Source organism: Grampus griseus (genome assembly GCF_964374135.1).
Source record: "Grampus griseus genome assembly, chromosome: 6".
In the NCBI taxonomy this organism is placed as follows: domain Eukaryota; kingdom Metazoa; phylum Chordata; class Mammalia; order Artiodactyla; family Delphinidae; genus Grampus; species Grampus griseus.
Genome location: NC_139000.1, coordinates 1,590,192 through 1,712,087, shown reverse-complemented (window position 1 = coordinate 1,712,087; position 121,896 = coordinate 1,590,192). Strand labels below are relative to the sequence as shown.

The 121,896-nt window shown below is 56.4% G+C and overlaps 2 protein-coding genes across 9 annotated transcripts; both read right to left on the bottom strand.

The window, feature by feature from the left end:
• Window positions 1–1,077: 1,077 nt before the first annotated feature.
• CAMSAP1 (calmodulin regulated spectrin associated protein 1) lies at window positions 1,078–56,249 on the bottom strand. 8 transcript variants are annotated; one of them, XM_082655740.1, is made up of 19 exons: window positions 56,184–56,249; window positions 55,862–56,021; window positions 38,445–38,707; window positions 37,468–37,629; window positions 28,051–28,131; window positions 27,121–27,153; window positions 24,743–24,884; window positions 16,292–16,431; window positions 16,108–16,204; window positions 14,440–14,596; window positions 13,891–13,982; window positions 13,263–13,347; window positions 10,258–12,637; window positions 9,220–9,374; window positions 8,894–9,102; window positions 8,503–8,605; window positions 6,951–7,069; window positions 6,378–6,496; window positions 1,078–2,996 (listed from the first exon to the last, which is right to left on the bottom strand). In XM_082655740.1, exons 2-19 carry the CDS (start codon window positions 56,019–56,021, stop codon window positions 2,694–2,696), a joined length of 4,800 nt encoding a protein of 1,599 aa, XP_082511866.1. In that variant the 5' UTR covers window positions 56,184–56,249; the 3' UTR covers window positions 1,078–2,693. The 8 variants fall into 8 exon arrangements, with proteins under 8 accessions (XP_082511866.1, XP_082511867.1, XP_082511868.1 ...); XM_082655741.1 differs by having other exon boundaries at window positions 6,951–7,066; XM_082655742.1 differs by having other exon boundaries at window positions 9,220–9,356.
• A 22,122-nt stretch (window positions 56,250–78,371) lies between these two features.
• UBAC1 (UBA domain containing 1) lies at window positions 78,372–97,780 on the bottom strand. Its single transcript, XM_082655921.1, has 10 exons — window positions 97,541–97,780; window positions 93,342–93,462; window positions 92,457–92,530; window positions 88,802–88,909; window positions 87,751–87,853; window positions 87,366–87,474; window positions 86,476–86,695; window positions 83,482–83,568; window positions 82,623–82,761; window positions 78,372–78,943 (listed from the first exon to the last, which is right to left on the bottom strand). Exons 1-10 carry the CDS (start codon window positions 97,676–97,678, stop codon window positions 78,828–78,830), a joined length of 1,215 nt encoding a protein of 404 aa, XP_082512047.1. The 5' UTR covers window positions 97,679–97,780; the 3' UTR covers window positions 78,372–78,827.
• Between the last annotated feature and the right edge of the window lie 24,116 nt (window positions 97,781–121,896).

Genomic DNA, 121,896 nt, shown 5'->3' with positions numbered 1-121,896 from the left:
ACTAAGACCCCACAAGCTGTGCAGTGCAGCCAAAAATAAATAATAAGCAAAAGGAGAGAACACACACACGCGAAGTATAACCGAGACATAACTTCGGAATTATTCCATTTTGCAGTTTGCCAGAGCGAAGAACACAGTTTGGGTCCAAACAGCCTGATCAGACACTGCCCTGCAGTGACGTGCAACGTCAGAGGACACATGGGAAAGACGGTCCGTCCGCCTCTGGCGTGTGCGAGCGTCCACACCCCCCCCGCCACGTACGCACACTCACGCACACGTGTGTGGGGATAAGTTAATACATCTGCACATAGATTTGTAACTATGGGGCTCCCTCACCGCAGTTTTATTTGGGCTCCTGGGATCCCAGCTCACCAGCAAGGACTCATACATGAACCTCGTCACGTGCTCAGCCATGCACGCAACACTTTCTTCACCAAGTTAAATTCTAAATGGGTAGACGGGCGGCTGGTCAGAATGCCGAGGAGCAAGGAAAGACGTACAGCCCTCCACCGTAAGAACAACAGGGAGCCCTACGAGGCAATGAACGACTTCACCACCACCAAAGCCAGAGAGGACTGAAACTCTCCACCAAGGAAGGGAATCCTGCGTCTGAAACTTCCTGCGCCGCACAGGGGGCCCGCGGGGAGCGTCCGTCCCCACGTCCCGAGCACTGGTCCCCTCACTGGCTTAACGAAGGGCACAGAGCACCACATGCAAACAACCTTCGCAACGCCCCACAGGTTGACTGACTGTATCAGAAAACCCAGAGTTCACCCAGAACTTTGGTAGGAACGAGCTTTCCAGCACTGGGCCGGGAGCGCCTCTACATCTTCACTGAAAACCATCAAATTCCGCTGACTTCAACAGGACTGTTATAAAATGACGGAGAAGTTGTCACACGTCTTGTCCGCATAAAGGAAGAAGTTGCAAAGCGTCCCTTCTCTAGAAGGATGTGATTCTCTAATAAAAGGGACGTTAGTCAACTAGAAACCACAGGAAATTTCTCTACAGCAAGGAGCCGGGGACACTGACCGAGAAACAAGTCACGACAACCTCACGCAAACGTGACCATAGAAAGCAAATTAGGTAATTACTTTATTACATCTTAGTGCTTTCTTAAAATAAATATAATAATATAATATACAACATACAGTGAGAAATAAAGCACACGTGTGAACGGCATAGTACCAGGAAAGTTCACTCAGGACTGTTTAATACTCAGCACTGGAGAAACCGCACAGCTTTGTTACCTATTTACAGACAGAGCTGCTGGCTACCTATATATACAAACCCGACCGGGAGCGGGCAAGGCCCTGCCGCTTCTGTACCACGTCCCCTCCATCCTCATGGACGCAGTCCGCTCACCTTTTCGTCTAAAATTACCAGTATACTTTGTCTTAACTGTTTCTCTCCACTGATCTTCAGTTTCTTTCTGCAGTTTGAGATAGATTCAAGTAACACTCCCAAGAAAATATGTGCAAAACTAACATGGGACTCCAGAATCTTCCGGCAGTCGGGTCAGCTGGTCAGTTGCACAGGTGTCGGCAGACTTCCGGTGCCGTGCGGAGGCCGGGCAGGAACGTCTGGTCCCGAGAAGCCCTAGTGACTGTCAGGGCCGCCGTGGAGAGAACCCGGAGCATTCCGCTGACTTGGAGCTCCGAGACGGCCGCAGATAACCCCTTTAATTGTCTTTAAGCAGGCGACACAACGAGATGCTCTATCTAACCCGAGAACCGCACGCTTCCTGCTCCTCCAGAAGCAAGAATCAGGACGGGTGAGTGACGACGTGATAAAAACACTAAAAGAACCGTCCGCGTAAGTGCATCGCCTTTTAAGAGAAACATGCTCAGAGTGAAAAAGATTCTACTTTACCAAAATCTGTCTTTATTAAAGTGAACAAATCGGGAGCACACCATCCCAAACGTAATGAACGCGGGCTGTAATCGGCTCAGCTTTTCCTATTTTCCACTAGGCAGGCACCAGCGAGAGTACCATTCACCATCCTCGTGATCGCGTGTCGGCGAGAACCCCTCCGTACTTGTAAACGTTATTTTAGCAGAAGACAGACTTTGCAGATTTCAGTGCTTTTAGTGAACTGGTATTTTCAGTAAACTTTTTCTGAGCAGCAAGGAACAAGAATTTTTTTCAGAAATCTTAGAATTGGATATAAACGTTGGCAGTAGACACATCAATAAATATACAGTTTCTCAAATGAAAACGACTTCCCCAACACGAGCTCCTTCCCTACAGACATTCAAAAACCCTGACCCAAGATCGAGGCTCAGTCCTATCATCTCGCGAGATTACAGCTGGCCAGCAAGACGGCTGTCAGGTCATGTGCAAAAGGGGGTGAGGTGAGAGGCAAGAAAGCAAAGGAAATCACTTTTAATTTACACCGAAGGAGAACTTCAAGTAAAAGGAATCCGCTGCCCGGAGCTCCTGGGCACGCGCCCCTCGTCTGGGAGCCTCCGCGTAGCAGTGACCACAGCAGCCGCGAGCTGCTGGAAACGGAGCTGAGTCCTCACTCCAGCTCCACCTGCCGTCCTGTGTGCTGGGACCTAAGGGAGGGTTTTCTCGTGTTGTCTAGAAGTCTCTGAAAAAGGTCTGTGATTCTGCACACTTCGTACCCAAAAGGATGAAAATAATAAATATCGACCTGGCCGGCGCGTCCTCAGACTCCTGCCGCACCAGGGTCATTTACGAGTCTGCGTCTTCTTTGGCACCGAGGGCCGCTTGGGCTGCCACAAGTGGTTATGAATGGTGAGCGCGTCCACGCTGACGGACATGGTTTTGGCCGGGATCAGGTTAAACTGTTTTCGGTCTGAGCTGTATTTATACAGTTTGTCGATCATCTTCTTGGTGATGCTCTTTGGCCCCGTGCCAGTTAGTTTGTAGATTTCTTCAGTGTCAGGATAGTAGCAATAAAGTGCCCTGAACTGGCAGCCAGCATCACGAAACAGTATGATGTAGTGATTCGCGTCACACTTCTCCAGCTCCTGTGTGGAGGGAGTGAAGGAGAAGAGACAGGGAACGTGAGTCCCTCCCGCAGTCACACCGCAGCATCCACCGTCCTGACCAGGAGGCCCGCGGCCAGCTAACCGCCCACCCCGGGGCAAGCTTTCTAGGACACAAAGCTACGGGCTATCCGTTCAGTGGAGCACCAACTACCACTGAGATATTTTACTTCAGTCCAGGTATCCAAGGAAAAAAATGCTTTTAACATTAAGTGAAAAATCACATGAAAAGACGCTGGACATCATTAGCCATCAGGGAAATGCCAATCGAAACCACAGTGGGGGGCTTCCCTGGCGGTGCAGTGGTTAAGAATCCACCTGCCAATGCAGGGGACACGGGTTTCAGCCCTGGTCCGGGAAGATCCCACATGCCTTGGAGCGACCAAGCCCGTGCGCCACAACTACTGAGCCTGCGCTCTAGAGCCCGCGAGCCACAACTGCTGAAGCCCACGCGCCTAGAGTCCGTGCTCCGCAACAAAGAGAAGCCACCGCAATGAGAAGCCTGCGCACCACAACGAAGAGTAGCCCCCGCTCGCCGCAACTAGAGAAAGCCCGCGTGCAGCAACGAAGACCCAATGCAGCCAAAAATAAGTAAATAAAATAAATTTAAAAAAAAGACAAAGTTCCATTTAAAAAAAAAACAAACCACAATGGGGGGTACTTCCCTGGTGGCGCAGTGGCTAAGACTCTGCACTCCCAATGCAAGGGGCCTGGGTTTGATCCCTGGTCAGGGAGAGAACTAGATCCCACATGCATGCAGCACCTAAGAGTCCACATGCCGCAACTAAGACCCAGCACAACTAAACACATAAATATTTAAAAAAAAAAAAAAGCCACAAGGGGGTAGCACCTCATGCCCACTAAGCTAGAGTCAGCGCAGGTGCTGGTGCGGAGAAGCAAGCGCTCATTTTCCGCGGGTGGAGGGGAGGCGACACAGCCTCTGTGTCGGCCAGTCAGTCGGCCAGTGGTTCAAAACGTCACACAGAGTTACCACGCGACCCAGCAACTCTTCTCTCAGTTAGACACCCGAGAGAAGTTGAAACACGCACGCACGTAAAACCTGCGCACAAACGCTTCCAGCCGCGTTACTCGTAACGGCCCAAAGTAGAAACAATCCAAACGTCCATCAGCAGGTGAAAGGATAAACAAAATGGTCCAGACGCACAACGGGAAGCTGTTCAGTCACAAAAAGGAACAAAGCGCCACCACACTTGCTACAACTCGGAGGAACCTCGGTAATATCGCGCCGAGCGGAAGAAGCCGCCCCGAGAGGCCACCTCAGGCGTGAGTCCCTTCACGGGACGTGTCCAGAAGAGGCGAACACACAGAGCGGACCGCAGACCTGTGGGGCCGGGCGCCGGGGGCGAGCGCGGGGAGCGGCCTCGGTACAGGACCCTTCTGCGGGGGGCAGCTTCTGCGATTAACTGGTGACGGCCGCCGCCTGGGGACAGACTAGCAGCCCTGAACTAGCACTGAAGGGGGGACCTCACGCTGCGTGAGCGATCTCTCGATAACGCTGCCGCAAAAGAACCTGAGGCAGGCACGACCGTCAGTGCTTGTTACAGCGTCTGCCGTACCGTGTGCTCAACTCTAAGAAATCACTAACACAAAAACATTTTAAAACAGATTCTCCTCGTGCTTGAAAATGTCTAGTTTCGTTTTCTACCCCTGCAGCTCTCTGAGCATGGGCCAGGGTTCCTGACACCCTCTCCGGGTCTCTGCTTACTACGTTATCTGCCTCTTCACCCGCCCCTCAGGGTACAATGCCATTGTCCAGCGGCCACGGGACACGTGGTCTGTAACAGATAGACTCGGAAGCGGGTCACACCCAGCTGTCTTCTACGTAGCCAGGAGCTAAAAAGATTCGTATGATGTAAAACAATGCCACTCTTCTCACTGTTTTTGTTTTAGAAAACTAATTTTTCACAAATAGATACTATTCTTTTCAGAATCTAACAGGCTTGTTGTTTTTTAAGATAAACAAATATATTTATAAAATTAAGAAGAAAAAGCAAAATTTAAAGCTGCAAGTATAATACTGATTTCAACGACATAAAAACCGTTCAAACGTGAACAGAACTAGAGATGCAAAGACACATCCAGGCCCCCGGGCCCCACCATCCGCAGGCTCACCACGGCCCCGCCTCCACCCTCTCGCACCCATCCCTGCCGGCAGCCGCTCAGGAGGCCGTGGCTCACGGCCGTCCTCTGCCCACAGCTGCATTCACCCCCTCACCCAAGGCAAAGCCAGGTCCCCTTCGGCCCACAGAGGCCCGACTGGAGCTGCCTCGTGACCTCTGACCCCCAGCTCCCCGCTCCAGCCCCAACCAGGGGATCAGTCCCACCTGGAGCCCGTGCGCCTCCCTAGATCTGCGGGGCACCCTCCCCGCTCCAGGCCTCTGCTCAAATGACACCTTCGAGTAAGACCCACTGACCGACCAGCCTACTGACCACTGCAGCCACCCTCGGGCCCGCGTCCTGCTCCCCTTTCACTCTTTCCAGACCGCGGCCAGAATCAGCACCACCCACTTTTGTAAACAGGTTTTTGGGGACCGAGCCGCCCTCTGGTCAGTCTGTGGCTGTCCTCACGCTGTGACAGCATAGACGGGCAGACCCGCCGGCCTCCAGAGTTTCTCGTGCGACTGCTCTGTCGCGGGGCCGCCTCGTGCCTGGGACCGTCAGCTCCACAGCCAGGCCTTCGCGTCTGTCTGCTCCTGGACCAGCCCAGAGGCTGGAGCAGCTCGGTGACACGTGAGTGGAGAGGAGCCCCGCGCCCCACACGCTGCCCCTAGCCGGGGCGTCAGTCAGGTCACGGCACGCAGTCCTGACCTGGACCCTCCTTCCACATCTTCTACCTGCTGAGGCCACCACCACTCACCGTTAGTGACCGAGGGCTGCCGCCCCCGGGGAGCAAACAAGTCAACCCAACAGGACAGAAACGACCAGCATTTTGCCCCGAACTCCCACTTCTCCAGCTCAGAGCTGGGGTCCCTCCTGTCTCCACCCGACACCACCTCCGACCCCCGCCCCCCCGCAGACACCCTGCCCTCAACACCTCAAACTAACTCAAGAAATCTCACCCACTGCCACTGCCCCGCCCCAGAGGGCCTGCCCTGGACCCCCAGCCCTGACCCCAGTGCAGCCCCCTCCGTCTCGCTGGTCTGAATCCCGCTCTTCCGCGGGGCCGTCCCAACCGCGAGGGCCTGGGACACGAGTGTCCTGCGTGTCCTCACACACGAGTCACACACGTGCAGGACAGCAGCCTCACGTGTCAACAATCGGGATGCTCTCCTCTAGAAAGAGCCCTCATTTATAAACACCCTTATCCTACATAAAAAACGGGGGGTGAAATTCGATACTTGCCTCTAATATCGAATTCTTGTGCGGTTCGTTCACCTTTCCGGCCAGACAGCAATGGGATATGGCGTTGTGAATAATCGGCTTGTTGGATTTGCTGCTAGGCTCCTTAAACAGCTTGGGACCTACGAAAAGCAGGCCAAGATTTGCAAAATTAATATTCACAGCACACACACACACACACACGCACGCACGCACGCACGCACGCAAGAAAGGCGGCAATTCTGTAGAACCAAGCAGCGGGCAGGCTGAATTAGGGATGTTCGTAATTTTTTGAAAATGGGAAGAGCCACTTCAAATCTGTGACAGAATTCTAAGTTACAGATTTTAAATAAACTAAGGAAAAGACTACAGTAAGTAATAATTTATTCCCTTTCCAATTTTGGTTTCTTTGATTAAAAACAAAAAGAAACCAAGAAAGAGTAATTTTTAAAAGCCTATGGTTCCAAAGTGCCCAGGACGCCACAGTGAGCCGTGGGCTGTGCAGACATAAGGGCGCGTCACCCACTGCGCCCGGGCCCCGCCCCCCCACCAGGCCCCGCCCGTGTGCCCGCGCCCCACAGAGAGCGAGGCCGTCACCTGTGTACTCGGCCACCGACGCAAGGGAGGACGCGGCGGACGCCGTCTCCCAGTCTCTGTCGGTGCTCCGGCTGGGGTTGCGGCTCAGGATGGGCAAGGCTTCCAGGGACTCGACTCTGCTGGGGAAGAGGACGGGGGCGGGGCTGGGAGGGCGGCGGGCACGCCTCCTCTCGCCCGCAACTGGCACCGGCTGGAGGGATCCTGCCCCGAAACGGGCCAGGCTGCACCATCGGCACACGAAGGGCCATCGGCCGCGGCAGGAGGCTGGCGGCAACAGTGGGGAGCGCAGCCGGTGCGCTCCCTGGAGAACACGATGACAGACTCGGGGCAAGACACCAAGACCCCGCCCACCTCGGGCACCAAAATGACCTCATCAGGGAAGGTTCGCCCTCACGCTCAGCCCTGCTGGCATGGGAACCAGAGGACCTGGTTTGGGCCATCTGCACCGCTGCCAGACAAGGGACGGGACCCCGGGAAGGAAGGACGGGCAGAGAGGGCCGAGTCCAAAACCCCGGCAGGTCTCAAACGACTCTCCAATCCCTGGCAGGCCTGAGCCGCGTCCCTGCAGGGCCGTCTCTGCTGAGCGGGACATAGACGCTCATGCACGAGAGGCAGGTGCGGGCGCCGTCCGAATCCAACCCCGTCTGAATCCAACCCGACCGCCTGGACAGAATTCCAACCAGAATCCAGAATCCCCGGGAGGTGTCCTCCACAAAGCCCCGGCGACAAGAAGCCACCAGACGTGCGGAGAGGATGAAGGACAGGAGGGGACCCTGCCTACCAGGAGGCCAAGCCCACCCGTGCAGGTGGCCGCTGAGACCCGTGGGCAGACGTTCAGTGCCAGCGACAGGGTCCCCAGGCCTCCGCCCAAATTACTCCTTAATCACAAAGGGAAATTCTCCAGCACCCGTGGGAAAACAGCACCTTAACCCAAGTCAAAGTGACACACACAACAGGCTGCGCTGAGAAAGACACGTCCTCCTCTCTGGGGTGTTCCTGCCAAACGTGCACAGCCTGGACCTAATCCTGGGAAACCCACTGGGGGACGGGCAACAAAATAACCGGCCCGTACTCAGCAGAAGCGTCAAGGCCCGGGAGGACAAAGGAGGGCGAAGGCCTGTTCTGGACAGAAGGGACACAGTGACTCAGGGCGACCGTGGTCCCGCACGGGCCTGGGCTCTCAAGGACACTCTGCCAATCGGCCACGGCGGGCGTGGACTGGGGACCTAATGGCAGTGCTGGTTTGATGACTGTGGTGACACAAGCCCACGTCCTTGTTCAGAGAACGTGCGCTCCAAAGCATTTAAGGATAGAGAGGATGCCACCAACTTACTCGTAAACGATAAAAACGAAAACGCGCGCAGGGCCGGGAGGACCAGGGGACAGAGGACAAAAACGTCGAAACGTTTCGCTAATCGGTGAACCTCGGTGAAGGGCAGCTAGGTCCTGTGACATTACTGCCACGGCTCTGGACGTCTGAAACTGCACCAACATCACAGCGACAGAACCACTGCCCACATGGCGTCCCGCCGCACGGCCCCCGGCCCCTTACCGCTGGGAAGGCGTGCCCCCCGAATGCACGCTCTCGGGCTCTGTGGTCGCTGCAGAGGCCAAGGACAGGCTGGAGCCCGACTGGGCCCGGCTCAGGTCATCCGCTGCCAGAGACAAGACAAGACAAGCTTTCATGACACGCGTGTTTGGCCCGCCAGCCACTAACCTGTGCAGCAGGAGAAAGAGCTGGGGGCCCGATGCCAGCGGGACGCGGGGCCCCAGGCTGGGACCCTCCCCGCGCGCACGGCTCCCACCACCTGAGGACCCAGCGCTCAGTCCCAACCTTCCCTTCTGTGAAACGGGAGAGCCCCCTGCAGCCCAGCCTCGCGGTTTCGGGAGAACTACAGTGGCTCAGGGCCGTGAAGGGGGAGGGCCCCGCGCCGCGCGCTCACGTGGGGGGGTGCTCTTGGGTCCCGAATCGCTGCCGGGCTCCTCCCGGTGCACGGACTTGGGCCGCGGCTTCCTGGGCCTGGACTTGGGTTTCCCCAGGCCCTGCTCCTCCAGAATCTGCTGCTGCTTCCGCCGCAGGTACTCCTGCTTGATGAGCTCCCGCCGCGCCTTCTCCTCCTCCTTGCGGATCCGATCTTCCTCCGCTTTACGCCTGCGGGAAGGAGCGGCCAGGACGCCCTGGTCACGCCAGCGCCGCGCCGCGGGAGGGGACAAAAGACACGGCCACGCCGACCGCGTGCGGCGCCCGCCGGGCACCCGGGCCACCTACCGTGCCTCGTCTCTCCTGAGCTCGACCTCCACCTCCAGCTGCTGCCTCCGCATGCGGGCCTCCTCGGCTTTGCGCTGCTGCTTCAGAAGGAAGGCCGCCCGCTTCCTGGCGAGCTCGTCATCCGCCTTCTGTTCGTCCTGCAGGGCAGACGCCACCTACAGCGGGGCCGGGCACGACCCCTGAGGGTCCCCAGCACTGCCGCCCCCGGCCCTCCACGCACCCCAGGAACATGAAACGCTTCCTACTCCTCGTAACTGATGGGTGAGCGAGCGTCTCTCTACAGACACGCTAAAATACAAACGGGAGTCAAACCGCGCCCTTGGAGAAGCATTTAGTCTGCTGGCACTGAACTCCATTCGCCTTAAAAACTGCACTTGTATCTCCACAACAGGAGCCAAAACCCAGACGGGTCATCTGTCTGTTCCCAATTTAAGAGCACAAACGTCAGGCAAAGGCCGTGCGTGTCTCCTGAGAAGACGGCCCTCACAGCTCCGTGGTGTGTCAGCCACTTCCTAAGCGCCAGGACAAAAGGAGACGCTATCAAGACAGAAGGGGACCTCACAACTCACTGCTGTCTCCTGAAGGAAACGCTACAAGAAAGGCACTGAGAGAAACAAAAACGTTTCCGAAAGTTTCTACGCCCGCCGGGACTCTAACGGGGTGAAGCAAACCTTGGCCCAAAGGCCAAGTGCAGCCCATGACCTGTTCTGCAGACTGCGAACTAAGAATGCTTTTTCACTCTTAAACGGTTGGAAAACCATCAAAAAAACATTTCGTGACACACGAGAACAAGTCAGAACTCCCATTTCAGGGCCCAAGGTCAAGGTCTGCTGGCGCACGGCCAGGCTCCCGCAAGCAGGCGCTCCCAGCGGCTTAGGGCGAGTTGGGTCCTTGCGGAGCCCACGCGGCCATGAAGCCGCATGCGTCTCTCCTCAGCCTCCACAGAAGAGGTTAGGTTCTCTGTGACGCCCTCACGACTAGGCCAGGGTGACGTGCCCGCCCGCCCGCCACGTGACACAGATGCCACCAGCGCTTTACCTTGAAGAAGAAGCCGACCCCCGGCTTCTGGTCGCCCTCGCTGGCGAGGTCCGCGGAGCTGTGGCGGCCTTCCGTCCCCCCGTCATCGTCGGGGGCCTTCAGGTCGGAGAGGTCCACCTCGATGAGGCTAGCCTTGCTCCTCGGGGGCCCGTCCAGGGCCGCGCCCCCCTTTCCTGGCCCGCTGAGGGCGGCGAGCCCCGCCCCCCTCACGCCGTCTTCCAGAGCCTCCCTGAAGCCCATCTGTTCTGAGGTGACGCTGGCATCCCTGGGGGAGGCCGAGACCAATGTCCGCTGGTTGTTCTCATCGTGGAGCCTGTAAGCGGCGAAGCAGCACTCCTCGTGGGGGTCACTCCCAGGGTCGGCGGCCCCGTCCCAGCCCGGGTCAGAGGGCGCCCGGGGGGAGAAGGGCCGTAGGCGAGGGGCGGCCGCGCCACCAGCTGTGAGGGCCTTGCTTCGGGAGGGGCCCTGCGCTCGCTCCGTCGGCACCTTCAGCTCGGCCGGTCTTCCCGAACGGGAATTCCGACCCGGACCGAGCCGAGGGGCCTTGCGGTGGCCGGCCAGTGCCGTCGGCGAGAGCGGCTCGCCAAAGTGTATGGCCCCCTTGACCTTGGGTTCCTGGGAGCTGTTCCTGGGGCCCGGCGCGGGCAGCGTGGGGGACGCGAGCAGCAGCTGCTCCTGCTGCTGGGAGACCCTGAGGATGGCCTGCTGCAGCGTGCTGATGGTCTCGTTCAGCTTCTCAATGGACAGGTCGCACTCGCCCAGGTCCACGCCCACGTCCACGCCCTCGACGGCCTCCAGGAGCACCGCTGACAGCGCCTTGCTCCGCTCCAGCTCGGGGAGGGCGGCGGGGTCCTTGCGCTGATGCTGCTGGACCAGAGCCAGGTCCTCTCCGTCCAGGTCGGGGGGCCCCAGGAGGTCTCCCCTGCCCTCCTCCTTGCCAAGCAGGTCTCCTACCCGGGGCACGCCATCGAGGTCGTCCCCGTTGTGCTGAGAGTGTCCTCCCGCCGAGGGCCCCGCTTTCAGTGGCCGAGGGGCGGCGTCGGCCCGGCCCCTCCTGACCACATGCAGAAAGGCTGCCTTGCCCAGCTTCAGGCGCTGCCGCGCCGACAGCGCCTCCACCTTCTTCTTCTGCGCCTCGATGGCCCGGCGCTTCTCCTCCAGCTGCATGTGCAGCTGCACCAGCTCGGAGGCCAGCAGGTTGGCCTGGTCCCCGCCCTGCCAGCTCGGGCTCTGCTCGCCCCTCTGCTTCCACGTGGTCAGCGGGGCCGGGCAGCTCTCCGAGGCATCGGGCGTGGTCTTCTGGGAGCTGCTCGTGCTCGACTTGGTCTCGCAGCTGTTGAGCCTGTGAAGCTTCTTCTCGGCAAAGCTGGTCATCTTCACGCTCCCGCCGGCCACGGAGCCGCTGCTGAGCTGGCTCAGACACGGGCTGGAGCGGCCGCTGGCGTCGTCCTTGCCCTCGTGCTCCTTCACTTTCAGGTCCTCCTGCAGCTTCGCCGATTCCTCCTCCCCAGCGTACCCGGCCCCCAGCACGGGGCAGTCCTCGCCGGCGAAGGCCTGCTCGGCCCCCTCCAGGTCTGTGATGTCTGAGTCGGAGTCCTGCCTCATGATGGCCCAGGCCTCCGGGCCAAGGGCGCAGGGGCTCTGCGCACAGCTCGCGGACAGCCTGCCCTCCACGTCCTCGTCGGCTCTGCCCAGGTGAAGGAAGAAGCCGTCGGCTGGCAGTCCCCAAGACGGCAGGCTGGAAACGCCGCCGGCCGGAGGCCCGCCACGGGCGTCCCCCGCTGCCTGCAGCCCCGCCTCAGTGGGCGCGGGGCCGAAGCCCATGGGAAGCTCTGAACAGGAGATGGGGGTGAAAGTCCTATTCAAGTCTCGACTGACGTGACTGCCAGGCGCCTTCTTCCGCCCAGAAGGCTGGTGGCCCTCGCCGGACCTCCTGGACGTGAAGCCCCTCGGCCGCCCCTCTCCGCACTCATCCTCCTTGGTGACCGCCTGCTTCTCCTTGGCTGGCCTGAGCACGGCCGGCATCAGCGGCTCCAGGAAGAAACTGTCGGGCTGACTTTCTAAGGCATCTGCCAGCCTCTGGGGAGACCTGGCACCTGCCATCAGGCCGGGCTCGGCACCCTGGTGAGCCGCATCCGTCCTAACGATGGCCAGGAGCTCCTCACCCTCGTCCTCAATACTGACATTGTTCAGGAGGCTTCTTCCATCGGTCCTGAGGGCTGCGGGCTGGGGCTGGTTCTGCGGGGTCAGATGAATGACACTGGATGCCAAGCTGTCCTTGCTGATGGAGCGGGCCAGGCTGACGCTGTCGCCAGAGCCTGGGTCCACGTCGCAGCTCGCAGCGTGATGGAGAGCAAAGGGCGCTGGCTGAGACGCAGGCCTGCAACGTGGGGAAAGAAGCCATTGCACACGCCACGTCCCCACGAGAGGCTACGCAAGCTCGTGAGTGACGAGAACGCGAGTTAAGAAGAGAGAATCCAAATCTTACACACGGGAGACTTAAACAAACCCTCTCCCGGGCAGAAGAAAACCAGCGAGCCTTTCAGTCCAGCAACTCTCAGACACTCTGGCCCAGCTCCCCTTAAAGATGCTGGGGACCCCAAAGAGGTTTTATTTATTCATCAATATTTGTCACTTCAGAAATTCAAGCTGAGATCCTTTTAAAATGATTAAAAATTCCCGTGAGAAATCTATCACATGAGCAGTGGCCATATTTTCTAAAACAGACCAGTGCGGAGTGTGAACAGTGGGATCGTTCACATTCCTGCAGATCTGACATCTGGCTGCATGCTCGTGTCTGATCTGATTCAACCTGCTGTGGTCCCACACCTGGCGAGGCCCTGAGAATGGGAAAAGTAGTGACATCCCAGCGTTGTTACGGATATAATTCTGACCTCCAAGGGACTCCGTGGGCCCCAGGGGCCCTTGCACCACGTCTGGGGCACTGCTCTGTCAGACTAACGAACATGCCAAGTAGAAAGGTATTTGAAACGCGGGTGGGTCACCTGTTTTTTTTTTCTGTCCACGCTACTGATGCCCCTCGGGGCTGACCGTCGACTCGGGTTAAGGAATTAGATCGGTGTCGCTGGTCTGCAGTTGGAGGAAACAGTTTATGTTCAGCATTAAGTAACTGATTTTATATCATTTGAAATTCTGTCACTATAATAACCATTTCTCAAGGAAATGCACCATAACTCAGTACACCAAAACTGCTAAGGAAAGCAAGCAACCACAATACAAACATTTTTCGTAGTTTCGATAACAGGCAGTGTGTAATTCAACCGTGATCACGGTCATGAAAATAATCAGAGTTAATTACACGTCGATATCAATTAAATGACGTCAACGCCCATTGAGATAATGAGCAGATGTCAACGTATAAGCTCTTGCCGCCAAAGACAACAGTAATTTTCTGTGTGCTCCGTGTGATTCCTTATGTCTCAGTAACATTTTCACTGTAACGACTATGAATTCTAAGGTACGTCAATAAAGATCAAAACAAGCTCTGCCACAGTTTTCTCAACTAACATTACTACGCCATGGTGAGTCTATTTATTTTGAGAGCCATGATATTAAGGAACTCCAGCGAGAGGGATGGGAAACAGCCGGCAAAGGGGAGACGGCGCTCCTTACCAGCGGGGTCCTCTCCCTGCACTGTCTTTTGCTGTTTCTGTCTCAGTGGCAACAATGGATGCGATGGGCTAAAGGCAGAGGCCCCTTTCCCCCTAAACAGAGAAAGGATGGGAGAGAAAAATCACTACCTCACCAATCTTCAAGTTCAAAAACAAAGGCGTAAGAAGCTATGGAGACCATCATGAATTCACACCAACCTGTAAGAAGTTCACAGATTCCTTGGGAAAATTAATTATTATAAAAATGAACCAAAAATGTGCCAAGAACTTCAAATTCGGGATAAACATCCAAACTGCAGCTAGGGGACGTACTGACCTCTGGTTACGGCCTGTAATACAACAGGTTTCAAGTTTTCACAGTAAGTTCAAGTTCGCATTAAGGCTACCCTGCTCGCCTCCGGGGGAGCAGGGGCCACAGGAGGCCCTCTCACTACCTACTCCGCACAGGCCTGCCATCACCCCTGAGAAAAGGTAATCCCCACGGGAACTGCAAACCAGCAGGAAGAGGGAGGCCGGGTGGCGGCTCTGTCCCGAGAGCAGACAGACTTACAAGAGCTCAGGCTCTTCGAGGTGCAGGTGGTGCAGCTGCGTGGGGGGCTGCGGGTCGGCTGGGCTCGCCGCCGCGGGGCTGCCCAGGAAGCTGCGCTTGGTGGCGTTGGAGATGGGAACAGGAGGCCGAGTGCTTCGCGGGTGCGATACTGATTTAGCTGCAGAAACAATTTTATAGAAATAGTTACTGACACTTACAACACTAGCAAGAAGACTCTAAAATAAATCCGTTTTTATAAGCACCAAAGACCCAACTTTTTTTTACCTGAAACCAAAACTTCTCCAAAAAACTAAAATGGTTTCAAGGTCAACAAGTAAGTATTCTGTAATGAATACGACAGATATTATACCAAAATGAGTACTAAGGTCAAAAGACCAACAGAGTAGAAGAGCGAGCACCGGGACTGGAGGCTGCGTCTGGACGACTAACAAGCGGCCTCGTCGCCGGGGCCCCGGGGGTGCAGCCACCAGGACGCCTTGCCGGCCAAACCCTCAAGGCGGCAGCTGCCTCAGCTGCAGAAAGACCTGGTCTTCTGAGCCCAGCCTGTGACTGAGCACCTCAGTGGTCACTTCAGCTCAGGCCCCCGTGGGGTCAGGTGAGGAGATCAGGTCCGGCCCGAAGCTCCCGTCTGAACAGGGACCCCGTCTCTGAGGCTGCTCCCCAGAAGGCTGGCCCAAGACAGTGCCAGGGACAGTCCCGGCAACAGGAACCAGACTCCAGAGCCAGACCGCTCACTGCCCAGGGGTCTTACGTGAGGGGAGCCGCCGAGGTTCTCAGGGGCAGGGGAGCACGCCTTGGCCACTGCCCCGAGCCCTGGCCGTCTGGGCGTCTGCTCTGCCGACGTGGCGGGGGTGTATCTGTGTGTCGCTTCTGTTTTAATCCCCGATAAGGCTGAGCATCCTTTCATGACGTTATTAGGCACCCGGAGTCCTGCTTTCACGAAGCACCTGTTCGAGTCTTTTGCTCTTTTTATTGGTTTGTCTTTTTCTTCTTTTGATATGTTCTGGACACTGTGTATCTGCTGTAGGTATACGACAAGGATCTTCTACCCCTGGTAGCTACTTGATTTCCTTTTTTTTTTTTTTTTTTTACTCTTTTCATCATCTTTTAATGAAAACAAGGTCTACATTTTAATGTGGCCAATTATCAATCTCTGCCTCTGTGGCTAAGATTTTTATATTCTTTGTAAGAAATGCCAAGGACGTGAAAACATTCTCCCATATCATCTTCTTAAAGTTTTGGAGATTCTCAAGGCTGGCAGATCGTTTTACTCTGTGGTAAAACAGATCTTTTTCTGCCTTGTTTTAGGGGCAAAAAAGCCAAAGCTGTGGAGGGTGAGGATTGGCATCACGGACTAGAGCACTTCCTGCCCGAGGTCCGTCAGAATCACCTGGAACCTTCTCTCCAACGTCTCCTGCTCGCCCTTGGACCCTGACGCCACAGGGCCAGGACGGACCCCCAGCTCACAGTCTGGAGGAGCTCTGTGCGTGACCACCACGGCGCACCAGACAGCGGCCCAGACGGTGACACGCTCTGTCCTCCCAAAAGAAACCACTTAAACACCACTGTCGTACAAAAACCAGGAACCAGTTAAGCGCACCTTCTGAGTGCTGCGCCTCGACTCCCTTAGAGGAAACAGCCGTCACTTACGGAAAGTTTGTCACTCACCATCTTTCAGTTCCTGAACATCCCTGGGCTGAACAAAGTCTGGTTTGACATTCTCAAACCACCAGAAGAGCTCGGCAATGAAAACCATAACGTTTGGCTAAAAGGAGAACGAGAAATCAAGGACACAGTGAGGAGCTTATTCACACAGGGCTTTAAAAATATGTTTTTAATAAGTCATTATTACCTTCAACACTAAGGGAGCATACAGCATATCTTCTAGAGTGAGATAAAAGCACTTGTTCAGATACTCATTTGAGAATTCTCTCAGAAGCCGAATATTATACAGGCTGTCCGCCATCGACGTCACCTCTTTCAAGCATATATCTAACAGATAAAAAGAAAACTGCAATTTATTAGAAAGACATTCTGCTTCATAAGTGTGTGTGCGCACATACGTGTGTGTGTGTACACATACATACAATTTTCAACTGAAAAACAATTTAAATAAAGGTAGAGGTGATATTTAAAAAGGTAATAACATTAACAGATTTAAACATCACAACAAGTATCATAAATAATGTTAAACATAGAAAGAAAACACTCAAGAAAAAGACAGGAGAAATCTCCAGGACCCGAATTTAATTGTTAGCATCTAAAAAGTATACAATAATTACCCAAACTTTTAAGACTGGGCTTCCAATAGCAATGGTAACAATCACCTTTCAGTTTATAAAGGACCTGGCGGCATAAGGCCACTTAACATTTAACCAAGCTCCTTTCGAGGGAGGTTATCTCCGTGGTTGGGGGAGGGGAGCATAAAACAGGAAGTGTCAGGCTTATCCACAGGGAAGCACGGGAACACTGCTAATCACAAAACTCAGGAGCTGTGCAGAGCACAAGTCCTCCTCTGCTGCTGTCTGCACCTGTAGCAGAACAACTGCCCACTTTACGCTGCTCTGCAGGATGCCAGCCCCTCACCCAGAGAATTCCAGCGCAGACACCCACACTGGGCACTGAGCGGGCTCCGTGGGGGGAGGTGGGCGCGCCCTCAGCCAGGAACCACTAGAACACCTAGATACCACTCCAGACTAAACTGGAGGCAGCTATCCTGATGACTTAGCTTTGCCTGTAAATAAATAAACAGGACTGAGAAACACCACTTATTTTCAAATAACTTTACTCCTAAGAAGAAACCATTTTCAGCGATTCAGAAATCGCGCGCACACGGGATTCACAGCACCCGGGATGCACGTATGAATCCTGTCCTGTGCGGCGACGCCCCAGCACTATGGATTCTCAAGAGAAAACCTCTCGAAGCTGAGTAACTGGGCACATTTATATAGCTAAGAAATGCTTCTTTTTTAAAATTCAGATTATGAAACATGACAAATGTAAAGAACAGGCTCCCGTGTCCTCTCACCCCAGATGGGACGAGCATTAACGTCACACCTTCTCCGATCCAGGCCTTACTTTCTTTCAGTAACAGAGCATCACAGGAGGTGAAGCCCGCCTCCCCCCAAGGCAACCCCTCTCCTCAAGCCCCGGGACCTGGCTCGTGTGGGTGTCTTTACCACGTATGGTCTCTGCCCATAAATCATATCAACAGTGCGCTGCCGACCTGGCTGTCTTCAATTTACATTCATGACAACAAACCGCCTACCACGTTGCAGCCTGTTATCTTCCCCAAACTCGGAACTACGTTTCCAAATAGTTCTCCGCTGCTGTGGGCAGATTTCAGTCACTCACTTTAACAGCGATTTAGGATTCCACAATTTTCACTAGTACGTAAAATGCCAGAAAAACCAAACTTGCATGCCGTCTGCGCTGGCGACCCTCCCAGAAGGGGCTGCAAGCGGTGCTGCCCACACCTGACCATCGCCTGGCCACGTCCCACCCCGCCGTACCCCCGGGCCTCTCAGCCGGGCCGCCCCGCTGGGCCCGCTCTGCCTTCCTGCAGTGGTGCACCCCCTGCTGCTGCGGGCTCGCCCTGACCTCCTCCTCTGGGAGAAACCTGTTCTTGTTTCGCCTCTGGGCTGTTCATCCTTTTCCCACTGATTTGTAGGAATTCTTCTTGTACTACGGTTACAGAACAATTGTGTGACGATCCTCTGCCCATTTACATCTGCTGCAAACACTTTTTCATGGGTACGGCTTTTACCACTGAGTTTTGTCTGTGATGTTCCTCTGTCACCACAGTGAATCTTAATATGGTTAAACACAGGAATCTTTTCTATTACTTGGCTATTTTGTAAGTTAAGTAATCCATCCCAACACCAATGTCATAAAAATATTTTCCTCTATTTTCTTTTCAAAGTTTTAAAATTCTGCTTTTCCGGTTTGTGTCTTTCATCCAAGGAAGAGTGTTTGGCTCATGTGGGGTGGAGTCTCACTGCATCTCCCCCCACAGATGGCGCTTTGCCCCACATTCTGTGCTGGCCAGTCCCCCTTGCCCAGCCGTGGGCCACACCAGGCACTGGGGTCCCACAGAGAGTCACTGTTCGAACCTCTCTGCATGGCTCCCCTGCACTTAGCGGATGTAAAGTTAAACAAAACTTGGTCTTTGCAGAGCAAGTACCCCATGTTCCTCTTCTTCAAAATCACAACTTGCCTGAAATCTGGGACAAAGCAAGAGAACAATGAATGTCATGGATCATAACCCGTTGAGTAAAGTAAGAATCCACGAGGCCATCTTGATACAAATCACCACGCGGATAAATAACGACAGAGGAGAGGAGAGCAGCCCTCTGCACAGGAGTGCTGACCCACCAGAGAACAAGCAGCAGAGCTAGAAACTCCCGACAGATGCCAATGCTGGGGTGAAAGCGCGACGAGAGACCAAAGCCACTCCCCGATCACTAGTCGGTCATAAAGCAAAGAGCGGTGATCTCAGAGGAGGAAGCCAGCGCACGCCACCTGAACCCAGGGACCATCCCTGCGGCATCATTCCTGCTGGAAACCCAGGCCCTGAAGGCCACCAGGAGGGAACGCCGGGCAAAGCCAAACAGGGGACAGGCAGCCAACTAAGCGACCTGCATGCCTGGAAAACGTCAAGGGCAAGAAGGGCTGAGAAAGGCTGGGACTCAGCTCCAGGTACAGGGAAGCAGAGATGGGACCCTCAACAGGGTGGTGATGCTGGGCCAGAGCCTGGATTGGACAGAAGAAAACAACACCAGGGGCGTCCCTGGCGGCACAGTGGTTAGGACTCCACGCTCCCAATGCAGGGGCCCAGGTTCAATCCCTGGTCAGGGAACTAGATCCCACACGCATGCCGCAACTAAGAATTCACAGGCCACAACTAAGGAGCCCGCCTGCCGCAACTAAGAGCCGGCACAACCAAATAAAAATAAATAAATAAATGATAATAAATAAATATAAAAAACAAAGAAAGAAAGAAGACCACAGCAAGCCCCACACCAAGTCTTCACACGGACCCAAACCTGCGACCTGAGACATGTGAAGGCCGCCACCCTGGGACAAGATCCACGGCGCGGACCCCATCAAGCCCACGGGTTCTGCTTCAGTGTTCAGAGACCTGGCCCAGACCTGGCCCAGACCCGCGCAGTCTGGGAAACACTTATAAAGAGCTGTCTGCAGACACGACGCTTTTGTTCATCCTGGTCACGGAGGTTTACCTAGATGGGCCAGCGAGGTGCTCTCCAGCTCACTGCTGCCCTCACCGCCCAGCACATCAGGCCAGTTCTCACACAGGCTGGGAGCACCTCACCGGCACCGTTGCATCCTGGCTCAATCCAACTGCGAGAGGCCTTGTCTCTGGCTCTGGGGCTCCTACGTTCAGGAGAAAGGCAGTGCCACAGACCACGCATCCCTCCCCGCTGTCGGTGCACAGAGGGCTCCTTGGGTGCAGACATTTCTCTAAAATCAACGCGCTGCTGCCCAAGGCCAGCGAAGGGCCCGTCAACTGGAAGGATCTGTGACCGTGACCCCGGGAGAGGTCCACTGAGCAGTTTTCTAGAAGTTGCTATCCAAGTATCCGTCAGTGACAAAATCAAATTGAAAACATAATTTCCCTGGGAATTCTTTTTTTTTAACTTATTCTATCTATTTATTTATTTATTTGGTTGTGCTGGGTCTTAGTTGCAGCAGGTGAGCTCCTTAGTTGTGGCACGTGTGTTCCTTAGTTGCGGCTCGCCAGCTCTTTAGTTGTGGCATACGAACCCTTAGTTGAGCTATGCGTGTGGGATCTAGTTCCCTGACCAGGGATCGAACCCGGGCCCCCTGCACTGGCAGCGTGGAGTCTTAACCACTGTGCCACCAGGGAAGTCCCCTCCCTGGTAATTCTTAAGCACCCTGCACAAGGGAACACAGTGTCCACGGAGCAGCCATGAGTCAGGCTGCCAGGAGCGGCCAGAAGTGGCAAAGCTCCCCTGAGACCTCGGCCTGGAGGACGCCGCCCATGGCTCCACGTTCCTGGCAGGGAGATGAGGTCAAACACGCTGGACTCTCCTCTTCTTCGTTACTACTTTTATGGGTAAAGCAGGGAGACCAGCACTCTTTGGGCAGGGCCAGCTGCTACTAGTTTTCACCTGGTAGGTTAAACTGCGGGTTTGAAGGTGTCGGGTGTCTTCATTTGGAAAAGGCCCCCTTCGCCCAGCCTGCATTCCCATCTCGGTCAGGTACACTGACCCGCGATCTTTCACGGAGCCCCCAGGAAGCCTGAGGACATTCTGCAAGTTCTCAGAAATTAGGGGTCAATTTCCTGACTGTAGTCGAGGTGAAAATCGCTAAGGAACAGTCCTTGGTGGGAACCTCCACCGACAGGCAGAGGCCGGGGAACGTGACTGGGTCCTGTTTGTGCAGTTATTGGGTATTTCTAGGGATAAGCTGTGCACGTTGAACAGGAAGGAGACAGGTGGATTGTTTTTAAGAGGAAATGCTTTTCTGTTAGGTGCATCCTGCGTTGAGGTTTCTGAGCCGGCACAGATGCCAACGCTGGAGTTTGGTTTTTTTGGATTGAAATCACTTGGGGAATTTTTTTTTTTACAATACTGGTGAATTTTGCTTTTTTTTTTGGCGGTACGCGGGCCTCTCACTGTTGTGGCCTCTCCCGTTGCGGAGCACAGGCTCCGGATGCGCAGGCTCAGCGGCCATGGCTCACGGGCCTAGCCACTCCGCGGCACGTGGGATCCTCCCGGACTGGGGCACGAACCCGTGTCCCCTGCATCGGCAGGCAGACTCTCAACCACTGCGCCACCAGGGAAGCCCGAATTTTGCTTTTTTAAAAAATACTTATTCAAGTGTGTGTTTTGTTTTGTTTTGTTTTTAACAGACAATCTTTATTAGGTGTGCACCTCCATCTTAGATCCTGTTGGAGATGCTGTTTTGCTGTTAGGTGGGTTAAAGGGTTAACCCTGGGTGAATTTGGTAATAAAAGGTTGTTGAAGTTTAAAAAAAAAAAAAAAAAAGAATGTGTTTGTTCTCCAGTTATTCCCAACTAGCTCAGGGAGAAAGAGCACAAATGTGACAAGATGTAACGGCTGGAAAGTCTGGGGACAAGTATGCACCAATTCCTGCACCTTCTCTGTAAAAGTAAACTCACATCGAAATAAAGTCTGCAGGACTTCCCTGGCGGCGCAGTGGTTAAGAATCCACCTGTCAATGCAAGGGACACGGGTTGGAGCACTGGTCTGGGAAGATCCCACAGGCTGCGGAGCCACTAAGCCTGCGAGCCACAACTACTGAAGCCCGCACGCCTAGAGCCCGTGCTCCGCAACAAGAGAAGCCACCGCAACGAGAAGCCCGTGCACCGCAACGAAGAGTAGCGCCCGCTCGCCGCGACTAGAGAAAGCCCACGCGCAGCAACGAAGATCCAACGCAGCCGAAAATAAAAATAAAGTCTCCAAAACAACCATTTTGTCCCTTTGGCCTCCAGTCTTCCACATGAATTTTACATTCCCTTGTCAGTTTCTGTAAAAAGGACTCGCAACAACTGCATGAACAATCAGGGGACATCACAATGTTTATACTGCTTCTTGGCATCTAAGAATATAGTTTAAATCCCACCCGACGGCAGAGTTCACGATTTTTCCCACGGTCCCACATCTTTTTGTTGCGTTTATTCCCCAGCACTACAGACAGGTCTTCTGTGGGTCCCAACACTCACCAGGAGCTGGCACCGTGCGCGGGGCAGGTGCACAGAGTCACCCTGCCAGGGCTGGGGCTACGGCACCCCCTCCCGTCCCCCTGACTGCAACAGTCCGGGGTCGAGAACCTCTGTGGGGCCAGAGCACGTCAGCGGCAGGCCAAGGGCATCCGTCACAAACGGGCAGTGGCTTCTAACAGACCTTGGTCTGTGCCTCCTGAGATGAACAGGAGAACACGCTCAGCCGTTCAATTCTTGTTTTCTAGGACTTTACACAGGATTTTCAACCCATGTTAAGAAGGAAAGAGAGCCTATGCCCTTCCTCCCATGCTCTGCTCCTCGTGCCGGAATAACCCCGGCAAAGACGGCCTGCACGTCTGCTCTGGAGCCCTCCCGGGATGCCTGGCTTGGCCTCCTCTGCACCCCTCTGCTCCGCTCCTTCACCAGGTGGCTTGTCCAGAGCCCAGGCGGGCCGTCCTCTTCAGGACGGAACCTGCAGTTCAGCCTGTCTCCTCCATGTGTTGGGATGATTTCTGACCAGAGGGGAAAGACTACTCTTAATTTTTCTTCCTTCAGCTGTTTTGGGTTTATTTCTATGTTCTTTTCGAATGCGCTGAGATCAACCTGGTTCATTAATTCTTAAATTCCTTACTGTCCAGACTGCACTGAGGCGACGGTTCCCTTCACCCGTCACTCTGAGCTGCGTCCTGTGGGTTCTGGCACGTACGTCGTTCATCCATTTAATTCAACAAACCTGATCACATTTGTCCCAGACGCTATTTTAGACGGTTGGGATGTATCAGTGAACAAACAGATAAAAAAGCCTGCCCTTACAGAGCTCCCACTAGAAAATTCCACTGTAATTTCTACTTTGATCCATGAACTATTCTGAAGTATCTTCTTTGGTTTCTAAGCACTAACAATTTTAAGGGTTTGGAGAAGTACGCTGCACGTTTTTGTTACTGACTTCTCGTTTTACTGTGTTGTGAGGAACTATCAATTCTCTGCAATCCGTCGAGGTTTCTTCCGTGGCCTGAATCAAGCCCACTTTTGTAAAGGCCTCCAGGCTTCCTCGTTTTAAAAGAGCACGACCCCTACGAGCTGGTGCACTGGGCCCAGCCTGCGTCCGTGTGTTCAAGGCCCCTCTGGCCTCACTCTGCCCTCCCCTGCTTCCTCAGCCTGGTCCCGCAAGGCAAGTCGTGAGCCTGGCTCCAGTCACTCCACCCTGTGGTTCTGTCGTTTTTAAAGCCCCGTTTTGACGTTCCGCTATTAGGTGCAATGAGCTTCGACACTCACATCCTGCCGTGGGTTTTCCCTTCCTCGGTAGCACAGGCTCTCTGTCCCTCGTAGCTGTTTTTGTCTCGAGGCCCCGGAGGACAGGTTAGAGACAGGCTGGACAAAGCCCGAGGCAGGACTGCCTACCCACACACGCAGCGGGCGGAGGGCCGAGGGGAGGGAGCCCCGCGCGCTCGAGCGCCCCACACGTCGGCATTTTAAACACTCTGCGCTCGCATTCAGGGCTCTTCCTCACCCAGGTCGGTCCGCGGCGCCTGCCGGCTTGGTGGTGGCAGGGCCCCTTCTCTGCGGGTCTGGCGGACCCTGGCGGTGGCTGTGCTCCCACACGGCAACACTCTGCTCTGACTCCCGCCAAACGAGTCCTGGACCCGAACGAACTCGCCTGGCAGCTCACTTCCTCAGGAACGACCTCCGCCTCCGCCGCGAGATGAGCCTCCTGGTCTTCCCTGGCCGCGGGGGAGCCTCCCCAGTCCTTTCCAGGGCCCCGGTTACAGGTCTCAGCGGCACACGGCCCAGGCCGCACGGGGACAGAGGCCTAACGGACCTGGGGCCAGCACGTGCCAATCTGGGGGTTTTCAATCACAGATGGAGACCCCCTCCTGGAACCTGAGCCCCCCTTTCTTTCAACGTCAGCTGTGTGCTTTAGAAACTACAAAACCCAGCACTTCTGCACTTGGATCAGAAGCAGGACCGACGTCAGCTCAGCACCGGCAGTGACTCTGACAGACACTCTACGTGCGGCCGGCGGTCAGGGCATCTGTGGGCCTCACACCTCCCTCCCCCAGAAAGAAGAGGACTCAGCAAAACCTACATCAGAGCTCCTGTCCGCACGGCCCTGGACAGGTGTCCGGCGCCATGCTGCTCACGGCATCACCCGCACCTCTCCCCGCGGCCAGGCGTGAGCACCTCAGAGACACACGACACGGGGATACCAACACCAAGCACACGAGTCACTCACGGCTTGGCAACAGACGGGTCTGCACTCATTTTCCTAAACCACATTCTAGATGTTTTAGATCAACTAGAGTAGGGCTGACGAGCTCTCAACTGTTCTGAGACTGAAGTACAGTCACCAATACTTAACACGTTACCCAGATATTTCAAAGTCCCATTTCACCCCGGAGAAAACTGGTGGAGGCTACCGACAAGCACGCCACCGTCAGAGCTGCCCGCCTCTGCACCTCCCCGGTTGGCACTAAGGACTCAGGGCGACTCCCCGGTGTTCTGACTGTTTGGATCAGAGCATCCTAACAGCCTCCTGAGCCTCAGGTCCATTCCAGAGGCACGTGCTCCACTCACCGTCCAGCTTCATCTGCTCCGGGCAGTAGTAGTGGACCACGGCCAAGAGAGCAGCCCCGTGGCTGCCGTCCCGCATCAGGTCCTTCAACAACGGGAAGTAGGGTGGCTGCCTCGTTGACAGGTGCTCTCGGCGGTAGCGCACCTGCGGTGGAGAAAAGGGAAAGGGTCACTACGCGCGAGGTGCCGTCACTGCCGCCTACGTCACAGGCAGGCCGTCAAATCTAGAGTTAACAGGAGTCCTGCGGGACGACATTTAGAACAACGGCAATCACGTGGGAAAGCCCCAAACGTCTGGATTGCATAGTCCGCCTGGAACGTATGTCACGATCCAGGGAACTGGGCTTCGTGGCCACACTGGGTGACAGCAGTTAGTCGCTAATGACACCCGGCCGTCTCACTCTAAAGGGCCGGGCACACCCAGGGCAAGGAAGCAGGACACACGTCTACACTGCCAGAGGCCGCACACCATCAGCGGATGAGAAACAAGTTAAACGGCGAACAGCCTACGCTGGGAAGACCCACGTTACTGTTACTTTTCTCAGATTAGCAGCGTTAACCTTGGCCACTGTGAAGAACACGAAGCAGCACTAACAGAGTTTGAGAAAATACCCGAAACCAGGTTAGACGGAATGTCGTCTCATCCGTCAACCAGCCCCTCCGTCAGTGCACGGAAGCGTCAGGAGCCTGAGTGCTGTAAAAAACAGGCATTCTTCAAGGTTTCTGTGCTTCTGCCTTTACAGGAAGCCACGTGCACGGTGCTCTCCCCGCGCCCCTGGGCACTGCCCCTGGAGCTGGGCCTCGCTCACGAGCACAGACACACAGGCCGCCAGGGGACCACGTCCTGTGGCACAGGTGAGCCTGGCATTTCCTGCAGCCGCGCCTTCTCCAGGGGAGGAGAACACAGTGCCAGCTCGAGGGAGAAAACCCGCCACCCGTGCTGCCCGCTATGGACCTCCGCGAGCCGTGCAGGAGAGTCAACCCAAAGGAAGGCGCCCCGGCAAGAACGCAGTGTGCGCACAGCGCAGGGCAGTCAGCGCCGGCATCTGCACAGAACACGCCTCACCCGTGCATGTGCAACGCACGCCACTAACACTGGCCTCGACATGGACTTTAACTTGTTTCTCGGGCCGCCGTGCCCAGGGGCCAGCCTTGGGGCTCCCGCATGCAGAGCCCGAGGCGCACGCCGGGCCAGGTCTCCACACACACAGACAGCGCGCGGGCCGAGCACGGCATGCAGGGAAGCGGGTGGTTTCGCGGCTGAGGGTGGATGGTGTGCGCCTGCATCAGGGAAAGTGCTGAAGCCCTGGGTCGGGGGGGCCGGTGCCACCCCTCGAGGGGACCCTGCTCCAAACCCCCAGCAGCCTAACAGTCACCCCGCTACCGATGAGCCAGACATGCGCTCAGGCAGCCACGGTGGCCAACTGCTAGGAGGAAACGTACAGGCGCTCTGCTCTCGGCCACATTCTCCAGTTTTTACACGAGTCTCATCTGAAACCCCACTTCCGGGAGGACACCTGCATCTCTGACTGTGTCCTCACTACAGCTCGTAACTGCTTTTAACGGTTCTCTCTTTGGCCTTCAGTTTTCGAGAAGTTAAGAGATACGTAAATATGCGTAAAAACGCTTACCCCCTCTTTGTTATTAATATATTTCAAAGAGAAGCAAGATTATCCATCAGCTACGAAGCAGACCATATCACTGCTCACGCAGATCCCACTGACAGTTTTACATCCACAGTATCTCCTTTATGATGGAATTCTGAGGATAATTTGATCCAAGTAATTAAACTAAAGGATCAGGCAATAAAGGAGTCTTCAGACAGATCTGTGCCCCAAGCTTCATGTTAAAGTGCACCGCTTGGGGCACCGGGTATTCTTCCGTGGGAAACAGGGTAACGAACTGGTCCTGCTTCCAGAACAGGTCCCCAGGTGGAGCACAGCCTGAGCTGCAGACCGAATCACCACGGACCGTAACGTCAGGAAGGACAAATCCAAAGGGGAACTTAGCAAATTGGATGATTTGCCATTCCTGCTGGCACCTATCAGAAAGGAGACTACAGCCTGTCACTGACCTTGAAGTTCGTCACATAAAGACGTTAACTATGTGTCCGAAGAAGAAACTGTCTGCAAGTCTACCTAAGAAACTGGGCGAAACCACACTCGGGGTGCTGGCTACACAATGCACCTTAGGGCTCCAGAGGGCCTCGTTACCGTCTACTCTGCCCAGAACCGGGCCATCACTGCCCCGCGGGAAATGCAACAACACCACCAAGGAGGACATTCAGACAAACAGTCACGAGCAGTCTGTAATGGAAGCAAGTGGTTGCGGCGGGACGGCCGTCTGGACGGCAGCTGGGCGCACGCGCGGAGCTCACTTACGGGCACTAGCTTCCAGTACCACTTGGAGGGAGACTGCTCGGGAGGCGAGGGAAGGAAGGCAGGAGAGGAGGTCAGCGCGGCAGGCGCACGCGTGGACAGACGAGACACACACCTGCACACCACGTTCACACGAGAGGCGGGGCATCCCTCTGCGCTAGCAGATGACCGCAGGGGAAGCTCCCAGGCACCTCTACGACACTGGCCTCTGCGGGAGCAAAGACTACTCTGGAAACTCCGCACGGGCCGGGCACCAAAAAGGACAGGAGCCAACCGCCATTCGGGGAGGGGCTCAGCGAGCCGTCCACGCCCATCTGAGGAAGGGGGGTGGCTCACGGAAGCGTGGCCGGGGTGAGGTGCCCACGGACAGCATCCCCAGGGTCCAGGTAAGAGAGGGGAGCAAGGGGACAGTCGCTCACCCCGCAGCCCAGGGGCCCGCAGCCCAGGCCAGGCCACGTCGTACACGCGTTTGAAGAACATGGATTCAGTCACACACGTGCTCGGCCAAAAAATATAATAATAATCAGGTCACACAGGACGTTAGTGGCTCATTTCACTGGACACGTGACATTTACCCGCCTGAATCCCACACCGGGCTCACAGTCCGTGAGGGCTCCAAGGGGACCTCTGGCTGCGGGCAACCCCCCCACCCGCCACGCTGACTTCACCCCGGGTGACCCTACGTCCCTTCCTCTGGAGCTTCCGACACCTCCCACCTCTCCCCCACCCTCCCAAGTTCAACACTAGGCTGCCCCTGCCTGGGAGAAAGGGCAGTGGGCCACCGCGCCCTCGCCACCGGGGCCGGGGCCCAGGGCACTCGCTCCCTGCTTGGTAAGAACAACGAACAAGCACAGAGCACACACAGACACAGTTCTTTAAACCGGGAGCAACGCTGACTTGGTGCGTTCCAGAGAAGTGAAATTTACCCTTTACCTTTTGATGAGCTGGACTTTCCAATAACTGCTGTTTTAACTTAACTTCTTTCTCTGTTATCTCTCTCATTTTAAGATTTACCTAAAGTAGAAGAAATTAAATGCATTAAAAAGGCAACTGAAATTGATTTCCAACAGTGGTGTGTACATCCTTCCAGCACCCACCTTACTTGTTTGAACTCAGGCTCTTAGATGCAGGTAATATTTAGACCCGTGACACGCATGCAGAAATACATGGGTTCCCTGTGACCCGTGATTCGACACAGAGAGCAAGGAAGGCCCTCACGCCCCACAGCACCCGCGTGATGCTTTCCACCTCATGACAGGATCGGCAGCCTCAGCGCTGAGTGTCCCCGGTGCACGGGCAGCCCAAGTTCGCCGCCACTATCAGCGAATGCTGCTGATAACATGGTCTGGCTGAAAACCCCCGAAGTAAACAGGTGCTCGCACACTCCCTGACCACCAAAAGAGCGCTAAGAACTGTCATGAGACACTCGCAAGCGATTAATACAACTGCTCGGAAATGATCAAAATTGCAATTATAAAGTGATAGCGTGGAGAAAAACACTCATCAGTGTTAACGGGGACATGGTCAAAGCTATAATCAGATGAAATGCCACAGAACTGAATGTCTTCTCATTAAACAAGGATAAAGGTAAGTGAAATCATGCACATCAGATCAAGAATGTAGAAAATTTGTTTTTCAAAAGAGAAAGACAAAAGAAAAATCAACGTTGATAAGTTTTAAAATAAATGAATCAGGGCTTCCCTGGTGGCACAGTGGTTAAGAATCCACCTGCCAATGCATGGGACACAGGTTCGATCCCTGGTCCGGGAAGATCCCACATGCCGCAGAGCAACTAAGCCCGTGCATCACAACTACTGAGCCTGCACTCTAGAGCCCGCGAGCCACAACTACTGAGCCTGCAAGCCACAACTAACTGAAGCCCGCGTGCCCAGAATCCGTACTCCATAACAAGAGAAGCCACCGCAATGAGAAGCCCGCGCACTGCAAAGAAGAGTAGCTCCCGCTCGCCACAGCTCGAGAAAGCCCGTGCGCAGCAACAAAGACCCAACGCAGCCAGGAAGCAAATAGATAAAATAAATGAATTAGAATAGACGGATGGATGGATAAGTGATAAAGCAAGTACTGTAAAAAATGTTCACTGTAAAATCTAGGTGGTGGATACAGGGTGTTCTCTGTATAATTCTGTCAACTTTTCTGCATGTTTAAAATTTTTCACAATAAAATACTAGAAGTTAAAAATTTTAGAAAATTTGTTTCTGCCATAAACTAGGTACCTTCCTAACATGGAAAGGATTTTCTGATTGGATTGGTGGTGCTATTAATGAATATAATTTTTGATACTATATCGTGAAATGTGACATTGGGAAGATCAATACAACTCAGCAAAACAATGTTCCCAACGACAAGGCCTCACAGAATCGTGAGTAACAGGACCAGGAAAAATGTAAGAAAGGTTTTACTACAACAGAGTACAAAAAGTGCACTGGGGGCTTCCCTGGTGGCTCAGTGGTTAAGAATCCGCCTGCCAATGCATGGGACACAGGTTCGATCCCTGGTCCGGGAAGATCCCCCGTGCCGCAGAGCAACTAAGCCCGTGTGCCACAACTACAGAGCCTGTGCTCTAGAGCCCGTGAGCCACAACTACTGAAGCCCGCGCGCCTAGAGCCTGTGCTCCGCAACAAGAGAAGCCACCGCAATGAGAAGCCCGCGCACTGCAAGGAAGAGTAGCCCCTGCTCACCGTAACTAGAGAAAGCTCCCGTGCAGCAACAAAGACCCAACGCAGCCAAAAAAAGAAAAGAAAAGAAAAGAAAAGTTCACTGGGCTAGTATCTAGATTATATAACAGAATCGTTGCAACAATAAAAAGAGGAATAATCCAATTTTAAAATGGGCAAAGCATGTGAACAGACATTTCTCCAAAAAAGATCTACAAATAGCCAATAAACACATGGAAAAAGGTTTCCCATCATTACTATCAGGGAAATGTGACTCTAAACCACAATGAGATACCATCTCACACCCTCCAGAACGGCTAGAATCGAAAACCAGAAGATGAGTGTGAGCAAGGACGCGGAAAACTGGAAACCTCTGGTGCTGCTGGGGGAATATAGACGGTGCAGCAGCCGCGGAGACAGTCTGCCAGCTCTTCACAGAGTTAAACACAGAGTTCCTGTACGACCCAGCAATTCCACCCCTAGATATAAACCCAAGAGAAGTGAAAACACAGCCACACAAACACTGGTACTTGAATGTTCACAGCAGGAGTCACGATAGCCAAAAAGTGGAAAACACACATGCCCACCAGCTGAGGAATGGCTAAACAAAACTCAGCATATCTATACGACTGAGCGTTACTCAACCATAAAAGGAATGTGGTGCTGATAAGCGCCACAACACGCGTGAGACGTGGAAACATGCTACCTGAATGAAGTCAGAGACAACAGGCCACGTGCTGTAGACTTCATTTAAATGAAATGTTCAGAACGGCCAGATCCAGAGAGACAGAAGGCAGAGGAGCGGCCACCAGGGGCTGACGGGGAAGGACTGCGGATGGCACCAGCGTCTCTTTCTGGGTATGATAAAGATGTGTGCGATTGGTGGTGACAGCTGCACAACCTGGTGAGTTATCTTAAAATCCACTGAACCACACACCTTAAAAGAGTGAGTTTTACAGCATGTGAATTATATCTCAACTTTTTAAAAAAGTTAATTGGTGGGCTTCCCTGGTGGCGCAGTGGTTGAGAGTCCGCCTGCCGATGCAGGGGACACGGGTTCGTGCCCCGGTCCGGGAGGATCCCACGTGCCGCGGAGCGGCTGGGCCCGTGAGCCATGGCCGCTGCGCCTGCGCGTCCGGAGCCTGTGTTTCGCAACGGGAGAGGCCACGACGGTGAGAGGCCCGCGTACCGCAAAAAAAAAAAAGTTAACTGGTAACAGTTTCAAATTCCATATTTCAAATAGCCTTCAAGAAACTACCACTTGTCAAGTTTTGGTATAGAATCAAAAAGAGATGTGCATAACTATCTGAGGAGATTATGAAAGCACTGTCCCCTCGTCAACTACGTATCCCCGTGAAACCAGACTTTCTTCCTTTACATCAATAAAAACAACATATTGTGGCAGATGAAATGCAAAGGCAGGTAAGAATCCAGCTGTCTTCTGGGAAGCCAGACGTTAAAGAAACTTACAAAACTGTAAAACACCACCACTCGTTCCATTTCTGAGAATACAGTTATTTTTCATTAAAAACACATCGCTTACATTAACATGGAATGAGCTGTTACTTTTAAGTGAATTAATAAATATTTTTAAATGTTCCTGTTTTTAATTTCTAATACAGTAAATATTGAGAGATTTTCTAAAAATTCTTTGAGGGCCACGGTATTTAAGAGTGTAAAGGGGTTCTGAGACCAAAAGGTTTGAGAACTCTTCATCTATACAAGGGAATGAAGAGCAATAAAAATGGGAAATAGGTGGATAAATATTGCTAACCATTTTTAATTACTTTAAAAGATAACTGGCTGCTGAGGGTGAAAGTAACTTATCTGGGGCTGTAATGAAATGAATGACAACAGTGGCACAAAGGCCAGAAGGGGAAAAGACATTTCTGATCTTATTTGTGAAATGCTATCACTTTATCTGAAGGCAGACTATGAAAACCTGAAGATGAAATTTGTGAACCCTAAAGCAGCCCCCCCAAAAAATACTGGAGATGAAATGGAGTAAAAACGCCGAATCCAAAACACGCCAGAAGAGAAGGAAGACAGAGAAAAGATACAGAAGGGAGACAAGATGCAAAACCCAGACGTCTCCATAATCACATGAAATGCAACTAAGCTGAGCACTCCATGGTAAGGCCCAGGTGGAAACTCGCGTTAACCAGAAAGACAAGTCGTGCACACACTGGCCATGCCAAGGCCGGAGGCAAGGACTGTCACCTGTGATAAAGAGACATTGCACGACCACAAAAGGACAGAAAAATCCTAAACACGTATACATGTAACAACAGACTAAAAATACACAAAGCAAAATCTGACACAACCAAAAGGTTCAACAGACAAAATCACTGCTGGAGATGAACCCTCCTCCCTGGGTGAGTGACTGAGACTCCAGCGACGCAAACACACCCAAACCAACCTGAACTGACACTCACAAAGTACTCCCCTGACAACAGCAGAACACACGGCTTCTTTTCAAGTGCACACGGAACACTCTGCAAGACCACGCAGTGGACCACAGGTCTCGATACATCCAGAGGACTGAAATGAAACCACACAGACTACGCTCTCTGACCTCGACAGAATTCGAAACCAAAACACTAAGGTACCTAGAGCCACCCCACCTCCACACATATGAAAACTGAACTACAAACTTCTAGATAATCCATTGCTGAAACGAGAATTCGCAACTAAAACAAAATATTTTAGAGAATGAAGAAAACCACAACACGTAAAAATGTGCACAGTGCAGCTAAAGCACTACTTATATCAACTTTAAATGTTTATGTTAAAATGCAGAAAGGTGTGAAAGAACTAACCTTCTACCCTAACAAACTAGAAAGGAGAGAAAAATAAATTCAAAATAAACAGAAAGAAAAATAATAAAAGCAAGAGGAGGAATTAAATAGAAAATTGGAGAAAGCAACAAAAACCAAAAGAAGGTTTTTTAGAAGATTAATGAAGTTGATAAACCAGACCAACAAAGGGAAGAAAAAAAGAAATTACAGAGCAGGAAACAAGAGGGGACATCACTACAGATCATAATACACTAAAAGGATGATAAAGAAATATGAATATGCCAATAGAGTCAAAAATTTAAATAAAATTGACAAATTCCTTAAAAGTCACAAAATTAAACAGAAATCCTAAACACCTCATAAGTACACTAAAGAAACTGAATTCATAATTAAAACCTTCCAAGAAAACTCCAGGCCCAGATGGCTTCACCAGTGACTCCAACAAAGATTTAAGGACAAAATAATACTAGTAATACTAATAATACAAAAAGTGTTTCACAAAATGAAGGAAGGAATACTTCCCAGCTCTTTTTTTGACACCCGCATTATCCTGACACCCAAACAATAAAAACACATTACAAGAATATATACCTTGGAAAGCACGGGATCCCTAAATCTTTATACACATAAAATATTCTTGAAACTCATTAAGACAAACCACCTCATTAAAAATTGGGCAAAATACGTGAACACGTAACAAGATACACAGAAACATCTTTAGTCATTAAAGAAATGCAAATTAAAACCATGACATACCTCTACACATCGACCCAAACGGCCGAAACCGGAAGACTGACGATACCAAGTGTCAGCGGAACGTGGAACACTGGAATTCTCCTGTCTCGCGAGTGGGAGCCTAAGATGGCACAGTCACTTCAGAGAACACTTGGACAGTTTCTTCTAAAGGTAAACTGATCGTCATGGGACCCAGCAACTCACTCCTAAGTATTTACTCAAAGAGATGAAAATGTATCCGCACATCAAGACTTGTGCACAAATGTTCCCAGAAGCTCTATGCATAACAGACAAAACCAGAAACAACCCGAGTGCCCGTCTACAGGTGAACGGATGAACAAGCTGTAGTGCCTTCGTGCAGTGGAACCCGACCGAGTTTCAAAAGCACCAAACTACTGATGGACACGATGACGTGGATCAACTTCAAAAACACGGTAGTCGGTGAAAGACGCAAAAAGAGTACCTACCACGTGACTCCATCTAACTGCAACGAGCGCAGAGGAACCGCTTTTGGATGACGGAAACGTTCCCTTGACTGCGAACGCTGAACGTATGTAGTCACTTGTCGACACGCAAGGGACTGGGTCCATTTATCGTATACAAAACATGTGTGGGCAAAGCTGGGGAGTTTTTTTTAAAAAGACTCAAGCTACTGGCTGGGCGTCCATAAAAAATAAAGAGCCAGAGCAAGACGGTTCGCGGGAAAACTCCCGGGACACAGAGGAGACCCAGCCACACTCACACGGGCGAGGACGCCGGCGGATGGCTCGGGCGGCCCCAACCCCAGGGAGCGACTTGGGCCCCCAGGGTGACTGATCACCCGAGGAGGGAGGGGCTGGTTCAGAGGGCGTGGTGTGGGAAGGGTAAGCTGCGGCCTTTCTGAGCAGGGCCGGGGGTGCACTGCAAGGACACGCTCCCCACACGACGCACAGGCCGGGCAGCAGCTGGGCTGGCCCAGTGCCAAGCGGAGGGGTCTCTAAGCGTCTCAGGTGGCAGGCGTGCCATCCAGTCTGCAGCAGGACGGGCCCCAGATCGATGCCACACAACAAGAGACACTCAGAGGCCACCTGACAGGCCTGCCCTGAGAATCCAGAGATGCTGACGGGGATGAGGGCGCCCGCACGCGGAGCCCAGCGTGAGAAGCGGCCCCCTGGACAGACCCCACAGGAGAAAGGCAGGCCGGGGCTGGTGTGAGGGGGCTCACACCTGCCTCAGGTGTGCGCACACAGCCGCGATCCTGGGAACACGGAACCTAGGGACAGAGTTTCCAAGAGACTTCAGCTCTTGTTAGACATCTAAGATTGACGCTGAAGAGAAAACTCACCAACGTCAAACCTCCCCAGAGCCCAAACCTCATTAAACGTGCAGCAATTTTCTGTGGAGAGAGGATGGAGGGAAGGTCTCCAGGCCCGGCTGGAAGCCTGTCAGGCGACAGCGTCCACAGTGGAGAGGCCGCGGGGAGCTAAGGTCCCATCACAGCTCAGGGAAGGCACGTGAGCAGAGACCCGCCGAAGGCACAGAGGCGGGAGCACGTCTCACCCTGCACCAGAGGATCCTCCCCTGAGAGGAGCCCCAGGAAGGAGCGACTGCGGGGATCCTGCCCTTGACGGGACCCTGGGGAGACCCTGCAGGACAGCAGCGGGTGCAGAGGCCAGAGCACCCACCTGAAGGAAAAGCCTCCTAACTGAGAAACTGAAACTCACACGGATGCTAAGGAAACAGCGAAACACGGAGCACGTGGAATAAAAAGATAAATGCTGGGCAAGCGCAAAAGGATCATGAAAAGCTGAAGCCAGCATTAACTCCTGGGAGAATGGAGCGCGGCACGAGAAGGGGCGCGAGCTGTGACAAACCCACACACTGTCAGCACAGCGTCAGGTGCGACTGCGGACCTGGCCAAGGCGGCCACGTGACCACGCCGAGCGGTGGGGACACCTGTCACAGCAGCAAGTCAGGAGGCGGTGTCCACACGGCGGGGACACCACATGGGGGCAGAAGACACAGCGGTGCTGCCGGGCCGGCCACCAAGTCCCAGGCAAACGGGCCACGAGCACCCGGGAAGCGCCGATGAACACACGGCAAACACCCTGGAAACGGGAGGGTCCTGGGCAGGAAGGGGAAGGCACGCTCCCCCACCCCCACCCAAAGAACCCTGGCCAGAACGAATTACCCAGAAGGGAGAAAGAGAGCCAGACATACACTCTCTCCCTTGAACTTCAACTTTATCAGCGAGTGAAGCAGTAACAGTAAAAGGGGCTAATTTTCACCTCTCAACTCGGCAGGTTTGTGTTTTGTTTGTTTTTTTTTGCGGTATGTGGGCCTCTCACTGTTGTGGCCTCTCCCGTTGCGGAGCGCAGGCTCCGGACGCGCAGGCTCAGCGGCCATGGCTCACGGGCCCAGCCGCTCCGCGGCACGTGGGATCTTCCCAGACCGGGGCATGAACCGGTGTCCCCTGCATCGGCAGGCGGACTCTCAACCACTGCGCCACCAGGGAAGCCCGGCAGGTATTTTTTAATACTATCCAGTATATGAGAAGACACAGGCAGAAAAAACACTTACACAGACTAAACAGTACGAGAAAAACGGTACAATCTTTATGGTCAGAATTTGGCAAAAACTAATCAAAAGCCTTTAAAAATGAACCTCAGCTTAATCTCAACCACTACCCACCAGGAACATGTGGGCGGAAGTCACCAAGATGCTCAGGGAGACGGCTGCTTATTGCGGGAGGGGACAGCTCGGCCCCGACACGTCGAGACCACGGCAGGCGGGCGGGCGGGCGGGCGGCCTCAGAATGGCCCGAGCCATACTCACCACATCTCACCAAGCGCAAAGCTCAGCCTACGGTCAAGTGCCTGGAAGACCCCAACTGCGCCTTTAAGTATGGAGGTTACACCCAGATAAATACAAACTATGGGAAGTTAGTACACTTCACTGCAGAACACTACGTGTGCAGGTGGCAGGGCCATGGCGAATTTTCGCTTTCTTCTGTTGCTCATCCGTGTTTTCTAAATGTCTATAATAACCATGCCATTCCTTTGATAAGGGGGAAAGAATCAATACAAGTTGTTAAAGGAAAAGGAAAAGAAAATCTGAACCTGTGGCCACAGGAAGGGAGCTCGGGCTCGGATCACACCTGGGCTCCCGTGGAAATATCACTTCAGAACATCATTTTTTTAACCAAATCCCCGTGGGACGCTTCCCGCATGTACTACTATGTGAAGCCAGGGCACAAGGACGAGGAGGTGCCGCCACCGGGACGCGACCTCGTGGCCACCGGCCAGCTCCCGAGTCCCACCGGGACCAGAGGCTCCACAGGAGTCCTGGAAAAGCCCTCCACCTCACTGCGGGGTCAGAGGGTGAAGGCGGTCTGCTCATCCACTCGATGCCCCGGACCCACACGAGGGAGGAAACCAAGTAGAGAGCAGGGCGGCATCACCGCGGCGAGGCGGCCGTCCAAGGGAGCAGCACGCGGACTCTGCCAGGCTCTGCTGCGTTCTTCAACTAATCCCACGGCCACAGACTTTGACCTCACCTCTGATAAAGCCCTCACGTGGCAGGGAATACATGTGCAAACTGTGTAACGAAATAACTCCGAATTTCCTGCATGTGATACAACTCTGCAAGGAGCTGCTCCACGTTCCATTTCCTCTGCTTAATAAAGTGTCCCTAATGGAACACCTTTGGCAAATGAGGAGGCTTAATAACCAAAGGGCTTTGGCAAGGTAATCCTCTAATCACACACCACGAAAAATGAACATTCTTTATGAAGACTGTATAGAGAGGCACATTGTAAGCTTCGAAACATAAAAGGAAAATCACAGCATTTAGGAAGGTACCATTTTTCCCTTAATCAAAATGCCTTCTAAACTGAGATCTCCATGAACGCACGTACGTGCTTGAGATAAAAATAAAAGGAATTTATTAACGTGCACCGCCAGCACACCTGTGCTTTCCACAGGCCCGTGCTGCTCCCCTCTGTCTGAACCACAGTGGACACACGTCCGAGGCCGCTGCTCGCCAGGGTCACAGCAGGACACACAGGAGGGCGCTGCTCTCAGGGGGAAGAGGACCCACAGTCAAGGAGCACCCCGGCCGCTCATGCCGCTCGCCCCCGTTCCGGGCAGGGCCCCAGCGCTCACCTTGTTCACCCAGAAGACCATGGCGTCCTCGAGGTCGTAGGGAAGCTCTTCCGAGGCCCTGAACGTGGAGAAGCGCCTGACGCTGGCCACCACCTTCTCGATGCTGATCATCTCCACGGCGTAGGCCATCATGAGCGCGTCCACCATCGCCGTGTGGGCGCTCTGGGGGCAGGGGCAGCAGCCAGTCACCCAACCTTGCCTTTCCGCCCCGGGTCAACGCAGAGGCCCTCCCTAGACCCACAGCTGAACGCCTCCGTTGTCTGTCTTCCTCTGCATCTAAGGAGGCACTCAGACCTCCACTTGTACGTGACCCCCACTTCCTCATCTCTGACGACCCCGTGAGAGCCCGGGGCTTCCCTACTGCTCAGCTGTGGGCCAAGGTACAAGGGGCCAAGAGACGTGCCTGAGGCCCCATGACCCCCACAGGCCCCTGGGGCCTCAGGGGCCCGGCACACTGAGCTCACGCCAGGCCTTCGAGCCCTTTCTTCCCAGAACCAGTAACATCCCCTCGATCCACAACACACATCCACCAAGGCCAAGAGCGAAAAGCCACAGAACGCAGAGCGCCTGAGAACGGCCGAAGCTTAAAGCCACGTGGGAGGTGCCACAGCGGCGTGGACCTGGAGCAGCCTGGGAGAGTCACACTGGTGGGATGGCTTTCCGGGAAAGATGCGGGGAGACGCTCGGGGAGGACAGGTGCATTTCCTTCTTTATTTTGGCACAAAAATACTTAGAAGATACACGTGAAACAACCTAAGAGGGTGGGCTCGACAATTCTACGGCACAACACGTGCAAAAAGTTTGCTCCCCGTGAGAAAAAGCCGACAGGAATCTGCTCCCTCCCCCTTTCCAAATCAGCCCCTGGCCCGCGGAGAGAAGGTGCTCTCGAACCCTGAACTTTTGGGGTGACTCTGCTGCGCCGCAGGGGGACAGCGGCAGCCCACCAGCCGCCCCCGCCTGCCGCCCAGGCCACTCACCATCTTTATGGGCGCGTGGCTGAGATCAGGCTCCGTCACGGGGGTGTCGTCACTCTCCATCACGTAAATCCCTTTCCGGGACAGGGCCTGGATGACAGCCTGGTGTCCCTGCAGAGCGGCCACCTGGTCCCCTCTGAGGATGAGGCCGCAGACGCGGCAGTACAGCTCGCTGGACAGCAGCAGCCTGATGACCGGGGGCTTGACGTGCTCCTGCTCGTACTGGTCGATGTAGAAGGGGTCCCTGAGGTCCTCCGGGATGTCATCTGCACGGGGGAGAGACCGCCGCGTGAGCACGACGGCACCCCCACTCTCTCCACACACGGCTCAGGGCCGACGGCACACAGACGACGGACAGAGGGGCGGTGAACGACGACAGGCAACTAACCACGTGCGAGACCCCAGCTACTCGGCAAGCGCTGCCCTCCTCCACCAGCAGAGGCGAGCAAGCCACGCACAGCACTGGGCAACGCCACCGCCCAACCCCCACGAGCATCTCTCCCGACGCAGGAGAGCAAGGAGCAGGTGTGGGAGCCGGAGGGGGCTCGTGGGCCGAAGGGAGGCCAGGACCGCGCACAGCCAGGCCACACCGAGCACCCGGCACCAGCCCTGGGGAGGGAGCCAGGTGCATCCCCGTCTGCTGTCAAATCCCGTGATTTCAAGGCCAGACGCCAGGTCTTTAGAGGAAAGAGCCAGGCCTGCCGCTGCTGCGACAACCAGGCCGGAACCGCAGCCGTGAGCCTCTGCGCATCTTTGGACCGGGCGGCACAAAACGATATGAGCCATGTTACCAAGCATCCCCTCGATCCCATCAAATCAACACTTCTGTCCCTACGTCACAAATGAGGAAACTGAGGCACAGAGAAAGTCAGCAACGTGCCCAAGGCCACGAGAGTCAGAAACCAACGATGAACCCAGCGTGGTCCACGGCACCTACACCGCTTCCCACACACACCCCCACCGTGTGTGCAGAGCTTTCCCGGCGGCTGCGACAGTCTCCCCCCCCCGCTGTCCTTCACGCTTGCTCTGCAAGCTGTCAACCACTGTCCCCCAAAGGGGGGACTCTGCAGTCCAGTCCAGCTGCACCTCACTTTGCTGCGCTCTGCGGACACTGCGTTTTCTCCAGGTTAAAGGTCTGGGGGAAGCCTGCGCCTAGCCAGTCTCTGAGCTCCATTTTTCCAACAGCATTTGCTCACTTTGTGCCTGTGTGCCATTTTAGTAACTCTTGCAGTTTTCAAACTTTGTCATTACTATTATATTTGTTAAGGTGTTCTGCAGTCTATTGTAACTGGAATTTCGTAGCAAGAGTGTTTTGGGTTTTTTTTTCTTTTTTTGGCTGCATTGGTCTTCGTTGCTGCACATGGGCTTTCTCTCGCTGCGGCGAGCGGGGGCTACTCTTCGTTGCAGTGCGCGGGCTTCTCATTGCAGTGGCTTCTCTTGTGGAGCACAGGCTCTAGGCGCACAGGCTTCAGTAGCTGTGGCACGCGGGCTCCATAGTTGTGGCTTGCAGGCTCTAGAGCGCAGGTTCAGTAGTTGTGGCGCACAGGCTAAGTTGCTCCCCGGCATGTGGGATCTTCCTGGACCAGGGCTCGAACCCGTGTCCCCTGCACTGGCAGGCGGATTCTTAACCACGGCGCCATGAGGGAAGTCCCCAACAGAGTGTTTTTAACGAAGCCGTGTATGTCTTTTAGACATAACGCTGCTGCACACCTGATAGACTACAGTCCAGTGTAAACGTCAGGTTCAGATGCACCGGGAAACCAGACCTCCGTGCGACTCGCTCGGCCGTGCGGCCTGGGGCTGAGCCCGGGTCTCTGCTCTCTCACTCCGCCCCACCCCCACCCCGGCCACCCCCGCGGCGCCCACGCTCAGGCCACACCTCGAGGTGACCCCACCCAGGAGCGCGGACGGCGCTCGCTCAGCACAGGGGGCCACCTTCTCCGTCGGCGGGGAGCGGGGGGACCCACGCCGGGAGTCAGGGCAGGACCCGGATGCAGCTGGCTGGGAAGTGAGCCTGGGAGGGAGGCAGGGTCACCTCCGGGGACAGCGCCGGGACCCGCCCCTCCCCGCTCGCCCTCCGGCTCGCTCGCCCTCCCGTCTCCCGACACGGGCGGGGGCACGGCCATCCCACTGCCCAGGGGCCCTCGGTCAGCAGCCGCAACGGCGCAAGGACCCGTGTGGGCGTCACCGCCAAGCGCTGAGCCGGACCGAGCTGGTGGGACAGTGGCCTGAGGACGCTGCCTTGGGGACACAGGTGTGAGGCGCGGCTGTCTGAGGGCCACTGTCATTCAGCAGAAACATCAGGAGACAAAGCAAGTGCGGTCCTGCAGCTGTGGCCGCAGCCCTCGAGGCTCAGGACTCTGAAGCGGGCCTGCTGGGAAGGCCGCGAGAAGGGCTAGAGGATGCGGACAAGACTACAGGTAAAACAGGGTCGGCGCTCCACGCACAAGAAGGAACAGGGCGCCAGCTGGTCGGGTGAACAGAGGATCGGAGCTAGAGGACAGCATGTGCGCTGAGAACAGGACCCGAGCACGTCAGCCTGGCCTTGACCGGGTGCGCCTCTCACCTGGCCGGTCAGAATCCCGGCCTCGAGTGCAAACCATGGACACTACGAAGGCCTGTCTCCGGGGTTGGGAGAGGACTGAATCAAAACGTACGTGTAAGTCACCACGCTACGAGCGGAGCCTGGAGCGCAACAAAACTCACGCAAGTATTAGTTATCAATTGTATTATCAGGCTAAAAAGACCACCAAGGAAGCACTCCTCCTGTTGCTGTCACACGTTGTCCCATCCTGTCTACCAAGGCCACATGACTCACCGGGGGGGGGGGAACGGAGACGTGGCAGCACATGGGGGGGTGGGCAAGGACTCCCAGGTAGGCGCCAACCCCAACCTGAAGCCCGAGACGGGTTCCAACCCAGTCTGAGGAAAACCACGACGGCAAGCCTCCACGACACAGCAGGGCAATGAGCCTCACCACCTGAGAGCTTCAAAACCACGGCAGTGTCCACCCCACCCCAGACCAACTAAGCCAGAATGTCCTGTGGGCTCACAGGCAGAAACATCCGTACCCCTGAGAATCCACTAGACAGGCTGCAGAGGTGGCTGACGGGCTCCGTCGAGAAGTCCCTTACTTATACACTGTGGCTGTGGAAACAGGCACTCACAGAGGGCTTCTAATTCTGGAGCCCTGCCTGCACCCCACCCTTCACTGGAGATGCCAGACAGAAGGGAAAGAAAACAGCCAGCAGCTGGCCCCACCGGGCACAGCCCAGTGACTCTCCTCCCCTACACCAGGCGAGCTCCAGAACAAAACCATATCCCAGCGGTGGCGGGATAGGTGGGCGCCACGGGCGCTTTTCCCCCCCTTTGCTGAGGCAGGCTCGGTTGTGGGAAACACACACAGGCTTGGCTTCTAGTCAACAAGCCAGGAAGAGAGACCCCTGGGAACCCCGGGAGAGGGGGTGGGGGACCACAGAGAAGAGGGGGTGGATAAGGAATCCTGAACCCGTGTACACTGTCCTGGTGACCCCAAGTGGCCCACGTGTGACAGACCCAGAGAACCGAACTGACCTTGGAACCACTGCCCACACATGGCCAAACAGACTTCTGGTCTGAACTTACCGGGGTTTACTGCCACCCAGCTGCTAACAGAGCACCAAAAACACAAGCATCACCCAAAAGATTTCAGCAGAAACAGGCTCACAGCATAAGATTCTAAGTGTCCAGGGCAGGGGCTCCCTGGTGGCGCAGTGGTTGGGAGTCCGCCTGCCGAGGCAGAGACGCGGGTTTGTGCCCTGGTGCGGGAAGACCCCACATGCCGCGGAGCGGCTGGGCCCGTGAGCCATGGCTGCTGAGCCTGCGCGTCCGGAGCCTGTGCTCCGCAGCAGGAGAGGCCACAACAGTGAGAAGCCCGTGTACCGAAAAAAAAAAAAAAAAAAAAAAAAAGAATCCGCCTGCCAATGCAGGGAACACGGGTTCGAGCTCTGATGCGGGAAGGTCCCACATGCCGCGGAGCAACTAAGCCCTCGCACCACAACTACTGAGCCTGCGCTCTAGGGCCCACAAGCCACAACTACTGAGCCCGCACACCACAACTACTGAAGCCCGCGCCCCTAGAGCCTGTGCTCTGAAACAAAAGAAGCCACCGCAGTGAGAAGCATGTGCACCGCAACAAAGAGTAGCCCCCGCTCACCACAACTAGAGAAAGCCCACGCGCAGCAACCAAGACCCAATGCAGCCAAAAATAATTATTTTTTTAAAAAAAATGTCCAGGACACAATCCATAAGTACTCAACACATAGAGACAGGAAAGCGTGACCAATTCTCAGGGGAAAAGAGAGTCAACAGACGCCAACCCTGAGATGACCCAGATGTTAGAATTACTGAAGACTTTAAAACAAGGCCCCACGAGGCCCTCTTGAAACAAACGGAAAGATATGTTATTAACAGAGAAATAAAAACTATTAAAAAAAAAAACCAAACCTTCAGAACTGCAAAATACCGTTATCAACAAGAAATTCAATGACAGATTCAAAAGATGAACAAAACAGAAGCGGACTCACAGATGGAGAGAACAAACTAGTGGTTACCAGTGGTGGGGGAGAGGAGGGTAAAAACAACTGGGTGTGACGAAGGCTCAAGGATGTGTTGTGCAACGCAGGGAATCTAGCTGATACTTTGTAATAATTGTAAATGGAAAGTAACCTTTAGAAATTGTATAAAGAAATAAAAATTAAGTTAAATTAAAAAAAAAAAAGGCAAACCAAACAACAGAGGAAAGAGTCAGTGAACTTGAAGACAGACTAACAGAAGAAATCTACCTGAAGAGCAGAGGGAAAATCAACAGAATGGAAGGCAGAGCCTAAGGGAGCTGTGGGACAACATCGAAAGATTCAGTAATTACGTTACTGCAGAAGGGAGAAAGAAAGAAGAAAAAGCATTTGAATAAATAATGCCTAGAATCTCCCCGGATCTGGTAAGAAACCAATTTACAGGCTTAGGAACCAACTTGAAGGAAACCAGGTCCACACACGGCATAATCAAATGGCTGAAAACCAAGGATGAAATAACGGGCCCTCGGGACCCCTAACCGGAGGTATCAGCCAGACTTTCAATGACCGTGCTGAAAACAATGAAACGAAAACAGATAAGACTAAGGATTCTGGCAGAAAAGTGGAAATTATTTTTTAAAAAAGAGACAAAAGAACTTGGCAGATTTGAAAAAGAACCAAGTAGGAATTCCAGAGCAGAAAAATACAGTAACTAAACTGAATTTCCACACTGGATTGCTGAATAGCACATTACACACAGAGAGAAAACACAGCACAGAAGGTAAACGACAAACACCGCTTAGTGTCGCAGGAGTGTGACTGGAGACCCAGAAAGAAAGGAGAGAAAATATGGGGCAGAAACAGTATTCCGACAGATAATGGACAAGCATTTTCCAATACTTGTAAAATGCATGCTTCCCAGCAGAAGGAAGGGAGGAAGGGAGGGAGGGAGAAATCCACACACCAAAGAACATCACAGTGACACTGCTAAAATCCAAAGACAAAGGAAGAGCGTGCAAAGCGGCCAGAAGGAGCTCCTAGTCAGGACGAGGTGGCACAGATTAGTCCTTCCCTGCTCCTCTCTACCGGGCACAACTGTAAACCCTGGAAGGAACTCAAAGGCTACCCAGCAGAGAACTCTGAAAGGTGGACGGGGAAGGCAAGCTGGCTGGGAACCCAGGACTGGCCAAGCACAACAACAGGGCGTCTTACAACACCCCCTCAACAAAAGGTGACCCAGGCCTGGTACTTCCTGACCCCCAGCCTGGAAACAGAAGGCAAGCCAAGCGGGCTCATTCCTGCCCCAGGTGGAAGGGGAGTCCCACCCACTACACCAGGCCAGCCTGGCAGAAGCAGCGAGGGAGCGACAGGAAGCCCCACACCCACCTCCACAGGGCACCCCACCTGGAAGCGCTCTCCTTCCCCATGAGGCCAGAGACACCCCCACTCATCACCGGGCGCCAGGGGAGTCCAGCAGTGCGACCTCAGCACGACGGGCAGCCCAGGAAACACTCTGCATCCCCCAGAGGCAGGGGCGGCCGCCACAGAGAATCCCACCCCACCCAGAGGCGCTCCTTCCGCCTCCTAAAGCAGCGCCCGCAGGGACGGTGGGAAGCCCAGAGGCACCAGACATACCAAGTATAGCAAAATGGTACCACGAGGCTCTGGACATGACACTGCCGCTGGAGCCACAGTCCAGAGTGGCCAGGACCTGCAGGCAGGACCTCAGCAGGGACACTGCTGACTATGATAAAGAAACTTAAGTAGCACCCAGACTCACCTAACATAGAGCCACAATGACCAGGAAGCAAGCAAAGATCGCCTACCATAACCAGAAGCAAGAAAACCATGACCTTAATGAGAAAAGAGAATCGACTGACACCAAGGCGTTGGAATTATCCGACAAGGGGCTTTAAAACAAGTGTAAAAACATGGCTCCGCAGGCGATCACAAGTCTCCCGAAATAAACGAAAACTGGAAAAAAAAGTCAGCAAAGGAGTCATAAAAGGAATCAAACACAGAACTGCAAAACAGAGTCACAGACTTTAAAACTCACTAGTCTCAACAGTAAAGTAGAGATGACAGAGGACAGAATCAGTGACCTTGCAGACAGATAAACAGAATCTACCCAATCTGAACAACAGAGAAAATATACTGAAAAAAATAAAATGGACAGAGCCTCAGGGACATGTGGGAGAATAACAAAAGATCCAATATTCGTATCACTGGAGTCCCAGGAAAGAAGGTGAGTAGGGCTGAAACAATATTTAAGGAAATAATGGCTGAAAACTTCCCAAACATGGCAAAACATATAAACCCACTGATTTCAAGAAACTGAGTGAACCCCAGATAGGCTACACCCAAAAACTCCAAGCCAAGACACAGCATAATTGAACTTATGAAAACTAAAGACAAAGTATTTTGGAGCAGCTGTAAAGAAAGAACACGTGAAGGAAAAGGGAACACCAACTCAACTGACAGTGGGTTTCTCCTCTGAGCCACAGAGGCCGGGGGAAGTGGCACACATTACAAGTGCTTGAGGAAAAGAACTGCCAACCAGATTCCATATCTGGCAAAACTATCCTCAAGGAATGAAGGAGAAATAAAGACATTCACAGACAAAAGAAAACTTAGGAAAAAAAAAATTGTCTCTAGAAAACCTTAAAAGAGGCTAAAGGAGGGGGCTTCCCTGGTGGCGCAGTGGTTGAGAGTCCGCCTGCCGATGCAGGGGACGCAGGTTCGTGCCCCGGTCCGGGAAGATCCCACATGCCACGGAGCGGCTGGGCCCGTGAGCCATGGCCGCTGAGCCTGCGCATCCGGAGCCTGTGCTCCGCAACGGGAGAGGCCACAAGAGTGAGAGGCCTGTGTACCGCAAAAAAAAAAAAAAAAAAAAAAAAAAAGAGGCTAAAGGAAATTCTCCAAATAGAAAGAAAATGATTTTTAAAAATACAAAGGTCTTCCCTGGTAGCAGAGCGGTTAAGAATCCGCCTGCCAATGCAGGAGACACGGGTTCAAGCCCTGGTCCAGGAAGATCCCACAGGCCACGGAGCAACTAAGCCCATGCACCACAACTACTGAGTCTGTGCTCTAGAGCCTGTGAGCCACAACTACTGAGCCCGCGTGCCACAACTACTGAATCCCGCGCACCTAGAGCCCATGCTCCACAAGAGAAGCCACCACAATGAGAAGCCTGTGCACCACGACGAAGAGTAGCCCCCGCTCGCTGCAACTAAAGAAAGCCCGCACACAGCAACGAAAACCCAACACAGCAAAAAATAAATTAAATAAATAAATTTTTTAAAAAAGGGAACTGTGAAAATGATTAAAAAAAAAAAGGAATCTTGGAGAACCAGGAAGAAAAAATAATGTAAAGAAATGGGTAATAAGTGTAAATACAATAGACTACCCTTCTCCTGAGTTTTCTAAATTATATCTGATGACAAACAAATCTACAACACCTTCAGGTACTCAGGACAACGGTAGTATTTAAAAGTGGGGAGAGCGGGGGCCTCCCCGGTGGCGCAGTGGTTGAGAGTCCGCCTGCCGATGCCGGGGACACGGGTTTGTGCCCCGGTCCGGGAGGATCCCACATGCCGCGGAGCAGCTGGGCCCGTGAGCCATGGCCGCTGAGCCTGCGCGTCAGGAGCCTGTGCTCCGCGACAGGAGAGGCCCGCGTACCGCAAAAAAAAAAAAAAAAGTGGGGAGAGCAAAGGAACCTAAATGGACAAAAGGTTTCCACACCTCACTCAAAATGATAAAACAATACCTGTCAACTGTTGGAAGTCACATATGTATACTGTAATACCCAGAGCAATCACTAAGATGGCTATACAGATATACCCCACAATGAGATAAATAAATCAAGATGGAATCCTAAAAAACAGTCAAGTAATCCACAAGAAGGCCCCCAAAAACAAAACAAAACCAGGAACAGAAAACAAACAGAATAAATAATGTCAGACTTCAACAGTAACAATTACATTAAACGTAAATACTCTAAATACAGCGAGTAAAAGACAAAGATCGGCAGAGCAGGTTAACACACCACAACTGTGTGTGGTTTATAAGCAGCTTACCTCAAATTCAACGATGTAGGCAGACTGAAAGTAAAGGGACAGAGAAGGCTATAACAGGCAAACGTTGTTTAAAAAAAAACAGGAACAGCTATATTAATATCTGATAAAGTAGAAAGAAAATTACTAGAGACAAAGCGGGACATTACATTAACAGTAAAGGGGTCAATCCACCAAGAAGACTTTACAACCCTTCATGTGTACGCACCAAAGTACAGGGCCTCAGAACTCATTTAAAAAAAAAAAAATGGACAGAGCTGTAAAGAGAAATAGACACTACAAGCATAGTGAGGGACTTAAACATCACCTATCAGAACTGACAGAATTCAGACATAAAATCAACAAGGAGGAAGATCTGAACAACACAACCAATAAAGAGAATCTAACTGACCTGTGTAGAACACTCCACCCAGCAAGAGAAAACACCTTTCTTCAAATGCCCACAGAACATTCACCAAAACAGACCTTATCCTGGGCCATAAGACAAACCTTAACAAGTTTAAAAGAACAGAAATCACACAGCGTATGCTATCCTACCATAATGGAACCAGACTAGAAATAATACCTAAAACACAAACAGGAAAATCTCAACAACTGGAAATCACACTTTTAAATAATTCATGAATCAAATAGGAAGTATCAAAGGAAATAAAGAGAGATACATCGAACTGAACGAAAATACAACATACCAACATACGTGGGATGCGGCTAAGGCAGTACCGTGTGGAAAATTTATAGCACTAAAATGCTTACACTAGAAAAGAGGATAGATCTCAAATCAATAATCCAAGCCCTGGGACTTCCCTGGTGGCACAGTGGTTAAGAATCCACCTGCCAATACAGGGGACGAGTTCGATCCCTGGTCCGGGAAGATCCCACGTGCCAGGGAGCAACTAAGCCCGTGCACCACAACTACTGAGCCTGCGCTCTAGAGCCTGTGTGCCACAACTACTGAAGCCCGCGCGCCTAGAGCCCGTGCTCTGAAACGAGAGAAGCCACCGCAATGAGAAGCCCGTGCACTGCAACGAAGAGTAGCCCCCGCTCGCCGCAACTAGAGAAAGCCCATGTGCAGCAACGAAGACCAAATGCAGCCAAAACACAAATAAATACATTTATTAAAAAAAAAAAAAAGCTCATCATCATTAGTCAGCAGGGAAATGCATACCCAAACCACAATGAGTTATCACAGCCCACACACTTGAATGGCTACTATTTAAAACACTGACAATGCCACGTGTTGGCAAGGATACAGAGCAACTGCAACTCTCATGCCACACTTTGCTGGTGGACATAAAAAATGACACAGCCACTATGGAAAACAACTGAGCGGTTAAACACACTTATATGACCCAGTAACTCCATGGCCAGGTATCTACCCAAGACAAATGAAAACACACGCCCACACAGACTTGAATATTCACAGCAGCTTTCTTCATAGTAGACAAAACTGGAAGCAATCCGAGTGTCCATCAACAACTGAGTAAGTATTAAATAAATAAATAAATGTTTTAAAACGCAACTAAGAAGTCTGCATGCCGCAACTAAAAAATATCCCGCATGCCACAACGAAGGTCCCGCGTGCCACAACTAAGACCCAACGCAGCCAAAATAAATGAATGAATACTTAAATTTTTTTAAAAGGTAAGTAAAATGTGGGGAGCCAAACAATGAAGACTATTAGCAGCCCTAAGCGAAAAGGTCTACACACATGGATGGGTCTCTAAAATACTAGTAAGTAAAGGAAGCCAGACCAAGAACACCTGATGTATGACTAGAGGCATGTGACACTCCAGAAGGACCAACCTAATCTACAGTGACAGGAGCACATCAGTGAGCCTATGGGCGGGGACTGACTGCAGGGGGCTCAAGGAAACCCTCGGAGGTGATGAAAAGGTCTTACCTTGATTGTGGCCCTGTGCACAGGGGTGTATGCATTTGTTTAAACTCATCAAACTACACTCTTAAAAACGTGTGCATTGGGCTTCCCTGGTGGCGCAGTGGTTGAGAGTCCGCCTGCCGATGCAGGGGACGCGGGTTCGTGCCCCGGTCCAGGAGGATCCCACATGCCACGGAGTGGCTGGACCCGTGAGCCATGGCCGCTGAGCCTGCACGTCCAGAGCCTGTGCTCCGCGACGGGAGAGGCCACAGCAGTGAGAGGCCCACGTACCGCAAAAAAAAAAAAAAAAAAAAAAAAAGTGTGCATTTTATTGTATGTAAAGTACATCTATCTCAATGAAGTTCGTTTTCTCAAAGGTGCAAAATAAAATTCTTCACTGTATACCCAGCAATGGGCATTAACCCATCCTGCAGAGACTTCTCTAAAAAGCCAAGGTTTAATACATCTCTTCCCTCCTGAGAAATCTTCAATGGCTCCCCAATTCACATACAACAAAAACCCCAAATTATCAGCCATTCAAGGCATTCCAAGATCTGGCCCTAGGCGTTCTGTCCAATCTACATTCATCTTACATTCATCTAACTCTGCAGCAGCTAAGTTCACATCCCACCCCAACTAGAACGCTATGCTTTCCCTTAGCCTGGAGGATGCAGCACTCTCCCCGCCCTCCTTGTCCCGGTTCTCTGTTTCCTCACCTTCACTAGGTTCTTACCCACCTGAGCCGCACAGTCAGCTTTACCTTCTTGAATGGAACATTCCAGATTCCCTCAGGGGTGTTTCTCACCCTCCCTTACCTGTTCTGCCGGAGCACTTGCTCCTCTCTCAGGCACTAGTCTCCTTGGCCTTGCATCACAGGTCTACGTTTGCAAGGCCACGGCCAGCACCCCGTGAGCCCTGAGAAGCACGCTGAGGACCCCACAGGCCACAACATACTGTTCAGCTGAACTGATTCAAGTTTACTTTTGCCTGAGTTTGAAATAACTGGAGGACAGTGACTGAGGGATATTTAAGTGAACTAGTTAGCATGGACAATAAGAAAGAGAGGGCTAGGCGAGGGAACACGAAAGAAATCAGAAACAGAAATAAAACTCAAAGATCACCTCTCTCTATGCGACAACAAAGCCATGAAAGTAGGAAAGCCCCAGGGAATAGAGACTATAAATACCCCCGTCAAGGGCACCGCAGGCTCCAGGTGGCCTCCCAGCTGACCCCTCCCCGCGCGCGCCCACTTGCCAGCCCACCTCATATCAGCCCAGTCTCGACCACTCTGCTTTCCTAATATCTGTTGGCTCAACCTACCTTTCTAGTTCCCACTGCCGACAAGCTGGCCAAGACCTTGGTTCTTCAAGCCAAAGCGACATCAGCTCTGCAATGGACTTAATGGGTGTGTCCCCCAAAATTCACGTAATGAAACCTAACCCCCAAGGAGAAGAAGGTATTAGGAGATGGGGCTTTGGGAAGGCGATTAGGTCATGAGGGTGGAGCCCTCAGGAATGGGATCTGAGCCCATATAATGAAGCTCCCTCACCCTTTCTGCCATGAGGGCGCAGCGAGAAGACGGCCGTCTACAAATCAGGAAGCAGGCTCTCACCAGACACCGAATCTACCGGCACCTTGACCTTGAACTTCCACCCTCCAAAACCATGAGAAAAATGTCTGTTGTTCTTAAGCCACCCAGTCTCTGATGTCTTGTTACAGCAGCCTGAACGGGCTGAGACGAGCTCCTGGATACTCCACTGACTACAGCCTCTTCGCACTCTAACCTGCTAGAAGACTCTCGCCAGGCTGTCTCTCAGCCCATCACCACCCCACGCGAAAACCTCCCGAGGCATACATCGTGAAAGAACTCGCTAGCCAGCCTGCAACACCGTGAACAATCTGGCCCTCACTATTTTCCAAACTAATCACCTACTATTTCAGTCCACAAATCCTCTGTCACAACAAGGTTAATCGACTCAGGGTCCAAGAACTCTTCTTCCTCTGCACGGAACCTGCCGGATGCGCTCTGCTCTACTCTTGGGGGTGGTGTTCCAAATACCAGGCACCCTTCAAAGCCCGTCTCCCCACGGAGCCTCCCCTGGCAGCCCTCCCACAGCGACCGCTGCCCCCTGCCTGCAGCCCTGGTCCCTGGGTGCCCACCAGACAGTTCCATAGTCTACCTCAAGACAGCCCGTGGACTAACGCCATGCCGCCATTTTTCAGTCCTTGCATTATTTCATTTTCCTTTGTATGTGTCAATAATTCATGTGACTTTTAAGCAACTAAAGAGACAGCATCATACAACTTCATACGCACATGACGGCCATTACTGGCTGCGTGAATGTGATATTGGCTCCATCCTGGTCACCATGTGATTGGATGAAAAATGACAGCAATCTGAGTTTCTCAACAGTTGAAGTAGGAAGTAGAACAGGAGACTGGCACATACAATGGTGATACAGCCACCAAAAGACCAACAGCAGAAGCTATAAGCTATCAGGAGGATAAATGTAACACAGGGAAAATATTAAGGGCTTTTTGTAAGAATACTTCCACAAATTCAACATCCTGAAGCACAACAGGGGCCGACCCTTCTGAGGGTCGCTCAGATTCAAAGTCTGAACCTAAAGACAGATTTACATTCCTTGGCTAAAATTCAATTTGTGGCATCAGGACAGGAAGGGGAACGTGTACAGACTGCTATAGCTTTAGAAATGAAAATCCATCCACGTACGGCCACCAGGACAGAAATCTTTCTATTCCACCTGTTTCAAAGGCATTTCCAACTCTATCACCAATCTGACAAGTACGTGAGCACTGACTCTGTCCTGCAGACATGGCACTAAATGGGGTAACCCTGACCCCTGACCTCACAGACACCAGGCGCTTCTCAGCACACCCACGCAGAGCGGAAGGTCAGGCTACAATGCCAGCCAGCGACCTGACCCCCACAGTACCTAGTACCACTGAGCAGATGCACCCAGGCTGCTCCGTAAGCTCCCAACTAAGCAGCACTCAAATCCCGCGCTAAGGGGCTTCCCTGGTGGCGCAGTGGTTGAGGGTCCGCCTGCCGATGCAGGGGACGCGGGTTCGTGCCCCGGTCCGGGAGGATCCCACGTGCCGCGGAGCGGCTGGGCCCGTGAGCCATGGCCACTGAGCCTGCGCGTCCGGAGCCTGTGCTCCGCAATGGGAGAGGCCACAGCAGTGAGAGGCCCGCGTACCGCAAAAACAACAACAACAAAAAAATCCCGTGCTAAAAACAAAAGACTATTAAAATATAAAATCTAACTCAATAACCAATAATCTGAGCAAATCATCACATCAAAGGAACCTGCCAACGTGCTTACGAACGAGGGCCTCCCCACCAAGACTCGAGCAGCCACTGGTCCCCCGCGAGTCCAGGGGCGAGAGCAGAGGCCGATGTCATTTCCGGTTCCGGGCCGGGAGAGGAGTGCTGAGCACGTGCTCCCTTTTAGCCAAACATCAGACAACAAAGGAAGGTGGTGACCCCCTGGAGTTGACAACGAAGGGATTTTGCTCCTAATATCAATAATATCAATATCAAACAGAGAGCCCGAGCTGTCCTTGTGGTCTAAGCAATGAGACAGCCGGCAGCGGCTTGGTTACAAATACCCCGCCCATGGCCGCACAGATTTCCCCTCCCACAACGTGGTTTCCAAATCAGTGGTTTAATTAACAAGATTGTGGAAGGACAAGAGTGTCCACCCCTCACTAGCAGTGGGCTCCGGCTCAATCCCAGCTGACTGCTGGTAAAAAGGGAAGGGTGACCCTGGTGGCCCCTACGGTCCAGTCTGGCGTGGTTCAGGGCAGCTCAGCTCGTGGTGAGTTGCAGCTTGGCTTCCAGGGCTCCTCAGAGGGCGAAATGACCACCACTGAGCCACACAGCAACACACTTGCGAGTAGCCGAGTGCCTTCTAGTACTTTCCCTGGGTCACTTTTTCAACATTGTCCTTGGGAGATAACAAAAGCTATTACTCCCCCACTGTCCCTGAAACCAAGGCCCAAATACCTTTAGGTTTCCTAAGGTCATGGACTAAAATCAAAAGTCAGGAATGCAGTAGCTCCAGTCCAGCACTCTATTCTGTAAAATAAACTTCCAAGTCACACCTGTAAACTTTACCAATTAACTACAACTTTCACCCAAAAGGACGTCACAAAAATATTCCAGCTGAGCAGGTTCTACTGCTTCTTACTGACACTTTTAAGTGAACAACTTTCCACATATCCAATATATTATTTCTGAAGAAATGATTAAAACACTGTCCGTGAAACAAGAGTTAACCCAAAAAAGAGGAGAATCTAAAAATAAAAGCACAAGCCGGCCCACGGTTCCTGGCTGTGGCACCAGAGGCAGAAAACTGGAGGAAACGTTTCTGCACAACCATATGCCTCCTCCAGGCCCGGCCAAGGGTGAGCTCCTGAGCCCCCCCCCCTTACTCCAAATGGCAGACGGTGGCCTTGGGGACACAGAGAGAGTCCCAAAAGGCAAACGCAAAACAAGGCAGCCTCAGAGCACCTAGCCCTGGAGCGTCCGCATGCTTTCAGTTCCTATACAAACAGTGCTGGGTTTCATTTAGCTACCTAATGAACCACCGTGTAACAAGTAAAGATTTAGGCCACTTCCACCATCATGCCCACCAAAAGCTGATTTACAGTTAAAGCATGCAGACCGAAACTGCCGTGTCTAATTAACTGAAAGCTAAGCTGGAGACGCACGTGGAGACGTCCAGAAGACGAAACAAAGAGCAGGCCCCTGGATTAGGAAGAGCTCTGGGGGGAAAGATCCATGCCATCCTAACAAAACCCCCTCCCCAGCCTGTCTCCTGAAAGACAGCACCCCACGCTGGGTAGCAGGGAACCTCCCACCCAGGCTGTGACCCCCACACCCACTAAATAAATCACTTCAGCTGAGCCCAGGCGAGTCTTCTCCGTCATCTGAAATGGGATCACCCGAATTTGTAAATTTAAAGAGCAGCTCTCAGTTAGAAAAAAAAATTACCCCGGCTCCCCTTCCTGAAGCAAGGTACAGAATGGAGAAGCATTCTCATTTTGCAAAACTGACTGGAAAGCAGACCTCCTGAGGTCAGTTTGATGAGCACAACCCAGCCAAGGGATGGGCAACGTGCAGCCCAGCCTTAGAGCCTCAGACAGCCTCTCGTCTCCTGCAGCTCCTGCCCACGTTCTGTTCTATAAATACACACCTTCAGTCATTTCAAAACTTTAAAGCCAATTTTAATATCAGCTTTTGAATTAGTTATCTGAAGAGTCAACAAGTATTGAAGAGTGACTTGGTACTGGAAATAAAACCCGACTAATCCAACAGTGACACTGAAAGAGATGCGTATTTATTGCCAGAGAGCTGACAAGTCCCATGCTGAATGCCAAAGCTAACTGCAACAAGATACAAATGCATTCACTGAGCTTAAGAAATTGGAAAGCAAACAACGAGAGGGCTTTTTAAAAGCATCTGTGTCTATACAGCATTCAGTACCAGAACCTTAGCCACCTCCATATGCAAAAATCTTAAAAATACACCCAGGAGTGAAACTTTGCACATGTGCCCCAACAGCCATGCCCAAGAACGCACTGTGCTTGAGAGCGGAGACCTGGAACCCAGCCAGCGCCCGGGAACGGGGAACGAGCTTCCTGTGAAATACTACACAGCAGCGAAAAAGCAAGGCGGGGAAGATGGAAGGAAGCTAGAAGAATCCAAGAACCTGATGAGAATAAAGAGGTCGCCATGACAGGTGCAAAAACCCGTAAAACGAAACAGCAGGAGTTTAGCGATGTAAACAAATGTGCCGAAATAGAAAGGAAAGCAAACCGACAGCCAACACGAGACATGAGGTGGGTGTAAGGGGAGGCCACGGAGTTGGGGCGGCCGCACACTGCCCTGCGGAGCTCAACCGGCACAGCCTTTTCCTCAAGCGGCCGCTCCGGGGTGACTCGTTCACTGTCCCTAACTCTAAAACTTCATTCGTGCTTTTCATCAATTCTGTATTTTCCCAAAATCACTGTTTCCCCATCACACTACGCGGAACTGGATAAAGCTTGGTGGAAGTATAAAAAAGAACTGTAACACTGAAATCTACAAAATAAAGGGGGAAACTCTCCTTGCACGCTATAAAACCAACTTAAAATGAGGCGCTGCATTTAATCCCTAGGACTTGCAGGGCGTGTTTATCCTCATGACGAGTCCATCCATAGCACAGGCCACTCCAACCGGTGAGATCCTGTCACCGGGAAACGCCCGCTCAGCAAGTTTTCAAAACCAGTCAACCAGACTCTCTTCTGAAACGGTTCTCTCTCCACTTCGGTCTCACTCTACAAACAGGAACGTTTTCACCAGAATAGAGGCAATTTTTAAACAAATGCTTCAAATTTAAAGATTCCACGGCATTCAATTTTGTACCTGAAACGAAGCACCTGAAATTAATCAAAGACAGCCTTCGGAGCCAAGCAATCACGAGAATCACTTGGTCTGTAAGATTCCAAGAGCCGGAAATCGGAGCGTCTTAATCCACTAAACATATTAGGGCCTGACCAATAACAAGGTTATCTAGTTCTTCGAAACAGGAATCAACCGAAGGTAATGATTCGGATGAAACCCTACCCATTTAAAAGGAATGCTCGTTAGGGAATTCCACACCTGACATTTGGTAAGAATCGGGAAAGGCCGGGATCAAGGGTTTCTGCCCTGGACTCCCGCCCGACCCGCCCGAACAGGAGAGGTTCCGCCCGCGAGCGCAGGGGAGCGCCGATCCCTGGCCGCACCTGCAGGACCCGCGCGCCCCCCGACGCGAGCGCAGAGCGCACCGGGCCAGCCCGCGCCTCCGCGCCCCGCACGCCGGGGACACTGCACAAAGGCCCGGCCCCTCCCCCGCGCCCCCGGCCCACCTCGGCCATAGGCCTTGGCGCAGATCCACTGCAGGTTGGCGGCGATCTTGGCCCGCGCCGGGTCGTAGCGGTCCAGCGGCACGATGTCCACGGCGCCGTCGGGCGCGGCCTCCATCCTCCTCCAGCCCTCCCCGATCGGGCAGCCGCCCGCGTCCACCATCTGCACACAAAAGGGCCGCTGCAGCGCCGGCCGCGCCGGACCGGGCGGGACAAAGGCGCCGCGCCCCTCGCCGCGCCCGGGACCCGCGTGGGGCCGCGGGGCACCGACCGCCCGCGCACCCCGCGCCCCGCCGCCGCCCGGCCCGCGTCCCCGCCGCCTCACCTCAGAGCCGCCGCCGTCGCCGCCGCCGCGGGTGTTGCTGCTGCATGCTGCGCGGCCGAGCCGGGGCCCGCGGGGCCGGGGGGGCGGCGAGCCAGGGGGCGCGGGCCGAGGCCTCGGGCCGGGGCTGGGGGCGCGTGCGCGGAGCCGTAGGCGGCGGCGGCGGCGGCGGCGGCTAAGGAGGTGGCCAACCGGCGGGAGCGCGCGCGCCGCCGAAGCCGGCGCAGGCGCAGTGGGTGCGGCCTCCAGCCCGCGCCCGTCCCGCCCCCTTCCGCAGGCGCAGTGGGCGCCGGCCCGCGCTCGCCCCGCCCCCTTCCGCAGGCGCAGTGGGTGCCGCCCGAGACCCGTCCCCTTTCCGCGGGCGCGGGCGCGGGGCCGCGCGGCGCGGGCGGCGCGGGCGGACAGGCCCCGGCGGCTCCCGCAGCATCTCTTTGTTTGGGCCGCGCCTCCCCCTCCCCGGCATTGGGTTGTCCGGACCACTGGCCCCCAGCCGCCGCCCGACGGGCCGAGCGCCTGTGCAGGCCGACCGCGACCCTCCACCCCACAACAGCCCCGGGGGTTCCCCCTCCCGGAGCGCAGCGCTGGGAGGCCGGGGGCGCCTCACCCCATAGCGGCCCTCGGTGCCTAGAGACCCCTACACACAAGTAACCCAGAGAGCCTGGGGTGCCTCCTACCATAGGGACTGGGAGCCCGGGGACCCCACCCGGAGAGCCCTCCCGCCTCAGCACTGGAGGCCGAGGAGACCCCCTCCACCTGCAGCGTGTAGAGTCTGCCAGGATCACCTGTGCCCGGGCGCGCCCCGAGTGGGCACTAACCATGGTCTCCAGGGCCTGGTCCAGGGAAGGTGGGCGTCTGGACACCCGAGACAAACTGCAGCGTCCTCACCCCTGAGAGTAGCCATGGGGACGGGCCTCTGGCACATCCTGCAAAAGGGGCTGGCTTCGTCCTGACAAAGTCACCACCACAGGAACTGTATGGGGCTAATAATTATAATAACACCGTGAAACCTCCTGTGTAAGTGATGCTTCTGAAGACCTCACAGGCAAACTAAGACAGGGAGACTCACTCCTGTGCCGTACGCCAGGGTCCAGGGACCCAAGCCCTGGAGGACAGCAGGAAGAAATGGTTTCCCATGAGTAAGGGGCCCTGGGAGTGAAGGTCACAGCTGCTCCCAGCCTCCAGCGGTTTTTAAGGTGCTACCAACCTCCACTTCACCCAGCATCCTAAGTCAGGTTATCAAGCGACGTAAGCTCCGAGGACTCAGCCTGTCATCCACGAACACTTATTCCTGTGCAGGCAAGAGCCTCACTCTGGCTCACAGCAGAGAACAAAACACAAATCCCGGCCCGCCCCACCACCCCCCACCCCCAGGGAGCTGAGGTCTAGCGGAGAATGTGACTGCGTGTGTAGGACAGGAGGTGGTGAAAGGGTAACGGGTCTGGGGGCAGGCAGGCAAGGAAAACCGTAAGGGGGCACTTGAGCAAAGACCTGCAGGAAGTGAGGGGCAAGCAGGAGCGTGTACCCGGGGCAGCTGCGGCCTGGGCAGGGGGTACAGCAGGCACAGGGGCTCTGAGACAGGAGTGCAGGGAGGCACTGAATCCGGAACCCAGGATCCAGAGACACTGGTAGGAAAGGGGCGCGGGGGCGGAGAGGCAGTGGCAGATCTGCGCAGTAAGACCCTTGACCTGTTCTCTGAGTGAGATGGGAAGCCACGGGGGAGCTCTGAACACGGGGAGGAAGGATGTGACGGACCCTTTAGAGGAATCATTCTGTTTCCTGGGTGAAGAATAGGCGGTAGGAAGGACGAGGAAGGAAGACCATCCCCTGACAGGTGGGGTACGGAGTTCCTAGAAAGAAGGGGGGGAGGGCAACTCCAGGGGTTTTTATTGATCTTGACTTTGTTTCCTGCAACCTTATTAGCTGTAACAATTTTTTGGAGGATCAATCAGGATTATCTACATATGAGATCGTGACATCTGTGACTAGAGATAGCTGTACCTCTTCCTTTTCAGCTGAATGCCTTTTATTCTTCTCATCTAATTCCCTGGGAGAACCTCCAGCACAACGTTAAATAGAAGTAGCAGAGTAGCTCTCTTTGTCTTGTTTCTGCTCTTAGAAAAGCATCCAGTCTTTCACCACGGAGTAGGTATGATGTTAACTCTGGGGGGTTTGGATTCATCAGGTTGAGGAAGTTCCCATCTATTCCTATTTTGTTGAGTGTTTTTATCATGAAAGGGTGTTGGATTTCAGCAAATGCTTCTCATGTGTGTGACTATTGAGATGATCATGTGTGGTATTTTTACTCATTCTATTAATGTAGTATATTACATTAATGATTTTCAGATATTGAACCAGCCTTGAATTCATGGGATAAATCCTCTTGGTCATAGCATATAATTTTTTTTTCAAGTTTGGCAAATCATTTTTTGGAACTTTACTGAGATAAAATAAATGACATATAATATTGTGGAAGTTTAAGGTGTGCAATGTGATCATTTGCTCTAGGTATAGGTGTGTACTGTGAAATGATTACCACAATAAGTTTAGTTAACACCTCCATCACCTCACCTAGTTACCTTTGTGTGTGGGAATTTTTTATGGTTCCATATGAATTTTAGGATTGTTTTTTTTCTCCTTCTGAGAAAAATATCATTGGAATTTTGATAGGGGTCATATTGAATCCACAGATGGCTTTGAGTTGGGTGGACATTTTAACAGTATGAATTCTTCTGATCCATGAACAGAAGCTGTCTTTACATTTATTTGTGTCTTCAGTTTCTGTCATCAATGTCTTATAGTTTTCAGTGTACAGATTGTTAACTGCCTTCAATTTATTCCTAAGTATTTTATTGTTTTTGATGCTATTGTAAAAGGGATCGATTTCCTCTTTTCTTTTTCGGATAGTTTGTTGTTAGTGTACAGAAATGCAACTGCTATGTGAATGTTAATTTTGTATCCTGCAACTTTACCGAATTTGTTTGTTAGTTCCAACAGTTTTTTGGTGGAATCGTTGGGGTTTTCTCTATATAAGGTCATGTCATCTGGAAACAGACAATGTTACTTCTTCCTTTGCAATTTGTATGTCCTTTATTTCTATTTCTTGCCAAATGGTTCTGGCTAGGACTTCCAGTACTAGGCTGAATAGGACTGGTGAGAGTGGGTAACTTTGTCTTGTTTCTGGTCTTAAAAGGAAAGCTTTCAACCTTCCACCACTGAGTATGATGTTAGCTGTGATTGTCATATGTGCCGTTTATTATGTTAACTTAAATTCCTTCTATACCCAATTTGTGGAGATTTTAACAGGAAAGTCTGTTGAATTTTATCAAATGCGCTTTTTTGCATCTATTGAGATACTCATATAAGTTTTATCTTTTATTCCATTCATGTGTTTTATCACATTTATTGATTTCTGTATATTGAACCATCCTTGTATCCCAGGGATGAATCCCACTTGATTATGGTGTATGATCCTTTAATGTGCTATTGTCAGTCTTTTGTTGAGATTTTTTACATCTATACTCTTCAAGGATATTGGCCTGTAGTTTTCTTTCCTTGTAATGTCCTTATTTGGCTTTGTTATCAAGGTAATGCTGGCCTTGTAAAATGAGTTTGGGAGTATTCACCCCTCTAAAAATGTTTGGAGGAATTTGAAAAGGATTGGCATTGATTCTTCTTTAAATGTTTGGTAGCATTCACCGATGAAACCATCTGGTCCTGGGCTTTTCTCTGTTGGGAGATGTTTGATGACTTATTCAGTCTCTAGTCATTATTGGTTTATTTCGATTTTCTGTTTCTTCATGATTCAGTCTTGGTATGCTGTATGTTTCTAGGAATTTATTCCTTCTAGGCTATCCAGTTTGTTGGAGCATAATTGCGGTGTATTTCTCTGGTATCTGTTGTAATGTCTCTTCTTTTTTTCTTTTTTTTGTGGTACGCGGGCCTCTCACTGTTGTGGCCTCTCCCGTTGCGGAGCACAGACTCCGGACGCGCAGGCCCAGCGGCCACGGCTCACGGGGCCAGCCGCTCTGCGGCATGTGGGATCTTCCCAGACCGGGGCACGAACCCGTGTCCCCTGCATCGGCAGGTGGACTCTCAACCACGGCGCCACCAGGGAAGCCCTTAGGCATGTTTTTTTTTTTTTACAGTACGCGGGCCTCTCACTATTGTGGCCTCTCCCGTTGCGGAGCACAGGCTCCGGACGCGCAGGCTCAGCGGCCATGGCTCACGGGCCCAGCCGCTCAGCGGCATGTGGGATCTTCCCGGACCGGGGCACGAACCCGCGTCCCCTGCATCGGCAGGCGGACTCTCAACCACTGTGCCGCCCGGGAAGCCCTCTTCTTTCACTTATGCTTTTGTTGATTTGAGTCCTCTTTTTTTCTTGGTTAGTCTAGCAAAAGTCTTGTCAATTTTGTTTATTTTCAAAAAACCAACTCCTAGCTTTGGTGATTTTTTCCTATTGTTTTCTAGTCTCTAATTTCACTTATTTCTGCTCTAACCATTGACCCACCAGCTCAGAGCGTGAGGACATGGGGCCACCCCTGGGTCCCTCAGAGTCCACCCCAGAGAGAAAGATGGAAACTCCCTCCAGCACCAGGGCCCTCGGGCTGGCTGCCCTGACCCACCTTCTCCCAAACTCTGCTTCTGTGGCTCCTCCCTCCTCCACTCCAGCTGACCCAAAGGCCCTTCCACCCCCACAGAAACAAAAATGACCATCGTTGGGGGTTACACCTTCTGGTTTCTGGTTTTCTTGCCTACTTTTCCCCCAAGGCTCTCACAAGCCCCAAGCTCCCCTGACTTTTCTTTATTTACACTGATTCCCCAGGTGCCCTCCAAGTTGCCCCCATGCACACACTTAGTGGAATGTCAGCTATATTCAGGGAACGTGGAGTGCAGGGTAGGAAGCGGACCAGCAGCCTGATTCTAGAGCTAGGGCCTAAGACGCGATGGCCCGGTGAAGGTGGTGACCACGTTATGCCGAGTCCCTGAAAACTCAGTTTGAAGAAAAGGCAAATGTAACCTTTTTATTGACTTGCCAGCTGCCTCTTCTTTACAGAAATAAAATAATGACATCTTTCTGGCTTTAGTTTCAATTCCATAAAATCTAACGGATTTCGGTTTTCCCACGATGTACACGGACAAGAAGTCTCCTTGAAATCAAGCGATGTGTGGAGTGCGTAGGACTCTGACAACCGTCTACTGAGTTCACACTCATTACAGGGCAGACAGTGCTTCCGTGGCCTGGCAGTGCTGTCCCCAAAGGATGGGCAGGTCAGCCCTGCCCAAATAAGGCCGGACGTCAGTGCCACCACATGGAGAAGCAAGCCATGGGTGCCACCGGCTAGCGTCCTGCTCATCACTAACCCAGTGACAACGGCTGTCAGACCCAGGCCAGAGCTGCTCATTTAAGGCATCAGTAAAGAAGCATGTGTATGACTACCACAATTTTAAAATATTTCAATAGTAATGTTTCAAGACAGTTGATTTCCATTTTCATCTCATGGTATGTGCTAGAAGGGGTTAGCTGAGAAGGGGTCCGTGGGCTTCACCAGATCACCCACCGGGTGCCTGGCACAGAAAAGCTTAGTGGTGGGTCACCTGCAGCCGGAGGGGGACAGGGGTCCTGGGGAGCCGTCCCAGCCTCAGAGCCCCAGGGTGTCACACACCGTGCACACACCTGCTCAGAGTAGCTGTGTTCACAGTAGCCAAAGGGCAGAAATGGCTTAGATGCCCCTCAGCAGGTGGGTGGATAGAAAAATGCGGCGCATCTGCACAGTGGAATGTTATTCAGCCATAAAAGGAAGCCCTGACAGACACTACAACAGGGACGAACCTTAAAAACACGACGCTGAGTGAGAGAAGCCAGACAAAAAGGCCACAGAGTGTGTGATTCTGAAACCGAGCAGGACCCTGTGGGGCTCCTGGGCATGGAAGCCTTTCTTATGGCCCCTGTTTCTTGTTTGTAGGGAATAGGCTTCGGCCTCCATGACCTTCCCTGAGTTCCAAAGGGCAGATTCAAACAGTTGCTAATCGGGGAAGGGAGGGGATGCAGAGACCAGGGAGGAACAGTCAAGAAACAATGGTGCAGGCTTGGGGCAGGGTCGTGGTTCCGCCTCAAGGGATACACACATAACAGTATCTCTGAGCTCTTCTGCAGAACTAAAACCCCCAACAAATGGAAGATGCTAACTAGTTGATGAAGCATTCTTCATTCCAGAGAGAAGGTCACAGTTTGAGAACCTCGAGACCCACAGAAGCTCATTAGGAGACCCCCTGAGGCCCTGCACACACCCGATGCTTATCCGCAACCCCGCCCTTGAACCACTGCTCTAAAACGCCTCGCCAAATCCCCCCCGGGTTGGGACACACGGTTTTGAGAGGCATGAGCCGACTGTGTCCCCCTTCGCCTGGCAAAGCAATAAAGCTCTTCTTTTCTACTTCACCCAAAGCTCTGTCTCTGAGATTCAAATCAGCGCCAGTGCACAGTTCCATTAATGTGAAATGTCTGGATCAGGCAAACATGGAGACAGAACGCAGAATGCAGGGGCTGGGGGGAGGGGAGCGAGTGTGAACGAGTGACTTTTATGATGTGGGAATTAGATCTCAGTAGAAAAATTGTTTGAAAACAGGCAAAACTGACCCCGGTGTCAGTCGGGGAGGGGAGGTGGCTGGGGGCGCTAGAGGGCCTTCCAGGGACCCCTGTGTCCCCCGCCTTGGCCTGGGACGCCCGGCTGCATTCGCTCTGGGATGACCACCAAGCTGCAGATGCATGGTTAGAAGCTTGTCTGCATGGAGGTTAGTATTTCAGTTAAAAAATTAAAAAGCAAAAATGCCATCACAGCACTGACTTCTGTCTTCATTTTAACGTACTTGAGGTCAAAGGTGCAGTTTTGTTGGGGCTTCCCTGGCGGTCCAGTGGTTAAGGCTCAGTGCTTCCATTGCAGGGGCATGGGTTCGATCCCTGGTCGGGGAACTAGGGTCCCACAAGCCGTGCATTGCTGCCAAAAAAAAAAAAAAAGGTGCACTTTTGCTTGTTTCCTGACCCCCAAAACCAGGGTGGAACCCCAAGTTCATTCCCGGGCACTTGGACTTTCTTCGTGGTGACACAAACTTCTCTTATTGTTGCTGCTTCACTGTATTTTTTTGGGGGGGGGGCGGGGGGGCATGCTCGCAGTTGGGGGCAAGTCCGACCCACTTGGCCCTGCTGCCTGCCCAGCCCTTGAACGATCTGGGCAAAAGCAGCGTGCCATCCGTCAGCCCGGTGCACGTGCCACTTCTGAGTGTACGTTTTACTTCAATAAGAGGGAAAAAAAGGAACGGAATTTTAAATATCCTTCATTGTTAAATTTAAATATCCTTCATTGATATTCTCGGCACAAAGCTGAAACATGAAACAAAAATGAGAAAATTAACGATGCCTAGAGCCCAGATGGTCTGCGGAGCGGCCGGGGAGCCCTGCGTGAAGGGCAGCAGTGGACTGGGCCATGGAGCGCAGGGCTGGTCCAGGCTGGTGTTCGGGCTGCTGGTTCCAAAGTGGCAGAATTTGGACTTCAGAGCTGCTGTCGAGGACATCCTGTCTCATCAGGCATCTCATCTAGCCCATCCGCCTAGAATCCTCCGGGGCAGCGGCAGCCAGTGTGCCTGGTCCTATCGTCTAAACATGATTTCGGTGCAATGAGAGCTGACTGACAGGGAGGAAAACTGCAGATCGAGTCACTTGTCCAGCTGTAGTTGGTCCTCACAGCCGGCTGGGACACTCGGGCCTGAGGAAGTGCTGCCCCCGAGCCAGGCGCTGTCGCAGGGGCAGCCAGGGCCATCAGAGGCCCCTCCGGCCATCTGTGGACGAACGTCAGATGTAATTAAATATCGAAACCACATTCCCCCTCCGATGCCGAGGTGTGGTGACAGGTGCAAGGAGGTCTGGCCGGTGCAGGCAGGATGCATCTGGGTCATCCTCAGCTGGACACAGAGGGGCCTCCCAGGGGGAACCCCTGTTGGCCCGTGTGAGAGACACCACCTGCACCGGGGCCCCTCTGACAGAGAGACCTGAGCCCCCCAACGCCTCCTCCCTGGACCGGAGGGCTCCGCGGGTGGTGCCGGGTGTGTGTGTGGACCGTGTTCAGGGCTTCCTGGGCGGCCGGGGGCCAGAGGTGCCAGGAGAGGTCGGGAGGAGAGGACGGGGTGCTCCCTATGAGATCGGGTTCCCCTTGATCTCAGGAGACCCCATGAGGACTGACACACACCCCGCATCACACAGATACAGTGAGGACAGGGTCCCGAGCCTGGATGTGGCCCCAGCAGTGCTCCAGGGAGAGGAGACCGGGCATCAGCTGGGAAGGGGGCCAGAGCCTGGGGGGGCAGAGACCCCCCGGAGCTCCCAAACCAGGACGCTGAGGGCAGGGTAGCTTGGAGGCGGCCCGCCCCTTCCTCACCATCAACGTCCAAAAAACCCCCCTACCCCCCGCCATCCCCACCCCGGTTAATGAAAATGGGACAGATCCAGTAATCACGCTCTGGGCTATTTTCCTGAAGGAGCTGAGGACTTCTGTCCACACAAAGCACGCACCTGGATGTTCACGGCAGTTTTTTTCATAATGGACAAGACCTGGAAGCAACCAGGACGCCCTTCAGGAGGTGAATGGGTGAACGGTGGGCCATCCAGACGGTGGAATATTAGTCAGCACTGAAAAGAAATGAGCCGTCAGGCCATGAAAAGACACGCGGGAACCTTAAATGCATGTCACTAAGAAGCCAATCCGAAGAGGCTACGCGCCGTGTGATTTCCAACTACGTGACATTCTGGAAAAGGCTGAACTACAGAGACAGTAAAAACATCGGTGGTTGCCAGGGACAGGGAGGGAGCGGGGGAGGAACAGGTGCAGCACAGAGGGTGTTCGGAGCAGTGAAGGCATTCTGTGTGATATTATAATGGTGGGTACACGTCATTACACGTGTGTCCAAACCCATAGGACGTGCACCGCTGAGAGTGAACCCTAACGTAATCTGCGGGCTTTAGTTGATAATCGTGTGTCACAGGGGTTCAACTGTAACACACGCACTGCACTGCGGCGGCCAGATGTTAGGAAGAGGGCAAACTGGTTGAGGGGAGGACTCTCTGTACTCTGTCCTCAGTGTTCTGTGAACCCGAAACTACTCTAAAAAATAAGGTCTATTAACTAAAAGAACAAAGCAAAACCGGGGCCCAGCTATGCAGCCCCAGCGTCAAGACCAGCCCCCAGCCCTGGCCAAGCCTTCAGGGGCTCCACCACTCCCAAGAGAACCCCCCAGGCTGGAGGACCCCCGAGGCCGGGCCCTGCCAAGCCAGCTGTATCCACTCCCCACTCCTCCAGCCCCAGGGACTCAGTCCTGTCCTCCCTTCTGCTGGCCTGGAGCACGCTGTTCCCTGCCTGGACACCCTTCCGTGCATTCCTCTCGCCCCAGCCGACGGCCGAGGTCCCCACGACCACCTGCCCCAGTGCTTTACTTCCGGACCTTCCGTCTAGCGCTTGTGAGAACCTCTGGGCAGGCCTGGCAGGACGGCCTGCTCATCTTGGCTAGTGGGCAGCTGGGCACAAACCAGCATGCAGGAGGACCCCCGACGGCAGCAGGAGAGTGGGCGCAGACCCGGCGTGGGGAGGCCCGGCGATGCGGCTCCCGTCCCCGTGGTTGCCGGACCCGAGGATTCCCCAGCTAACCAAGCACTGGGAGAATCCTGGGGACACTCCAATGACACATGTGGCTCCAAATGGGTGCAAAGGGGCCAACCGGTCCTAACCCGGACCCGGTCACCCAGCAAACCCCACACGCCCCAGCGCTCGGCCTGAGACGCCCGGCCTCCCAACACTTGTTTCATCACCACTCCCCCAGGGAGAAGCGCTAATTCAATTGAAACTTAAGTAATTAAATTAATTAATGAAAATTTAATTGTCCCCTTGCGAGAGAGGCAGGGAGAGTCTGTCGGGAGGGCTGGGCTGTGAAGGACCACAAAGCACGGCAACGTGTTGCCCCCCCTCCTCCCACGGGAGAAGCCATCCGCTCGCTTGTCCTCCAGGACACCCCCGGGATCAGCCCGTCCACCCCGACTCTGCTCTCTGCTCTCTCCTTGTCCGCCTCTGGCTCCCGGGGACAGGTGAGCCCAAGACACAGCGCAGTCTCCACACGGTGCCCCGAGCTCCTCCGAGACCACCACCACGGGCCGCCCACAGCCTGTGCCGTCCTCACGCTGCAGAGACCTTCCCGTCCCGCACCAGCCCCGGGCTGCCGGCAACTGGGCCACGAGGCCAGTGGACGCTGCTTCCTCACCGGTCAGCAGATCGTGGGCCGCGGAGCCTCCACGCCGGCCCTGGGTCCCAGCCCTCGTGGCGGGACGGGAAGGGGCAGCAGGGACGCCTCGGAGGGGATCAAGTCTCTTGTCACCCCAAGCCTGACGCTGGGGTCCCCGGTCCTGAGGCCCACAGTCAGGGCCAGCACTTCCTGCAACGCTCACCTCTGACCACGCCCTCTCCCTACGACCCCCGACGCGGTGGTGGGGCGGTGTCACACTCAGCTGCCCTCTTGATACCAAGAGACTTGGGCAGAACTGCCTGCCACGTGTCCTGTGGGACCGTCTGAACTTTGGAGGCACGACGGTCCTGAGACGGACGGTTCCCCAGGCGCACGGGGACGGTACCTGCTGACCGGAGCGGACGCTCACCTCTTCTTAGGGGCCACGTGGGACCTAAACTAGCCCCTCAGTCCCCGACAGGGTAAGCAGGAGGGCCACTCTAGGGGACAGTCTGACAGCCACTGGGCCCCAAGCCCCCCTCTCTTGCTGCCACTGGGGGAGGACGGCAGGTGGCATCAAGGAGGCCACGGGAAGCAGACCTGGCTCTGAGCAGGGCGCCAACGGGCAGCCCCGAGTTCCTGGTCCGGGCAAAGGGCAGAAAGTCTGGGGCGCAGCCTCTGCTGGGGGCTGCCCGGCTTCTGCCCAGCGCGGGCAGCACACACGTCCTCGCCAGGGCAGCTCCCAGCGGGCCCTCCACCAACCAGAGACATGGGTTCCCTCCGGGGACGTCTGCAGGGCAGTGGTCCCCTCTCTGTGTGGTGCGAGGAGACACCTGCCAGAGAAGGAGCCTCGCCCTGTCCGGGGGGCACTGAGGGGGCCGGGGTTTTCGAGCGGTGGCTCCTCCCAGCCCGGCTGCCCCAGGAAGAAGCCTGGAGTGTCTGAGGCCATCGCACACTCCCCGGGACAAAGAGAGGAGGGCGGTGTCACTGTCACTGTCGGCATCCTTCAGACACCTGGGAGAGAGGTGCACTTCAGGGGCCCTTCCCCTGCCCTGGGGCGAGCCCGGGACCTCCAAACGGAGCTGGCAGGAGACCGGACACAGCACAGAGCAGGCCACTCGGCAGACAGCCTCGCCTGAGGGAGTGAGGAGGGGGCCTCAGCTGTGGGTGCCGGGTCCTGGGCGCCAGACAGAAAGAGGGACAGGCCAGCGGCAGGTGGGCCTCCCCCCACCCAGGCGTCCGCTGTGTGACTGAGGCTTTCCTGGGGGCACCGACCCCGTGAGTCCCCTTCCCCATCCACTGCCCCTTCTCTCTGCCAAGCATCACCAAGAGGACAGGGCACCGATTCCCTCTGCCCCTCCCTCAAGAGGTTTCGGGGTACAGACAGCAGCACCCCTTTTATGGTGGTAAAATGCACATCACATGAAGTTCACCATCGTAACCACGTTTAAGCGCACAGCGCAGGGGCAGCCGTCACCACCTCCGTCTCCAGGGCTTTCTCATCTTCCCAAACTCTGTCCCCACTAGACACTCACTCCCCTCCCCCTCCCCCAGCCCCTGAGCCCCACCTTCTACTTCTGTCTCTATGGCTGTGACTCCTCTAGGGACCTCATATACGTGGATCCTACAGGATTCGTCCTTTTGTGACTGGCCAGCTTCACTCAGCATAATGTCCTCAAGGTCCACCCACGTTGCAGCCTGTGTTGGGATTTCCTTCCTCTTTAAGGCTCGCTTGGGTCCCAGGCCCACCCCCGCAGACGGGCCAGGAGTGGGAGCTTATAAACGCCAGGGTGGGCGGGGCAGGAGGGCGGGAGGAGAGCCAGGCAGGCTGGCCAGAGACGGTGGGGCAGAGGCAGACCTGGGCCCTTTGCCCACAGACAGCCGGCTGCCCACACAGGGTCCCTGTAGGTGGGCGCTGATCCGTCCAGCCCGCTCCGGGTGGACACACTTGCTCCCCCACTGGGCCCTGCCCCTCCTTGCGATGGTGAGGTTGGCGGTCCTCCCTCTCTCCTTCCAGCTCCAGGTGAAAGGGCCTGCAAGTCTGCTGCATGCCCCTGTTCCCCACCCCCTCCCTCCCTCCTTCGTCCACGGACCCCAGCAACCCAGTTCCTGCAGATGCCCTTCCCCTCAGCCTCCTGTCCCCGCAGCTCTATCCATGTCCTGGGCCCACGTCCCGCTGCGCAGCGCAGCCCGGATGAAAGCGCCTGTTCACCTGTCTGTCCGGCCCTGGAGCCCCTGGGTGCCCCACCTGAGCCCTGCAGGATGCCTGTGGGCGTGAACGGGGGTGGGCAGTGAGGACGCCGCCGGCCTCCGTCGGGACAGAGCCCCAGGGGACCCGGGGTCAGCCTGCGTCCCTGTGGCTGTACCTCCTCCATGACTCCGGATGGCCGAGCGGGAAGGATCAGGCCCTTTAGAGAGGAAGGCCAAAGCTTGACCACCTCATCACAAGAAGGCAAGTCAACACGTCACCATTTCTTCTAATAAGGTTCTACCATATTTGGCGGGTGCGTTTTGCTCTGAGGTGAGCTTTTTAAATAACCGCATTAGGTCGTCAGAGATTGAATACATTTATCACTCAGCAGGCGTCCCCACCCCCCCCAGGCCAACTGGGGGAAGTGGGTCCCAAACGCCTGGCTTGCGGAGGAACCCTGGGTCTGGTGTCACATTCTGCAGGTGCCCCGGGGACAGAGGCTGGTCACCCGACCCCCCTCCTCCACCCCTCCTCCACATAGATGCTGCACGCTGGTTCCACCATAGCCCCGAGGCAGGTCCCAGGAGCTGAGGTGGGGTCCCCGGGGTCGGGGCTGAGCTCCCACACCCCAGAAGCCCCTTCTGGCCCAGGCTCTTTACTCTACCCACGACAAACGCCCCTCAGCCTCGTGACTTCCACGTCTAAACGTGCAGAGACAAAACCACGACACGCCCGCCTGACGGTATTAAAACATCGCTCTTAGAAATGTATCACCAGCTAGAAACTATTCTTCTAGGAGGAAACATGCAGATTGGGTTTAATAAACCATTCTGATTATAACCGCATTACGGGCCCAGGGGGGAAATCGGAAAACCACAGACAAATACGAAGAAAGAGCGAGGGTAGCACCCACGGCCCGTCCCCGGGAGACTCCGGCGCGCCGGGTGCCTTCTTTCCAGACTTTCTGCTCTGCCGTTTCCCACCGCGGTTGGAAGAGGCAGCTTGGGGTCCGGCCTCCTCACTGTGAGCCTGTCCCGCGTCCTTTCAGGGGCAGCGCCCGGCCCTGACCGCCTGGACGTTCTCACTGCTCCCCGAGCCTCTGCTGCAGACATGGCCGTTGCCGGCTGTCCCCAAGGAGAGGCTCCCGGACGCTGCACCCACGGCCCCTCCCTGGGCTCCGCTCTGGACTTTTTCCCCTTTGTCATTTGTTCATGAACTTCCTGAGAAATGGAATTTATTAGTTTGATGACACTGATTAGTCAGTAAAGGAGGTAAAAAATACAGGTGGAATGGGCTTAAAAATCATAAAAGTTGTAACTGGAAAGAAAGTTGGAAGCAATCTAGGCTTTTTTTGTCTTTTTTTTAAATTTGGGGATGAAACTCACATCCATAAAATGAACCGCTTTCAGGCGCGCAGCTCAGCGGCATCTCACTCACCCACGGTTCCGGCAGCCACCACCTCTCTCTAGGGCCAGCATATCTGTGTCGCCCCCCAAGGAGACCCCTCCCGTCAGCGGGCACCCCCACCCCCTCCCCAGCCCCCGTAAACCACTGACCCACTTGCCAGCTGTGGATCTGCCTGTTCTGGACGTTTCGTGTAAGTGGACTCACAGGCTGTGCGGCCCTTTGTACCTGGCTTCTTCCATCTGCCATCCAAGGTCCATCTGCCTGCAGCCCGTCCGGAGAAACCGTGGGCCTTGGGAGCTGCGGGACCACAGTTTCCCCTGCCCCAAGGGTGGCCCAAGGGTGGGTCACACTCGAGGCGTCCCCTGCAGCCTGGCAGGGTCAGCGCAGCAGCTCGGGCACTGGACATCGCCGCCCAGAACAGGGCCCCCGCTCCCCAGACACGGTGCCGGCACAGAGGCTGTCCCTTGGGTCACCTCCAGAGGCCGCCGCATCCCTGACAACCCGCAGAAGCCACGGGTCGGGGTTCGGAAGCTGCTGGGCTTCCAGCGCTGCCCCCACCAGGCGCGCGGAGAAAGGATGAGCAGATCCCAGCCCGGAGACCACGGGCGTGAACTCGGCGCGGAGGCCCTGTAGACACATCTTGAAATAATCACGCTGAGAGCAGCCGATTCTCGGATTCTGGGCAGGCAGCCCGCACCTCGCTGCGCCCGCCCGCGTGACAGGATGCAACTGGGGGGTGGGGGCCCTGCCTGGAGCGGGGAGGGGCTCTCACAGGGGCACCGGGAGCCGCGATGAGCGCGTGAATACCTCCTGGAGGAGGTAAGGGTTTCGCGTCAAACACGCGAGTTGACCGTGTGTCAGGCATCCCCCGGGGGCTGTTCTGAAGGCTGGCTGGGCACCCACACCTGTACTCGGCGGCGGCAAGATGTGCAGAAGGAGAAGAGATAGAGCAAGCAGGGTGCCTGGGCCCCAGAGAGAGGGCGTCTGCCGTCAGCAATGACGGGCAGCGCTGCTGGTTGGGGCTGGGGTGCCAGGGCCCTTTCCTGGGGTCTCGGGGCTGAAGGGGGTCGCTCTCCAGGAAGAGGATGCTGCCGAGAACAGCCGCCCCCGGGGCCTCTGCAGGCACGTCCAGCCCGCCACCTTCTTGGCTGGAAGGCCCACCTGGGGGGAGAAAGCCCAGCCTGGCTTTCAACAGCCCAGGGCAGGAGGACACAGCCCCCAGCCTCACCCCGCATTAAGGGGGTGGACGGAAGCGCCTGTCCCTGTGGTTACAGGGGTCCCCTACAGAGAAGTTGCTGCGTGACCCAGACATTCACGTCTACCCAGAACATGTGCTCGTGATCTCGTTTGGAAAAAGCGTCTTTGCAGATGGGACTGAGGGTCTCGAGACAGGATCACTGGGCATCGGAACGGGGCCAAGCGCCGGGGGCCCAGGTTCGGTTCAGCTGAGCATTCCTGAGGGGCTGGGTCTACGCAGGACGCCAGCCCAAGTGGGCACTGTGGGCTCAGTGCCTGCTGTGGGGCACAGGCAGGCCACACGATCGAGGGCCACCCTTGGGGGTGAGTGACAGAACCCTTGCCCCCATCACCAAGTAATAGCCTCTGACAGGTTTCTGTGTTCTTTGGAAAAAGCTAAAGATTTCGGAGAGTCCCAGCCTACGATTTCACGTGTTGAGGCGTCTCTGCTCCGCCCTCCAACCTGTCCAGTCCCCAGTCTCACTGCGCCTGCCCTGGAGCCCTCAGGCCCTGCCCAGACCTGCTGGCCCGGGCTGGCTGCTGCCCCTCCCTGGGCTGTAAACAGGGGCTGAGCACCCACGCCACCCTGTGTCTGCTGGCTAGGCCTCTGAGCCCATCCCCAGGGCGGGAGGGCTGCCTGGGCAGAGAGCAGCCTGAGGGACACGCGGGTGGGGGGGTGGCTTGCAGGATCAGCCTCTCCCGTGGGGAGCCCCCGGCCTTCTCTGAAAGCTGCCGCTTCCATCCTGGGACCAATCTGAGGAGCCTCGGTGCGAGAGCCGCCACTTGGAGAACGAGATGCAGCGGCGTCAGGACGCGGGGTGCGAGTGCTGCCGGGAGCAGCTCCGAAGGCTCAGAGCTGGGGGCGGAACGGAGGGCACCTCCTCTCCTTCACAGGAGGCGGGACGGGCTCTCACGAGTAAGGCCCGCAGGCCCCTCTCCTTGGGCAGCCTTGTGGGTCCGGGTGGGCGAGGGTGGGAGGGAAGCCGGCGGGGCCCATGCTCACCCCAGCCCTGCCCCCAGGGCGCAGCCAGCAGTGCAGGCGGCTCCAGGTCCCCAGCCCCCATCCCGGGCTCCCGGGGCAGCAGATGGCAGGCCAGCCTCAAGGCCAGGCCCAAAGTTCCGTCCTGAAGGCCGGCGAGTGCGCGCTGGGCTGCAGTGACTGCCCCGCAAACAGCCTCCGGGTGCAGCTCCCTCAGCCTCTCAGCGTGCTGGCCGCCAGGGGTCAGGACAGGCCGGCCCTGCTCCAGAGCCGGGGTCCTGGCGGGAAGAGCAGCTGGGGTGCAGATGCTGGGGCCGGAATCACGCCCAGCGTGGTGGGGGACTCTGGCCGTCCCCTAAGTGCCCCCCATGGTCCCTGCGCGTGGCCTGGGCATTCTCACGGCCTGCCTTCCGAGGGGCACTGGGGCTCCTTCCGTGGCCCTCAGGACAAGAGCAAGTCCTGGCAAGAGGGTGGCCCCTGTGACCGGCCTGGGGGGCCGGCGGTCACCTTGCTGACCCCACACCTCACACATGAGCCTCAGGTGGGTGTCAGAGACCCTGCTCCACAGCAGGCGGTCCCACAAATCTGTGGCCATGGGTCCCCCAGGATCCGGAGGGTCGGAGTCACAGTTTGAAGGGAGGAGGGGCTGACTCCAGGCCTCAGAGCCTGGGGGCAGAGCTGGCCGGGACCCCCACTCTTCCTGGCCCAGCCTGCCCTTGCTGGCTCCAGCGTCCCCGCCCTGAAGTGACTCATGGGCTTTCTGAGACCCTGAAACAGACCCCACAGGGCTCTTCTCTGGAAGGAGACCAAGCGGAGAAAAGCAGCTCTGTCCTGGCCTGTCTAGGGGGCATCCGATGCCCAGCTTCCTGCCCACTCACCAGGGGCTCTGCCCACTTGGCCTGCCCCGTCTCAGCCCCCAGCTTCCTTCCCAGCGACACCAAATCCCCGGCCCAGGGCCCCTGGTCGCACGTGTGACCTCAGCAGGGCTGGCACCACCCACACCTAGGGTGCAGAGCTGCTCAGAGGCCCTGGATCACCGCGGGGCTGGGGTGGGGCGTGGGGGAGCCCACAGGTTGGGAACATGCCTGGCACTCAGCCCTGACGCTCCCCCTGGACAGCACACACACACATATGTGCACATGGCCTGGGCGAGTCCACTTCGGAGCTCACTTCGGCCAGACTAGGGAGAAAGAAGCTTCTGGTGACATAGAGTCATGCTCTGGACAGGTCGGTTTTGTCAAGCGTCGTCATCGGGAAGGAGGTGCCCGGGCTGGGGCGTGGCAGCCGGCAGCGGGCGGGGCTGAGCACACAGGCTCCTGCCCAGCACGCTGCTCTCGATTCTGAGACCGGCCCCAGGCTGGACTCGCCAGTGGGACAGGGCAGTCACTGTGCAGTGCGGGTGAGGAAGCAGAGGTCATAGAGGCGACACCACGTCACCCAGCCGGTAGAGCTGCGGTCCCAGTACAGCAGCCGGGCCAGACGCCTCTCCGCCCGCCCTCGCCTGCGGGAGCACCTGCTTGCCTACATGTGGCGAGAGACGGGATGCGGCCAGGCGACGGGGCCTGGGTTGTGCTGCCCAGGGTCCCTGGGTGAAGCAGGAAGATGCTGGATTCCAGTTCTCAGCGGGAGAGCCATCGGTGGGTGCGCTGAGCCCAGCGCCATCCTATCTCCCCCCAGGTGCAAGCGGCCGCCACACCGAACCCAGCCCCCGACCCCAGGAAAGCCTGGAATGGGTGGGGCACCCCGGTCACCCCACAGCCTGGGAGGCACCCTCTGAATAGTGAGGAGGCCTGGACCGCTCAGGATCACCTACGGGGGTCCTGCTTGCAAACACTGTTTCTTTCAAACCTGCAACCTCCCAGACACCGGCTGCTGGGGCCACGAAGCTACGAGTCCTTCCCCCAGTCCAGGCCCTGCCCGAGAAGACACACTGACGCATGCGCAGCTTGTCAGGGGGCCGCGCAGTGTGGCGGGGAGACGGAGCAGCCAGCACAGGGCGCCGCAGGGCGCAGGGTCCAGGAGCAGAGCCCACAGCTGGGGCCTGAGGCCCAGCGGCCTCCACACCCACCGGGCTGGACTGCAGCCCGGCAACAGGCCAACTACGCACGGCCTCCACGGGCTGCCTGGCCAGACGTCCCATCAAACGTTTCCTGAGTGCCACCAGGGCCCGCTGGTCCTAGAATGGGGACACGAGAGGCCAGCCCTGCTGGACACTCCCCACGCACTTGCTGAGAGTGAGCCGGGCCCCTTCTGCCCTCAGACTCCTGAGGCCACGAGCCACGAGCCGTGCTGCAGGGGCGGGGCCCCCTCTCCACATGCCACAGGACAGGCTCGAGTGCCCCTGAGGGGCGGGTGCAGGAGCAGAACTGCGGCACGGGGCCTGCCGCCCGCCGCCTCTCGGGCTCTGGGTTGGAGGAGGACTTTCTCTGTGGAGGGTTGAGTCGGGGGACCGGCAGGGCGAGGGACAGTCCTTGCAGAGCAGAAGCCGTTGATTCCCCGCTGCAGCTCCTCCCACGACTCCCCAGCCCGTTCAAACCATGCAGGTGAAAACCGGACCTACCTCGCGAGGACAGGCCTGGGGGGCGGGGGAGCCTGGCGAGCGAGGAGGGGTGTGGCCGGGGGTGTGGTCCGCAGGGGGCGAGGCCTTGGTGGGCGTGGCCAGGAGGGGCGCGGCAGAACGCAGGCCTACGGAGGAAGAGCCCACTGGGAGTGGCAAACTCATTCTCTCCAACGAAGGGCCCGCAAGTGCGCTGGGCTTCCCACGTCACCAAAGCAGGGTGGGAGTGTTCAGCCGCTCAACAAGCTCGGGGCATCCAGGTCACAGGGACGGCAGCAGACAGCGCCAGCCGGGGCCTGGGCACGGGGAGCAGTCCCCGCAGGAACGCTCTCCAAGGACTCACCTGTCCGGAGCCCGGACGGTTCCCTGACTCAGCCCTCCACAGAGAAAGTCCTCGGCCCACCCAGAGCCCGAGAGGGGGCGGGCGGCAGGCCCCGTGCCCTGGTCCCAGGTCCCGGAGCGGCAGGTGGCCTCAGGCCGGGTGGGGCCGCGGTTGTGCGCTCTGAGCGGCGCTGCACAGGACGGCGTCTGCAGGCTGACCACTGGGGAGGCTCTCCACGAGCCGCCTTGCCTTCTCCCCGCTCCTAACACCAAGCACCCAACGTTTGGATTGGGAACGACACTGGGTCCCCACGTCGGCCACGCGGCCGTGAAAGCACTGCCATCGGGCTGATGTAAGCCTGATGCTCTAAGGAACCTTCAGCGGAGCGTGTCACTAGTAACTGTCAAGCTTCATGACCTGGAAAACCACAGCGTCCACCTGACGTCCCCGCAGAGCAGTCACAGCCACCTCCGCCCGGCAAGGCTGCGCAGCGTGGGGCGAACGGAAGGGACCCTTCGGGAGGTGCGTTAGGCGTGCAGGACGTTGAAGGTGAACCCACGACCCTCGTCCGCTCCTGTTTCTTCTATCACTGGACCCTCCACACACCTGGCCCTGCCCTCGGGTCCCAAACCCTGAGCAGCTTCCTTGACCTGCGTGGCTTTTTCCTTGGGCCACCGGGCACCACGCAGCTGAGGCCTCGCATGACGTCATCTGGGCCTGGAAACTAATTCTGCTTCAAACTCATTGTTTGTGTGGACGGAAATAATCAATAAACAATCTGTAACAGGAATGGAAAGGAGTTTTACTCAAGTCGAGCTGAGGACCATAGCCTGGGAGACAGATTCAAGAAGCACGTGAACTGTGTCCTCCGGACTGTAAGAGGGGGGAGGCCCGTAAAGGGAAAACCCTCAAAATAGCATCAGGTGTTTGTCAAGTTAGGACTGGAGCGGGCAAGAAGGAAGGGTGCTCGGGTCAGCTGGGGTTCAGAATGCACAGTGACCAGGGGAGACCTTGAGACCGTGAGGATGCAGGTGGCGGCGACTAGCAAACAGTTTTGAGGACAGCTGGTGATGGCCTTGGGTCTCATACAGGTCAGAAAATTCAAGTTCTCGGGGCTTCCCTGGTGGCACAGTGGTTAAGACTCCACGCTCCCAATGCAGGGGGCCCAGGTTCGATCCCTGGTCAGGGAACTAGATCCCACATGCATGCCACAACTAAGAGTTCGCATGCCGCGACTAAGGAGCCTGCCTGCCGCAACTAAGACCTGGTGCAACCAAATAAATGAATAAATACATACATATTTTTTAAAAAAATGAAAGAAAGGAAATTCAAGTTCTCGAGACTTCCCTGGTGGTCCAGTGGTTGAGAATCCTCCTTCCAATGCAGGAGACTCGGGTAGCATCCCTGATTGGGGAACTAAGATCCCACATGCCGCAGGGCAACTAAGGCTGCACACTGCAACTACTGAGCCCACGCGCTCTAGAGCCTGTGTGCTACAACTAGACAGAAGCCCACGTGCCGCAACTACTGAGCCTGTGCGCCACAGTGAAGATCCTGCGTGCCGCAACAAGACCCAACACAGCCAAATGAATAAGTAAATATTTTTTAGAAAAGAAAGAAAATTCAAGTTCTTGGTGAAGCAGGAACTGTCTGAAACCACATCCACAACGGCCCCCAGCTCCATCCTCGAAGCCTGAACCACAGTGACTCCATTTTGATTGTCAAATGCATCCTTTTCTTCAATGGTTAAAGCAGAAGTGCGTGTTTGAGAGGCCATAAGTTCAAGCCAAATCTCGTATGAGCCAAAATGACCTCCCCACACCTCAACATGTGACCATTTCGTCAGTCACACACACTCTTTAATTCTAGGAATTTTCTAGGAATGCCACTGCTGCGTAAACCACGGGGAAAATGTACTTTGCAGCGTTGGTGACCTTGTCAAGCCCCGAGGCCCCTCCTGAGTCAGTCACCAGTGGCAAATCCTCCCCAGTATTTGAGTCAGAATTCCACGTTTGTCTTGGCCTGAATGTGTTAACCACCAAGAGCAGAGGGACTGCTCTACAAGGAATGGACAACTTCATCTTCTCCTTCTGCAACAGCCGTACCTGAGAATCTCATGTTCCTGTTATGGCATTAAAGTGACTTTTTAAACTAGGCATGTAATTAGGTTATAGTTTCTGGGAATTTCACCACAGACAGTAAAGGAGGCATTCAAGGGTATTTGTTATAAAGGGAGTGTGAGTCCTAAGGGCTGCAAAGCCCGGTCGCCCCACCATCACCACGCCCCCAGGCTCCCGCCCGCCCCTGGCCACCCGTGGGCAGTACCCCACCCCCCAACCGGGACACAAGCCTCCAACCCCAGGCTCCCTGGACTGCATGCAGGCCTCGGCTGCAGAGGCCTCCCCTTGGGCATCTTTCCCACACCGCAGGGGCCACCTGAGACCCGCATGAGGCGCACAGGAAGAAAAGGTCCTCCAGGAACCATGGTGAAGGGTATCAGACCGCAGGGCCATGGGCTGGCTCATCACAGGTGTCCCCCTGCAGGCGGGTGCGGTGGGCCCAGGGCGGCCGCAGCGAGCGGCCCCACACGGGGAAGGAAACGTCATAGGACGAAGAGCCCAGGCGGGCTGCCAGCCGCCCGGGAGACGCCTAGCTACCACGGTCCCCTCCCTCCAACCTGGAAGAAGCAACGTGGAACTGTGTCTGCAGGAGGCTGGCCGTCCAGGGGAGTCAAAGGGACAGGATTTCTTTGACCAAAATGAGTGGCCAGTGCACGGGCGTCTGAGAAGGGGGATCTGACCTGCGCACTGATCTTTTCTAACCAAGGGACCCCCTTAAACATCTGCCAGGAAAGAAGGTGCCCTCGGTGAGTCTGAGGCCCATCCGCACCCACACATGTCCGCACTGGCGCGCACCAGGCCAGCCCCCCGGATGGCGCGGCTGGTCAGTTTCTCATTTAAAAACACAGATAATGTTTAAAAAAAACGGCGGCCAGAGACAGGCAGGGCAAGTCCCTGTGGCGCTCAGCTTCCACCGTCGGAGACTCGGGAACGCAGGCCGGCTAGGTGACGGCACGGTCCCTCGACTCCAAGTAAGACATGCGAGTCCGCCAAGAACGCGTCAGCGGGGCAGCAAGCATCCCAGGTGAGGAGGCGCGCGTGCTCTGTGTCGAGAGTGCGAACGCCACCAGGACGCACGCAGCTTCCTCTCTGGCACTGAAATAAGCCCGAGACAGAAAATTGGAAAAGGGGAATTCATTTATTAAAGAAAAGTCGTCTGCGAGTTCTTCCACTTAAGTTAGTGCCCTTGACGTTAACACTTTGGATTGAAACATGCCATCTTTCAAATAACAAGTGGACTCTACAAGCAGCGCCTACAGGTCAATCCAAGTAGCGTTTCAAGAGCCCAGAGGGACACTGGAGGGAGGTGACCCCTTCCCGGGGTGACGACCTTGTCTGTAAACACTGTCAGAGGTTAGAGGCACGGCCGAGCGCGCTGCCGCCACAGAGGTTTTTCAGCAGGAAGATCCAAGCACGAGTGTGGCCTGGGTGCCCAACACCCAGGGTGGGGCCCCCTCCGGCCCGCCCTTCTCCCCTCCCCAGCCCAGGGGCACCCCGGGGTCTGCCCGCTCTTCCCAGCCCTTGGCTGGGAAGTAAGAGGCCGCCTTCCTGGGCCCGGCGGCTGGAGCACGCAGCCTACGTGCGGTTCAGGGTCTGGAAGATGCGGGAGATCTGCAGCATGACTGGGCCCGTCTCGGGGTCGTTCATCCACTGGGTGCTGTTCAGCGGGCTCTCGAGCATGTCTTCAAATGCTGCGGGGACACGACGGGGCTGCCTGAGGGACCGCACCCCACAGACCCGGACATGGGGCTGCCGGAACTAAAGGGGACGTCCTCTATAGCCAGGGGCCCAGAAACCCCTTCTAGCCGCCATCCGACAGTGTCTGGTCTGCTGGTGGAGGGAGCTGACACAGGGCACTGCTGCTGGCAGGGCGGGGCGGCGTGCCCGCGCGCTCACGGGCACAGCGACTCTGGAAAGCGGTTTGGCACCAGCTACCGGGAATCTTAAAATAGTGACAGCCTGTGACTCAGTAACTCCACTTCCAGTCCTACCCTGACAAAACAGTCAGACGCAGAAAAGACTTACGTAAGGATACCGTTGCCGATTTAATAATACCTGATTGGAAAAGTCAGAACGTTCCCTGTTAAGGAATGACTCAAAAAAACAACCAGCACATTAAAAATGAGCAGCTCTTTGTAATGAAAACTTTGAATTTCTAAACACTTCCATAAAATGTCCGCCCACAAACAGAGGCGCCCCCAGCAGACAGCTCTACAGCCCAGACACTCGCCGGCCGGCTTGACGGAGACTCACCAGCGACCGCAGGGCGGACGGTCGCCCTCACGTCTGGGAAGCACGGCTCTATGCCAGACCTTGTCACGTCGGCCCACGTCGAACCATGTCAGTGAAAGTGGTCCCAAGTTTATGGGCTTCACGGGAAGCATCTATTCAAGGTGCTCACAGCTGCTCAGGGCCACAGGGCCTCACCGCAGGGCTCAGCATGAAAGTCTGATTTCATTACGTTTATGACCTGACGCCCACCCACCCCCACCAAGCCCTCCTGATTAAAATCCTCTGCAAACCAGTTAAAAATATCAGAAAGAGAATCCAGAAAGATGACGTGACATCTGAGAGAACGAAATATAGCAGGTTTAGCAAAAATAATTCCAGAAGGAGGAGAGAGCTGCACAAAACGATGAAAAAGGCATTAAGTATAAAAATCCAGAGATGAAGATGTATCTGAGGAAGGATTTTCTTCTGCACGTCTCGTGCATTAAAAATGAAAAGTGCAGCATGCGACCAAGAATGCTCCTAATGTATAAAGAGCCGTTAACAAAGCCCTAAGGTCAACAGGCAGCTGAAACGGGACGGATGGACGGTGCAGAGGGGACAGGTGAACGAACACCAACGGCCGGAGGAAAAACAAAGGAACACACGGAACCTCTGGGTCCCTGTACGAGGGGTGGGGGTGAGCGCGGGCACCTAAGCCAGACACAGGCCCCGTCAGCTGTCAAGACGTCACCAAGAGCTTAAACGTCTGTATTCTTTGACCGGGTCATCTGACTTAGAGCTACCTGTCCTTAGGGAACGGGAGCTGCACCCAAAGAGTAGGTGGAGTAGGTTCAAAAGCAACAAAACGAGAAACAATCTAAATGACCAGAAACAGGGGAACAGTATTTGTTAAATAACGTGGCAGATCCATAGAATGAAACACCTGTACCGCTAAAATCTCATTTTTAAAAGAGTAAAAAGTGCACCAAGAGAAAAGGCATCAAACGGGATGAGAAAATAAGCACGATAAAGGTGCCCCGCAGCGTGGCTGCACCTGTCCCAGACCCCGCGGGACCCCCAGAAGGAAACCCGCCGATGAGGGAGGGGTGACTTCCACTTCTTCACGCTTTTCTGCGCTTCTCCAAATGTTCTATAATGACTATTGTACTTCATCTAAAGAGATAAAGGTCATTAAAAATCCTACCGGAAATGTCTTGAGAGAAGCGTGCAGCTGCAGGGGTGCCCACAGGCCGGTGACCTCACAGGCAGGTCATTCTCTCCAGGCCGGGACTTGGCGACTGCAGGAGGCCTGGGGCCTGAGGGGGAGGACCCTGGGCCAGTGTGTGTCCTGTCCAGGTCACCGACTCAGAGCCTGCAGACTGGGTGGCACTCACCCCATGTGGTTTGTTTTAGAAATGGGAGAAACACTCAATTTAGCAGCTGTAAAGCCACACGGTCATCTCAATAGATACGGAGAAAGCATCCAGTGAAACTGACCACCTCTCCATGATTAAGAACGCTTAGCATCTAAACTGGAGGGAAAGGGGAACTTCCTTAATCTGAACAATTATACCTTCAGAAATTAAAAAAAAAAAAAGCCTACAGAAATCACACACTCAGTGGTCAGGTACTAAAAGAATCACTTTAGAAAAGGCTTTGGGCAGACCCCAGGCAGCATGTGTGAACCTCCCGAGGTGGCCGAGGAGCCGGAGGGCGGGAAGATATGCTCTCGGTGTGGAAAGGACTGCCGCCCGCCTGGTACCAAGAACGAAAATAAACTCACGATCAGACACATCACTGAAGCACAGAACCTGGGTACCAAGAGGAAAATCCCCTACGTTACGCCACACAGACCTCCAGGCAGATCACAGACTTCAGTAAGAAACTTTAAAACGACTAGAAAAAGATAAAGCTGAAGGTCTTCCTAACCTTGGGATCAGCGGGCTTTCTTTAAAGATTGACATCATCAATGAAACCGACACGTTCAGCTGCATTAAAATACAGGACATCTGTTCATCAAAGTGATACAGAAGCCAGACACCGATGAATGACCTTTGAGAGCTAAACATCTGCTAAAGGATCAGTGCGCGGCAGGCGTGAAGAAGTTTCTGAGTGATAAGACAACGACCCAACAGGGAGAGCAGCCGCACGTCAGGCAGAAGGCCTCTCCCAGCGGAGGCCCTAGAAGAGGCTGGAACTTCTGGAAGGCGCTGGGCCTTAGAGACCAGGGAAATAGCCAAGCACGCAGAAGCGCCTGTGCCTCCTGGACGGCTGCTCTGGGAGGGCGGCGGCAGGGGCTGAGCTGCTGCGGACGGGGACGGGGGTGGGGGGGTGGGGGGGGTGCCCTTTCTGGACAGCAGGCTCAACACACACACACGCCTGGGCCCCGCCAGCCCGGCCCGGGGCACAAGGCCTGCGGAAACCGTCCTGCAACGGGAGCGGCCACGGGAGCGCGCAGAGCAGCCCGCAGGCCAGGAAGCCACGCGGGCACCGCCGGGCAGCAGCGCAGCGCAGGCAGCCACGGTACTGATGTCACCCACGCAATGAAGTACTTTACGGCCCTGCGGAAGGTTGGTCCCAGCAGCTGGCCCAGAACACAAGAGGCGGCAACTGAATGGTCTGAGCACACAGACACCCGCGGCAACGCGGCCGAGGAAGCAGAGGAGTGGCAAACGCTCGCGTGGTCACCGCAGCGGGGGCAGGGGGCGCCCCAGGGACCCTAGGCTAAAGTTGAGTGGCAGGAACACGGTTATTAGTTTTATTATTACTCTTCAAAGTTACAAAAATTATGTACACTTTCGAATGTGTATTATATCTCACAGTCAAAACAAATGCCAAAGAAACCCTCACAAAGAGTAAGAGCTACAATCAACCAGCAGCCCCTCACACACGGCCCTACAACCTGCTGGGCGCTGGCTACACTCTCCCAGACTAGATAATCCACTTTAACTGGTTTTTCACACCTTGAATGGAGTCACCGCACAAGAGGCTGTCACACCACGAGCACGACCTGATTTCCGGGCCCTACAGTGACTCAGGCTGCAGCCGCCCGGGACCCTGCAGGGGCAGCTGCTGGGGCGTGGTGGCTGTGGTATCGTCCGGCAACATCTGTGTGGCAGGCAGGTCCCGCCCTTGCACAAGCAGAAAGAAGGCACACACCTAGTAAGATTTTAGGGTTGGTCAGGCCCAGCTGCACCACGGGGTTATCCAGGATGGCCTGAAACAGAGGGCTGTCGGGGTCGATGCCCTTGTCCAGCTCCTCAGGAGAGGGCCTGCGGTCTCCCAGCAGCCACTCGCACTGCGAACACAAGAGCAACAGCTGTTAGCGCCCTCCGGACCCCATCAACCCAAACACTGCAGCCAGGGCTCCTGGTCAGCTCCCAGGGCTGCCCTGACCGGCAGGGGCCTTGACAGAAAAGCCAGCCCAGCCCGGACTCAGCTGCTACACACGCCAGGACGGGCCGCACACAGGAAGCACCAGCCTGGCTTTGCTGGCAGATCCTGGCACCGCAGCAACGTAACGGCTGCAGCTTCTCCAGGCCCTGAACCAGGCGCCAGCTTCACCCGCCCGAGCGTTGGGAGAAGAGGTTAAGACACACACTGCACACCTGGGCTCTGTCGCGGGAAGCGGCCCTGGGCGTGAGCGAGCGCCTCTCGGCTCATCAGTGAGTGAGGAACGGCTAAAGCACAGGCCCACCTCGCCTCCCTGGTTCCTGTGGGCCAGGCTGGCTCTATTCCCGCAAGTGCACCAAGCTGTCGCCCCCAGCCCCTCCCCAGGCAGCTCTCCATCGGCCGCGGGCCGTGTGCACAGGGTGTCACATAGTCACCCACGGGACGTGTACGTTTTTCTGAAAGGCAAAGCCCAGGATTTTCTCAATATTTAAAAACTTGCCTACTGTTTGAACCACCTACCCATTGTTTCACTTCAGAGGCAAAGTAACGGACCTCACGGGAAGGTGACCCAACACACAGCGCTCAGGACACACGTGGCGTCCCCGGGGCGCGGCCTGGTACTCACGGCGGCGTTCTGCTGGTTGTTGTTCACTCTGAGGGCGTCTATCACTTCCTTTTCATCGAATCCCATCTCCATCAGGGAAACGACGGCCTAGAGGAGAAGCCACAGGCCTCAGTGCCGTGCTCACGGGGGCCCCGGCAGCAAGGCTGTGGGGCTGAGCCGCGTCTCACGGGCAGCACCTTGGCAGGGGATGTCTTAAAGCAACGCCGTGGGGTTTTCTCTCTCAAAACGCCGTTTCCCTACAGCTCTACTGAAACACTTCTTGGTTTTCTGAACGACGGAGGGACGGAGCGGGAGGTGGAAGGCGCACCTGCTCTTGGCCAGAGGCTCGCCTTCCCACCCCAGGTCCTTCTAGGGGTGTCCCCGTGACTGTCTGGGTAGACCTGTCCTCACAACCTCACCAGCCTATTCCAGAGGGCTCGTCATCCAGGACGAGCGTGGCAGAGAAAGGTCACATCAGCAGTTCCCATTTGAGCGGAGACAAGAATGTCAGTGACTTGTGACACACTTTATCTTTAAAAAAAAATGAAACTAAAATTAATTCGGAACGTGTTTAACAAAACTTAAGCTGCAAGTCCAACACATGCTGCTTCCTGGGGGGAAACCTTTCGGACAGAAGTCACGTAACGATACATTTCTTCACTTCATCCTTGACTTTTACTCTACAACCTTTGAAAGGCTCAACTCTGCCCAAAAAGGTACAGGCTCCATCCAAGTTTCAAAGGATTCTCTTAATTCCCGGAAGGTCGGACCGTGCCCTTTAAGGGCCTGACGTCATCTTCCCCCAGCTGTCGCACGGATGTCGGCTGGCCTCACGCCGCCGGCCCCTCGGGCCACCATGTGATGCTCGCGCGGCCCCGGCACTCTCTGGCCTCGTGGACACCACCGTGCACTGTGCAGTCAGTCTGGACTGTTTCAAAGCGAGCCCAACAGGAGCAGCAGCAGCTGCGGGCTCATCAGGAGGGGCGTTCAGCTGGAGCGAATGGCGTGCAGTGAGCTCTTCACAGTCAGCACTTTCTGCTTAGGATCCACTTCCTCTGCCTTCCGGGGCCACTTCCTGTCTCCAGGGCCCCGTGAGCAATCGCTGGGCGCAGAGCCCACCAGGCGGTAGTATTTTGATATCAAGGTCACATAAAATCGCCCGGAACCTACTCTGAAACCCAAGGATAGGACGGCCTTTGCCACTGGTTTCAATAAAAACCATCCTCTCTCCAGACTACTGTCTCAGCCCAGGAAATGATGCCCCAGGACATCTGGGGGTGATTCCAGATGCTCCGCCCGCCTGTCTTCCCAGCACTGGGAGAGGGAACCTGCGCCCACAGGCCCTGCACGGTCACTGTCCTGCCTACAGCTGGGGGGGTGCTGGGGGTGGGTGTTAGGAGCAGGGGGTGCAAGGCAGCAAAACGTCTGTTTGGGTCTCAAGTCCAAGCCCTGCTGTCCGATCCAGTCTCCCCAGGATCTAAACTAACGTCTGGATCCTTACCGGCCCCTCCCCCTGACCGGGACAGGATCCAAGGCCCTACAGCCCCTCAAGCCTCGACACCCTTTTGGGAAATGAGCACGTTAAGATGGTCAAGAACAACAGCCGCAGGGGAGAGGCCTTCAAGTCGGTGACCAAGACCGTGAACTACCCGGCAGCAGCCCTGACGAGGCCCACGCAGGACCTCCACGGGAGAAAGCATGGAGCCCGACAGCACGAGGACCTACCCACGAAGAGGCTGCCCTTCCCGAACAGGGGCCCAAGCGCCAGACCTGGGCTGGGTTCCCCAAAAGACTAAGCCAACGAGATACACTTCCTTCAGGACCGGGAAACTCGGGACTAAAGTAACACAGGTACTTCTGAACACACAGCAGAACTCAAAAAGGGAAAATTCCGAAGAACCAGGAAAAAGGAACAACAAACTAGCCTCCCAGAGGGTGTGCCCTGGGGGGATGGCGAGCACAGGCCTCATCAGGGCCGGGCTGGGGCCTAACATCACACACAGGACACCGACCTTGGGTCCATGCAAGGCAGGGGGCTGGAGCTTCAAACCAGGACCCTGAGCAGGGTCTGCATCCCCAGAGAGAGGGGCAGGGGAAGACCCACACCCCAGCGCCGTGGGTCACACTCCGCATGGCCCAGGAGCCCTGCCGGATGCTTAGCACGAAAGCTGGCTCGGGGTCCCGCTCAACCCCGCAGAAGCAAACTCTGAATCAACCACACAGGGCACCCCACGGCCCGGCCACTGGGGAGTCCCACGGAAACACAAGCCCACAGGTGAGCCCACGATGAGGCATCGCACCCTGAGAAAACCAGGCCACAGGCAGAGTCAGGAGGAACAAAGAACCGGAGCCCTAACGCCTGGAGCAGACAGAGCTGTGATCTGAAAAAAACAGAACAGCCTCGAAATACGAGAAACAGCCAAGAAGGTTCAATTAAAGTTGAACCTAATGACAGAAGAGACAGTGACAAAGAACAGGGCGACGCGAAAGCATCAAACACGAGGTGACGGTGAAGAGGAGGCCGTACAGATGCACTACGGGCAGCTGGCCAAGGACAGCCAGAGGCACCGGGCCCCCGGGCCCCTGAACCCCACAGACGCCGGGTTACCTGGTGGCCGGCAGCCTGACCAGCCTCCCCGCTCACAAGACGGTCCCCGAGGTGGGCGGGTGACCCTCCAGTCTCTGGGCAGCACCCCCGACCAACCCTTCAGCTCGAGGTCACTTATAATACGGACAGGACCCGATCGCGAGTTCTTCAGAAGATGCCAGGTGTGTGGACTAACTGTTCAGAGGAAAACACAGCCACCTAGATGCCAGTGAGGAAAACTTCAAGCTGAACCCGGGGACTCAAGGGGCCCCAGGCCTGTCTGCAGACTCCTCCCCCCGCCTCGCTTCCTACAGGGCCGGCGGCTCAGCCTGCGGTTGCCAACGTGGCGGCAGCTTCCTCTGCACGACGCGGCCTCGGGAGCCCGACCAGCACCTCTGCCTGCCCGACCCAGGCCCGTCAACACGTACCCGGGCATCTGCGCGGAACTCCCTTTTCCTCCGGATCTTCTTGAAGATCTCCGTCAGCTCGTCTCTGTCCTCCTCACCCTCTGCGCTGGTCCCGGCGGCAGCGGCGGGGGCGGCCTCGGCGCCCGCCTCTCCCTGCAAGGCCGGGCCTGGAAGCGGCGTGTCTATGGTGGGGTCTTCCGCGTGCTCGATTAGCCACTCCATGGCCTGGGGCACCGACATGCTGCAAGGTAAGACGGGCTCTGTGCAGCACCCCCAGGCCAGGGAACCAGGGCCTTTGTTTCCCCAAGAAAAGCCTCTCGGACTTCATGGCTTCCCTACCACGAGCTGCCGACCCCTGTAATGAGAATCTGGCATGTCTGGAGCCCTGGCCCTGCCCCAAACTGCCCTGAGGCCCCGGCCAGAACACGGAAACCCACGGGCAAAGTAAAGGGAACCAAACCCAGGAGGTACACCCGAGAGTTTGGGTCCAAAGCAAAGAACACAGCCCACTGACCATCCGTCAGTTACAGATGATTTATTTCAGATCTGAACATAAACGAAGGGCAAGTAACTAGGACAGGAAACGACAGGGGACTGTTGAGGACACCGCCACATAAACTTCAGGAGTCGACCACGGCCCTGCTGCGAGCAGGCTTCGACTTGAGTTCCCATAAAACAACAGCCCAGTGAAATGCCCAGAACCATCATCATACGCCACGTTCCCAGTACGTGAGTCGATTTCCAACTGCCCTGAAACACCTGGAGATGCCCAGTCACGTTACTTCCGGGACATGCATTTCAGGTCCTCTTTAAACACTCACACGTATTGCAAACAATTCAATCAAAGGGTTTGGGTCCCACGGGGTACCCCACAAGACCAAGCCTGCCGCGTGTGGCGAGGGAGCACGTACTGGTTCAGCCGCAGGGCCTTCACGGCTCTGCTCTCGGGAAAGCCCATCTCTGTGAGCTGCCGCAGGGCCGCCTCGTCCACACGGCCGTCCTCGTCCTCGTCCAGCATGGCTGCGGGCAAGACACGGCACTGTGAGGGCCTCAGGCAGCGCCCGGCCGCGCGAGGGGTGCTCGCCCGAGCCCCTTGGGGGGCCGCCGCAGTGTCTGAGCACCAGGCGTTTGCAGCAAGTCTCTCACAGCTCAGAAAAGCCGCGAGGGGACCATCGGCTGTCACCTGCGTCAACACGGGACGGCGGGGAGAGCGGTTCACCAAGCCTCCACCCACTGGCCCTTTCCAGGTGCAGGGAACGGCCGAGGGTGAGCGTCCACCCTGGGGCTCGCTCCTACCGTTTGCCTTCTTAAATAATTCCACCGCGTCCGGGTTCAGCGCCAGCAACTTCTGTGCCACCTCGATGAGAGACACCAAGATCTTCCGGAGCTCCGTCTGGAACTGCAGAGAGAGGAAAAGATGCCCAACACAGCTACTTGGATCTGAGATGACATGCCCTGTCCTAAAATTCCAGATCTGTGAGTCACACGATGTCCAGATAACTGAGGAGAACAGGAACGAAGTGTCTCAGGAGACGGGAAGGAGAGGCTCTGGCTGGCACAGAGTGACACGGCCTCCCGCCGGTGACACAGACACACCAACACCTGGTGATGTCACTCAGCCCTCCAGCCCACGAAGAAGGCGTCTGGCCCACTGGTCACTAAGTGAGCTGAGAGCCCTCCTTTGGCTTCACTGAAGAAAAGTGACTGATTCCATGGGCTCCACAGACGCAGGTCTCTAATTTTCACCTGCAGCCGATTCATCTTCTCAAAAAGCGGGGCTGCTGGGACTGTCATTAGAACCCCCCCCCCCGCCAGCTCCCTCCCCCAACCCCCATAAGTGTCGGCCATCGTGAGAGACACACACACACACAGGCTGGGAAGAGACAGGTGTGCCCGGGTTCCAATGCCCTGATCAACGAGGAACTCTCTGGAAGAGACCCCGGAGAGGGGTGTTCCTGAAGCGAACCAGCGTGAGGCAGAGATGCCCGACTGGCCCTCGGTCCCGGGGGCGGCCGCCCCGCTCCTGCCCGGCCCTCCCTCCGGAGCACTGGAAACACCCAGCCTTGCTAACACAGAACTTTCCGATCCAAGATAAACAAGAGTCAGATTTCCCTCTGGAAGCTTTTTACCAAACTCAGGACAAAACTAACGTTTTTCCCATAGTATCTATCCTTCCAGTCCTGCCTTTCAACGTCTTTTCAAACTTTTTATTTTGAATTAACTTGTTTACAAGAAGCTCCAAAACAGTGCACAGAGCTCCTGTGTCCCCTTCCCCAGCTCCCCAGGGCCTTCCGGGAACTCCCGCAGCCCCACGCGGCGGGTGGCCACAGGCCCTGCGGGCACTCACGTCTCTCGCGCTGGTCTGCACCACGGCCCGGTCCATGTCGCAGGAGGGCAGGTTGGCGGTGGCTCGGAGGATAGCATCTCTATCCGGGGCTCTCTGCGCTTGTTTTTTCTAACACAGAAAAGTAATTGGAAAGTCGGAAATGAGTAAAGAGCAGCAAAAGGCCAGACCATGTCTGCTGAGTAAAGAGCTCTAGCCAGGGAAAGCACGAGCGTCCTTGGGAGCTGGAGCCATATACCCCCTGATGAGCAGGGAGGCTTCTGGAGAGTTCTGTGCACGGCCTCAGGGACACACAGGGGACACAGTCGCGGCCCGCTGGCGCTGGAGCGTGGCCGTGCGCGACACAGGGAAGACAGACAGTGTCTCCTGTGGCACAGAATGACCATCACATGGGAGTGGCGGCCGGGCGGGTGACTGCAGAGGACCACGCAGGCTGGCCGAGAACACGCACTCACCGTTGCTCCTTCGGGAAGCCCCGCATGCGACGACAGAAACAAGAAGAACAAAGGAAATACAACTGGGAGAGACAGCACCGAATTCTCAGAGGACGGCAAACAGCTGGAAGGACAGCTGGAAGGATGAGGCCGAGTGCGGGGAGGGGGCGGGGCAGGGAGGGGAGCGAGCCGCTGGAGCCGAGAAGCCCGAGCCGAGGAGCCCAGGAGCAGGGCCGCTGTCCTGGCCCCACGCCGCTCGGCTCCCGGGACGCTGGGCACGAGGGGCGGCCACGACCCGCCAGGCACAGAGCAGCCTCCCAGGGCCGCTGACGGGGACATGAGGAAAGCCTGCGACGTGAACGACAGAGACCGAAACAGAAGCCGGAAAAGTAAGAGGGTGAAGGAAGGAGAGGAGCTTGAAAAGAGAGAGCCCTGTAACACGGCCCTCGGAGGGCCAGGAGCACAACAGGACGCCGCGACGGGTAACCTGAGAACAGGCGTCTAGCTGGGAAATTTAAACATCTCTCAGAAAGCAGGTCCGACAGCCAACAGGAGGTCCAGAAAGAGAAAAGACAAAACGCGGGGGGGAATCGACCAAAACAATCCAGAAAACTTCCAGAAACTCCAGCTTCCACGTGCCAGGCACAGCGAATGGGGAAAGACGTGCATCAAAGCAAGCCGTGAAATTCCAGATGGAATCAGGGAGGAGGAAACAGACCACGCAGAGGAAGGAAGAGTAGAGCTGACTGGCTCCCACCCGCCACACAGACACCCTGGAGACGGGGCCAAGACCTCCATCGCGCACGCGGCTGGCGCTCGCTCAGCAGCCACCGAACGCTGGACGCAGGGCCTCCAGACCTCCTGCCCTTCCTTGAGGCTGGAGGGGATCTGGTCCCAGCGAACCAAGAATAAGTCAAGAGCAAGATGCTCAGCCCCATGGCAGGCATGAGGCGGAGACGACGCTCAGCCCCACGGCAGGCAGAGGCGGAGATGGCTCCAAGACACCCCACGGCCCTGCCCCTGGCAATCACAGTTGCACGACCCTGGGCCTGTGGCGGGCGGATTTCACTCTGGGGTTAGGTCACATCACACAGCACGGCGACCTGAAGGACGTGACCCTCGGTGGGCCTGACCTAATCAGGCGAGTCCTGAATCAGGACGGGGCTAACTCTGGCCATCAAGTTTCAAAGCAAGAGGGATCCAACGCGTGAGACCGCCCGCGGCTGGCTCTGAAGACGCCCTCCGGGAGCCGAGGGTGGCGCCGGCTCACAGCCAGCAGGAAAACAGGGCCCCAGCCCTCCAAACCACAGGAACGGGATTCCGCCAAACCCCTGAAAGAGCTGGAAGCAGAGCCTCCACAGAGCCTCCAGAGAGGGAAGCAGACCTGACAGCAACTCCCAAGCTCAGGGCCCAGCTGAGCCCCCCCGCCGTGGACCCAGTGAGCAGTGCAGCACCCGGGGCTGCTCCGAGCTGGCAGGCCTGCGGTCAGGGAACACGCAGACACGGGGGATGCAGGAGGACCCGCACAGAGGGAGGCAGGCCAGCCCGGGCTGCACAACTGATGCGGGTGGACGGACGGAAGGATCTGAGGGGCATCTTCCAGGAAGTGGGAGCGGCAGATGGCCTCACACTTGTGACCCTGTTTTCAGAGGGGTTTATCAATTTTAGTGCAGAATCTGAAATACCAGTGATAAGCCTACAGAGAACAAACAAAACAAGGAAGCAATTCCTGACTCCAGGAAAAACAAAATTCTACGTAAAGAAAGGACAGCTAACCTTAGCAAACTGCTCACTGCAGAAGGCAACACTTACGTAATAGTAACAACAACAGGGACTCTGAATCTTTGACCAACGTTATGATCTGACACTCGTGGCAAGAGCTAGGGGGGAGGCTGGGGGAGGGGCTACCCAGACCACCAAGAAGCTGCCAATAGTGTCTAAAGTTGAGAATCCAAGAAATAACAATAAGACGTGTTGTTTAGAAATCAGAAAGAGAATCACAGTGGGAAGAATTACAAGTGGTTGCCTTTCGAGTGCGTGACTCAGGACGGATAGGAGGCTACTGACTTTTATTAGAACATCTGTAGCATTATTTGACGTTCTAAATACACGTGCTACTTTGACTTTAAAAATTAATAAATCACAAAAACGGACATTAACATTTTACAATATTACATTTTACAAACACACACAGAAAAAAAGGTGAGGGCCACAGCCCTGCAAGTTACCCAGAGCCGTGGGGGTGACGGGAACCCGCTGTTCACAGTCACCAAGGTTCACATTGTTGCCAACGACCAAAATGGTAACCCGAGAACCGGATCCACCCAGCAGTTCTGGGAAACAGGGCTGACTCAGGGGCAGGCCCCGACGGAGTGGGCAGCCGTGCCCGCAGCCTGCCATGCCGAGGCAGGTGTGGCTGCAGATAAGAAGGGCCTCCTCCCGGCCGCCTGTCCCAAAGGAGACCCAAAATAGCTCGTTCCGCCACCAGGCCCGGGCCCGGCCCAGAGTCTGGCCTGCTTTCTCTGGGGTGAATGCTCCCGGGCGTTTTGAAGCGTAAGTAAGAAACTCTACCCCTGGAGCCAAGGAAAGATGGGCGTTCACGTGGCTGCCCCCCAGCATGGCACTGCTCTGTCCCGGGCATCTGGCCTCAGAGCAGAAAGAGGCCTGTTGACAGAGTAAATCTTCCACGTACACATGAGCCTCCCAAACCAGGCTTTCTGCGGAGCGAGCTTCCAGGGCGGCCACTACACAGGTCACGAGCGGCACAGTCTCCCCAGGGCGCCTGCATCAGAGGGAAGACTCAGCCACGTGGCAACTCCAAGGACTGACTCCGCGACGGCCGCTGCTCCCAGAGCCTTCGCTGCCGCCCCTGCACCTGCATTCCTTGCTTTGTGGGTGGTCTTTAGCGACTTCCTAACTTTCTTCTGTCAGGACTTGCTTGAGGAGAGGAGGGACGGGAGCTCAAGATTAAACCCGACCCCGAGAACGTGCCGCGATCTCCTCTCTGCAGCCCCCAAAGCAGAGCCGGTCATCAGACCAGCCACCAGGAAAGGCGTCGGTCAACTGGCCAACCGGCCACAACAGAAAACCCCGTGACCGTGCCTCCTGTGACCACGGGACCGGCAGGGTCCACAGACAACCAGTGTACAGATGTTTCTGTTCACGTGTTCAGTGTGGGAGACCTCCCCTCGCAGCGACATCCGCTTCCCAGCTCTGACACTCACCTTCTCTTCTGCGGAGACGTCAGCCATCTTGGGGAGCGGGGCTGGAGCGCGCTTCTTGATCAGCAGTAAGACATCTGGGAAAAAGTGCGCCGTGCTGGTTATTACCTCACATCCACAAAAGCGGCATAAAGGGCGCCAGGTGACCCAAGGACCGAAAAGCAGGGGTCCCCTCTGGGCCCCTCCTCCACGGAGCGTCCACACAAGCCGCAGCCTCCCTTCGGCTCCCACGTCCGCCGGCCCTGCTCACCTCCAGGCTCAGGCCTGGCGAGAACCTGGCTGAGGGTCACCAGAGGGGCCCGGCATTCTCGTTTTAAGGGCTTTTCTGTTTTGAAAGTCTGTGAGGTCGGAGCATCTGGTCTCACCCTCAGAGCTAAGCACCTGGGGTGCGGTGAGGCCACAGTCCACATGTGGTCAGCGCCCAGCTGGCTCTGGGCTTGCCAACCAGACGCTAGGGAGGTCTGCAAACGATATTCCAGCATTTCCAGAACAGATTACTTAAGGGAATCCCACAATGAAAATCGTGCTTGCCTCCACACACAAACCTCTGAGTGAATAAATGGATGTGTGTACGTTAGAGCATCTTCCTAGATGTCTGAAACGACCGCCACAGCTGTACTTTCCAGCCCCCAAAATAAAGCCTGCAGCAGCTCTGGGGACCTTGGTTTTGCTTGGAAACAGAATTAACAACAAAGTTCAATTTGGTTTCTCAGACGCGCGCTGCTCGTGCAGCCTCAGGGTCTGCTGTGTTCTTCCGGGGCGCACACTTGTCTCAATGAAGAAAATGAAGCCGTGTCACCGACGCGTCTCCCTGCTCAGCCCCACTCGGGACGTTCTCGCTGAGGGTGCCACGCCCTTGCCCACTCCCGGCCCGCGAGGCGCCCTTACCTTCGTCCTGGACGTTCTCCTCCAGGAGGGTCTTGGTGTCACTCAGCACCCTCTCCGAAGCGGCGTGGATTAATTTGTGGTGGGTCACGCTCTTGGGGTCCTCTAAGCTCCCATGAGCGCACTGAAGAAAAAAACATAGACACTGTTTCAAGACAGCAGGTCAATTAATCACGATAGTAATAACACAGGACCTGACACCCAAAGCCGCACCAGGAATTTACCGGTTTTCTTACTAGAAATTAAAGCAGAGGTGACACCAGAGAATCCCTGGCAACGGTGGAAGCCAAAGGAAACGCCACAGCCCCTGGTCCCCGAGGCCAGCACTCGGCCCCCGACCCGCCAAGTGCTCGCCAACAGGCTCACAGCTCTGACGCAGAATGCCCTGTCGGCCATTAGTGGCTACCCGAATTGCTTCCTTAGTCTAGAAATATCTGGAGAGTGATTTAAAAGTGAAGATAGCAGCGCCGTCGTCTCCCAAGAACCTAAAGATTTAAGCATGATTTGTTCGCTTGTTTCCCTCCTTCCAAGGTAAGCGAGAGAGAGCTGAGAGAGACACAGCAGAGAGAGGAGGCCGGTCCCCGGGGGCAAGAATAGGGGCCTGGACACTTAGACACCCACAAAACCCCGAGGAGACACGACTAGCCTCGGCGCGGCCCCCAGCTCACCAAGCGACGGCCAGAGACCTAAAGCAAGCTACAGACGTGGCTGGGGGCCCCTCCTGGGAGCCCGAAGGGGCTCACCTGGCACGTGGCTGTGTCCCACTGGTCAGCGGCCCACAAACCCCAGAACACACACTGAGGGGGCGATGCTGACGCCCATGCTGGAGGGAGGCTGCTGCGACGCTGGGGACACGCCCACCCCAGGGGCCCAGTGCCAGGGTCCTCACAGCCCTCCTCAGCTAAGCGGGGCCGCCTTAGCACCTCTGTCACCAAAGGTACCCTGCACACGTCACTGCTCACCCAGAGAGGAGCTAAGCCTGTACTTCACCTCTCAACAATGGCGTTTTAAGAGCAACTGGAGTTTTCAGCAATCTAACACTGAAAACAGGAAAAGCGGATCGTAAGGGCTGAGGGCAGTCACAGATGCACACAAAACTGGGGCTGGGGGGGGTTGGGGACAAAAGTGGAATCCAGCCAATAGTAGGACACACTCTGACCATTTATGACAGAGAACACCCCCCGCCCTGGAATCTCACAATGGCTCTGCTCCCAGAAGTACTGCGTGTGCTGCTTCTAATTCTAAAATTTGCAGGCTGGCTGATCTGCCAAGTTCATAATACAGTCTATGAAACACAGTTTTCCAAAATAATCCTCATGCTGGTTCCTGAAAAAAACTGTGCTCTGCAGCGCGTCAACAGGCGCCAGGAACAGAGCACAAGCATGAGTCATCCATACGACGCGTGATGACTTCATTCTTTGTTCTCAGCAGAAGCAATGGAGCGAGTGGGGCTGTGACAGCAGAAGAGCCCCAGCAGAGCCCATCGCTGGGGGGGAGGCTCTGACACCCACCCAGTGAAGCGCTTCCTCCCCAGAAGAGCAGAGACTAGTTTCTCTTACCCTTGATGTCACGTGTCATTTGAAGATACACCTTCATGTGATCTAAGAAACGTTAACAGCCGTGCTAGCAGGTTATGTACTGGCCATTTCATGCAGGTTTGCCACACAGAAAACACCTACCACCTCGCAGATGTAACTCTCTTAAAATCATGAACCTCCTGTTACACAAGATGGTTTACTTTGCCCCTTTCTCCAAGCTTGGGCTAGACACCACCATGGTGGTCCCAATCTATATGATACCAAGAAGGGGAAGGCTACAATAGCAATCCATTTCTGTAAGAGTTATGATAATAAACCTTCAATAATAAAGCAACTTTATTGATTAAAAATATATACATAATAAAAAAGTATAAAAAATAATAAAACTCCCAAGAGTACTGTGGGGGGAAGAAACGCACAGTGTCCTCTCAAGGTAGAGGGGAAGGAGGAAGGAAAAAAGAAGGCAGCAGGGGAAAACCGGGAAGGAGGGACAGAAGCGAAGCAGCGACACCACTCAGGGACTGGTTTCCAGGGTGACATTCAAGTCCACAACTTGAGAACTCTCTTTCCTAACTGAAGCCTGCTGATTGGCTCACGGGGCAGCGAACGCTGCCCGCAGAATGGGATGGGCACGGAGGCGGGAGTACTTTCTGACAGCTCGGCTCTGAGTCCCATAATTTATGTCGGCTCTTTGGTTGTGAAACTCCCCTGCTGCTCGGGTCTCTGTACCTGGAGAGATCGCACAGTGGATAAAATTTCAGGTCAAAGCTGGGTAATGCCAGAAAACATCCCAAACGATACATCCCAACAGCAACGGGAATAACCAGTATCGGGAACATAATAATTAGCACCACGTGGAGACTGGCTGTCTCATTAACCCTGAGTGTGCTCCTGAAACCCCTGGGCAAGTGTCCGTGAATCAGAGTTCTTCCTTCGTTCCCCTCCATAAATCAACGTCAGGACAGTTACGCCAATCCTTTACCATCAGTGAGTTTAACTCGGCGCCACACCGATTTACCCACTCGCTTCTCCTGGCCTGACTCGGCAAGTGACACGCCACAGCCACGTGCTTCTGGACGGACAATCTACTTCCATCTACAGGCATGCCTCGTTTTATCGTGCCTTGCTTTACGTCGCTTCACAGATACTGTGTTTTCTACAAACTAAAGGTTTGTGGCAACCTTGTGTTGAACAAGTCTACTGGTGTCATTTTTCCCAAGGCGTTATTTTTTAGTTAAGGTATGTGCATTGCTTTTTTAGACATAATGCTATTGCACACATAATGGTCTATAGTGTAAACGTAACTTTTATATGCACTGGGAAAGCAAAAAATTCGTGCAATTCGCTTTATCGTGCTAGTCGCTTTGTTGTGGTGGTCTGGAGCTGAACCCGCAGTACCTCAGCAGTGTGCTGGTATTAATCCACACGTTTGTTATGGGCCCACCAAGAGCCTGGTCCTGGGCGTGTGAATACAAATCCAGCCCTCAAGGAGCTTCCGTCCTGAGTGGGTGAGACGCAGCGTCTCAGGGAGGTTTTTAAAAAATGTACTGGACAAGCAACGAGCCTGGCTCTAAGCACCTGCGTGCTCGTGGGGCTCCCAGCCTTGCAGCTCACTGCTGTCGCGGTGGTTTTCTAGATGGTGCAATCACCTGACTGGCTCAGAAGTCAAAGAAGAAAGCAGCCAAGTGTGCGAGTCTGGATCCCCCTCCCCCCTGATGTGAGACTGAGACCGTTATTCACGTCCAGCGTGTTCCAGAAGGGGACTGCCAACCAGAACGCTCCCTGGCCTGTCGTCTGACAGTTACAGAACACCTCCACAGAACCATACTCCCAAGAGGGACCCAACAGTATTTTATAGGCAGTCACTAGAGCAGTCACTGTACGTTTATTCTTGGAGACCACACTAATAGATACATCACTTCTCGCATGGAATGTACACTAAGAGGCTGTGGCCTCTTTGTCCTAAATTCCGACATGGAGACACTAGACGGTGCAAAGGATCGAGTTTCCTTAGGCAGCCAGTTAGATAGATGTCTTGGCCTGCCATACGGAGTCGAGAAGCTTACAGAGGCGAAGCCAAGAACTAGTTCCAAAAACTAGCAACCTAAGGAACTGGACAAGGAATACCTCGTGGGAACAAACTTTAGAAAGTGGCCCTCTCGGCGAGAAGCCCCTTCTCCCCGACCTACCCACGCAATCGCTGTAAAGGCCGCCGGGAAGCAGGGGCGCAGGGACGAGTCCCGCGGCCTCACTGTTTTAAGTGATTCCAGCTACGGGGCACCAGTGGCCAGGGCCAGGCCCCGGCCCCCATGCCAGCCCCGGGAAGCAGCTCCAAGCAGCCGGCTCCGCAGGTCAGGAGAAGGCGCCTCTCCCGTGCGTCCCTACTTCCTCGGGCACTAATTCCCAGCTCCGGGAACCGCACCGCGGCAGCAAGCGCGGATGCTGGAAACGCTAGAGGCCTCGCTCCGGCGGCGACTTCGCCTCTCCCAGCCTGCGCTCCCGACGCGCCCCGCCGCCCGGGCTGTCGTCGGAGTTAAACCAGAGGAGAGAGGGTAAAACGTCCAGCCTGGGACCCGGCTCGCGGAGGCGCGTGCAGAGGGTGTCGGGGGCGGCCGGGAAAAGGGGCGGAGGGAGGGGGAGGCCTGGAGCCGCGGTCGGCCTTACGTGCTTAAGGCAGCGCTCCTTGAGCTTCTCCACCGAGGTGTCCTCAGTCGCCTCCTCCAGCCACTCGGCGCCGTCGGACGCGCAGACGTGCAGCCGCAGAACCTTGCCCGCGAAGATCTTCTCCTCCTGCACGAACATCGCGCCGCCGTCGCCGCCGCCGGGGCCTGCGCCCGCCGCCCGGACCCTGAAGGTCACCGGGGCGGGCCGGGGGCGGGGCCAGGCCGCCCGCGCGCTCCCTCGCTGGCCGCCGCCGCCGCCCCGCCCCGGCTCCCGTCGGCCGGCCGCCCGCCACTCGCCGCGACCCGAACCGTCGCTGCGCCCCGCCGCCTAGCCGCCGGGGGCGCGCTGTCGCCGCCGCGGGCGCGCTGTCGCCGCCGCGCAGGAAGTGCGTCACAGGGTGCGTCCGGAGCACGCCGGGAAGTGTGGTTTTCCGGCGGCCGCTTCGGCGGCGCCGCCGCGCAGGAAGTGCGTCACGGGACTTGCCCGGAGCGTGCCGGGAGGTGTAGTTCTCGGGCCGCTCCCTTCGTCCCGCACCTGCGTGCGATTTGCGGTGCAGGCCGGCAGCCACGCGGGAGCCGGGAGCTTGCGAGTCCGTTTTGAGATGGGATCTTAGTGTAAAATACACCCGGATCTTGAACAGTTGGGAGGAAAAGAATATGAAAAATACCTCAACAATGTTTATCTATTGGCTACATGTGGAAATAATAGGATGTATAGGGTTAAATAAAGTATATTGAAATCGATTTCACCTGTTTCTTTTCCCTTTTTAAAGCTCTGGCTACCAGAAGATTTTAGATTGTCTATGGCTGCTGTTGTGTTTCTTTTGGACTGTATTGCCCTAAAGCAGAGTCTCTCTTGAGAGTGGCCCCCAGACCAGCAGCACCTGGGAGCTTGTTAGAAATGCGGGGTCTCCCGTCCCACCCCATTCCCGCTATCAGGGACTCCAGGGTGCTGCCCAGCGCTCAGGCTGCAGAACTGCAGAGGCACACTCAGACGGGCTCGCGAGCACCCACATGGAAGGAAGCTGACCTGTGCACTCAGTACACTCATTTCTGTGGGGTGACAAATATGAACGCTGCAGTTTGGGCCAGACCTAGACCAGGTGACTGACCTGCACTCTCCCATCTCACTCATTCAAGGACGTTTGCTGAGCAGAGATGGATACAGCACAGTTCCTGTTCTCGGAGGCTGGTGGTCCCAGCATCTCACGCCTTCAGCATTTTAGACACACCTCATTTCCCCTATGACCATTGCGACCCCGTCCAAATTCCTTCTGTCCAGTTTAGCCTCCAAGAGCTAGACCCTCTGCTGCTCACCGAAAACATAGTCATGATTAAGGCTAGAGACCAGGATATAGCCTGGGAATGGGCATTCTCACGCAGCAGATACAAGTGCTGGCTGTGGTGCCGACACGGTCTCAAAAGACAGGAGACCATGGGGGCAAGCAGGGCCTGGTGGGGTAGCACCAGGGGAGCTTATGGGACACAATGGCATGTGAGGGCTAAGGAGGAGGAGAGGAGAATAATAGGATGGGCAGAGCCCGCGGAGCGTGCTGGAACGGAAGGGAATGGGCTGAGGGGAGGAGACGGGAGGACGGGGAGGATGGGGCGGGGGGCAAGTGGAACCGGGTCAGCAGAAGCTCTGGGGAAGCATCTGGCCTTGGTCGTGGGGCTGTGGGGAGCTGCAGTGTGGATGGTGGTGACCGAGCGAGGTGGGGTAGGAGGAGGACAGGAGGGGGCCTGGAGGCAGGAGGCAGTCAGGAAGCTCCCACGTGCTTGCAGAGGAGTGATGCGGCGTGGGGGTGGGGTCTGAACGGCGCAGGGAAGACAGCGGCAGGAGGACATGAGGTGAGCCTTGATGGGGCGGGGGCAGCTGTAAACAAGAACAGGGTGAAGAACGACAGGAATGCTTCCAGCTTGGGTGACAGGGTGCAGCCGTGCCACCTCCTGGAGGAGGGGGCGCCGCTGAGAAGGGGGTCGAGCGCAGCCTTGCACCTGCTGACCTGGGTGCGCAGGGGGACTTCCAGGTGGAGGTGGCCAGGGGCAGCTGAGTGTGCAGGGCTGGAGTCAAGGGCAGCTGTCAGCTCGAGGGCAGTGACTGAGACTGTGGTCCCCCCCGCCCCGCCTCCACTTTACACAGAGTAGCCTGCGGAGAAAACTGAGGGATAGGACAACTTAAAGCTCTGGTTGTGGCCCCATGGAGTCCAAAGCGGGGATTTCCGGGAGAAAATGAAAGCCTGTGGGAGAACTGACGATGCCACCCATGGACTCAGAGAGACTGTCTTGGGGGCCAGGTATAGCTCCGACTGCTGGAGCGATGGGGGATCCTCGACAGTGGGGTGTCCCAGCTCTTGTTGGCATCAGTGGCCTCTTTTGTTCCAAAGTCATCTTTTTGCGTGTGTGGGATGAAGGCCTGGGGAGCCCGCTTCCTTTCTCTATGTCAGTAATAAACAGCCCGGATCCATCAGCAGCTCACGGGGCCTTTATCAGCCGAATCGGCCGGGATTTGCGTGCCCAGCACCCTTCATCTGATGAGTCTCCACCAACTTACCGATTCCTGACCTTGCAGCCTGTGCAAACCCAGCCCTTTCCCTAGAACGCAGGACCTCCTCCCTCAGGAAGACCGCCCCGGTTGCACCTCCTCTGGGGCACCACCTAGCATGCTGTGAGTTGCCCACCCATCTAGTGGCTGACCCCGTTGCCAGAGCTGACCCCTGTAGGCTGGACGTCCTTAGTGATGTGTGGACAAAATATTCCTGAGGAGCCTGGGTGTAAATAAGTGTTCTCCCATCAGTGGCACACCCTCCCCGGAGGAGAGGCCAGTCAGTGATGATTCTCCCCTTGGGGGTGCAGCGGCGGGCCTGGGGCAGGGCTCCCCTCCCAGGCTGCACACTCCCCAACCGCATCCACTGGGAGCAGTGATGGGTGATGTCCTAGGACTCCCTGGACATCCTCGGTCGGTTCCTCCCGTTCTGAGCCTCCAACTCCTCTAGTACATAAGGATCAGGCTTCCATGTGTACACGGACAGGGCCCCCTTCAAGGAAGGCCCAGCTGCCCAGCTTCGGGGAGCGGTCAGCAGACGCCGGGCCTTGTGAGGTCACGGCCCCCCCGAGTGGCTGACCTAAGCGGCATGTAAAGACCCAGACTCTTCCCGTGAAGGGGAGGACCCGGCCCAGAGCCGGCCTAACCCTGCAGCCTCACCGCCCCATCCAACAGGTGCTGGTCCCTAAAGCACCTCGTGCACCTGAACTCAGCCTTGCTTCCCACCTGGCTGCCCAGACCATGGGGGCAGCAAGGTGGGGGCCTTGCTTCCCACCTGGCGCACTCACCTGGCTGCCCAGCATGTGTTTATTTAGCGTCTGCTGTGTGCTGGGTGCCGCTTCAGGGACTGGGGGTGCAGCAGGAATAGGCAGAGAGAGAGAGAGAGCCCACACCTTCGCCCCTTCTGGGAGGTTCTCAAGATCACTGTCGCTCTCAGAAACAAGAAAGGTCGAGTGGTCTGAGCGTGTCCGGCCCAGGCCCAGCCAGGAGTCAGCGAGCGCCAAGGGTTTCCCTGAGTGGGGCAGAGCCAGCCCTGGCTGCCGGGCCCGGTTTGAGCTGGCAGGGCCCAGCCCGCTGTCCCAGCCCGGCCCTGGGTCCCGCCCCGCACTGACAGTCCCCGGGAGTGGCCCGAGCTGCTCTGGCTGGAGGCAGCCAAGCGGATGACCGCATCCCTCCCTGGTCTTCCTACCCCTGCCAACTCCTGCCTGGACTCAGCCCCTGGACCCCGAGCAGGCGTGCCTGGGCCACAAAGCCTGGGGAGGGTCTCCCAGCAAAGAGGGCTCCAAGTCTGGCCGAGAGGGGCGTGCACCCTGGCGTTCTGCTCACCCCAGGGCCGCCCACCCCTGTGAGGCCCAAACCTACAGCCTGGGCTGCCCGGCGCTACCTCGAGGTGGCCACTAGAGGGCGGGGTGAGCCGTGGTCCCGCGAGCAGGTGGACGGCCGGTTCCTGGGGGTCCCCCTCAAGGCCCCTGCAGAGAGCCTGTGGCAGGGGAGTGACTTCTGAGGACACAGCCGCTTGGTCACCATCCTCTCCCCCAGCCCCGGGAGGGTTATAGAACGGGGCCGTGAGGGAGGACTAAAAGCTCTCCAGGCAGCAAAAGGGAGGAAGCAGGGGTGGGGGGAGGAAACTGAGGTGCTCCTACAAGAAGAAACAGCCCCCACTGCCCCTGTGGGTGCACGGGGAACCCAGTTTGAAAAGCACAACTCTGGCCCAGCCCCCTGCAGCAGGAGACCCCAGGCCCAGAGAGAGGAGGGGCCCTGCAATGACCAGCTGCAAAGGCCACCTCCAGCACCTCCCAACCGGATGCAGGTGGGTCAGAGGGGGGCAGAGGAGTCTCAAACAACAACAGGAATTCAGGAATTTACCAGCTCCCAGCTCCGGAAGCCACAAGTGCGAGCTCCAGGTGCCAGCAGGGCTGGTTCCCTCCGAGGCCCTTTGGGAGGACGTTCCAGGCCTCTCTCCAGCTTCTGGCCTCGCCAGAAATCCCCGTGGTTCCTTGGCTGGGAAGCACCTCCCTCCAGTTGCTGCCCCTGCCTGCATGGGGGCCCCTCATTCCAAATCTCCCCCTTGTCTTTGTGTCTCTGCGTCTCTCCTCTTCTCAGAGGACACGAGTCCTAAACCCCGGACTGAGGATCCACCCTAAATCCAGGATGACCCTTGACTGGTTACGTCTGCAAAGACCTGATTTCCAGATGAAGTCATTCTGAGCTTCCAGGTTGTGAGTTTGGGGGGGACTCAACCCCCAACTGAGAAGTTGTGGGCATTTACTAGTGGGGGGCAGGTCCCTAGCCTAGAGCTGCCCACCAGCCTCACCAGCTTCGGCTCCACCTGGAGGTCGGTTCTGTCTGGCTGCACCCGCCCTCGAGGCGCGGAGGCCTCAGCCTCCTGGGAAATGTGAGTGGTCCCAAGGTTAATTAATTAGTACATTAAAAATGCGCCTGTGGGGCTTCCCTGGTGGCGCAGTGGTTGAGAGTCCGCCTGCCGATGCAGGGGACATGGGTTCATGCCCCGGTCCGGGAAGATCCCACATGCCGCGGAGCGGCTGGGCCCGTGAGCCATGGCCGCTGAGCCTGCGCGTCCGGAGCCTGTGCTCCGCGACGGGAGAGGCCACAACAGTGAGAGGCCCGCATACCGCGAAAAAAAAAAAAAAGCGCCTGTTAAGGGTCCGCGCAGACAGGAACGCATTCATCACCCATTTCCTCCGAGTGACAAGTGCATCTCCCTAAATTCCTCAGCTGCTGACTTAACCAAACGATCACCCCCGGCTCTGCCGTCTCCCATGATGTCACAGCTCATGAATATTCTGGCGTCGCAATTTGCTTCCTGAAAGGACAGACTTATTATTTCATCTTTAAGTTTACTGTCATGAATAGTAATTTTCTGGGCCCTAAAATAATGAAATGGTGGTGACAGTTCTGGTTAGCCAGACAGTTCCCGGGGGCCGGTCCCTGCCCCGTAGGGGTGGGGGGGCGGGCGTCAGGCCTTCCTGCCAGTGGCTGCAGATGTGCAGTCAGCCCAGGGGACCATCGCTGAATGATGTTAATGGGCTGCACCCTCCGCTCCTCTGCTTGGCAGTTCACAGTCTCTAAGCAGGCCCACCCTTCTGCTCCATGTCTCTGCAGCCACTCCGTGTGCTGGGCCGCAGGTGCGTCACTGTCTGTGAGCCAGGTAAGAGGGTGGGAAGCTTAGCTGTGGAGTCGGAGTCAGACACATGCCAGTTCAAATCCTGATGCTGTGCGGTCTTAGGCGAGTTACTTCACCTCTCTGGGCCTCAATTTCCTCATCTGTGAAATGGGAGTCTTGAGCTGGGATTTGGCCCCAGGCTAATGGCAGAGCCTGTGTTCTCCTGCCCCTCTCTGCCTCCTCAGGTCTGGAGAGACGGTGACCAGGGAGGGCTGGTCTGAAGTCTGGATCTTCTCTGCATGTAGCAGAGACAGTGACAACCCAGAGATGAACGGGGGGCAGTGCCGCCCAGCAGCTTCCCCGGGAGCGTCCTCCCAGTGCGATTTCTGTCGCTTGATGCAATTATAGGCCATTCCAAGCGCCCAATAAACCATAGCAATTCACCAAGCACATGTTTAAGTGGAAGATCGGATGTCCTGACTCCCTTCCCTAATTTTTCTGTAGAAGGAGCGCCTCTTCAGAGCTGGGGTGACAGCCGGCGGGTAGGCTCTCTTCAGAGCCGGCTCCTCTCCATCGCCAGCCTCCCTGCCCCCGGCCTGTCATCAGACGGACCCCCAGAGGCCCCCACCACAGCTGACCCTGCCGATTGAGGGGTGCCTCCTCCAGGCTGGCCACCAAGGAGGCCCAGCCCTGCACCCCAGGCCCATCTCCTCACCACCCTGGGCTTTCTCACCCTCTGCCCCGCAGAGCCCCCTCCCCAGCTTCTCCGGCCCCTAAGACTCAACTCCAGCATCCTGGCTGGCCCCCACCAGGCTGGGGTTCGGGCCCTGTGGGTGTCCTCCCCCCAGCTCATGTCCTCTGGGATCAGAGCTCAGGTCTCCTGTGTCCCCACATTTACTTCTGCCCCTGTCCCCTGAGGACAGGTCATCTTGCTTCCGGGACCCCAGCCCCTTAATCAGTACTCCTGTGAGGTCAGGTGCTCGCCAAGTTTCTGTTTGTTTTGAATGAAAGAAAGAAAGAATGAATGAATGAACTCATATCGGAGGGTTCACCCTGACAGAGATGAATACTGTGGTTTACAAGTGTGGTCCACTAATAGAACGCCTGCCTCATGGAGAACTGTGTCGCAATCGCTATGCAGAACAGTGATACAGACAACGGGTAAGGAAGTGGGATTTGACCTCCAGCGACCCATGGTGCCTTCTGCCGGCCACCAAGGTGTTGCCACGCAGGCCCGGGGGCGGGGCTAACGCGTAAGGTCAACACCCTGTGGGTTGGACGCTTCTACGGGGCTCAGACGGTGGTGCTCTCACCCTCCCTGCACGAAGCACAGCCCGCTGTGGGCAAGCACGAGCCGACGGGTGGACAGCTGCGCGCACACGTGGCAGCAACGACGCCCCCGCGAAAACCGCTGAATCAGGACCGGAGGCGTTTTACTGTAACCGGACGTCTTTAACTGTCCCTGGGAATCTTGTCACCGAGGATCTGAGTGGCTGAGTCCGCCACACGCCCCGCCCCCGAGGCTCAGTTTCCGGAAGGCTGGGTGCTCTTTGCTGAAACGGCATTTGTGAGACTTGCAGCTGAATTTTCACACGGGCACCGTCAGCCCTGTAGGGGAGGGGCTGTCCTTCAGGGGGCAGAGCTGGCTCACACGTGTGGTCAGTAGCGTACCCCTCGTCCCCTTGTGACAAGAGCAGTGAGCTCCCAGGGGGCCTGGGGGCCACACCATCCCTGGCGAGAATGTTGGTGTAAGGACGTCTCGGGCCAGGCGCACACAAGAAAAGAGACCCGACCTCCCCTCCCCCCTGTCCTGCCCTCGTCACGGGCGGACCCCCGGTCCCAAGAAACCCCGGTGGCCGAGGGTGGAGTCAGTCAGGAGGGGCAGAGGGGGGCCGGAGGCTTCCCAAGGTCACCGCGGTCGGCGCTGAGCGATGGAACCCGGCCCCCTGAGGGCTTCTCCAGCACCCCTTTCCCCACGAGGAGCTGGAGCCGCCCTCCCGAGCGCAGCCTCAGGAAGAGACACCTCCCCACCCCTTCCCAGGGGAGCCCTGTGGAGCCAGAGGCGTCTCATTCTGCCTATTTCCACCAGAGCAAGGAGCAGGCTGCCTGCAGAAGGGGCCCAGCACCTTCTGCTCCTGGACCCAGTCCAGAGGTTCCCTCCCGGCAGTCCAGGTGCGGGGTCTCTCTCCGAGGTGCTGAAACACTCCCATGGCGCCGGCCGCCCTCCTGGCCGCCGTTGTCCCTTTGACCACAGGCTGCCTGTCTCACCATCACTCCTCTTCAGCCACACTCTTCACCATCTTTATCTTCTTTTCATTTATTTTTTAAATTGTGGTAAAATACACATAACATAAAATTTACCGTCGTAACCATTTTCTAGTGCACAGTTAAGTGGCATTAAGTTCGTTCATCGTCCACCTCCAGGACTTCCTCGTCTCCCCAGACTGACACTGTGTCCTCATTAAACACTCACCCTCCCTCCCCTCACCCGGCCCCTGGGCCCCACCATCTACTTTCTGTCTCTATGGGTTTGACTCCTTTAGGGCCCTCACATGAGTGGAATCACACAGTGTTTGTCCTTCTGTGTTGGGTTCATTTCACTGAGCATAAGGTCCTCAAGGTTCATCCATGTTGTAGCCTGTGTCAGGGTTTCCTTCCTTTTCAAGGCTGAATAATTTCCCTTGTACGGGTGGACCACATTTTGCTTATCTATTCCTCCTTCAGTGGACACTTGGGTGTTTCCACTTTTGGCTATGGTGAATAACGCTGCTCTGGACATCAGTGTACAAATATCTCTCAAAGCCCTGCTTTCAAGTCTCTTGGGTACCTACCCAGAGGTGGGACTGCTGGGTCATATGGTAACTCTTTGTGAGATTTTTTTTTTTTTTTTTTTTTTTTGCGGTGCGCGGGCCTCTCACTGTCGTGGCCTCTCCCATTGTGGAGCACAGGCTCCGGACGTGCAGGCTCAGCGGCCATGGCTCACGGGCCCAGCCACTCCGCGACATGTGGGATCCTCCTGGACCGGGGCACGAACCCGCGTCCCCTGCATCGGCAGGCAGACTCTCAACCACGGCGCCACCAGGGAAGCCCTCTTTGTGCAATTTTTTGAGGACCTTCCATACTGTTTGCCACAGCGGCTGCACCCTTTTCCGTTCCCAGCGGCAGCGCACGAGGTTGCCAGCTTCTCCACATCTGTTTTCTGTCTGTTTGACAGAAGCCATCCCAACAGGCACATCCTCATCTTCTCCCCCACCTGGTGTTTTTTGTTTTGCTTCGTCTTGTGTTTTTGCAGCAGGAACTGCTCCGAGGCAGGCAGGAAGACGGCTGAGAGCACAGTTTTGGAGCCAGAAAGGTCTGGATCCAAATCCTCACCTTGATGCTCAGCAGCTACGGGGTCTGAGATGGCGGCCAGGGTGAAATGAGAGATGGTCGCCTGCAAGGAGCCCAGCAAAGTGCGAGTGTGAGAGCTGTCGGCATTAGTACTGGGCGGCTCGCACGGGTGGCCAGGAGCCGGGAAGGCGTGGGGCGGCCAGCCCACCGGAGGCCGGCAGTGCTCAAGACTCTACCAGCCACCTGTGTCCTCTGAAGACAAACACGGGGGCCCAGGGGTTGGTCCCTCCATGTGAGCCGGGATCACGGGGGCGGCTGGTGGGAGGCCCGGGAGCCAGAGAGCACGCGGCTACGTGGAGGGGGCCGTGGCCGCTGCCCCGGGAGCGCCTCATTTCCCTCTCCCGGCACCCACTCCACACTAGGCAATGATCTAACACTTCCCAGTCCTGAGATAATAGCCTCCGAAGAAACACAAAAGCGCTGACGCTTGGGCGCCCCTGATGCAGGAAGCATCCGGCACCGTTTCTGGGAACACGAGACATTTAAGCGACTTCCTTGCTGAATATTTCATGATTTATATTAATGGCTTTCTGGTGTTTTTCATAACAAAACTGTCCACAGGTTGATGGGTTAAAATGTGGTTATTCCGGTCACTCTCTCTCCGGACGCCCTTCTGAGCGCCAGCCCACTCTGCCCTCCGTCTGCCTGACTCTTCTCCCTGAAGGCCCGAAAACGCCACGTGTCCTAAACTAGGTTGCCCTCCACCGTGATGGACGCCACCCACTCGTTCACGGTCCCGCACGCCACAGAGCCTCAGACACGCAGATGGAGGCGTGCGTGACAGCCCTGGGCCACAGGGAGGCTGGTGGGTGGGGAGGCTGCCCTGCCCCCCACCTGCGCAGTGTCCTGGGGTCTGGGGCTGGAGGGACCTGCACAGGCCCTGGTCCAGGCGTCCAGCCTTTGAGGCCACGACTCGCCCAAGGCCACATCTTACCCGAGAGCTGCCTGGCACTCCCCAGGAATACATTTTTTTTAATGAACTGAAGTCCATCCTCTATCAGGTTTCCTCAGTTTTCCCCTAAGTCCCTGTCCTGTCCCAGGACCCGCGTGGCAGTTGGTCCTCATGTCTCCTGGGGCTCCTCTGGGCTGTGACAGCTTCTCAGGCTTCACCAGCGTTTGATGACCTTGACTGGCGGAGGACTGGACAGAGATCCCGTAGACTGTCTCTCCGTCAGGCTCTGTCTGATGTTTTGACCGGACTGGGGTGGTGGTGACTGGGGAGACCTCGGAGGTGAGGTGCCCTTCTCGTGCCATGGAACCAGGGGTGAAGGCCGTCACCATGCCCTGTCACTGCCGAGGTGACCCTGGTCACCGGCTGAGCTGTAGTCAGGTTTCTCCCCGTACATCGCTCCTTCCCTCCCCCTGCATGTTTTATCCTCTGGAAGGAGTCTGCGCACAGCCCACTCCTGGGGGGGTATCCTGCCCCCCAGCGTGTCTGCACGTATTACCTGGGGCTCTGCACGGAGGGCTGCCCCTGGTCTCCCCTTTCTGTGTCTGTTCAGCCATTTCTCTACGGCCGTGTGCTCACGCGGACGCTGGTTTTGCACTTTGGAGTACACACTGCATTACTTTTCACTTTACTGTCCCAGCTGTGGCCCCGGGGGGTGGGGCGTGGCTTTCAGGGCTCCTGTGTCCTTTACCATACTCCACCGACGTGGGTCCTTTTCTCTCCCCTGGGAATTTTTTAAATATATATTTAAAGATTGTGGTAAAATACACATAACGAGGTTTACCGCGTTTAAGGGTCCAGGTCTCCCGCATGAAGCACATTTCTCACTGTTGTGCAGTCACCCCCACATCCGTCTCCGCAACTTTCTCATCTTCCAAAACGGACACTCTGTCCCCCCTAGACGCTCACCCCCCCCCCCCCCCGCACCGAGCCCCGGCCCCGCCCCCTCCTTTCTGTCTCTGTGGATGCGACTCCTCTAGGGCTTCCTGTGAGCGGATCCTACAGGACCTGGCCTGCTGTGCTGGGCTCACTTCACTCGGCACGACATCCTCCAGGTCCATCCATGCGCTACGGCGTCAGGATTCCCTCCCTTCTAATGTGGAGTTGTCTGCACCCTCACTGACCACCACGGGATCTGTCACTTCCCAGGAAGGCACCCTACCCTTGGGGGAGGGGGGCAAGCCTGAGATGCAGGCGGAGGGGGCCGTCCCGGACCCTCTGATCCCCCAGGAGAGCCTGGGCTGACCTGCTCCGCACACAGCTGTCATCAGCTCAGCACAGGTGTCGCTGAGGGGGGCTGGGCCTGGGGATGGGGCCACTGAGGAGACTCCTGCACCCTCATCCGGGGCTGTCAGGGCGGGTGGTAGTGGCCAGGCCCCAGCTCTCAGGCTCCGGGGACCCCATACCAGCCTTGGCCCTGTGCCCCCCCGGAGCAGCCCCTAGCCCCCATGGTGCCTTAGCGTGTCTGGAAAGTTTCCAAACCCCTATCGTAACATCCCACAAACCAGAGCTTTTGAGAGCCCCTGAGAGGCACCATGCAGATACACCGCCGGCAGGCATGATTTGAACGAAACAAAATTAATTTCTTTCCGGGAATGAACGACCTCTTCCAGAGGCGTCTCCCCACAGGGGCTCGCCTGCCCGAGAGGTGCCCTGGGTCGCCCCCCGCCTCCGCGGCTGAGACCCCAGAGACCCCAGCCTGGCTCTGCAGCGTCATCGCCACGCACCCCTTGGGAGAAACTCAGGCTTGAAGGTCTGGCCCGAGGACACGCTGAGGGTGACCAAGGAGAGCCAGCATGCTGCCTCCGCCACCTCGGCTGACACACAGGCGGCCTCAGGCCAAGCTGGGCGTCCCCAGGGGCTCTCGGCCACCAGGTAAGGGACTCGAGCACAGTCCTCGTGCTGGTTGTCCCCCCTCCCCACCCCCCGGGGCCAACGTACACTCAGGGTGGCCCTCCAGGGGTCTGCCCTCCACAGAGGGCTCACCTCTGACAGAGGCGCCTGGACCGGAGGCCGCAGGGGCCGAGCCCCGCCAGCCGCTGCCTCTCTCCGCCCAGACTTTTGTCTCCCCACCTTTTAACTAGGGATGAGCCTGGCCCCGCCTCCCCGGCAGGCTGTGGGTGGGGGCGGATCCCAGGAGAAGGATGCGGGTACGCCTCGGAAAGGGCAGAACGTCTCACACGTGAAATCAAAACTGAGCGAAGGCCCAGGCCACCAGCCCTTGTCCCGCAGCAGAGCCTTTGGGGTGCGCCGGCACTCAGGCTGGGTGGGGCTTGAAGTGAGGCCGTCCCTGCACGCGGGGGCCCCCTGTGACGTGGGGTGCGAGAGTGGAGCAAGTCTGTGCAAGACCAGGGCGCCCCCCTGCCACGTCTGTCCAGGTGGACAGTGAGCTGGAAACTGGGGGCAGGGCGGGCAGAGTGCCGTGACCTCGTGACCTCGGTCCCACACGCGCAGCTGCACCCGCAAATCCCTGCCACTCACGCGGCACCACTCCTGCCTTGGGGGCCAGGCCACTAAGAGGAGGGGAAACTGAAGCACAGAGGGGGGGCTCCTTAAGATGAACTGGCTAACCTCCCACCCCTACTCGCCCCCGGTTCCTCCAGCAACACCAGAACTTTCAGGGAGGGGCGGGTTTCTGAGAGGCCCCACCTCAGTCAGATGATTCTGCCATGAGGGGCGCCCCTGCCCCTCGGAACAGTCATGAACGAACCCACAGCCAACCCCATTCTCCCTCCCCTCCCCCGCCCCGGCATCCCTGGAGTCCGGCCACTGCGGACCACACGCGCTGCATTGAGAAGGGTCCCCGCCGAGGAGGCACTGGGAACACGGCGTTCCCTTGGTGCCCGGCCAGGCAGCCCGCCTGCCCTCCCTCTCCGCAGCCCCCGGGAGGGCCCTTGCAGCAGGAGCCGCTGAGTTCTCGGGCACTGCCCACCTCCAGACACGCTCTGTTCTCGGGCACTGCCCACCTCCAGACACGCTCCGTGCGTGGCGCAGGCCCCGAGGACGCCCGGCCTGCCTGTGAGCCGAGGAGGTGATGGAGGTGGCTCCCACCTGCCCTGGACAGCGGGGCGCCAGGGGCCCACCCACCCGCCTGGGCTGCACTGGGCGGTGGTTCCAGGTCACCCCTCCTTCCTCTGGGTCTGGCCAGCTCGGGTCTCAGGGCTGACCCCGGTTTGGTGCTGGCTCTGCCCCCTTCTGCACGTCTCAGGTTCTCGCGGGGACACTGGTCATTTTGAATGTCCAGTGCTGGGCACCCGCATGTAACCATCCCCAGGCCGTGCTTGGTAAGCGCTGTGGGGTTGTTCCTCCCGCACGGGGCCCCTCAGGCAGCTGCGGGCCCAGCACAACCCCGCGTGCCGAGGCCTCTTCCATCTGCCCCTCCCAGGGCTCCTCTCCATCTTGCTCCCAACCCCCCAGTCCTTGCATCCCCCCTGCAGGCTTGTTCCTTCCCCGGCCCTGGCTCATGGGCACAGAGCCTTCTCCACAGCACCTCCTCCATGAAGCCTCCCCAGATTGCTCCTCCAGCATCACCTGGCCGAGGTGGACCTGGCTTGTCTTTCCAGGGCTTAGAGGACAGGGCTGCCTCCCAGAAGCTCACCCTACCTGTACTCACCACGACCCGCAGCAGCACTGCCAGGACAGAAGGTGCGTGTGGAGGTTGTGGTGTGGGCTTGTCTGAGGTCACCAGACCCTGGCTGGCAGAATTGGGACCTGACCCAAGCCTTACTCAGGCCCTGAATGTGGGGTCAGTCGGCCTGACCTCTGTAGGGAGGATTCAGGGCCGGAGACTGGAGGGCCCCCGGCTGCAGCCAGCCAGGGGACCCGCAGGCGAGGGCTGCCAGGCCTCCTCATACTTGGGGTGGGCTGGGAGGCAAGGGTGCGGTGGCTGGACAGGAAGGGCCCAGGCGTTGGGGAGAGCGGCTGCGGCTCCGTCGTGGCCCGCGAGCAGCAGGCAACGTCGCGGTCTCGGCCCGAGTCCCCTCGGCATCCCACCCGGGCCGTGGAGCAGACGCCTCCCGACGCCCCCAGAGACATTTGAACTCCCTTCCAGCCTGGGAGACCCTTGGAGTCCCCTCAGGCCCCGGCCCAGCCACCACCCCTCACAGACGCCACCCTGAGCTGGGACGGACCAAGATCTGCACCCCATCCAAGAGCAGGCAGCCCGCAGGCCCCCTAGGAAGGGTCCCTACCCTTGTGCTCTTGTCAAAGCCTGAGCCGCCAGAAGCACAGCTGACCACCCCCCGGGGAGCGAGCGAGGCTTGGGGGGTGGACGGAGGACACGTGGGTCGGGGCCGAGGGACCACCGCCTCCTACAGCTTCCCAGCAAGGTGACCCTCCCGGCTCCGACTGGGTGCACAGCAGAGGCTGGAAAAAAACTTTCCAGCGAGAAATTGCCTGTGCGGGTGACCCCAGCCAGTCCACTCTCACCCAGGCCCCTCACCACGGTGGGAGGACAGGCAAGCCCAGCCCAGGCCAACCAGGAAGGGGGATCGGGCTGGAGCTGGAGGGGCCCCACCCTGGCTGTCTCCAGCCCTGGGACCAGGGTCCCCCACTGCAGCTGACCCTTGGCCTGTCTTCCACCTCACGCCCAGGTGGCCTCCGTGGTCTCTTGGGCCCCAAACACCTGCTGGGAGCTGCCCGGGCCGACGCCTCTCCCGGAGCCCCCGAGACCCCCCCGAAAGGGCCCTCCTGCCCCAGCTGACGCCTGCAAGTGACACCGGAGTAGTAATTCCCGGTTAAATAGGCACAAAACTGAGGACTGCGGAGCGATTACCCAAACGGACTGGGTATTGAAAACAAACACCCGGTTAGCGCCGCTTCTGCCGGGTGCACGTGGCCATACACGGGGTCAGGGCGGCCACTGGGCCCTGAATGTGGAAACCTGCTTCCTTGGGGTTGCGGGCTCCTCAACGAGGCTGCGTCTCAGAGCCAGCAGAGGGGAGAGGACGGCTCCATGCCTGATTTATCGGCAGGAAGGCTTTGCAGTCCTTCAGATTAATAAAAATATTTAATAAAGAATCAGGATGGTTTATCTGTAATGCAAAGAGAATCACGTTGCCTATATTTTTATTACTGCAAACTTGGAAGCGGGAAGAACTGATGATATAACCTACTGTATAAATGACAAAAATACCCATTCTGGTTATGGGCTCCGCTCCACAGTCTCCCTCTGCCCTATAGACATAACGTATTCGCTTGCCTCTTCCGGCTGATTTCCGCGTTGTAGCGTTTAATATCACCCTGCTCTCAGCAGCACAGGGAAGTGATTAAATAAGAAATAAATTTGGCTGTCATTGCATTTAAAATCAAATCAAGGATCATTTGTTACCCCAAATGAACCAGTTCTCCTTCCCTGCCCATAAGTAGGCTGCTGTTTGCCGAACCATTTAGAAAAGTATATATAGTCAACTCGGCGCATAACGGCTTGTACTATAATATGATCTTCACGGGGCCGCCTCGCTGAGCTGCTGGGAGAACACATAAACAGCTTTTTTAATTTAAAGTTATAGGCCTGAGACTTTGCAGGCTCACCTCAGATCCATCTGAGTCTCGCTGGGAGAAGCCCATGGCAAATCCTGGGGGCCCCTGGGACCCCCTCTCCACTCGTACCACCTGCCCTGGGAGGGAGGAGGGGCCGAAGCAGGTCCTGGGTGTGCACAGCCTCACCCGAAGCCACCCTAGTGGGGAGGAGGGGCCTGGGTGCTGCTTTGGGAAGCAGGGCCTGGACAGGGGAGCTTGCCTCAGGGCTCCCGACGGGGAGTGCCGGAGATGTGAGGTGAAGGGCTGGCCCACACCCGGGACACTTTCTCGGGCTGTTAGGTCTCTGGCTTGGGCGCCCACCCATGGCTGAGGAACAGAGGGGGCTGCAGGACACAGACGGAGGGGCCGAGGGGCTGGAACTTGGGCCTGCCCCATGGTGACCTGTCCATGGTGCTCAGTGGGCCCTCCTGCGCAGGCAGGGCACCAGGAGGCGGCTTTTAGAAGGGCTTCCAACATAAACAGTTTCCCAGGGTCTAGTGTTTAGAGGGACCAAGTTTCAGGAAATGCACTAACCCCTAATGCTGCGCCTCCAACCCGACGATGGCAGATAAGAACCGCGTGAGGGTGACTGCAGCGCGCACCTCGGGTGGTGGGCGTCCCTCCCACCTAGGCCCAGAGAACTTGTCCAAAGGCCAAGAAACCCGGCCAGGAGCAGGCCTGTCCCCCAGCCCAGACCACAATACCCGGGCTGCCCTCTTGGTTAAACTGTGTCTGATCTCAAGTCGAGGCCGTCTGCTGCTCAGGCATCAGAGGGTCTGAGACACCATCACCCGTGCGGCCGTGAGACGCTCACTCACACCCCTTTTCCCGGCACCCCGGCCCCTCCGAGGGAAAGCCGGGCACAGAGCCTGCGGAGGGAGCATCGGGTGTACCTGAGGGGCAGCGAGGCTAGGGAAGGTCCCATGCGGCTCCCACCTTGGCCCCCGGGGCCCCCTGAGCTGTAGTGGGAGTAGCGTCCCTGCCTCGGCCGATGACAGCAGCAGGTAAAGGTGGGAGAGGACCCCCAGGAGGGGGGGACCGAGGCACAGAGATAGGCAGGAGTGCTGGCCCTGCCGCGTGACCTTGAGCCCAGCACAGCATGGGGAAGGCGGGGCGATGGGAGGAGGCATTCCAAGATGGGAGGAGGCTCCCCCTCCCTCCCGCGCCAGGACGTTAGCTGTGTGGGTCCCGGGGCCTGGGCAGTGTCCCAGCGGGCCAGGGCACTGCGGCTCCGGGCAACAGGTCAGCGACAGGACCCTGGCAGGGGCCTGCCAGCCCGCCTCTGACCTCCGACCTGACCTCTGACCCCTCCCCAGACTGAGCCCTGCATCCCACTGGACCCTCGCCTGTGTCTATCGAGCTGCCGGACATGCAGTGACAGGAAGGTCTGGGCAGCCCACCCAACCCCGTCCTCTGCCTCCCGGGGCTCGGGGACCCGCCGGCCAGGCCGGGCGCCGGGTGGAGTCTGGTGCTGGGCCCGTCTGGAGAGTGTCCGCGGCTCTTTGCCAAGTACAGGGAGGTTAATGCCTGCACCTCGTTAATGGCTCGCTGTGCTATAATGTTCAGCATAAACTTAAAAATTAATTGCCTCACCTTCCGAGGCATCTTTAACTGCTCCTGAAAGGAGATATGGCTAACAACCATCGCTTTAAAGTCAATTCTCGTTAGAAGATGATGTTGGACCAAATTTCTTTTGCTGGCTCATTATTTCACACTTTCCCCTCCCTTGCAAAAACCTCTGTACGCGCGTTTTGGCCTAATTTTTTAAATGCTCAAAGGAAAACAGCCAAGCCCTGGGCCTGGGGCTGGATCTGCGGGTGTGGGACGGGCCGTGGGCTCAGACCCCTGCCGGCCTCGGCCCGGGCGAGAGTGTCGGGGGCAGACTGACTAATGTCAGCCCCCAGGGACCCTCCTCCTTTCCAGGGCCCCGTGGAGTCCGTGAGGGTGTTGAGGCATGACCCCTAGGTCGTGGGACCGGCAGCCGCCTCCTATGGCTTTGGCGCCCAGGCAGGGTCCGCCTGTCTCCCCCAGGACCTGAGCGCCACGTCCAGCTCCTCTGGGCCTCACTGTCCGACACTTGCAAAAACTAACGGGCACATCCTCTCCTGGCTGGGAGCGGGGGGGCTCTGCAATCGTCCTGTGCTGGACACACAGGAGACGTGGGCCTCAGTGGACCCTGCGGGGTGGCTCCCCAGTGACCTGGCTCACAAACCAGGGGCCCCAGGAGGCGGGCGCCCAGACACACTCAGGGAGGGACTGCAGGACCAGGCAAGGTGGCCCTGGCCCCGAGTGCCTGGCCAGTGGCTGGAAGTGCTACAAGGTCCACTGTGCGGGGGCGGGGCACATCACTGGCTCCTCCCGCCATTGGGCAGAACCCCCTCCGTCCCTCCCACCCAGGAGACGGGATAGGGTGATCGTCACCCCATTTCTGATGGTGGAGAAACTAAGGCCCAAGTGGGGCTCCTGATGGAAGAGCCAAGACTAACAGGCCCAGGACCCCCATCTGCACCTCACCTGCTGCACCTCCCCCAGCCCCAAAAGCCACCCTCCTGTCTTTTTTTTTTTTTTAAACTTTTAAAATTATTTTTTGCGCCGCGCGGCATGTAGGATCTTAGCTCCCCGACCAGGGATTGAACCCGTGCCCCCAGCAGTGGAAGCGTGCAGTCCTAACCACTGGACCGCCAGGGAAGTCCCTGCCTTTCCGTCCTAATATGACCTGTTCCCACGCATGTGCACAGTCGGGGGCACACCTGGAGCCACCCACACTCTCTCGTTGAACCCTGAGCCCCTGCAGTTCCCCACCCCCTGCCCCTCGCTCTGCCTGTCAGCCCCCAAATGTCATCTCGGAGCCAAGGCCGAGGGTCCCCCGGCCAGAGAGGTGGGCGCCGGCCCCTCCTCTGGGCTCCTGGCTGCAGCTGGGGGCGAGGGTACCAGCTGCCCCAGGCTCCTGCCTAAAGCAGGTTGATTTTTATTACCCAGAGAGCAACAAATCACTCTCTGACAATCATCGGGATGAACAGACACTTAATTATGAGGCCACGAGACAGCACGATTATTAATTTTAAATTGTGCAGCTCATTTCTGAAGACTGAGCCTGAGAGCTGCCGCGGGGCTCCTGGGGGCCTGGGAGCAGCTCGGAGGCTGGGGGGCTCCAGTGGGGCCCCAAAGCTCCTGCCAGCAGAGGGTCTGAGGAGACGGGGTCTGCAGGACCAGGTGTGGTCTGGGCACCGGGCCCCCAGAGGCTGCCCCGCCAGCAAGTACCTGGGTCCAGCTGGGGCGTGGAGGCTGCACGTTTCCCAAAAGGATGGGGAAAGCCCCTTCAGCACAGGCGTGGTCGGCCTGAGCTCCCGATGAGAAGGCCCCGGGACTGCACCCCTTCCTCTGGCCAAAGTGGGTCCTGGTATCAGTGTCTGCACAGGGAAAGGGACACCCCAGAGAACCCCAGGTGCTTGTGACCCTGATTGGCCACCAGGGGCCAGTGGAGGGGACCCGAGAGCAGACCAGGGCTGCCGGAGGGCCCGGGGCCCTGGCGCAGGGCTGACCTCAAGAGGCAGCCTGTCCCCAAGGCTCGGTGACACCTGCCCCTCAGCGCTTCCCAGATTTACCGTCTCCCCAGAGCTCTGGAATTCCCCCTACGGTGTCTCCCCCCGGCGAGGGGGTGGTCCCAGATTCCTCCTGGGCCTGTGGGGCCTTAAGGACTGCAGAGGCCCCTGGGGGGACACGGGGGGGCTGGAGCTCCGTCACGAGGCTGCAGGGCCCCGAGTGCTGTGGGGACAGCCCCCCCCAGCCAGCTCCCCAGGGAGCCCGGCGGGAGCCCGGTGCCAGGCCGGGCAGCTTGCGTGAGCCGGCTGTGAGCCAAGCTGGCGGCTGGCAGCGCTTGGCAGGCGGCACGGAGGAGCGGGAAGGGTTGTTTGCAGACTGCGGACGACAGTTTCCCAGCTGAAACCTCGCTGGTTAAACAGAAGAAGGGAGCAGTGCCCACAGCAGATCCCCGCAGGCAGAGACAGAGGGCGGGGCCAGCCTGGGCTGCGGGCCGGGCATCACCGTGGGAACCTGGGAGAGATCTGGGGGCCTTGGAGCCCTGTGACGGGGTTCCCCCAGGTGGACTCCCTGGCGGGGGTGGGCTGACCACCCCGTCCTGGGAAGGAATTAGAGCAGGAATTAGACCCCTTTCCTTCTGGGTCCCAGGAGCGGCCCTCACCGCTCTCCACCAAGGCCCCCATGGCGCTGCACGGTGGGTGGGTGGGTGCCCGTTGACCCCCCCACCCTACGCAGGGGAGGGGGGTGCCTGGGGGCCTCAGTCTCCCTGAGTGTTCCAGCCCCTGTGTGTGTGTGTGTGTGTGTGTGTGTCCAGGTGTGGAGTGGCTCTGCCGCACTCAGACTGCCTGGGATCCCGTCCGAGCACTAACCTCCTTGGCAATGTTGGGGGGATGGGGGACCCCCTGAAGCTCCCTGGGGAGCCCAGAGGGTGTGGGACTCCAATGTGGAGTGGGGGGTGGAGTGTGGAGCAGAGGAGGAGGGAGAGAAAGACAGAAGGGGAGGCTGGGAGGCCAGACCACAGGGAGTGAAGGGTTAGCAGCACAGACGGGCGTTCCTGCCCAGGAGGAGCCAGATAAAATACAGAAGACCCAGTTAAATCCGAATTTCAAATAAGCAATGATTTTTTAAAGTATAAAGTATAGATACGTCCCCAAACTGCGTAGGACATACTTATGCTAAAACAATTATTTCCTGTGAGTGTGAAATTCAGTTTTAACAAGGTGTTATGTATTTTCACTTGATAAATCTGGCCACCCTAGCCAGGGGAGACAGACGCTCGGGGCGCCCACCTTGCTGCAGGGCAGACCCCCAGCCCACAGCTTGCCCCTGCTCAGGGGTCCTGCTTGGTAGACACCGAGGGCGGCTGCCCCCCTCCTGACTCTCCGGTTCCTTCACCCCACGGTCCTTTCTTGGAGGGACCAAGGACGAGAGGCCAGCGTTGAGCCAATCAGCCCCTTTCACAGAGGAAACGCTGGACCTAACTCTGTCCCTGGAAGCCCCGCTGCAGGCCTCAGGTAGGTCCCGCAACCCCAGCCTCCCTTCCGGGCCACCCACAGAGGCCGCTCCTGTCCTCCTGAAGCAGGTGATAAATGTTCGCTTTTAGGGCCAACTGGTAGATTATGAGAGATTATTAACAGCGTGGCTGCCAGTTACAGGAAGCGCGGTGCGGGGCGTTAGCCTGGTGGAGGTCAGAGAGCTAGTTTCCTCCAGTGTGGAGCCCGGAGCGCCCTCCCCTCTGTCTCAGGAGGGATGAAGTGACCAGATTTATTGCGGCCACAAGAGTTCATCAGGCACTTAGCGGCTTCCAGCCCCTGGTGTGAGGGGCAGTGGGGGGCTCTGGGGGCTGAGGTGGGAGAGTACTCCCGGAATTGCCCCTGCCTCTCCCACGGGGTGGGAGGGGGAGGGAGAGCCGGGGGAGGTAGGTGCTGGGGGTGTCCTGCTCCCCCCAGTGGCCTGTGCTCAGCAAAGCTTTGCTCACCAGGCTCCGTGTCCACCCAGCCAACCCCCCACAGGTCCCCTCCCAGGCCCATCTCCTCCTGGCCACTGCGTATCCCTCCCCGCCCCCTGCCCCCCCAACCCCGCAGCCAGCCAGCCACGCAGAGGGGCCTGAACCGAGTCCCTTTCCCTCTCTGAGCCTCGGTCTCCTTTCCTGCAAAACGAACTAAGTGAGAGCTGCTTCTGGAGGATTCCACGGCTTCCGCCAGGCCCGCCCAAGGGTGGTAACTGCCGCACGTGGGGCTCAAGCACGGGAGCTGTGCTCAGCTCTGGAGCGAGGACGGGGGGACAAGGGCTTCGGAAACCGAGGATGGGAAAGCCGCCCCCCGTCCCTACACGCCCTCCTGAGCGTCCCTGCAATTAAAGTGGTGATTGGACGTGGTACGGCCGCACCTCCATACTCTGAGGATAATCAATGGGTCTTTAATTTCCAGACAATAACGCTCTTATCAAATCCAAATTTCATGTGCTTCTGGAATCCTTGAAGTGTTGCTGCCCCACCGTCTGCTCCACTCTCAGTACAAACGCGGGAGCACGGGACTCAGAACAGCGACGTGCACTGAGGTGCTGGGGTTGACGGCACAGCTGCCCCTCCTGGGGGCGGCCCCTCCTCCCGCCCAGGCTGGCCCGCGGGTGGCCCGGCCCCAGAGCCCGCTGAGGAGTCTGACGGGAGAGACGGGTGTCGCAGGCCCAGCCTCAAGGCCACAGCAGCGTCCCGTCTCTCCAGGGCTGAGGCTCACTCGGCCACCGACCCAGAGCGGCTGGATCTGGGCCCCATCTTTGTTCAGGCCGTGCCTTTGCCCTCACCGCCTTCGGAGCCGCTCTGGGGCACTGCCGGCCGGAAACCTGTCGCCCCCGGACCCTCTGCCCCTCCTCACAGGTGCCAGGGTGTCTCTGGGACTCGTTATGGGTGTCCGTGGGCGCTGGACTCAGAGCCCTGGGTCGGGTCTTGGCTTCTCCTCCAAACATCCATGTAGCTTAGACCCCTCCGTAAAGGGGACAAGACGCTCACGTCCCGGGTGGCTGAGGGGCTTGGGGGGGTGGGGGCAGCTTCCTCTCGCAGTCTGGGGGGCTGTGGTTCAGGGGTGGACGTGGGCTTGGGGGTGGGCCCACTGCGGACTCTGCAGTCCCTCCTCCCCTTCCCCTGCTACCTGGCCGCCTTGCCTCCACTTTGGTGGCCTGGCCTGCCCCTCAGGTTTCTAGAAGTTGCCCTGGAAGCCCCCCCACTGCGTCCCGGTCACCCCTGGTCTGGAAGGGGGTCAGGTAGTCCCTCCTGGGATCAGAGCGCCCTGGGCCAGCCCCGGACTGCAGCACACTTCCCCTTCCTGGCTCCTCCCATGATAACACTGTCCCCTGCGTGGGCCAGTCACCTCCAGCCCTTTGTTTTGACCCCGAAGCTCTGGCAGAGCAGATCTCTCATCAGACACGAGCTCAATTAGTGCAGAAGCACATCCCACCTCCACTGGGCTGCCCACCTGGGAAGCAAAGTAACCCACTGTCCCCCTGGGGTCGACAGGACCCTCACCTGCACTCGTGAGGCACCCCACCTGCGAGGTGGGCCCCTGTTCCGGGGAGTGTTGGGTGGAGGGTGATGCCCGGGCCAGCCTGACTCAGCTTCCCACCTCAGCTCCGTCACTCACTGGCCGTGAGGATTTTTTTTTTAATTGTGATAACTAAAATACACAAAACATAAAATTTACCATTTTTAACCATAGTAACCTGAACGATTCAGTGGCATTAAGTACATTCCCTATGATGTTGTGCGGTCAACACCACTATCTAGTTTCAGGACTTTTCCCCCAGAATGAGACCCTGTACCATCAAGTAGTCACTCGCGTCCTTCCCTCCCTCCCTCGGCCCCCGGCAACCACGGATCTGCTTCGCCTCTCCTGGGCATTTCACACAAACGGAATCATGCAATATCGGGTCCGGTTTCCTTGACTCATCCTGTGTTCAAGGACATCCACGGGGTAGCGTGAATCAGCCCTTCGTTCTTTTTTATGGTTGAATAATATTCCATCGCGTGGAGGGAGCACATTTTGTTTATCCTTCATCTGTTGATGGACAGGCGGCTTGTTTCTACTTTTGGTTACTGTGAACACGCTGCAGTGAACAACGGTGTGCGATTTTGTTTAAACATCTGTCTTCAAGTCTCCGCGGTGTAAGCCTTGGAGTGCAATTCCTGGGTCCCATTGTGATTCTATGTTTGGCGTTTTGAGGAACTGCCAGGCTGTTTTCCACTTTGGCTGCACTGCTTCAGTGTCACCAGCCGTGAGACTGGAGCCAGGCTCTGGCAGCCTTGGATTTTCCCATCTGTTAAACGGAAACCATCACCTCTCTCTCTCGGGCGTGTGAGGAAGAGTGAGGTGGGGGTGGTGTCTGCCACGTGGAAGGCCCTCCGCACGGGGCCCTGACGCGGGGGCCACAGTCCCTGCGCGCCTGCAGAGCGCTAGCCTCCTGTTCTTGAACGTGCCGGGCTGGTGCCCCCAGTGGACCCTGCGTCCCCCTTGGCCAGCGAAACCGTGAACACCGGAGCTCCTGTCTGCGGGCAACTGCCACGCACCAGCCACTGAGTTTGGTGCACCGAGTAGATGCTCTATAAATACTGAGTGGAGGGGTGATTTCTCCTTTCCATGACACCGCAGCAAGATAGAAGCTGTTCTCTCTGTTTTACAAAACCTCACACAAGTGACTTAGAAAGTCCCCAGCCAGAGGATGGAGCTGGGAGCCTGTCACAGGCCCGTCTGGCTCCTGAGTGCAGGGCCGGACATCAGGTTGTTCACTGCACGAGGACATCCGGCAGGGGGGATGGACGGAGCAAGTCTCCTGTCCCCATTCTGTCCCCTCCATTAGGCACCCGGAGATCCGCACAGAGGCACTGCAAGGTCTGGTGGAGGCCTGGGCGAGGCCTGGGCAGGTCCTGGGGGGGCCCACCCCCTGCCGGGCCTACCCGGGAAGCTCCGGGCCACCCCCTGCCGGGCCACCCCCTGACACAGGCACAGCTCATCTCTGACGCAGGAGTAAGCGGAGGCCAGACACAGGCCCGAGAGGGCCTGGACCCCAGAATAGCCCAGACCCAGCCTCTGTGGGAGGCCGGCTTTCCCTGGATTCTTGGTACAGAATCACCAGCTGAGATCCCCCAGGGCTCTGAGTGTGTGCGTGTGCTGGGAGCTGAATTTCTGCTTTGCCCTCACAGAACCCCCCGGGCCAGCATTCCCTGCACATACACCGTGCACCAGGCACCAGCGTGCGCCCTGTGAGCGCGGCCCTTTGAGGCCCCCAAACCCTGAGAGGCGG

Excerpts from the sequence above, each read along its gene's own strand:
- UBAC1 (XM_082655921.1), bottom strand. The coding sequence starts at position 97,678 with ATGTTCGTGCAGGAGGAGAAGATCTTCGCGGGCAAGGTTCTGCGGCTG. Across the intron at positions 82,762-83,481 it reads ACAACCAGCAGAACGCCGCC|TGCGAGTGGCTGCTGGGAGA; the intron begins GTGAGTACCAGG and ends TTGTGTTCGCAG. Across the intron at positions 78,944-82,622 it reads CAACCCTAAAATCTTACTAG|CATTTGAAGACATGCTCGAG; the intron begins GTGTGTGCCTTC and ends GTGTCCCCGCAG.
- CAMSAP1 (XM_082655740.1), bottom strand. The coding sequence starts at position 56,021 with ATGGTGGACGCGGGCGGCTGCCCGATCGGGGAGGGCTGGAGGAGGATG. Across the intron at positions 9,103-9,219 it reads CTCAGGAGAGACGAGGCACG|GCGTAAAGCGGAGGAAGATC; the intron begins GTAGGTGGCCCG and ends TCCTTCCCGCAG. Across the intron at positions 6,497-6,950 it reads GTCGGTGGCCGAGTACACAG|GTCCCAAGCTGTTTAAGGAG; the intron begins GTGACGGCCTCG and ends TGCTTTTCGTAG.